Source organism: Anopheles stephensi, chromosome 2 (genome assembly GCF_013141755.1).
Source record: "Anopheles stephensi strain Indian chromosome 2, UCI_ANSTEP_V1.0, whole genome shotgun sequence".
Classification (NCBI taxonomy): domain Eukaryota; kingdom Metazoa; phylum Arthropoda; class Insecta; order Diptera; family Culicidae; genus Anopheles; species Anopheles stephensi.
Genome location: NC_050202.1, coordinates 31,268,279 through 31,371,760, shown reverse-complemented (window position 1 = coordinate 31,371,760; position 103,482 = coordinate 31,268,279). Strand labels below are relative to the sequence as shown.

The window sequence follows — 103,482 nt, the reverse complement described above, 5'->3', positions numbered from 1 at the left end:
GATCGCATTAGAAGGTAAACTCTATGGATTATTATTTACCTGGTTAACACCAAAAGAGTAATATTCGTTAACGATACAGAACTTATGTAGCTACTGAATAGAATTACATCGCTATAAACATAAATATATTTTATCGAAACAGTTAAAAGAACGCTCAACTTGATTGGAAACAGTATTAAACAGGGAACTTTGTTTACGCCTAGAAGTATGCTATCAAACTGGCAATGAGAGTGTTTGTCTGATTGCATACATTTAGGCGTATTTCTGACCGCAAATAAACCTTTACCTAACAAATCCACGAAATTTATCATATTTTCCGCTATTTTTAGTTAAGGATCTCTTGGTGGATGCTTTATACAAAACTGTCTCTTTTGGCTTTAAAAATATTAGTAAAAGAGAGGAGTAAAATAGCCATTCCTTAACAGTTGGGGTATTTTGGGGAACGCTAGTAAATCATTCTAACCCTCGTGACTCAAAACAGCTAAAACCGTTTGCAAAAATCGCAAATGAATAGATTATTGTCGTCCATTGTTGATGAAACAAAGTGACTGATTAAGTATTGTAACGATTTTTGTTTTTCGCAAATCGTAGCTCGACTAGCACGAGTTCTTACTATTAACACGCTATCAACTCAATCCACGAATGATATGCTTTTCTAGACGCAGTGCGATCTGTTCGTGAACCGTTGTTGAAATCGTTTAAATGAGACGATTAAACAGCACTGCCTTAAAGTAATACGTCACACACGCACACTCGCCATTTTGCACTACGGAAACCGATTTATCATGCCCCCTGCCACCCTTGTTCAGCCGTCTCACTCATCACTCACACTGGGTTTACTTTAAACGATTGATAGATTGTGTAAGATACGAGTTCGTGTTTGAAGCATTTTAAATGCACTTGTTTCGATTAGCATTACGTTACCACTAGGGGCTGAAAATGATTGGGATTCGAGCAGATTCGAGCGTCGTTTTGCCGGGTTTTTACAAATTCCGATCACATAAGAACGTGGGAAAGAATCATGTTTGCCGGGGTTACTTGCCGTCCGGCGATGCACAGCACAGTTGCAGATAAATTACACATCCACACTTACACACGTACACCAGCACAGCTGTTATCGATCACCCGAGGCTGGCCGTTACGTTTCAATGTTGAAAAGCTTCCTGAACCCCGACACCATCGTTTTGTTCGCGACGTGCTGATGAAACGTCGTGGCGATGGTCGTGGTCGCCTGTACGGTGGCAACCTCGGTCGGGGCCAGGAGCAAACCTCACGTCCGCACGTACTTGTACACTACCAGAAACACGAGAAAGCTCACCATCACCAGCACGCACGCGGTCACCACCTTGGCGAAGGTGTTCAGTCCCGATTCGTTCGGGTTCAGCGGCCGGGAGGAACTCTGCTCGGTCGAGTTGCGGCGCTTGGTGGCGAGTCCACGGGCCAGCGCTGGGAATGCAAGCGATTGCGTGAAGGTAAGCTTGTGCAGTGACTCGCTCAGTGAGTACGGACCGACGGAACCGCGTGCTGCAGCTCGCAACAGAGCGTACTCCAGATCGAGCGCATCGAACAGGGACAATCGGGCCGTCATGGTGGAGGCACGGCGTTGGTCTAGCTCTGGGTTGTCTTTGTCCCGTTCCGGTCGTAGCCAAGGGTCGGAGGATCTAAGAAGGCAACAAGAGACACATTAGAAGGATGGAAGACTGTTATCGTTCGGAACGTTTACCGCTGCGGATGATGTCCAAGCGTCGCAACGGCCACCGATGTAAGGGAGGAGGTCGTGCTGGAGCTGGCGGTGCAGAGATGATTGCTGGTGGTGGCCCCATTAAACTCCGTACTGTCCTCGAGCGACGTGTGCAGCGGGTGGGGCGGTGTGGAAGAGGTCCTATGATTGTCGAACAGCGGTAGGCTGGCCAGGCTCACCTGGTCCGGGGAGGTGGGTGCTCGAAGCGCGAAAATTCTCGCATGGTCCGGATGCAGCAACGAGGTCGAGGGACGTCTCGTCGCCCGATCTACCGAGGGCGTCGGTGAGCCGGCCGTAGGTGATGCACTTGGTGAGATGGCATTGGAGACGACGAGCGGATGGCAGGGCATGGCGATCGGCGACGGAGACGCCTGTACCGAATCGATGCCGGAGTCACCCGCCTGCAGCTGATCCACGAACAACGAGTTCCGCCGTCCATTGGAGCTTTGTTGCTGGGAAAGGTACGACGGTAAAGGGTGGCGGTTACACATTGCTGCGGTGGTTGAGGAGTGCTGTTACCTACCTGATCGTCGGCTAGGATGGGAAAGACAAAGCTCTGTCCGTCCGCTTCGCCGCGGGGTGAGTCCTGGCTGGGCCAAACCTGAAGCAGCGGTAGCGAGCAGGTCGGATGCTTCGGCGGACTATCGCTGCTGCTGCTGGCGGTTGTACCCGGCCCGGACGGTTGCTGGAATGCCTTTCGTCCGAGTTTTGTAGGACTTTCGCAGCCGCCGGACTCCTCGGAGGACGTCGGCGGTTTGGTTGTGGTGCGCCAGAATCGTTTTAAACGCAGCTCGCGTCGCTTTTCCTGTTGCTATTTACGGAAAGTATAGAGAAGAACAGAAGGGATTAGTAATTTATTTGAAAATATAAATAAAAGTGAGCAATACGGCCAGGCCGTTCTTTATGAATAAAAAAAAAATAAATAAATAAAAGTGCAATGATAATTTTTCAGAAAAAAAAGAAGGCAAAGAGGATAATTTAAGTCAGATATAGTCATTAATCTCAACCAGTAGCTGTTGTAGGGCCGACCAAATAAAACCGAAATGAATTTGAAGGCATTTGTAGAAACATCAATTCAACGATGCATATAAAAGTATTTACAAACGTAGTGAAACAAAAATAGGAGTAACCCTTTATTGTTACCCTGAGTCATGTTTAATACAGTTCTGATTTATCTAGATTACAATATAGGTTTCAGGGGTGAATTATCAGAACGGTGTAGGCCATGTCAAGTCAAAGCCGCTTAGAAATTCCAAACCAAAATCGATTAGTATTTGCTTCACTTTATTTGGCGATCCGGTGGCCGAGACGATAACGGCGTCGGTCTTCACACGACAGGACCGGAGTTCAAATCCCATCCAGACCGCCTCCCCCGTACGAAGGGCTGACTACTTTACTACGAGTAAAATTAAGTCACAGAAAGCCAGAAATGGCTGGCCGAGACCTCACGAAGTTGTAGTGCCAAGGAAGAATAAGAAGATTTACAGATTTGTTCCTGGAGATTAGAAAACTCCTGCAGTATTCCATGACTAACGTTGTCTCCAATCTCCAAATTATAAGTCTATTCTAAATGAGCATCGTAACGAGTTGTTTGGACCCGCCAGCTAATACGGTTACTACCGTTTCGGGGAAGTCGAGTTCTACGCAACGCAGTTATGGACTGGACGCGGCTTTTTCCAGAGTCACCTTGCGGACCTGAAGCTTATCAGGGAATCACAATCCCCAGAAAGTCCGGTGACTTCGACGAATATCGCATAACTGATGCTGTCTTGTCGATGCAGCTGGCGAAGCATTGCAGGAGCGATCAGAACTATCATGTTTCGTCTGCAACAGTGACAAATTCGCGTTGAAAGGGATGGTCAGCAGTAAACTGTAGTGAAGTATGGTACTCCTCTAGGGTACTTCTACAGGCAATACATCTCCAACGTAGTTGGACGCCCTAACCAGGTGGGCATTGCGTGGCACCTAGACGTGTCTCATCGACAAATACGTCCATATCATCATTCTGAAAGCATTACCCTAGTTGGTAATCTTAGAGTGGCGGTGAAGGGCCGAGGTGGTTTATGTCGATAAGCGTCTGGTAGTACACAGGAGGTAGTTCCGTCATTTGCAAAGCAAAACTGGGTCTCTATGAATGGATTCCACCGCGGTAAAAAAAAGTCTAGTATAACTGGAGAGGAATGTCAAAGTTGGAGCTGTAGAGTGAAAGATTAAAAAGACACCATTTGGGTCCTTACATGTTCATTCGTAGTTCTTCTAATCTACTAAGTCCAAGTCTAGTCTTCTTTTTCCTCTTATGTTAGCTAAACAAACCCAAGAGATATTAGCTAGCTATTTCAGGCTTTCTAGGCTTATTACGTCTGTAGCTTGTTAGTTTGTCCTGCGTCTTCTGTACGGGAGACGCTTAAGATGGGATTTGAAACTAGAACTGAGGTGTTGGTAAACTGGAGCCGCTACTAAATAGATCACTGATGATTTCAAACTTCCCTCCAATTTAACATGCTTTAAAAGCACGGAAAGCATTTCAAACCCACCCAAACACATACCGACCAATATTGTAAAGCTTAAACTGTCTGCGTACCGCTCCTGCAGTACCGTACGTACTCGTAATGCATCTTTACATCCAGCTGCAACCACACGGCGGGCTCATCACAAATGGTTCCGCCGGGGGTTAAACTTCAACGGCGGTTCTGAAATGGGCCCTGAAAGCCAAGGTAAACCGAGCACGAAATTCATGGCAAACAGGGTGATTTTTCACTGGAAAACCCCCACGCCGATGGTTAGATGAATGTTTACGACCGCGGAGACGAGGCTTGCCGGGATTTTCATTTTCTTGCCCCCATTCACACCGTACCATAATCCAACCTTTCTTAAGGGTTTTCCATCGTTCAATGTTCGGGGTGCCGAAACAGCCGTTCTGACGTCAGCGTTTAAGCTTGCTTCGCCTCGGCGCTCATCAATGTGCGAAAGGTAATCGTCCTCGTAAAAAGAGGGATCGCGAAGAGAGCGAGGTAGCGGGATAAAAAGGGACACGCACTGCCCCAAAACAAACAAAAAATGTGGGCATCCTAACGGTAAAGGGACAGCCAGTCAGTGTGCCAAAGGCTCATCATAATAAATCTTCATCCACCGCTGCTGCTTGACCTTTTTTCGGAGCAGATTATTTAAAAGCACAAGGCAAAAGGTTTGTTTATTCCGACGTTTTCTTTTTTTAATGTATCGCTTCCCCTGGAAAAAGTGAAATGAATTTCAATAATTTTTCCCCACAACGTGACAACTGCCGTGAGGTAAATAGGAGCCGACGATCGGTACCGGTGGCTCTTATACCGGCGATAGATTTAACGGAAATATGTTTTTAATTTTCATCCCATTTTCCACACCGTACTGATCGGATTGTACTCGGCACGGAATCGAAGGCCGTTAGTTCCGGGCGGCGGTGGTGTTAGGTGCGAAGAGCAATAAGATCCACCAGCTCTTTAGGCTATGGGCTCAGAGAAGCATGCATGCATGCAAAGCCACCCACCGGTCCGGGGTGCGATGCACATCGACCGGCGCAAGAACGATTTGCATAAAGTATTAAATTTAATTAATATTGAATGCAACGTCTTCCATTCCGGCTCGTGCTCGTGGACGGGGATGGTGGATTGGTGCAATTGCAGCTGTACGGTGCAATGCAGTAGAATTAAGCTGCAATCGTCTGGTGGATCGACACACGGACGTGTTGCCTTAACCGATTGAGCTTCACTGCCATAGGCAGGGGGTTACGGTCTGTTGGTATTGGGAATTAGCCATCAAAAGGAAACTGAATGAGCGCTTCGAGTGTGGCTTAAGCAATCTGTGCGAGTCATGAAATATTGTTCAATGGAAAATTAAATTCATAAATTAAATTAATTGATTACGGAAGATAATTCAGTTGAATTTAATAGTTTTTGTTTTAAGGTTCTTCATTATGTATGTCTTAATCCATTAATGATTTAATCGGATGATGGGCGGGTCGACCTGAGCCTACCGGGTTGGAGACATCCGTCCAACGAGCTAGGGTCAACCCGCAAGTGCAGCAAAGCATCCGCAAGTTCGACCCGACCTAATTCATAACCCATCTTAGGAAAAAAATAATTTTTTTTATATCCGAGGAAGAGATCTTTGTAGAGACTCATGGGGCCATCAATAGGGTACTACCGGATTAGTACTGACTAAAATCTTCTCGGTTTTCCAACGAGGGTATGACATTGGAAATGAGTGAAATGAACGATTTTTACCAAGACAACTCGTGCCGGTGTTGCGTTGTGACCTTTAGCGAGGGTTGTAGGTTGTATGATCTTCACGATCATACCGTTGGTCACCTAAGAACTGATGAGACTCTTCCAGCTTTCAACGGCGATCAGTGCCTGTCGCGGCAGCAGATTCTCCCACAGAGATCCTAGCTACTGCTACAGTATAAAGCCAGAACCACCATTAATGACGTGGTTCTCCCGGGTGGCATGTTACTGAGTCGCTGGACCTGTCTCAACCGTAACTCTTTCGATGATAGTACGTAGTTTGGCTGGAACACATCCGAGGGATGATGATCACCACAGTCACCTCTTTTCTTACTTGGTTATTTATCTCACGACGATGAAGCGAGGGTACTCAAACATCACCTGCTCAGGCGTCTCTCTCAGCTCTGGACTCTGGAATTCGGTTCATCCGCTCAAGATGATCCGTGAAGCCGTGTCCTGACATCAACTGCGTAGTGAAGAACTTAATTTAACTAAAGCAACGGGACGTTCCAGGATGTCCATGCGCCATACACAGACTCTTACTGAATTCTTACGGTCACTGTTGAAGTGAAACCAGCTTTTCGACCACCCTAGCCGTTTTGAGCTGTAGCAGCCAGAGACTTGGTATTGGATGTAGTGGCATCATTTCACACTACAGGAATTATCAGACGCCACCCGGAAGGTACTTCAGACTCGCTGAGCCAGTTTCCTAAATAAACTCTGCAGGGTTTGTCGATGAACTTTACGGCCAAAGAGGCATCATTTTAGTGAGCGAGAAAAAAGTATTACAAATAGTTTTTATATCTAACAATTACACTGGCAAACCATAATATTTTTTCGGCACTGTTTGGAAGCCATAATGGCAGGCTAAGGTCTCTCGATAAAGTAAAAAAAAACAATACATCTTAAAATAACTTTTTTGAATAATCTAAGTAGTCGTTTTACGTTTAAAAGTGTAAGGAGGAGATACGCAAAACCATGAACGTAAAAATGTTTGAATTTTAATTTGATGGACCGTTTGGGGCGGTCCGGTGACCGAGGCGATAACGGGGCCGATCTTCACACGGTAAAAATGGAGTTCAAATCCCACCACGACCGCCTCCCCGTACGCAGGGCTGACTACTTTGCTATGGGTGATTTTACCCATAGGCCAAAGAAAGCTAGAAATGGCAAGGCGAGACCTCTCGAGGTTGTAGCGCCAAGGAGGACGAAGGAGGACTGTTTTCTCTAACTTTATTAAAAAATATTTGCATTCTAATATGGATTAGAATCTTTTGCCTAACTAATAGAAACGAATCGAATTAAATAAAAAGACCAGTTGTCCTTTATGTGTCACGCATATGAAACAGTTCGACAGCGTCTCTAAAAAAAAAAACCCATGTGTTACAGTTAAGTAAAGTATATTGCACCTGATTCTTTTTACCACTAAAGCACCATTAAATATATTTAAAATACTTTCGATACCCACACAGATAAATGTATGAAAAAAATTATGATAAAACACTGATTAATTAGCAATACTTTTAGCTCATTTCTGTTAAATAAACGAAAAAAATATTATAAATTTTAGAGAAATATGAAATATAATAATATTATGCTGAAGAAAGTAAACAGTGTTTAAAATGTTTAAAATGTTCCGTGTGCCTTATTTAAAATGTTTAAAATGTGCCTGTTGCCTATGTTTTAAATTTTCACACTTGATTCTAATTTTTGCAATTTTGATTGCTCGCTCAACGTAAAATCTTAAACCCATCAAAAAAAGGCCCCGTAGCTCTCGGGCTGAAACTTTGGTACAAAATTTCGAACCATGTGACGATGATGCATTATGATACTTGAACGTGCGCCGTGCAACTTTTATTTCTCACGGGATCCTTCCAACTCTCTGGGTCCGTCGTCGTGTATAAACCGAAAAAAAACAGAAAAAGAGAATGCTGCAAGGAAAATATTTTATTGCCGGGCGCAACAGAAAAAAAAGGAGGCCCCGTGATGGAACAAGGTGGGCGAAATAGCTTGGGAGGGCAAAAACAAAACAAAAAATCGCACACAAATTTACCCTACCTGCCGGCCGTATTCCCTGGACCCTGGATGTGCTGTCAGTCTGCTAAGTGGTGACGTCAAAGTGCCTAAGCTTTCACCTGAAACCCGGCGTGTCCGCACGGGTACGGAAAAATTGTATCTTTCATCTATTGCACGAATTTTCCTGTGAGGTTTTTTTTTTGTTCTTCTGTGCTTCTTCTGTTGCCACTGTACCGCTGATGGATGGTCATGTACAGTGTGTGTGTTTTTTTTGTATGCCCTCCCCCGTTTATCTAGCCATGTTATCAGACCATCTACAAAAGAGGAAGCTTAGTTCGCTTTCGGTTTGTTTGAGCAAAAACCTGGCGAATCAACGGGAATGACAACGCAAACCCAAGCGGTCCAAGCTCCGTCGCATCGCTCTACGTGTGTGTGTGTTGGCCTAGGGTGAAATTTCCATCCAGAATTTTTAATGCATCGCCGTGGAAATCCGCTGAGAGGAAGTACACACACACACACACACAAACGCGCGCGCGGATTGCAGCAAGAGGACACCAAAGCGTCCCGGGAAATCCGCTCCAGGGCATTGAAGCCGGCGACCTGGCGACCCCATGCGCTTTGATTATGAATTATGAATTGCCTCGCTAACGAACCAAAGGTGTATCCTGACGCAAGCATAAAATGGTAACCGTGCCCGGTCGAGGTCAAGACGGTGTATCTGACTGGCGGGGAGCTGTTGCATTCCTGTCCATCCTGGTGGGTTTTTTTTCCCCATTTTTAATGTACCCACACCCATCCCACGATTCATGTCGGTGCGCTGTTGCGGAAGAATTGCAACGATAATAGCGACGATGCGTTTCGGTGCTTGAGCGGTTTTTTTGCGTGGACGTGGGTTCCTCTTATAAATAACTCTATTATCCATTTTCCCGGTGCTGGACGGAAGCTCGTGCGCTGCAGTGTGTGTGTTTTTCCCATCAATACACATTGAGAGGGTGGCCGATATGTGGACCTGGCTTTGGTGTGCATTCAACAGTTTTTCCTCGATGCTTCTTCACGTGGGATGATGAATGTGGAGGTGCAATGTTGCTCGTGCGTGAACGCTCGTGCAGGTTATTATAAGAGCAATTGAAGGACAGGTGTTTCAAAGAATTAAAGTATAATAACATACTCCGGTAGGTATTTCTATTGCGACCAGTTCTATCTGACGTTCGACTTTCAGATATTGGTTTATTTACATTTATTTCATTAGTCTGAAAAACATTCTTCACAGTTGCGAAAAGATGAGCTTTCCAGGATATCAGTTTATCATGTAATCTTTGGACCAGCCCTAGTGCACCTAGATTGGATCGGCGTTATAGCTTGCAATATTCAAGATTTTGCGTGAAGGTCAAGGATGTCTTCTTCTTGTTTGACTTCTTGCTTGCTATGACCACTAAGGTCATATGTGTTATTAAATGTACTAGTACATGTACAGTGATATGTCCTACAAGCAAGTGTATTTTACATTAAAATGTTAAGGTTCACAATTATTATTAAAATAGCTCAATAGTTTTTGTGATTGAAATTGCTGAGTCTATTGTAGGTAGTTCATTGAAAAATATTCAAAGCGCAATACTGGATATAACAATGGCTTATAATTTTGTCCTGATATTTACCAAAGTACTTAACGACAGGCGCACTTAACCAAAGGCGCACGGAGTGATGCCGTTGAAACTACGTTTTGAAATGCTGTCGCTTCGCCTTCTAGTCCGTTCTGCAGTATCAAATCCCTTGATCGAAGAACATTTTAAAGCGCTTCTAGAGACAGGTTCAGGACACTGACGAAGCCCTCATAGCCGCGTTCGAGAGGAAAATGCTCAGAAGGATTTTTGGCCCCGTATGTGTGGAAGGACAATGGAGGAGCCGCTACAATGACGAGCTTTACGAGCTGTACGATGGTCTCATCATCGTACAGCGAATTTGACAAGCCAGGCTCCGGTGGGGTGGCCACGTCATGAGAATGACACCGAACGACCCAGCCCGTAAAGTCCTCTTAGGCCGTCCACACGGACAGAGGAGGCGTGGTAGGCCCAAATTGAGATGGAGTGATGGCGTTGATGCGTCCGCCAGAACGGCCGGGATAACGGATTGGCAGACGACGGCGCTGAACCGTGAGCGGTATCGAGGATTGTTGTAGCAGGCCAAGACCGCAAAGCGGTTGTAGCGCCTGATAAGTAAGTAAGTAAGAGACAGGTGCTAAGAGCAAAATCTTAAAGATCTACGAAGATTTTGTTGCCCTACAAGTGCATCCTAGCGCTCCACATGCATTAAACCGTGCTGTCCTTCTTGAGACCTACAGTTTCCTTTTAAAAACAGATTCCTCGTTGCACGAGGAAATTAAGACCATACCGAATGATCTTCGCCCGATGGTAGTACCGGGCATTTTCAGGGATAAGTATGGCCATTTAGACCAAAGTAGCCAGTATTACACTGATGGATCATCCTCTAAGGAGGGCACCGGATTTAGCGTTTTTAGTGAGTCCGCCGAAGCATTTTTCAAATTGCGGGAGCCGTGTAGTGTCTACACCGCAGAACTAGCCGCAATCTTGTACGCACTATTAATGATAGCAGCGAGACCTTCGGATCAGTACTTCATTTTTACAGATAGCCTTAGCGCTATTGAAGCACTACGATCCCCGAAGGCTGTTAAGAGTCAGGATTTCCTTACCATGAAAATCATAGAATTGCTTGGCTCCATGTTCGACAAGGCGTTCAGGATTTCGCTAATTTGGGTAGCTTCTCCTTGTGGAATTCCCGGCAACGAGAAGGCAGACTCACTGGCCAAAACAGGCGTCCAACAAGGCGCATTTCGCGACCGTCCGATCTCGGCCCGAGAGTTTCTTCGTCTACCACAGCAACTTTTCCTGTCTCGCTGGCAGAGCATGTGGGAGGCGGACGATCTCGGGCGATTCCTTTTCTCGATCTCTCCGCAAGTGTCCCTGCGGCCTTGGTTCGGTGGGCTCTCTGTTGATCGGGCATTCATACGTATGATGTCTCGACTTATGTCGAATCATTTCGCGTTGAATGCTCATCTGCAGCGTATAACTCTGGCTCAGACGAAGGTATGTGGCTGCGGTGACGGATTTCAGAGGTGTGGATCACCTTCTGTGGTTCTGCGTGGAGTTTGAAACCGCAAGACCCTCCTTGTTGGGCGCAGTCGAGAGCATCGGCAGGCGAACGGGTACATAAATTAGAGAAGTGTTGGTGACTAGAGACCTCGCTTACATGAGGCTCATCTTCCGATTCGCCATAGAAAACGGTCTTATCTTTTTACTCCGCATCCCCATTACACTTCCAATCCATATCCTCCATTCCTTTTGTTATATTTTGTGTTGTCTTTGTATTAAGTGCTTTTTTGTAGTGCCACGGGTAATCCGTTGACGAAGCAACAGCATCCGGGGTCAAAGTCGACACTGTCTTAAGAAGGGAGGCAGAATTTTCTGTAACAGTGTTATTCATCTCTGTCTAGCCTTGATGGGGCAAGTGTGACCTTGCTGGCGTTGGGTTCTGGGGTGATTGGCGAGAGCAACCTCGTGACAATCGTCGATACCGCTTACGGTCTAGCGAAGTTGTCCGCCTATACATTATTATGGCCATCATCATTATTCGTCAACGCCATCATTCCATCTCAATTAGGGGCTACCACGCCTCCTCATTCCATGTTTACGACCTTAGAGTACTTTACGGGCTAAGTCGTCCGGTGTTATTCTCATGACAAATCCAGCTCGATGGTGAGATCATCGTACAGCTCATAGAGCTTATCATTTTAAAGACTCAACCATTATTTTTCTACAAATATGGGGCCAACATCTTTCGGACCATCTTCCCCTCCGAAGCGGCAAAGTTTCAACAGTTTTGGACAGAAAGAGAAAATCCAATAAAATGTTTTGGTAATGTTAATGATAATGCTGTTTGGCCGCGCATTACCTGAGTAATGTATGAATACTTGAAGAACTCTCTGTGACTAATGTTCTGGTTACACGAAACCTCCCAAAAGAAGGATACATAGAAGGCAAATGCCTTCATTACCGACCGAGGGCTATTTAAGAACTCCCCAGAGAGGAATTAAGTTCGGCAATAGCTGCAGAAAACAAGCTTTCAGTTGAAGAACGTTCAATAATTTCTGCATCCTTAAAAAGAAACGAGATTATGCTGATCTTTATTTTCGAATAAAATTCATTTCAAAGCTTCAGAAATTTAGACAGACAGAAATTTAGACGTATCTTAATCGCTGCAAAAAATATCACCCTTAATATTATCCGTCACGGTTAAACCAGCTCTCCTTTGTTTGCTTCATTACCACACAAAGAATCATAGCCATATTCATTTCATTTTTTATTTTCTTTCCCAATTACCCACCACTCCCGGACAGTGGAAACTTTTTGTCCTAACGAGCCATTAGAGCTTCAGTTTCAGTTCAACCATCGCCAGAGAAACGAAAAACCACCATCCCGTTTGTAATATCCACGCGAATAACGCGACTTACCACCTCCTACCAGTTCGCCGATTGTCCGTGTTCGGGCGACTTTCATTTTGCTTGCTGCTCCGTCCACTAAATCGACACCGTTTCATATTACGAACCACCTGACACCGTCCTCGCCCCCAGCTACTCCCTTCTGCGCTCCTATTTTCCTGCTATTGGCAACTTCTGATCGGAGAAGTGTTTCCGTTTCCGTTTCGGGCGGCGAATAGGAATTTCCTCCGGCTCACCGGTCTACAAATTGTGTGGCCGGGCGCGGCAAAGTGAAAGTGAAAATATGTGTCGCTTGGGAAATTAATTCCGGTAAACGGTAGCCACGCAGGTATTGGGAATATTGGCAGCGTGGTCGATGATTATCACGATTATTTGCACTTCATTCGAGGCTCATGGAGCAAATGGAGCGGTCTGGAGTAGGGGATGGACGGTGTGCCGGTCCGTGCCGGGACGGGGGTGTTTTGTAATTTCTTTGTCCTTGAAGCACGGTACTTATGATAACCGCACGAATGGGCGGATGAACGTGAGAGCTTTTGTTTTGCTGTCGACAAAAGATTTTCCCTCGATCGGGTGATTGGAAAACCTGGAATAGGGGCATAGAAATGGGCATGCAGTTTATGGTAGAAGAAGGAGTTTTTTAACCGTGATAGAGCAGTAGGAATCCATTACGCATCCTGCACGTACCACTCATAACCACATAATACCGCAGAGCACCATAAAGTTGTATGCACTTCCAGGGGTAATGTCAATAGCGCATCCTTATTTACATATCCATTCATGCGTGATCCGTAGTTCCGCAGGTTCGCTCGCTTCCGTCATGCTCGTGTCAGTTATAGTTAGTTAATGAACTGCATTCGATTCCGTTTCATTACTGGGCGGGTCGGTAGACACTTTAGTCTACTCTCCCGGATCCCCCGGTGGACTAATTGCCGTTGAAATATTATCCACCCGGTTGTGGTTTTCTGCAAATATGCATCACTTCGATGCAATGCGGCTGATAGTTTCGCGTAAATGCATTGGGCTCTCCTTCCCATCCGATGCGCTCACGCTCCTAGGCCCCGGTTTGACAAGAATGGAAAAGTCACACAATGCAACTCGACACATCAACAGTCGGCATCAGCTCCGGGAGCTTGCTGGGAGTCGACAATGATACTTTAAACCTGTAGCTAATGGCTAATGAACAGATTCGTTTAATGCAATTGTGTGTGTGTGTGTGTGCGCGCAGTTTGCTAAACCGAGTGAAACATTGTAACACACGACCGACCGTTCGCGCCCTAACTGTTGAGCGGTGGCAAATAAATTGAGGTGTTTAACATTTGAAAACGGTAATCGGGTAAATTAAATCTATGCTCGTGCACTGTGCATGCCGTCGGGAGGCCAGGGAAAAGTGGAAATGCGTGATGAGCATACTTTGAAGTTTGTCTGCTGGTGAGCGGGCTCGTTTATAATTGGAAAATGGGTTCATAACGGTAATGAGAATGAGGTATTTATTTTAGGAATCGTTGTGTGTGAATATAGGCTGCGCACCAACTGCGATCGTTTGTCGGGATGGAAATATTTAATTGCGTAATGATGCATTCTGCCTTTGTGACTTGTTATGAGAGGACAGAAATTTTAATCTGGTAAAAACAATTAAAAAAAAATTTATCCCTTTTGGCAGTAAGGGACAAATTGCTAGGGTTGAAAAAATATATAATGATCTAAATATTGAATTGTGGTTGACGTATGTCGTTCACTATTCTGTTAGATATTCTTCTCTGGATGTCTGTTGAGCAGAGGATGGAATAATACATCAAATCAGGACTTTTATACTTGGATTACTGAACGGATTTTTAGTCGGCTTGAGTATCTGGCAGGTCCGGTGGCCGTGGTGATAACAGCGCCGATCGTCACACGGAAGGACCGGGGTTCAAATCCCATCCAGACCGCCTCCCCTTACGTAGGGCTGACTTCTTTGCTACGGGTAAAATCAAATCACAGAAAGCCAGAAATGGAAGGCCGAGAAAGAGACTGCACAGCAGTCTGCAGCGTAGATGAACCCAGAGTTTCGAACTTTACTATCTCATAGTAAAGAAGCTGTTTGTTTTGGAAAAACAAAGGAAGTCAAAAACACAACAGATTGTTCTTCTTCTTTCCTTGGCACCACGACCTCGAAAAGTCTCGGCCTGCCATTTCTGGTTTTAAAGATTTCCCAGATTCTGGTACAACAGATTGTGTAGATTTTTGTATAACATATTGCCCAGAGAAATAAAGAATGCGTGTAACTTGCGGGAATTCAAACAAATTGTTGTTGGTTTACTGTATGTGCTCAATCTGGGAAGCCACATCAAGATTTATGAATCAAAACGATTCCGGAATCAAAACGAGTCCGGAATCAAAACAATTCGGGAACTGGTCGGAATCGTTCTTTCGGATCGGATCGCACTCATTTATGTATATGCTGGATCGGATCGGAATCGTGGTTCCGGACCGGAGCGCCCATCCCTAGTCGCTATGGATGTGTTGTTTGCTCGCTAAGCTTGCTAAACATGTGTATGTAATAATTATGTCTGCTTTGTTTTGTTTGTTTGCGATGGATCGATGTGGATAGAATTTACGTTTAATTACTGACCAGTGTCTACACGTTGCGATGTTTGGTGCATTGGTTGGTTTGGTATCGTATTGCATTGCGCAAGTCTGTTCAATCTCGGCTGACACAGCCTTAGGGAGGTTTGCATGTTATCCAAAATGTTTTCGTAAGGATTGATTCTTAGAACGATAAATTTCGCTCTGTCCAGAAAGATAATTTGCCCTTGAGTTGCTCAAATCTCATCCCTCCAAAGAACCCGGAATGGGCTTCAAGTTGTCGTGATGGTATGCAAAAACTGAATGACATTTTTACCTTCTTTGCGGTTAAATGTTTACATTGTGCAACACGAACAAAAATGCCTTAGCAATGAAGCCAAGCATCCAATATGCCACAAATTATGTTTGTTGCAGCACATGAGCCTTACTCGAGTGATCGATCTTTTCCGCACCGTAAATGGCAAACATTAAAAATTGAATTTTGATTCGCTGTCTACCAAGAACGGAGAACGGAACGGATGTTTGCAAGCTCCGATTCGCTGTGAGTGATTTCTGCCATCAATCTTTCCTTCACCCAGCAGTTCGAAATCCTGTTGCCTGCATCCAACAGCTTCCCATGCACGATATCTCTAATCAAGTCGAAAGCAGATTCAACCCCACATCCACACACTCACAAGCACATGCATCCACACCAGTTATGTTGCCTCGTGTGTACATACCACCGATCATCGGCTTATGAATTAATTACGAATTATTTCGTCCCGCTACTCCACCGTTACGATTGAACGCTAATGATGATTGAGTTTTGAAAATTCAATCACTTCTGCATCAGCATCGTCGAGTTCGCAGCGCAGTACCTATGGCTGAATGCAGCGCTACCACAGCAGTAGTTCTATTAGTAGAAGAATTGCTCACCAAAAATAGCTCCAGAAATTCCCGAACCGAGCGCTCCGCCTGAAACGGTTCCACGTACGAGCGCGTTAGTGTTTTGTTTATTTGGCTCTACCCGTTTGCACAAATGATTACGGGTACGGGCCGGGTAAAAATGGGGTCCTTTATTTCCGGTTGCCATTTTGCGTTGTTTATTATTGTTGGTAGGGAAAAATGAGTCCGTCCTTTGTTGCAGTTAGTGCGCTTAACAACATCCGTCCAGACACACACACACACACAGTTCCGCGAACATTTTCCAGCGTCCTTTTTGCATGTCCGCGGTTCGGTACCGCAGAGTGTAGGCTTTTCCCATTGGGTGAACAATAGAGTTTGGTGTTTTAGGAATAAAGTGAAATTAATAAATTTTTGTTAAATTTTTTATGGGTTTTGGAATTCTACATACAATTTTAATAAGTTTTTCAGCATTTCAAAGATGGCTTTAATGTTGGCGTAAATGGATGGTGATTAAAGGAATCTAAAGTAAATAACGAAGGCTGACTACTTTACTACGGGTAAAACTAAGTCACAGAAAGCCAGAAATGCCAGGCCGAGACCTCTCGAGGTTGTAGTGCCAAGGAAGAAGAAGAAAGGAAATAACGAATCCATGAGTTTGATAGGGCCTGGCAGAATTTATTAAATTGTAACAATATTCTCATTTGGTGGTGTACCTTATACATTTTAAGTCTCACACCAAGTTCTTCTATAATTACTTATATAGACTCATAAGCAGATGACAGCACAATTTACTTGAGCAAAAAAGTAGATCAAGTCTTAGTTGTACGCATTTCACAGAATTTACATCTTTATTTTTTTATTCCTTTCATGATGTCAAAACTTATTTTTGTAAATTAGATTTTAGGGTTTTTGATTATATTGGTCATGTATATTTGAATTGAATATGATGTGGAGTTTGTAATTTTTTTTTGTTTAGTATTTTTTCTATTACTATTCTTATTATTTTTCATTCATAAATCTTGATGTATTTATTTCGATATTATAATCAGGGAGAAAATGCCCTGTTCTTATTGCAAGGCGTCGGCATTAAAAATGCATTTAATACGGCTACGAGCCGTCTTACTCAACAATAATAAAATAAAATAAATAAATCAAATAAATAATATTCATTTCTAAAATATATTTTTCCTTATGGTTACCCTCTGGTAAATGCAGGACTGCAAATCCCATTTGGACTGTTCTCCCATAGTGAACCTCACACAGTCCCTGTATATATGTGATATCAATAAGCCAAAAATGGCAGGCATGACCCTAGAGGTCATTAGGCCTAGAAAGAAGAGAAATAAAATGTATCCTTATTGTACTTTAAATATGGCTGGTTCTCTCTCTCACTGTTTGGCCTGACCTCTTATAGGACGTCTTATAATGACATCTCAATGGATAAGTAATAGGGTGTTGATCCGTATAAAGCTTTTGTTGAATCACGCATGGAAATAATTGAAATAAATAGTGGAATGTTGCAATCATATAATGGAATGTTTCCAACAGTTGAGGATAGATTTAGAATGTGACTTTAGAACATTGCAATCAATCAAAAACATATCTCATAAAGTTAATCGAATAAATTGCTTCAAAAAGGGTGGTCTTACACAGAAACTTATCTATTAACTGTCCAAAATATTGTATAAGTAATTCTTTTCCGCGTATTATAAAAAAAAACATGAAGCACAGCTGCTTACGGAATAATCGATACTAATAAGTTGCGCATCTAGCATGAAGAGCGAACGAAACTTTCCCATTTACCTAGCATCTATCCCGTGATGGAAGGTAACTGGAAGGACGGGTTCAAGTTGTTAGCGCTTCCGGGGTACGGCGAAAAAAGTCTGGCAGCCGTGATTATTTTGTAATTTAATTTCCATCAACAGCGGCTTAATGCCTGCATGTTAGTGGGGATAGTATCCGTAGCGTATGTGTGCGTGTGTGTGTATATGTTAACCACTCGGGCAGGATATCGTCTTCATCAGACTTGATTTACCCTTGACCTGCTGACGGCAAGGGCAAAAACCATACACGCACACCATATTTTCCTTTTACGGATCGGCGTGATTTATCAGCTGCACGGTGAAGAAGACAGTTATGTGACAGTTACCAAGCGTGGGGGGGTAGCGCAAGCGCGAGGGAACTAAGAAACATAACTTTAAATTTAGCGGATCGTACGCGATCCAGCTGACGACACTCGGTTACCGTTCCAGGAAGCCACCGGAATACCGAGAAAACACGGGGAAAAGAGTAGCTTTGGAATGGCATCTGAATTATTTATCTAGTTTTCGCAAGTGTTCCGTGCTGCCAACCGCTGCCAACGTTTTCCACCTTCCGGCGGTGGAAGTTGCTCCGAAGCTAGGTAGCTGCTGGATGGAGGTGGTATTCTTTCCTGCAATCCCCGTCTCTCTCACTCGCTCTCCTTGCTCTCCCCACTTACCCCATTGTGGAGCTTAAAATGTTGGCCAAACAGGAACACTCATTGTTTGTGCAAACTGTGAACAATTTGTGTGTGAGCGTAGCATGCGTTCATATTTCATATCGGGCTGGGGAACACGGGACGGACGCATGCCAGGGGGGGAGCAAAAAAAGTGCTCCTACATGCCGTAAGGGTAGCAGAAGTTAAGAGCAAAGATTGCACAAAGTCCACACTTTTCCTATGGTCACCCGGCAACCCGGGGACGTGCACATGATGATGGTGTGCTGATCATGATGGTTTTGAGACGGAAATCACTGCATTCATGGGAGTTTTTTTTTTGTCGGAACAAACGTGGTGGTTTTGCAAAAGCATTTGTTTTTGTTAATTTAGTTTGAAACGATTTCTCTTCAGACGCACAACTTTCCCAGACAGACAGAGCTTCTGTTGTGGGCAGGGAGGGGGTGATTTTTATTTTGGGTTGGATGGAAAACATAGCCGATGTGTCGTGGAGTAGAAATGTCATGGCAGTAGGTAAGCGAGAGGAAGGTAAACAGTGGTTGGGATGAATTTTGTGCAACTAGTTTGCAACAAATATTGGACGATGGGGTTAGAGTTGGAAGGGTGGAAATGAATTTGGGCATTAGTTCAATTTTTCAAACTGAATAAACCTTTAGCTAGATGGTGAGAAATATTGAAAAAGTTTTCCAAGTTGGAGAAAGCGCGTGTGAAGAAATTTAAAACATTCTGTCTGTTTAGATAAAACTCTTTTATTTAAGTAAGGTAGCCTCAACTCTTTAACATTATTTTTAGAATATTACATCAAGCGTCTATCTGCTGAAAGTTATGCTCGACGTGGTCATCCAGAATACAAATATCTCTTCTTACTTTGCATAGTCTTCATCGATTTTTTAAGTCGATCCCATTACAAAACTCCCATGAAACACGGTATCGAAAGGTGAACGAAGTTTTTGGAATTGTTCAAAACTTCACCTATCTGCGGTCAACGGTCAAGAACGACACCAACATTCCAGATTGCTATCTGCCAATTGGTCATACTACAACCTAAGGAAACATCACCACTCAATATACTTGTCGTGACGGACAATGCTGGGACTGTATAGAACATTTATTCGCCCAATACTCACATACGCCTCTGAGACATGGACTCTGTCCAAAACAGACAAAATCCTCAAATCCGCGTTCGAGAGGAAGATGCTCAGAAGGACTCGCCAGTCACTAAGGCCTCTAGCCATGTCATGAGAATAACACCGGAGATTCATCCTGTCAAATCTTCTAGGCTGTGGAAATGGACAGAGGAGCTATTGTAAAGCCAAAATTCAGACGGAATGATGGCGTTCTCAAGTTTTGCAGATTTTGCTCCATATCCTGACAAAAATCATAAAAAATAGAGTGAAGAAACAAGGGGGCCGACCAACCGACTACCTGGTATCAATAAGACTTCAATAAGAGGTTGTGCCTTCGCCTGCCTTTGAAGGCCTTAATTGACTTTATTTTTACAAACAGCTGGAGATCAATTCCCCTGCCTATGGAGAAGCGGTCTGAGCGGGATTTGTCCCCGATCCTACCGTTAGATGTCGGCATCGCTAGCGCCTCGGCTTGCAGACCACGCAATCAATAAGTCTAGTAAGCCATTATTTCCGTTGGCTTCGTTGGACATCTCCGTGAGTGTCGTTAAACCAAGAAGAAGATTCTTCATCTTCACATGAATACATAAATTTAAAAATAAAATTATTAATCAGAATACACCTTTAAAAGTTAAAAGCTTTTCGAAATTGGTAGCTTTAATAAGATAACCAGCATAGTTAAAGGGGCTCACCATTCTTTTCTGTATTAATAAAAGAATGACCGGGTTCGTTGGAATAAGAGTACCGAAAAAAGCTCCAATAAAGATCTGTTGATATAAAATTAATCATTTACAAATATAACGATACATTTTTCTAGGAAAAAGATGATAAATTAGACATTTCGAATAGCAGCGCTTCGTAGAATTTTGGGGATGAGCGATCAAAATTGGATTGACATGTCTGGTAGCAGGTTGCCTGGAATAAGTACACGGCATTTCATGAATCCAGCAGATCTAGTGTGAATATTTCCATGAAATTGTTTTTTATTACTCGATAAAGTTCAATTAAAATCATCCAATTAAATATTTTAATTTCACGATATTATACTATTTGAACCTTATTTATATGGCATTGCCGTTCGACAAACCTGTAAATAAGAACAAATGCTCAATTTAAAACAAATATTTTAAGAAGTAGCCAAACAGGCAAGCCTTCACCCGGGAATAATAAAGAATAATTATAGAAAGTTTAGTCAAGCAGTTATATATCTCATCTTCTAAAGCTGCTTCACCAGCTTTGAAAATCAACCATGGATTCCACTGGTGGACCACAGTTCAGTTCAAATAAGATGTTCAACAGCTAAGTCTTTTATAGTTTGGAACTTAAATAAAGCAATTCGAACCCCAAAGGAAAATCAATTACAGTACATTGAACAAATTGAAAAGAACCTCCACAATTTCATCTCATATAGTCGAACGATAGAAAATAATTGAAGCTTCAATTGGTTTGTTGCTATTTTCTTATTGAAACCGTTCCGCTTCCACAAATCAAACCATCTTGGTACCATTCACACCAACGAAGGGAAAACTAAAACCAACCGCAAGAATAAAACAAAACAAAACAAAACAAACTTTGTGAAAACTCACCTGCATCCTGTTGCTGTCGGTGTTCGATTTCGATCAATGTTTTCATCCCCAAACGTTTCTATGAATTTTGCCACGTCAGCAACAACGAGAAGCTGGAACCAGCTGGCACCGGAAGCCGTTCGTGCTGGAAAGAAAGAGCGAGATGAAGTTGGAGTTAAAATAGCACCAGTGTTACGAATGAGTCAGCTGCCATATGATGAAAAACTATTTCCCCATCTCCCGCAGGGATATGTTTTGGATTATTGATGGTTAATGTAGATGTTGCCCTCTGCTCCCTCTGTGGCAGGGTAGCAATTGAAATGGGGACGAGATTCCGTTGCAGTTTGCGATCGTATGCAGTTTTGGCTGCAAATCGACGCTGTCCCAAAGGGCAAGACCGGCATGTTCTGTTCCCAAGCGTAAGTATGCAAAATACAATACCCCGAGCGTGGAATGGCCAACGTGCTCCACGGTGAGGGAAGTGCTGATGCAGCATTTTCGGATGCTTCTCCGAAACCGTGCAGGGTTAAGGTCTGCAGTGACATCTGGTTTGGCTTGCAGTGTTGCTGGCCCAGCTTTAGAGCTTTGGTGTCCGATCACCGTAGCCCGGAGACAAGGTTGAGTGATTTATGAAAATATTTAGTGCAAATCAAGCGAGCAAACATCAAGTGGCCCAAAATCCGGTACACAAGTAGAGGATGCTTTAGATGTTATACTCCAAGGAGCGGATGCAACTGCACGAGAAACCCGGGAAGGGGAGGACATAGATGCAAAAAAAAGGCTTCTCAATCTTCTGAAAGTAGGATATTGACAAGGAAATGGGTTGGGGTGTGTTATTTCTGGAATAGCGTGTAGCTACTATTATTTTGGTGCATCCAACCGAAGCTCCCAGCCACGATGACGGTGCACCGCACACATGGCCAACTGCCAACCGCATCGGGATGGGGATTCGCTTCTACCCATGCCAGCCTGTACCGTGTCAGTATTGCAAACTTCGATCCGATAAAGTTATTAGACTTCCTATACGGCTTTCCGGCGTACGAGCTTGATTGTTGTTTTTCTTCCCGCAATCGCTGATGTTCTGTGTGTGTGCTGTACGCTTACTGTGTTGGTGTGCAGGCGCCACCGTCTGTGCGACTCTTGGACACGGCAGGAATACGAAATGATGGCTCGCAAACGTCGGGAGAATGAATATTTGTTACCCACCGGCGCAAGGGTGTGCCAAGGCGAGCAAATGCGGATAAATTGATCGGAAGTGTAACGGAAAGTACGCCATAAATAAATACGATCGCAACAACAAGCAGCTGGTTGTTGCGAGCGGCATCCCTCACCTGGTGCGCCGTGTTTTATATGCAACCGGATGCAAGATGCTGTAGACACAGGGAACGACTCGAGACGCCGAGAACCGAGATGCAGCAGCGGCAAAAACTAGTGGGTAGTTGCAGTTCGATAAATTGCACTTTTCAATTGCAAAAACCGGGATGCAGAAGTATGAGTTCGATGAGTGCGTCGAAAACCCGTTGGAAGTGCGGTTGGCGCTTTTCGGATTTTTCTTTTCTGGGATACGATTTTATTTCCGCTGATGCAGCATATACTTCAACAAACTGATATAGAACACTGCATGCCAATTGAAAAGCTAAATTTTGTTGAATTTAGTTAGAAGTGAATTGAGAACTGAGATGAGTCCAACCCAAAAAATTTGAAGACCCAGAAAGTACATAAGTAATTACAGAGAAAATGCATCCTTCCTGACTATCAGTTTCGGAACTAAACTTGATGTGGTTTCAGGAAGGTTAGACTCTGTCAAACGTTTTGACAATGAACGCAACAGTATACCCCTGACAAGACCCTTCAATAACAAGGTCCTTCTTCTTCGATTATGAGGTCTTTTGGTATCAGAAGCTTGGGTGATTATAATGTATCTTGTTAAAAGGTCTACCTGTCTATACTTAAAATCTAAAGAAGAATAATATCTCTAACTAAGGAACTAAACGCAACTGAACGAACTGGAACGAACTGGCCTGAGCTGAGTGTTGTGCTAGCTAATATCGGTCTTTTCATCAGTATCAACACGTCTTCAGTAACTTCACATTCTCACATCCTCGCGGCTTGACGTCTTCAGTATATCTGGACGAGGACCACTATAGGCTCGTCTGAGCGATGTTGTACTGAGAAGATGATCATCCCGGGTACATATTGGCTGCTGGATGTGGCGATAGCTGGTTGGGTTGCAGCGCTTTCTAGATTAGATCCCTTTAACTACTAAGCCTCTTGGTAGATGAGGCCTCATCGCTTAAATCGCCTGGTAGAAGCTGAGATCTCTTGAACCTCACTGTTTCTTGGTGGATAAGGTCCATAGCATTAAAAAAACTTATTTTTGGTGACGAACAGTGTTGAATCAAGAAGCCCCTTTTAAAGAGGAGGGGGCAGCTGCTCGTTAACATGTGAGCATCGAGGCCTCCCAGCAGCTCCACGCTTCACTAAAGAGCTTGAACGGAGTACGTAGAGCTTGAAGAATTCATAGGGAGTGCAGAGTGTCATGGTGACCGTGAGCCTCTTCTTCTCTGTATCACTCATGGTAAAAAAGTCGTTCGGCTTTGGAGAAAATATGCGTGGAGTTCGAAAAGAGTGCGACCAATACCATTTTTAATAGAAGAGTGCTCTTAGAAACTTTAATTTTTTGAGACAAGACCTCTCGGTAGGTAACGAACTTACTTCGACACACACTAGTGACAATCCTAAGATGAGGACGAAGATAAGACTCCATCAACGGTACAAAGCTATCGTCGGTCGTCACACGACAGGACCGTGGACCAAATCCCATCTGGACCAATTCTCCGTAGTAAGGACTGACTATCCAGCTATGTATTATCATCAAAACTCGTAAGTCACTAGAAGGCTGGCATGACCTTGGAGATACAGTCTGGACGTTTTATAGAAATGACAATAATTTGTTTTTAATTTTCAAGCTTAACACTGGACAAACCAATTTATACAATAAAGGATTCCAAGTATTGATTGGTTTCAATAATCGAAAGTAGTCACATAAATACATTTGATCGGTTAATAAATTATGAGGTATGAAAAACTAAGAATTTCGAAGAACTTATTCAAAAGAGCTTTATTTAAAATTCTCCACTTAAATATTCAAACGATATGGCACATCAGATCTCCAAGCGAGGATGTCAAAAGTAACATCGAAAAACTGTTGAAAACAGAATTGAACTCTAATTATGATCCAACGGCACGGAATGCCGATCGGTGAATGAATGCAACAGACCAGACTAGCTCGAAAACGTATAATGTTTTAAGCTACTCAATAAAACCCCCGAATACCGGAAAAGGACAGCAAGTGACACAAAACCCTGTGCGTGTGTGTGCCGCTATAACGAAATGAATAATTTGCGAGCAACATATTCGAGTCGCTCGGGACGACATAAAAACTTCATTTTAATAACACCATTATACCACTATCGGGCCGGCATTCCCGGAAAGTTGGCCCACTGCCACCGGTGCATTTTGCCGTGCAGCACTGACTACACCACGCTGAGTCAGCGTGTTTTGGCTGTCGGGAAATAGTATAAAGTACGTTAAACACGACTTGTGTGTGTGTGTGCCCGCGCGGCAATACCACGTCGCTCATCGTTGTGGGGCAATTTAATGTTAGTTTTGCAGTCGGCTGGCCACTGGACCAGTGAAACATATATATATTTATTTTTTGTGTGTGCCTTGTTCCCTCCGCTTTCGATGCAAACGTGTGTGTACGTGTGGGTTTCGTGTCCGAAATAGCAAACGAAGGGAAGAAAATCGATGAAAGCTTCAATGTCGGCTCATGGGTTGGATTGGAGACTGGAGACGATTAGGGAAAGAAGTAGTATGGCTGGGGCCGGTGGAAATAAAAACCTTACATTTTCATTTCTCTGTGCTCTTTTACTACCCTTTCCCGTGAGTAACCCGTTTGCGCTGCAATCAGTGTCAACCTGTAGAACGTGTACCGAGCGAAGCACGAAAGCGCGTATCGTAAAGCGATTCTTTATGGCTGCGTCATTGTAATCACGGTGGATGAATGGCCGGATTGAATGGGTTTGGGAGGATGTGTGTGTGTGTGTGTGTGGAAGGAAAATTCCAACGTATTGAACCTTACACGCTCTGCAGGTGTAGTCCAAATCAAACAATAAACTTCAAACAAGAGATGGGCATAATTGACGAAAAAGCGGAACTGGTTCCGAACGATTGCAAAAATAAATCGAAACCGGTCCCAAAAGGTAGGTTCGAACGAACCGTTCGGAACCACCGGAAACATTCGGAATCTTCTGAATTCCGTTCCGAATCGTAAGAAAGCGTCGGATTCTTCGAAACTATTCGTAATCGGCGGAATGGTTGGAACCGTCTGGAACTACATTCTGTCAACGCGATAAAAAGGAAATAACGCACGAGTAGAAGCTAATGCCACTTACCAAAGGTGGACAAACAGTCGTAAAATTATGACCGACTACAATTCTGTATTACGGTTCCGGACGGTTTAGCCAATTCTGACAGTTCCGACGGTACCGACGGTTCCAAATGATTTCAGCGGTTTAAAACGGTGCCGATGGTTCTGACAGTTCTGAACGATTCTGGACGGTCTCTATGAAGGTTCCGCCGATTTCGACAGTTTCGGACGGTTTCAACGGTTTTGAACGGTTTATAGCAACGGTTCTGACAGTTCCAGAAGTTCCAGACGGCTTCGTAGAATCCGACGATTCTGATGTTTCCGGACGGTGCTGTACGGTTCCGGACGATTCCGAACGGTTCTACGTGGAACCGACGATTCCATTTCTTTGGGAACCATAACCGGAGTCGAACCGTTCCGTATCCAGAGTAGATCCGTGGGCTAGAATATTCCACAGTACCCATCACTACTTCAAACCAACCATAACCCACAAGCGTGCAGCGAATGGTTAAAGGCAAATGTTTACTTTTGTGTGAGCGAATGTTAAAGCGATCTTCGTAATTGTAGCATATATTTCTGTTCAAATTGTGAGTACAAATTCAACTCAAATTCTTGACCATCGTCCTCTTCCGGATTTTGGAGCAGCGGAAGCGAAGACCTCATTCGCTAAGAGCTAGTTCTTTTCTCGCCTTTTTAAAAAGCTTTACTATTCAACAGGCCACCTTCTGCTCAGTGAATAATGCTCGTGACAGTTGTAATACATTTGTCAGTATGCACCCGTACCACCAACAGATCATCACGATGGTCACGAAATAAAAAGGTATGAAACAATATGGGAGCCAACGGAGCGTGCACAATGACTGCTGTCAGCTCAGTCTGCCTAATGCCGGCGCTGGTGATATAGAGCTGGCCCGTTATTTATACATTTTTATGTCTTCATTTCGCGTCGACAATTGTATAGCACGGTGTGTCGGGTTTTTATTCCACCGTTCACCGTGTAGCGGCGTCGTGTTGTCTATTCTTCTCGCTAAAACAACAGTGAAACAGAAATGAACAGGCTTTCTTACGAGCAAGGAAGCGGGTTGAACAACGAAAGCGAACCAAAAAAAATGTGCAACTCTAAACCATGTCTTTCAGAAGGAGAAAACTCCGCACGGCACCATAATGCCAGCCGGAAGGTAGCAAAGAAGCGAGTGGCACATAGGAAGAAGGTAGTAGGAAGTATCTGCGAAATGACTAACGATGACGATGAAGATGACGATGTCGACGTGTGACTTATGTTTATGAGTGTTTTAGCTCTGCAGAGAGGCAATCCTGCCCGGAGTGTGTGTGTGTGTGAGTGTGTGCGAGACGGGTAAAGACAATGAAGAAGTCATTTTTTAATCCTACATCGAAGGAGTCCGTCCTTGAGCTATAGCACGCTTTTCGTAGGAACACAAAGAACATGTGACGATATTGAAACCTCAAGCCGTAAGGATAAAGCAGCAAGAAAGTTGTTTTGTTTCAAGCGAAACGAGCAAGACTAAGCAGGCTTCGGTAGGATATTTTTTGAACAAAATTAAACGAACTTCATCAACTGTCGGTGGGAAAAGTAGGCGTCATATGTCAGGAGCTTTGGTTTTTGTTATCAATATTCTTTTTCCCTTTTTTTTCGCTCTCTTTCCCTCTCTCTCGCGCTCTGAAAAGACTTAAGCGAACGGCAAGCGAACAGGTGGATAAAGCATTTTTAGCCGCGGGCGTCCGTGCTGGAGTTTCGTCGTTGCTCCGTTTTAACACGAACAAGCGATACATGTGTGTGTGTGTGTGTGTGTGTGGTGGAGTCCATCGAGGTGGATCTGGCTTTCTGGCTTCCGTGACACTTTATTTCTTCCGTTTCGCTTTACATTCGCCTTCCCTTCGGTTCAATCGATCCTTCCCCCGCGTGTGTGTGTGTGTGCGTATGACGAGGCGAAGCGTAGTCGGGGATTCAATTATGGTACGTTTTCTTTGTTTTATAACAAACCAACATGGGTACGGGTTCGGGACGCGGCCTGTATCGGTATAAAACCGTATTCAATATTGCGCTTATGCATCCGAACATTGAGAACGTACATTGCCGCTGGCGTACCGTAAATTGGCGTGTTTCGCTACCATTAAAAAGCTTGAAATAGCAGTTTAATGCTGCTCCGATTGATACGGTGAAGGGAGCGGTGGTAGGCGTGGGGATGCGAGGGTGAAGTCGAAAGTGTTACAAAATTTTACCGCTGATTAAATCAACCGAACCGGGCGGAATGTTTGATGGATTGGGTTGAGGATGCAGCGAATGGAGACGCCTGGTGGTTGGTGTGATTGTGCACTTTCTGTTGTCTCTACTCGAACAGGTGTTGATGATTTGCGCTAAAGGATGTATCGCCGTGTGGGTATTCAGTGGAACAATTGTAATTGATGGGTAATTGTTTCACTTTATGTCCGCTTAAAAAGCATATGGAAGATATATTTTAAATGGTAATTTTATTGTCAATTATTTAATTCGAATTATTTGTAATGACCTTTTTCAGTAATAGTAAATTTCACACACCTACTGTAATGTAGTTTCAAGAAAAAAAAAGATTTTTTGTTGAATTTCTTAAACGTTTTTTGTTGAATATCCAAGAAATATCGCAATTTAATCTCATCGTAGCTGTAGCTCTCAATCCAGCTCTAATAATTTACCTTAACAGCTTTCACTCGGAAATTGCTGTGCTTCTACTCCTCGCTTCGTTGTCAATCTTTTCGGTTGTCTATTTACGTCGGTTTTATCTGTGCCAATTTCTGACAAATATCTTTTACCTAGAGTCTTGGATAAACTTCTGCCAATGTAATTGATGTATCGTTACCCACCGTTAATATAAGCTTTGTTTCCTTGGCTCTTTTGAAGCTGAAGTCTTTTTCCCATTCTCCACCTTAAAACATAGCGAGGCCACTTTTGCTCCAGTTCCAACCTAACCCTGTATTATTTCGCTAAAATCGAATTAACTTGTCTCTGTTTTTAAAAAAAATGATTTCTTTCAAAAGTCATCCATTACCATGGCATGTAAGCTTTATGCGTTAGTGGAAAACTTTTTGAATGGGTGACCTTTACACAGATACTATCTCTGTGTATATCGTGGATCAGCCAAGACCAGCATGGATTTTTTGTTGGGCAAATCTATCACTACGACATTATAACCTCTGTTTTGTATGTGATAACGCAGATTTATGCTGAGATTTTCCAGAATCGATGAACTTTCTTGCGGTTGCTGTCGATCAAGTTTTACATTTTATTGATCAAGCAAAAAAAAGGGGGTTTCTATTGGTGCAGCAGATCGGATATCGTCCTCCCTATCCAAACGCTACTCTGGAACGAAGATCTATAATAAAAAATACGTCATTTTCCAAACCTCATTCCTCACACACGTTAAGAATCCAGTCGTACTTGGTGATAGCCTATAGAGTTTGGCAGATGATCTTTACATTTGGCTCTATATAATCTGGTCTAATTAATTTATCAACTCCCTTTTCTTTCTCTATCTCCCCCTCCCTCCTTTTTTGATGTTGTCCGCTTAACGCTGTCTTGCTAAGTTGACTATGTCACCGATGGTTGCCCAATAAAATCTGTTAGTTGTGTCTCAGTTGTTCATATTATAGAGGTGTGAGTTCGCTCAGTTTATGGCCTTTTAATTGCCTGAGGATTGACATTGATAAGGAAGAAGGAAGTGCAAATGTAATATATTCATGTTTTCTGTTTTCCATCAAATGTTTTGTTTTCAAATCTATTTAATGTCTGTGTGACGGGTGATAGAAGTCTTTGTGTATTCTTTTCTGTTTTATTCTGTATATCGCTTGCAACAGTATTAATATGCTGAATAGTTTGAAACTTTAATAATAAAAATGTTGCATTGCTTTTTAATTTAAATTTACATAAAAAGCCCTTCTTTTATTATTTTTTACTGCACGTGGTTCAGCGATGTTTGATTGAATCCCTGTACATCCTTTGAAAGTGATTACCGTTATCAACGTGCTTTGCAGTTCAATGAAAAGCAATCGATTTTTCTCGCTATCCGCGACGTTAACGCTCTGTCAAACGCTTAACGCATTTAATCGATGACGATAATGCGTTCCACACGTTTCCATATCACTGACCATGTACACTGATAGGCCGTAAACGGACGGATGTTGGGTTAAGGTCGTTATTATCTCTGCCCATCGGAAGGGTATGGAAGCTATGCAGTATAAGAATGGTGCATTGCACGAACGAAGTGTTCCGTAAAGCCATACACACGGCTATTAACTCGACGTGGGGGAGCCATAATAAACCCAACAAAACAACAACAAAAAAAAAACGAAGAAAACCCAATCTTTATGCCTTGCCGCAGTCACGACACGATCAGCGGTCGGAGTGGTCGAGGTCAAATTGGTGATAATGAATTGGTAGGGATTTCGGCGGGTTTTACGTTTTTTACACGGAGGTTTTAAACGTTGTTTCATGTTGCTGTACCTCAGACCACGAAGGTCACTCTCGGCGAAGGGAACGACGCACCATATTTTACGTCCATTGTGTCTAGTATCGTTTTGCGAGGGATCGAGAATTATGCTCCCAGTTAACCGAAAGTAGGTTAATTGTTGTTGCCGGTGTTAATATGAAAGATCCATTGTAAGCGCTTGGAGAAGCCATTTGCATGTCGTTTTAAGTGAGTTATCAGCAGTTTGCAGCAGCAGGCAAACCCCGCCACGTTCGGTCGGTGCCGGTTCAGCGGAAACGTAGCATCAAAATGTTTAAAATTTATTTGCTCATTCATTAGCGGTACTGCAGTATCGGGGCAATTTGCATAATCGTGGCGAAACTAACCACCGGCAGTTGCACGAGCACGGGTGCAAAGAAAATTGAGCTATAAATTTGGTTTAAGGAAATGCAAAAATCTTCCCGCTATCAGAAGAGTGGTTCAGGTGAAACAATTCTATCAGAATGAAAGTGAAACAGAGAAACTAATAAACAAATCCATTTAGTAGAATAAATTCCTGTACCTCGTAAAACACTTTTTTATTCGCGAGGGACAACTGGCTGCTGTTCAATCAATAAACGGAAACGGTTTGCGTAATCAAGCTTGACGGTTTACAGGACCGTACTAGTATCTAATAGAACAGAAAGTATGCAAATCATAATATAAAAATGTGAAAAGGCTGGTTAATTTTTGTTTTTTTTATTAATTTTTAAATTATTTTCTGTACATTTATAATTCGCTAGCACATACGATGCTGACAATATGGCGTCAAGCCGTCATGATTAAACCATGAATAAATAAAAAAAATATTATAAAATTTTGAACAAATTAAAGGTACAAAAATTTTAAGTCAAAAAGTTTTAACCTCAATCCTAATAGGAATCAGAATTTCCGAATCCGATTCCCTTAAGTTATGACTCTATTTTTAAAAGTTGTTGGAATTTGAATATGCTTTTGATTAAGCAATACGGCCAGGCCGTTCTTCATGAATAAAAAAAAATGCTTTTGATATTAATTTGAGTTAGGTATTGGTATGAATTTATGGTATGAGCGAACAGAAATAAAACACTAGGAGACATGAAGTGAGTATACAACACGAGACCGGAAGGAGTTTAAGGAGGTATTAAAATCGAAATGGACAAATAATCGATTAAACCATATGGAACAAGAGAGGAGTGGTTCATTTAAAGAAAAACAAAGAATGATGCGTTTCTAAAGATAAAGGATCGCCAGGACGGAGGAAGCGGGAAGGAGCATATAAACAGACAAGAGAAAGCAGATCCGGAGCATCTGTAGACCCTCGAAGCATGGCGCCAACGAAACAAGCCTGAGCAACGTGGCATCTCAGATTTAAGGAATCTCGATTCAAGGAGTCGATTCCGGGTTTCGTAGGGAGATAATGATACATGACCATTGATCCGTCTGAGAGCAACTCTAGTAAAATATTTCTCTAGTAAATATCAGAAGTACATGGGCTCTAAATAAAGCAGGCATTCTTTAAATGTGATCAAACCATGCTACAATAAAGTGTGCGCAAACAAATTGGATCCTTGAACTCTATCGATAAACGAACGATGAAACCAAGTGTACGGTTGGCTTTTAACAACCGATTGTCGACATGCTCCTTAAAGTTCAATCTGTTATCTGTTACCTGTTAAGGTCACGATTAGAGGAAACACGTATATGATGGTACGAGTATTAGACAAAGAATAGTGAAAAGTAACAGGAATACAAGAGTGAGTAAAGGAGATAATAAAACATTTAACGAGACATAGACAGAGAAAATTTGACAAACACCAATCAGATAATAGATTAAAAGAACTCTGAAGAAGGAGAAAATCAGTAGAGGAAGAGATATTTTGATGTCGTCAGCGTACAGAAGACAGCCATACCAGCCATAGGAGGTAAAATAGAACATACATCATAAACAAACAGAGCAAACAAGAGGAGACTAAGTACACTACCTTGAGGAACACCAGAGGGGCAAGGGAAACAACGCTAAACATGTGGACCAATTTTAACACAGCAAATGCGACCCTTAAGGTTATCAGACAACCAGCAAAATATGGATTTTCTCAGTCGATTAGGGATGGGCAGATCTGACCATTTGACGAATCAGATCAGGCCGGAGCGTTCCGCCGCCGGAGTCGAGTCCGGTTCACGATTCCGCGCTCCTGGTTTTAATTTTTACGGCTTTTTTCCGGTCTATTACAAAACTGAACTTGGAAGGGCGTGGAGAGGGGGTGTGTATGGGGCAGTTGATGCAAAATTTAATAATAGCACGTCCAACTATGTGCGAGCGTAGTTTGTCCTCACAAGTGATCAAAACGGACCAAAACCAAAACGAGTCCGGAATCAAAACGACTCCGGAATCGAAAACTATTCCGGAACTGGTCGGAATCATTCTTTAGGATTGGATTGGACTCATTTATATGCTGGATCGGATCAGAATCGTGATTCCGAACCGAAGCGCCCATCCCTACAGTCGATCCATAACCGAATGTTAATGAAATGTCAAATGGAATCCCAATCGGATTCGGATCGGATTCGGATTATAATCGAATCCGAATCGAACTCGAATTCGTCATTTGGGTCCAATCCGATTCGAATCTGTTAGTGTAGCAGGCACTAGAACGTCGTTATGCGAAACAAAAAAATGTAGGCATGTCACAAATCTTTTCATAAAGAAGACAATCAAGAGAAACATCGAACCTTGTGAAAGCAGGATTAAATGTTGTTTGTAGAACGTCTTTGATTATGTTCGATTGCATTGATCGAATGCATAAATCAATTTGATTTGGTACGAAAATCATAGCAGGAAGCTGCCAATTTATCAGACGAAGGCATCCAGGTATTTGTTTATCACTTTCGCTTTATCCTGTTCGCTTCAAGGCACAAAGGCTGCATACCTCGACAGTATCTTCTACTGCGGCAAAGAGCCTTGAAAGGTCGAAGGTCCGTAAGATGCGTGTTTGCCAATGAAGTAGAAAAACAGAAACGTGAAACAGAAAAGATAAACTCATCCGATTGCATTTTGTAATTTAGCTACAGCTGGGGCAAGAGATTAAATGAGACGGGTCGGCTTTGGCGTAGGACGGCGGGGTATCGGTAAAAGGTGAGCTCGAAAAGTGCTTCCAAGATTGGCATTTCGTTCGATGAGGTTGAAGTTGTGTGAGCTTTTCCTAGGTGTGTGTGTGTGTGTAGGTAGGTTGTATCTTTAGTTCTCGTTTCACGGTTCGTCAGGGCCAAGAAGAAGACGGTATCACCGTTCGGGCAGAAACTGATTGCTAGGCGTGAAGAAAGAATGAAAGCGCCTTAAGCGACCTTCTGGTGTGGGTGTGGGAATGAACCGTTTTATGGGCACAACTCGCACAACAGCCGCAAAAGTTTTACTTTCTTGAGTTGGCGAGCTTGCCAACAACGAAGCAAAAAAACAAAAGATGGAAGGAAAGCTTGCCCACTGCTCGTAAAGTGCAGTGATACGTAGACCGGTGAACGCTATCGAACACGACGATGATGATGGTGAAGTGCAAAAACACCACCAGCTGAAGAGGCAAGCGAGCGGCTTTTGCTTTAATTTTAACCACACAGCACTGTGTGGCTGTTAAAATTTACACCAAACGTTCGTTGTTTTGTGTGTAATTATTTCAATGAATTCATTCGACTCCCTTACAAATGATGACTATGGGCGAGTGGTTGGCAGTTTCACTGGGCGAAACATATCTGGCAAAAGGAACAAGACTTCACAAAGAACAACATGATGACATTTCTTTGTTCTTTCGTCTGTACCCGCAGTAGGTATTGGAAAATGATGGGTGAAAGAAAACAAATGGCAGTTGTTGTACTTCATAAACATAAAATGAACCGTTCCGAAGAGCGGACCGTAAAAAGGACCTTTGCAGTATGCTTTAATGTCTGAGCGCGGATCTCGAACGCAGCACGGTGCTGTTTTTATAACATTCTTTTCGTTACTGGTGGTTCAATATTTTGTTTATATTATCGTACTTTAAAAGGGATTTCTCTCTGCATTACAATTACTATTTTACTACAAATATCAAGTCCACCACGTGACGACTTAAATTGCTTAAGAGTAATTTTGAATTCAGACGGAGAGTAATAGATGCTACAACGTTGGATTACAATCGAATAAATAATAAAATAAAAAGCAATCCCTTAATAAATGCAAGCTAACATGGAGCTAAAGTGGTCCGGAAGTTCATGAAACGCTCGTGTCATTGCAGTTATGGGTTCATGCAATCCGCACGTTATGGGTCTAAACTGTGACTCTTAAAATATTCTTTGTCATGCAGTTGATCTGTGTATCTTCTTCATCTTTTTTGGCCTAACGACCTCTTAGGTCATGCCTGGTGTTTCTGGCTTACTATACTCTTATCGATAGAGCATAGTTGAATAGTCAGTCCTCACTATGGGAGAACAGCCCAGATGGGATTTGAACCTAGGTCCTACCGTTGGAAGACCGGTGCCGCTGTTGCACCTACCACCGGGCCGCTCCGATCTGTGTACTATTCATATTCAATCGGTCAAGTATTAGATCTATGTTGTCGCAAAATAGTCCAGCGATAAATCATACTTTCTTCTTATCCTTTTTTGGCAATACAATCTCGGAAGCTTGCGGCTTGCCATTTCTGGTCTCCTATGACTCGAGATCATCCGTAGCAGAATAGTCAGAGTTGCGTGCTAGTGTTGGGATAAGATGTAATCATAAGAAAGATTTGAATCACATAAAATACATAATGACGGATTTGATGGGGATTCAATAGGGATTCAATTGCATTTCAATTAAGAATCGATTGAGATTCAATTGGAAGTACGATAAGGATTCAATTGACTCTTGATCGGGATTTGTTAGGGATTGGAAAAGAGAAACTGGGATGGAAAAAAATTGTTGTTTGCATTTTATCTTATTGGTGGAGTTTTGGTAATAACGGGAGGGGTTAATTATTACTATCACTACTGCGTCGGCCTGAACTACTGAAAACGGTCTAGGTCTAGGATTTGATATTCAGTCCTGCCATGTGAAGACCGGCGCTTTAATTGCTTCAGCCTTCTTTTGTTAGCTAGTGTTTCGAAGCCTAGTAGCTTGCAATGTTTTTGATACGACGGGATAGGGGCGTCCGGTGGCCGAGGCGACATCGGCACCGATCTTCAAACGGCAGGACCGGGATTCAAATCCTATCAGAGACCGCTTCACCGGAGGCAAGGCTGACTACCTTGCTATGGATGGGTAAAACCAAGTCACAGAAAGCCAAAAATTGCAGGCCGGACTGTTTCAAGGTTGTAGTGCCAAGGAAGAAGAAAAGGGCTAGTTTCCCTTCTTTCTTCTTTCAGTCTTCGGTGCGCCGCGTTCGTACAAATTTTTTCTTGTCACTACAACCTGGAGTGGTCTCGAATGGCCACCGTAGCTGTTTAGTCAGTCTAGCGTACGGTGAGACGGTCTGGATGGTCTTTGATTCCCGGTCCTGCCATGTGAAGACTGGCTCCACTATCGGATCGAATCGAAAGACCGAACCGCCGGACAAAATAGCTGGGTACAATCCCAACCAGAGCGTGTCACATCTGTCGCAGATGGTCAAGAGAATGGAAACATCTTCTTAAAAACATTAACGTAAAGCATTACTTGCACCATCTGATCGTTGATCCATCGCTGCATGTAGAAGAGGCTTTTCTTGGAGTGCATTTAAACAAACGGCAAGATTTTATGGCTCCAGTTGGAGGTCATAAAGTAATAAAAAGTAAACAGCTCTTCCCCAAGGCCTCAATGGCCAAAAAATGGATAAGCAGTGGCAAGAAGGCAGGTTGAAATCTTCCTCTTATTTAGCTCTACAACATCGATAGGCGATTTGGCCAGTCGTTTCTGACTTTTCGTGACTTGCTTTTACCCATCAGTCTAGTTGAGATAGGCATCCCCAAAACGGACGGTGTAGTCAGAGCGGAGCTAGATTTACTACACAATCCTTTACTTGTAATCTCCTTCCAGTAGCTGATCGTTTAAGAAAATGTCCCCAAAAAATTACACCTACATAGCAGATATACAGGTGTGTATGTGCTTGAAGACAATCGTAAAGTAAACAGTGTCGTGTTGTTTAAAAGAAGCCATCACCAAACAACACACCCTCCGAGAAAGACTTATGAATATTAATCTAATAACTTTGGATGCAAACTTTCACAGTTTTTACGGCACTTGGTTTATTTGTTTTGTTGTGCACGCCAGCAGAGCTTCAACGGTTACCGGTTAGCCAAAGACAGCACCGTTGGAGGGAGCTGGTTACCGGTGACGAGATACATGTTAGTGATTTTTGGATGCCCCCGGTTGAGCGAGTGTCAGTACATTAGGTTTACATTTTAATGACAGCAGCTGGCGTGCGAGTGTTGGATGAAAGTTTTTCAAAAACCGTTTTGCTTACCACTTACCGGTATTTGATGTTTGTGCCACCTGTTCCGAGCTGTCAGCTTCTTCTGTGAGCCAAAGACTTTGAAGGACATGAAAGCTTGCATCAAAGAAACGTGGAACGTTGGCTTCTCGTGGCGGTGTGCCAACTCGTCGTGGCATGTATTGTAATTTTACTTTGTTGATTTAATTTCCGCGGTACATAATTAACGTTGTTTGTTTGCTTGCGTCGTTGGGTGGTGCTGAACGTGTAGCATAATTTCTTTAGAAATTCTACCGTAAGGCAAAACGTGTTTGTTATGCGCCAAGCAAAACACAAACAAATTAATTATTGAACTACAAATCAAGGAAGTTGCAAAGGAAATGGGATCGAAATTAATGATGTAAACCGGAACGCTTTCCAGCTAGCCGAACAGTATCATTTGTTAAGAAGTGTTGCAGCAGGGTATCATAATTGCATTGCACAATCCATTATCGCATCGAGTTGCGCTACGGTAGGAGAAGCTTCACAAGATTTGCATTTCGCAGCGTACAATTTGCATTTGCCGCGTTGAATGTTTCATTGCGAAACAGGTGCTCGTTTTTTGTTGCTGCTGCTGAGCAATCCATTTGGCCAGACTGTCGCCAGCGTGTTTTTTTGTTGCTCCGTTCATTAGTATAAATGCACTTTAAATTGAAATTGTATCGCCATTTTTTTAAATCTTCTTCATCCAACACCATCTTCCAAGTTCCTACACAGTGGAAGTACGGGTTTGAAATTGAAAAAGAATCGGTAAGAACTGCTTGCGATTAATGTGGAACGGTTTCGAATCGGTACGGATGTGAGCATTTTCTTCTTCCCTCGGCAACTGCATTTATCACTACGGTTTTGTGAAACGGAACATTGTATAAGAATGAAGAAAGAGAGTAATGTGTTTTAGTTTTTTTTCAGCCAATGTGGCTGCTACTTTTGTTACAATTCTGCAAGTGGCGTGTAGGGAAAGTTTTACTCTTGAAAGAAAGAAGGAAATATCTTTACCCATTTTTCTTGCTTGTCATCCAGCCAATAGCGAACTGTAAATTGTGCAAATGATAGAAGCCCATCGTGTTCGCAATGCAAACAAATCGAACAAAAAATTTAGTCTCAAAAAGTTCATCCATGGAAGGAAATTTAGCTATTTGCCTGAGATTTTCTAGTTAAATTTTAATAAAAATCAGATCCAATGTACAGTGACGGCCAATGAAATAAGACCAAGTTATTTTTAAAAATCGTAAACATGAGGTTATGATGCCGATATTCATTGAATCGATTTATTTATTTTTTTGTTGAATTTGGTTTATGATACTTTACAGTAAAATAAGTATAAGTGTTTTTTTATGTTCAAAATTTAGTAGGGTCACTGTACCAGTTTTCGGCAGTGTACGCAAATACAGTTTAAATATAGACAAAAACACAAAAAAGCTTTTCTTTCGAATACTTTTTAAAACAAACATCAATGTCTTTACTTCAAATACGAAGATTTGACGCTATTTTGATATATACGACGTACCTCGTACCTTAATATCCTCAAATTTATGCATATTTAAGATAAAAATGCATCCCACTGACGTTGTACCGGTAGTTCTGCTGGTTTCGTGAATAAGTTTCAAGCAATAAAATGGTTTTAATGGATAGGTTTTTTCTCTTTAAAGACTGCCAAAAACAAGTAAATGTTGATTATTGACAGATCATTTCGATGTAATTTGAGAATATTTTTTGAGAAACGTCAAGATCGGACATATTTCGACATCTGAAATGAACAACAGAAAAATTAATTCTTTAACTACTTTGTATCAAGAATTTAGGCAACGTGACATTAACAAATCTTGGGGCGGGAGTCTTCACATGGCAGGAAGAATCCCATCCCGACCGACTTCTTTGCTACGGGTAATATCAAGTCACAGAAAGCCAGAAATGACAGGCCGATACCTTTAGAGGGATTAAAAACCGGTATGAAACAGGTTTCTTTATATAATGATAATTACAATGCTGAAAACAGAAACACAGTTTGCAGAAAAAAGGGCGAAAAAATTATGATCGAGCAACAATTTTAACCAATATTTTTTAAGAACTGATTAAGAACACTAAACCATGTTTGCCATATAATTAATTGATAGCTTTACAGCCAAATAATATTACTTTAAACCAAAAATTTGAACATTTTTTGTTAAGCAACTATACGGCAGCAGCTACTAGTCCAGAACTGTTTTAAAAAAGTTGAAAAAAATATCCCATTTTTAAGTTTTTTTTTATTCTATCTCAATGATTTGATCGTTTGTGAGCAAACACAAAACGAATATGAATTGTTAAGATTCTGGAGATGCTTATGCACAATTTCGGTCTATTTTTTTCTTCATGTATTGCTTTCTTGGTTTAATTATATCCAGCAAAAGCTGTTACTGTACAGAACATTTATAGTCCCAACCTCTGATACATGGACTCTGTGCAAAACTGACGAAGCCCTCTTAGCCTTCGAGTGGAAGATACTCAGAAGGATGTTTGGCCCCTTATGTTTGGAACGACAATGGAGGAGCAGCTACAATGACGAGCTCTACGAGCTGTACGATTATCTCACCATCGTGCAGCGAATTAGACTCGCCAGGCTCCGATGGGCTGGTCACGTCATGAGAATGACACCGGACGACCCAGCCCGTAAAGTCCTTTTAGGCCGTCCACACGGACAGAGGAGGCGTGGTAGGCCCAAATTGAGATGGAGTGATGGCGTTGATGCGTCCGCCAGAACGGCCGGGATAACGGATTGGCAGACGACGGCGCTGAACCGTGAGCGGTATTGAGGATTGTTGCAGCAGACCAAGACAGCAAAGCGGTTGTAGCATCTGATAAGTAAGTAAGTAAGTATACCCAGCAAAAGTATGGAAAGTAATAGTTTAAAAATCGAACGAAAAGTGGTCTTATTCTATTGTCCGGCACTGTACATAAGGTTTGAACAGAATTTTTATCAAAGCTGATTTTGCTGTAGCTTTTGAGCTTCACTAGAATTTATGCATTATTCGTACAAATCTCTTTTGTTGTAATCGATTTTAAAGAAACTTTGTGAGCAGATATGTGGATTGATGGAAAATTTCATTTGGATAAGATGGCACGAGAAACCGGCAAGGAACCTAATGGAAACTCCTTTCTCTTTGCATATTGCAAAGAAAAATCAGGTGATTATATTGCTTCGGAAACACGTTTTTCAACACTCATTCACTCTAGCTCACTTGCCCTAGTGCTAGAACGACTGGGTACAGCAAATTGTCCATAATGTTCGCTCATTTACATCTCCCAGTGCCAAGTGTCGTTGACATTTTGGCACAATGCCCATACGTCCGAACGTGGTTGGGAAAAACGGATTGTTCGTGGGAAATGCGCAGCACAAAAACGGGAGTCACCCCGAAGATGGCCAGCTTCCACTTCATTAAACCGATGAATTATTGAGCATTTGTTTTATCGCCTCTTTCAAGCGAGTAGCAGAAGAATTGTGGTGCGCGTTTCGCGTTCGCTCAACTATCAGCAGAGACGGTCGGCCTCGCTGTAACGACATCGCTCTCGCTAAACATCTGATGCTACGGCTCAGCACACCCATCCATCGCTCCCGGGCAGAAATGCCACTAGCAGATACTTTTGCAGCTGCAAAAGTTTAACTTGATTGTATACAGCTTTCGCACGAAACTATTCACGGTACACCATTCGGCCAGGGAGGAGCGTTCCACGCGCATTCCACGAACGATAGTCGAAGAATCTGGTTGGAAATTTGCCTTCGAGACATGACTCTTGAACGCTTCGATACTTCTACGACGTTTCAGTTGATTGGTCGTAGTATATACACACAGTAGTTGTACGGTGTGGGCTGAGCACGATGTTCGTGACCGTGACATGACACGCGACGTTTGCTGCTCCGGTGCTCACAAATTGATGAGGTATTAAAGGCATCCCGGGAATTGGTTTCGTGCCGCGGTTGCTGTTGTCACTGGTTGGACGCCCGTTGGTTTACCGCAGTTGAGAGGGCAGATATTGTAAATAATGATTCGCTGGCCTGTTCCGGACGCCAGGCGCAACGACTGTCCCGAGCAGGCACGTTACTGCAGTGTTTTAATCGTGAAAAATGGCCTCCTATAGTGCAGGTACTTGGGGCAGGCAGAATGAATGATTGCTCCGTGTTAAGGTGGATTCGGGGAACTTCGCATCTTCGCCGCTTTGCTACGATTCAGTTGATAAATGTGAGGGATTAGGTTCGGGATTGTGTTAGTGTGATGAAATATTTGATTTAATTGTGTTTAGTTGAGGGGATTCTCGTGAAGAAGGTAGTAAAACTGGGATTAGGCTCAAGAGGTCAAATTCTTTAACGATGAGTGTACCGGTGATGATGAAGATGTTGATGGTGAAGATTTTAATGATCGTTTTTTAGAATGTGTTGTAAAGACAATAAAGTAAAGGAAGCTTTTTGTATACTCTAAAGAGCTTTATTCTTTCTGGGGAAATTCTTAGTTAAACACAAAAAAAACCTGATGCAACATGAACGCCGTTCGCAGAGATTCAAAACCGCAGAACTTGAACGTCACTCACGTCTCTCCTAATGGCGTTAATTTTACCAGCCATTTTGAATGAAGGTCGTTCCTTTTTATAAAAAAGGCTAGTATTCTCTGATATGTAAAAGCTTTTATCTGCGTGAATCTGGGCGAATCTCTATGAAATGGAACAGATTTTGCATTAAAAAGAAATTTCTTCTAATTAGTGACGAGATTTGTTGAGCAAGGGATTTGTCATGTATATGTTTTATTTTATTTGGATTCAGTATGTTAAAATAAAAAATGTGTATAAACGGTTAGAAAAAAAACATAATAGCTTGGGCATACAGGACAGAAGAAGCTTAGACATACTTAATGCAGCTTACGCTGAACAGATTTCTGTCACATCTTTGGAAGACTGCCAGAAACATTTTAAATAAGGATAGACCCACGATGGAGAGCAAGGAAGCGAATCCTTTATGACTAGCTAGTTAGTCGGACAGAGAGAACGGGACACTCCGCACAGATCAGTGCAGTTTGACGTCTTCACCAGAGACTATCATTTTTTTTCCACTTGACGAGTCCACCATTGAATATTTCGCACTCGTTGAAAATTTGGGTAAGGGCGAACGAACCTTACAGATAGGTTACCGTCATTCAAAACTTCACTTATCTGCAACCTGAGGAAATGTCTTCACTAAAAATATCTACCACGACGGACGAAGCTGGAACAGTTAAGGATTTTTGGTACCCTTTTGTGTGGCAGGACAATGAAGAAGCCAATACCATTACGAACTCTATGAGCTCCGGTGGGCTGGTCATGTCATGAGAATGGAACCAGACAACCCAGCCCGCAAAGTCCTTCTAAGTCGTCCACATGGACAGAGAAGGCGTGGTAGGCTCATATTGAGAAGGAATGAAGAAGCTGAGGCGTCGCCCAGAACGGCCAGGATAATTGATTGGCAGATGAAGACGCTGGACCGTGAGCGGTATCGAAGATTGTTCGAACGAGCCAAGATCATGGAGCAGTTGTAGCGCCTGATGAGTAGGCAAGTAATTACGAGCGAACCTTATGCGTTACAATAGCCACATATAGAACAATCTACATCATCACTTGAGCGTAGAGATCGATAAGAGTCTGTGTTGTAACCGAATATTCATTTACTTATTTAGTTACTATTAAGGTTTCATGCGGGGACTACTAAACTAGAATGATTTAAAATTGTATTAATTTAAATTTAATTAATTTTTATTTAATTTTGTTTACCATGAGCACGGTCTTAACCATCCGTATTGATGTGTCGCAGAAATCGATTGGAAAGATCTCGCTTGATTGACATGATCAGCTGTGGGACATTCATCTCAGCATACCATGCACCGGTCAGGCTGCATTTCTACAGTCTGCATCATGCAGCAAACTCCGTCTCAGCCGGCCCGGTTGATGATATGTTCATTTGATAATGATGATTGAGCAATGCATTTAACGCAATTATCGCACCGACCGAGTGCAATATGGACAACATACATCCGGTACGGTTGACCGACCCTACCGAACCCAACCACGATAGCTGCTCACGTTTGCCGGTTCGTTTTTCCATCAATCATTGTCATCAGCGTACCTTACTGATACGCTTGACCGTGGGATGGATTGGTTTGCGAGAATTTATCACATCCTTCCGGTATGTGCGCCATGGGAAGAATGGGCCGAAAGTTTCTTTTTTCCAACGTACGTACGGCACGGATACATATGGCGCCGACGTGTTCCGAGTACAAAATGACCAGCACAATCGAGACTGAAAACCGAGGTGAAAGGCGCGACAGCGGACAGTACAAAGCTGGTTTGGTACTGAAATGTCACGCTTCAAAGTTCGCAAAGCTTAACTGTCCACCGAAAAATCGTTCGCCCGCCCGTCCGTGTGTTGGTCAAAACGATTTGTGTGCATGTGAGTATGTCTGCGCTTTCATCTCACTTCTGCCATGTAATCGAGACAGTTCATCTGACCGGAAACGGTTCTGTTTGCACCGTACATACCCCCCCCCCCCTGCCTCCCTTTTGCTGGTAGCCGTCAGACAGTTCCTCCCCGCACTGTGGGCAAATATTCACTACCCGACGTAATTTTTTCGCTTGGCTGAGCAGAAGGTTAGTTAGCAGGGAATTTTGGTGCCCTCTCCGTTCATTCCGTTGACCGCGTGCGCTAGCTGTACGGGTTTTGTCAATCCACGTCCAGTGTGAAGATTGGGCGAAGAAGATGATATGGCCGGCCAGCCGACCGGGGAAGCAGTCATTGCACGAGTGAAGAAAACCCAACCGTGGGGAACGAAAAGTGAAAGTTAACCGAATTCCAGACAAAAGGCGTACTGTGTGTCACTTCCGTAATGGGCGTAAAGTTGGGTCAACGGTGGAACGGTTTGTTCTTGCGTCAGGGCAATCCGCTATCTCTCTCCCACAGCAATCTTGCCTTTGTCATCTTGCATCAACAGAGGGGCTTTCTGGCTAAACGGTATTGAATTCCTTGCCGTGCCCGTGTCCCGTGCAAGCAGAGTGATCGTATAATTTTAGCTGTTGCGGTGAAATCAGTTCGTGGTTGAGTGATTTTCTATTTGTTGTGGTTTCATACGGTGAAGAAATTTTTCTGAGAAAAAAGCTATTGAAACGCTTTTCTTCGCAGTGCGTTGAAAGAAGAAAGTCACATTATCGAAACCGCAACTAATCAAGCTTCACGCAAAGCACACTAGTGAGATAGGTTTTCGTTTTATCGCTCTAATGGTCCGCTTCACAAAAGCTTCACACGGTCAATGGCTATCTGCAAGTATAATTGTGCGAACAAGCGTGTACATCGATGGAGGCGCCTGGTAGTTGTTGTCGGAGAAAATGTGACCACAATTTAGCGTGATGTCACGCGGCGGTCCCTCCCCACCAGCATATGCACGCATGTTTAAACTCATGATAATAATTACATCAAAAATTCAATCCATATGTGTACAGCGTATGGTTTTTTTATTTGTTTGCTGCTGCCCCATTTTTAATGATATGCTACTCCTTCACGACGGGGATAAAACTGTGTGGAAAGTCACGCGCAATATATATGAAACGAAAAAAAGGGTATACGCGATGAGTAATCTGTGCGTTTGTCACCCCTGTGTTGGTGCAGAAATGTCATGCATTTTAACATACAACTATAGAATGCCTCGGCCAACCGCCCAACGTTGTGGACGCGGTTACCATTAGCTCCAGGGAATTAGCGAAGATTTTATGCGTCACCGGTTGAGATTGGCGACGGTGTAATGATGTAACGTCACACACTATGCGGTGCTGGTTCGGGATTTGGTCATTATTTATTTTCTTTCCGCAGTCCGGCACTGAGCGAGTCGGATGTACGTAACGTGTAGTGTGGTTTACGACGTGACTTAAATCATTCACGGACTAATTAAGGGGTGGACGGTTGTTATTCGGGTGAGGAGAAAGAGGGAGGGGGGATATGTCCCTAGCGTGACCCTTATGGGTTTACCCGCAACCATAAAGTGAGCAGTAACGAGAAAAATCCTGGTCACACCATGTTAGCAAAACCGATTAGGATGGGTACAAGTGTGTACTGTGTTGGTATATTTACACTTTTTGGATTTCAATAGCATTGCCCGTGGTAACAACAACTAAAAAGTGCAATTTTTTTTATTAAATTTTATTTTTTTTATTTTTTTATTTTTTTATTAAATAGTTCTAGCAGAATAGAATGAGCAGGTTGCTTGAAAAATCTTAAATTATGTTGGGATTTTATCAATGAAAACAAATTTGAATTGCTTAGGACCATTTCCGTATCATTGCATTGCATTGGAATATTGCAGCACCAGATGGTACAGCTTCCGAGTCCTTTCATTCTGTACATTATTTGTTGTTTAAGTTTCCAATTTGTAGGCTCGCAGTACAGTAGTACAGCGGTCAGCGTTAAAATTTTTAACCAGCTCGAACACGTCGTCACTAAGGGGAACCAGCTGATAGGCTTGCTTAAGCAACTTACTCGCGACTTCACGGACCCGGTCTCCATCAAAACGCTCTACTGTTCCTTGGTTCGATCGGTGCTGGAGTATGCCGCCATTGTATGGTGGCCATCTGCTGCTCGGCCCCTAGCCCGTTTGGAATCCATCCAGCGCAAATTCACCCGGTTCGCGTTGCGCTTCTGGAGGGTCCAAGTGGACTACGACGCTTGCTGTGTGCTTTTGGGTATCGAGTCGCTGAACCAGCGTAACTGCAAAGCCCAGAGACTATTTGTTGCAGGACTTTTGGACTACCGAATCGACTCCCCAACACTACCCTCTGGGCTCAACTTATACGTCCCAATCAGGCCGCTTCGCCCAAGGACGCTGCTTAACGTAGAGGATCGCTTTTAAATTGTATTCGATCCGTCCGTCCTTGTAACAGTTAAGTGTCTTAGCAATTAGGCTTCAAGGGGGTCCTGCGTGGCTCGTTGAAGTATAATGGCAATAAACAATAAACAATAAAAAAATTTGATTAAATCATAGTCCGATGGGTTGGGATTAGCCTTGATTTTCTGAATGACTCTCAAACGCTGTTGACGATTAACGGCTCCATTCCGACGCTTATTTTGCTCCTTACGGATAGTCACCTGTTCTATTTCGCTCTATTTTTATTTCATACCCTACTAAATCCGAAAAATTTCGAATTGGTCAATTTTCGGTGTAATAGCCTTTTGGTGGTTCTAAATATTTACCGGTTGGTTGTAGAACGCAGGAAAAAGAGATTTTAGATTAAACATTGGACCAATATTTATAACATATTCAAGGACTTAACGAAAGGCTCTTCGGCATTCATCCAGTTCGACCAAGCTTTAGACCGAGCTTGAATACACCCGTTTTTAAGACCGTCTTGACTCAAGTGTAACTTATGCTCAAAAATGTCACCGTAATGATTCAAAAAGGCTTTATATAGATGGTTTTAAAATTTTTAACTATAAGTAGAAGAATAGTTACATAAATGTCGCCAAAAAACATGGCTGTTAGGAGCTTTGTAGGCTTCCCAACGCACTGTCAGTTGGAGAGCTAAAATGGTTAAAAGAAGATTAGAATAAATATCACACTCGTAAAAGGGAAGAATGCGTCATCTCCGGGATAAAAATCGGCAATCAGTCAGAAGTTAAACTTAGATCTCTAAAAACCTCTGCGGTTTTCGACGACGATGGTGCTACTCTTATTTTACGCAGTGTACTTCACTGTTAAATTCAATTTCAAAACCGAATCTTCCTTACGCTGCAATACGATTCGGAAAAGAAAATTATCCACTTGAACAAATAAAAACAAAACCTTCAACATGAATAATAACTTTTCGATTCTCGCTTACATCTGTTTGCGACAAAGCTCGAATAACAAAAGCGAATAGGAAACGGAAACAAACTGCAACGCGCATAACTTTTACTATCGTTTTTTCCGCTTTGAACAACAAAATGCAAAACAGGCAACAATACAGCATGGCTATTTTTCAAAACAAGCAAAAAGAGAGAGAGAGAGAGAGAAAATCATAATGCAACTACTTTATCACTGAACGTTGCAGCAAACATTCATTAATCTCATGTACATGGCGGTGGCTTTTGAAGTTTTATCAATAATATCCTTTACAAGCAATGGATGAAAAGTTGCAACAGGAAAAAAAATCCCACGGGAAAATTAGTTTCTCTCGTGCATGAAAACGGATAAAGTAGCAAAGCGTGGTAGCGGTAGAAAAAGAAGTAGCAACACGGAAAAAAGAGAATATCGCTCGAGCAAAAGTTTCTAATTATGTTGTTGACAGGAGCGAAACGGGACAGAGGCTATAACTTTCCTCAAACAGAGTTCGAGTTCTTCCCAGCAACGCCCCCCAACCCTCCCCTTCGATATCCATTGGTGGTGTTTTTCTGTTGCACCTAACCTCACTTTTCCACACTTTTGTTCGCCATTGTCCCATTCGGAAAGCCGGAATCGAGAGCTATGGCCTGGGCGATGGGTTGACCATGTTCATGAATAATAAATTGAGGCATACGCTATATTTACCGTACACCATCATGGTTCAGTGCTGCCCGATTCGTTAAAGCCATTCGTGCATCTCTGCCGCCACCGGGAACCGGCCCGACCGAGCTGGCGACAAACGACCCACGTTATAGCTTTTCTATTTACTTACCTCGAACCTATAGCACTCAGTGTGATCATGAGATGGGGGAGGGAGTTTCAGTGACTTGGGAATCGAGGAACCGAGTGCTGTCTCGTCTCGGTTTGCTGGACCTTCGGCAAGTGGCAAGTTATTAGGTGTGACAATGGCGTAACGATAGTTTCCTGGCTGACCTGGGCCAGGGCAAGGGGAAAACATAACGGAGCGCATTTGATGCGTCACCTTCGTGGAAATGCTCGGGGAAAATGCTGTTACGCGTGGAATATGCTCACCAGCAACACACACACGCACTTGGATATTCATGGAGGTGAACAACAGCCGTTGTTCTGGTGTTGTTTCGCCACTCACGCACTTCCGGTAGGGTGAGTGACAGAGGACGGCGCTCGGAACCGACCGAAGGACAGCAATTTGATTACTGAACCGACTCGTCAGACGGACCATGTTACGGTGGTTGTTGCAGGTGATTCATCACGTGTGGCTGGCAGGTGGTGGTCTTTGCAAGCGGGAGCGGGGTCGTTGGCTGAATTGATATATAAAAATAATATTGCCTTTATCACACGCACAACACGCGAGCAGCGATAGCTAACCTGGCTGCTGGTGCACAGGTGAACAGCTTTAACTAGACAGAAGACATGGCTTCCATTAACCTCGCGCGAGTGAGCGGCACGGTGGGAGAAAAAGTGACATGTGGCTGGATAAATTTAGCAGTTTGGAAGATTTGATATTCAATAATGATGCTACCTAATGAAATTGATGGCTTTAGCCAGATGAAAAGGATTACCTAGCACTGAAAAGGTCTATATCTGAGGGAAGGTATAATAAACGCAGTGGTTCCAGATGATTTACCAAGAATAACAACATATTCGCTAACGACAGTACATCATGAGATAATACAAGTTTTTGTATAAGTACTTGTTTTGTAAATTTCACAACCATAGCACGTTTGTTTACAACGAGAAAACTGCAGCTGTATTGAAGAATTTACATGACAAGGAAAAAACGAAATCTGACAAATAAATTGGACAACCAAACTTGAAGTTAAGAAATTTGTTTTATAAAACTTTGGCCTCTAAATTGTTAGTTAACACTCCAAATAAACTTTTTGTGCTTGTCTTTCGTGCTTAGTTCGCTTTTCCAACAATGTCGGAAATTAATATATATTTTCTTTCTTAATCATTTTGAATTATCTTTAAATAATAGCTCTAGATCAATTATCATAAGAATTATACCGTATAGCGTACACCCAACAGGACGAAGGTTTAACACATACATAGAAATTAATGAAGATGAACACGAATGTAACTACAGGATGAATTTGTAATGAAAAGGACAGTACAAAACGAACACTCGATTCATAAATTAAATAAATCTATTGTTACCTCAGCTTGAATTACATGCTGCCCTTAGTTAAAATGCTTGAATTGTTGAGAAAACATTTAATTCGATATTTTTAATTAACTTAAGTAATATAAAGAAGCAATCGTTAATAATTGTGCCAACGTGCCTTAATGCCATGCAAAAATAAGCTTGAAAGGTCTCGGACTGAAAGAAGGCGGTCTGGATGAAATTTGAACCCCGATCCTGTCGTGTGAAGACGGAAGCCGCTCTCGCCTCGACCACTGGACCGTCTCGAGGCCGATCGATTTAGGAGTCGATTCAAAGTAAGTTTATTAGACAAGTACGTTTGTATAACTGTACCGTGACTTCGTCCAACAACTCATGTAAATTATCTTGACCGCTGTTCACGCTTAGGTTTATAACCTCTTTATCACCGAAAATAATTAACCCAAGAAACAGTCATAGCAAAGATTTTATCTCACAAAATAGACGTACCGTATTTATTAGAGAAAATAGACCTGAACGGACGCTTAGAGAATTACGAATACCTTAAATGAATATGAGGCCTATGTTAGTATAGCTCCACTAAAAGCGATGTGCAAACGATTCAATGATTTTGTGATTTGGTGGTTGGGTGATCGGTGATAGAGACGACAACGGCGCTGGTCTTCATGCGGCAGGACCGGGATTCAAATTTCTTCCGGACCGTGCCACCGCAGTGAGGACTGATCCAACTACGTGGTATCATTTAGTCTTCTTCTTCTTCTTCCTTGGCACTACAACCTCGAGAGATCTCGGCCTGCCATTTCTGCCTTTATGTAAATGAATTTTACTCGTAGCAAAGTAGTCATCCTTACGTACGGGGAGGCGGTCTCGATGGGATTTGAACCCCGGTCCTGTCCTGTGAAGAGACATTCAAGTAGATGTCCTTTGAACGCAAGGTAAGTAATTATAAAAATTATATTAAATTCTATAGATGTCCGTAATGTCAATTAAATTCGTAATGTCAATACAAAAAATCGAATAGAATAATTTATGACCACCACACATCATGCGTCAAGTTCACTGTCAAATCCATCCTTGAAACACTACTTCCTATGTATGGCTTCTACGTGAGTCCTGGGAACCGTTTAATGGACACCGATACAAAAAACAAAACAAAATGGATGCTCTTCCCACTCACCCAGCACGCTCTCGTGCAAGTTGATTTCCAGTGGTTCCGTTTTAACTGCAGTAAAATCACAACAGCAATGGAGGTTTTATATTTAAATTTTAAACCACCATCATTCCATTCAAGGACTTTGGGAAAATTGTTTTTATCGTGTGCTTCGGTTGATCGTTTCAGCGAGTGAAGGCGGGGAAGAAATTTCCTTTTTCTTCCTTCACCTTCTCGCGCCAGAAGTCGTGCGCTACCGGAAGGATGTTGCAAATGAGCACATGCAGCACATCGTTCGAGTTTATGGCTTCAAATAATACACCGAAATAACTGCTAACGGCCAAACTTGACCCAATTACACTAATAAGCTTCGTTTTCTTCTTTTTTTCATTACCAAAAGGCAACCAGTACATGAACCGTTTCTTGAGATCCGAGCTTCGATAGGACGCTCCCGTGTCGTCGTGCAACGGTAGTTGCCCCGGATGGTAGTTTTTCCTCCTGTCCGGAAATGTGCCCCGGCAAAACCGCTTGAGCCTCGTGCAGATAAGCGTAATACACTCGCAGCAACACCAACAGCTTCCCCGTTCTAACCACTCCGCTTGTTGATGAACTCAGCCACGGGGCACGAACTGCGGGCACGTTCAAATATTTACCACAGTTTCACCGGAGACGATGGGTTTCACGAATTTTCGTCCAACTATTCGGTGCTGCGTTAACCAGTGCTGCGCGCATTCGCCTTACCGGGGCACACACACACACACACTTCACGCAAATGGTTTTATGTGAGGTGTTTGCTTTTCATTAAAATAAAAACGATTTCATTCGCCATCCGAATGGTTTTGGGTTGGACAGTGCTAGAACGGTTAACCCGTTTTGCGTGGCAAGGCGTGTTTTTGTTTTCCACTGACAGGTAACAAAACAAGAACCGTACAGTTCGAGCCCGTCGAAAGGATTCCGGTATTGGCCGTAGGATAGACGGAGGCTAGATCGATTGATGAAATTTTCATCGATTTCCAGTGCATGGGAGTGTTTTTATGTCCCGTAAAGTTTGCGCTTTTTCTCACAGTATGACATGAAATGTCAGTGCAGTGTTATCCCTGACACCTCGTTCCTTGCTGGATTAGGATTGTCCGCCCGAACTGAGGTCGAAACAGTACGCAACCATCAGTGGTTTTTCGATTGCAGATAGTCACCGACCGGGCCATCGGGTCGCTGATAGCCTGTCCTGACTTTTTGTGTGGGAAAAAGATCCATTTGACGTTGGTCACCAGCTCACAAAAACGTATTACAAATGGACGCACCGTTGATAATGCTATCGCTAACGCACAACCACATATGTGCTAGCAGCATCTGTTAGAAATCGAATTTATGCTGTCCAATTACAAAAGTTCTGTGCCATGGGAAAGGAGCGCAGATTGAGTGACATGTCCATCGGGTGACAACAAACATGCACTTCCACCAGAATCATCGGTCGAGCAATTTGTGCACCATAGTCGTTGCATTTCGATGTGTGAATGGGGACTAAAAAACAACACAAAGTGTCATTTGCTAGTTTGTAGCTTTTTTGGTTTGAACTCTGATGGGAAATTTATTACCCAAAAGGATTTTGAGATTGGGTGTTCGTTATGCACGTTTCATGAACGCTATTGAAAACAAAATGCAGACCGTTAAAAATGGAAAAAAGGAATATCTTTTAGGTAACAGTTACTAGCTTTTCAGTTTTCAACTGTAAAGTCCTTTCAGCAATTATTGAATTGGCATTTTAAGTAAAGGTGGGCTTAACAAAGGGCTTCATCGCTCGACCCGGAAAGCAAGCGGCTAACCTCATAGTACAAGGAGCCTTGTCTTCCGAAATTGTTGCCGTCCCCCAGGCCTGGTCTTCCAAGAGTTGTAGTCGTTCATGACGTTTCATCTTTCAAGATGTCTGACTTATTAAAAAAATACTTTATTTGAAGTATGATTCTTATCCAGGGCAACTTTACCAAAATATCTTGTAGTCGAAGGAGCCACCTCATTCAAACTCCTTCTAACAACAGTGCTAATATTTAAGGAGGTTTTATTCACCAAAGTGCCCCGTTGACTCAAAGACCACATAGTCGAAAGGACTTTCTTTTTCTTCTTCTTCCTTGGTACTACAACCTCGAAAGTTCTCGGGGTAGCATTTCTGGGTTTCTATGACTTGATTTTATCTGTAGCAAAGTAGTCAGCTCACGCTGCTTACGGGAAGGCGGTCCAGATGAGATTTGAGCCTCGGTCCTGCCATGTGAAGACTGGTTTCGCCTACCGGGTCACCCTTTAAAGGACTTTTCTTACCAAAAAAGAAATTCATTCAAACGGTTTAGTTTCATATACCAAAAAAGGTCTCTACTCATTGTCCTAGTCTTATAGACTAAGAGACTTTGAATCCATACAATATTAACCGTTCAAGTTTTGATCAACATCTTACCATCAAGAGCGAAGAGGTCTTATCTACCAAGGTATATTATAGCCAAAAGGAACTCCAAGCTTCTGCTATCAACAGTGCTCATACTCTAAGATGCTTTATTTCCCAAAGAATACCTCAGCTTCTCGTGGCTCAACCTTTATCTAGCAAGAGACCTCCAAGAGAACTTTGTAATCAAAGAAGCCGCTTCGTCCAAAGAACCACATCTGCGCAGAGACCTCATCGTAGAACAAACTTTATTCACTGATAAAAAATCTACAGTTTAACGGGTTTAGTTTCATTTCCTAAACAAAATCTAGTCTATTTGATAACGACTTATCTGCTAAGAGACTTTGTAACCAGACAGACCTCGCCTTCTAAGTTTCATCTGTTGACATCTAGTCGTTTAGAGCAAAGAGGCACAATTTACCGATACCAGCCGAAAATAAATTATCTACCATAATGCCTTATCATCTACGAGTGCTCATTTATTAAGGAAACGCTTTGCTCGGCTTTTTTCAACAAGAGACGTTGTAGCTACAAGGGCTTAATCCATCATTTGGAGAAGTAGCAGCCAACACAGGTGCATCGCACACACGAACCTGCATGAAGTACTACGCACATCAGCGAATCGGCAGGTTGAGGAGTTTAGTGGATATGCATCGGCTTCCACTTCCTATTCTGGGATCTAGGTACCTTTTGGAGATTCTCTCCCAGTTAATAAAAAAGGGTTTAATGCACACAAAAAAAAAAAACTGGTGGAACGAGCTGCGTGTCTTGTCACAGGGCCCTGTAGTCTATGCTCAGAACCATCAGCAACGCAAGTTTCAAAGTCTTCTTACGCTCAAAGCCATAACTGATAAGGCAAATTTTTGATGATAAAAATAACCACAGTAATAATAATAATTATTCTTCAAATGACACATAATACTGAAATCAATTTTATGTATAATAAAAGCTACAAACGTTCACTTGAGGCAATATGAAGAACCAAAATGACTTAATCGCAATGAAAATAATTTTCGACATAGCGAAAGCCAATTACTGAACAATAATTGAACGATTCTTTTCGACTGAGCGTCATTATTTTAATTGAAGCTGCATGGAACCACCGAAAAATGGAGAAATTGCGTGGAAAGCTCGCAAAATAAGCCGTTTTGATGGAAACGAATGTGCGGCAGATAAAATTATCCTTTATGCTGTTGAAAAGAGAAAATAATTTTGATTGAAAGCTATTTTCGATCTATCTTTCGGTTGAGGTGGGTTGGTTTTTTTACCTTTGGCACGTGAATGGATGCCAATTATTGATCATTGAAAATTATGTACTGTTTTTTTTTAAACAAAAACAGACAGATGCCAAAATCACACATTCTCGGTATTTCATGCTTTCATGTTAAAGTTTTCCTGAAAATCTAACCAAAAGAAGTTTATAGTGATTTTTTTTTATAAAGTACAAATAAAAGTCCACTTAAAGCAGCGGGTCATGAATGGAAAGCACGAAAAATTCGTTCGGATTTTTCCACCTATTCCGCGACAACAAAAAACATCCCTTCGTATGGTGCCATAATAAGGGCGAAACAACGATTTGAGCTTTATCGCTTTCCACGAAAACACCCACTAATGACCCAGTGTATCGTGTAGGTAGGATCTATTCGAGCGATTTTGTTGTCAAACTTTCCATTTAATTTTGATTAATTCTCGCACGGCAGTGCGGTTGTTTGTTGCTCTGCCGGGACGATTGCAATGCATGGCGAAGCGATGGAATAAAATGACACGAAAAGTGGATTTTGTGTTGATAAACAAATCTCATTATTTGCCGCACGGTCTGTACGGATCGTGATCAAGCAATGTGAAGCGAGTCCGCTACGGTTTTAAATAAAATGCCGATAAGTAAATTCTGGGTAAATCGTTAATGAGAAAATAATGGATCCATGTTTTGCATGAATTATTTTTATATTCAATAAAATAAAACCAATTGTTCTAAATAATTTATGTAAAACACAGCTTTTCCATTGCAAAAGTCTTTTCAAAAGCGAATTGCTCTTAACAATTTACAGCTGTTTCTTTTCCTTTCCAAAATCAGCCTTTTCCACCAACAAAACACAAAACGAAGCTCCCCAAAACATATGTAGGATGGATGTTTTTTCAACATTCGTTTGCATAAATTCATGCGGCACCACGAGACCGTTTGCCGAGACAAATTCTTACGCAAACAAAACTGTAAGGCAACCGAAAGCAGTCCCAACAACAACCGCAAAAGAAGAAAAAAAAACCTCACACTTTACGTATTTCATTTTTACGCTCATTCTTCATCTCCGTATTTAACCCTCACCGAAGCGGAAACAGTGAAGAGACGGCTGGAGGAAAGATTAGATTCAATTTAAGAAGCTAACATAATAAGAATCCAACCGTCCCTCGGATCGGATCTCGCTTACGGAAAGGAGAGGACGAGTCGAAGGCGAACCGAAGACGAGTTAAAATTGTGTCAAACTGGGATAAGACGTGTTGATAGGGTTGATTGTTGTTTGAGTAAGTGTCCGTTGACAGCTTCGGGCGACAGCGCTGCAGGAAGCCCGTTGATAACGGAGGCAAACAGGGAACCCGGAAGGTTCAGTGGTAATGGGATGAAAACGGGAGATAAATGAAGTAAGGTGGTAGCTTTTTTAAAGAAAAAAAAAACAGATCAACTCATGAGGTGGAATGAAATTGTTAACCTTGAAATGTTGTCTTTTGTTGTGAAGAAGTAGTGAAACAATGTAGGATGATTGTATTGTCGTTTTAAGGTTTAAGAGGAAAGCGATGAGACAAGTGTTCGAGGATGGATTCTCCGTGTGGTTTAGGTTGAAGCTGTATTAACTCTTGACGTTTGTTTGAAACTCTGGTGATATGACAAACAATTCCTGGGTGGAATTTTCGCTTGGAATGGAGTATATTCAAGTATGTCGAAATGAAAATCTTGAGGCTTTACCAACCTTCACTTAATGTCGTATGCATATCGAGTGTATTTGCAAGATTTTTTCTATGCCTAGGAGCGAACCGTATGAGTTTGATTTAAAAATGTATTAACAGTATTTCAGCTACAAAGCCAGAACATAATGGCAGTCGGACCAGATATAAGCTCAGCATCTACAGAGTAACGTGAAGGAACGGATGAATGTAAGACATAAAAATAAATAGAGCATTCATTTTTTGGGCATCATAAAACCGATACTCAGCCGCTATAAACCAAAACACCACGATTTAGTGGTATGGAAATAAACGGGGTAAGACGAATCGTGTACCATGTGTACACACGATGCCCAGGCCTCCTTTTCTTAGCGCTATGAATTTAAACCATGTGCTATGAGGTTGGTTAACGATTTTGATGATCATGGTTGTGTATGTTCCCAATTGCGAAAACAAGCAGTAACAGCTTTTGTGCTTAAATTTGAATTTGATTTAAAAAAATCTGTGATGGGCAAAATGTAGCACCAAATTGCATACATTCAGGCGCATTCGATACTTTTGAAACATTGTATCGAATCGAAGCGAAATTCAAGAACACATAAGCAACGTTCTATCCGTAATGATGCGTTGTCTGGCAGCATTTCCTGTTTATTTCATTCTGCTCCTACCATATCCCGAATGTCGTAATGTTTTATCGCCCGAAAGCTTTCCCGCTGAGTACAGCTCCGGTTACATCGTTCAATATGTTACTGTGCCTTGTGTTCTGTCTCTGTCTCTCCAGCACTGGTTCCGTTTCTACTCTCTTTTCCCCCCTTGCAGATACTATGCTCTTGTGTGAGGCAATTCTAAAACAAAGACGATGCTCCCTTACCCTATCTACACCGCTTTTGGGTGGTGGTTGTGATAAATTGGTTCAAAAATGGACTGTGGCGATGATGAAAGTTATTGCATGTAGGCGAAGGATTCGTGACTTTTCGGCGCTTTTTTACTCAAAGAAATTGAAACGCCGGTACAAAGATGGAACGAGATAAGTACTTGAAAAGGGAAACCCGAAATATATGCGAACCTATGGTGTGTGTTTAAGTAATAGCAGGGAAAAAAATACTCAAGGTTACTTTTGATTTAAGAGCCAGCGCGGAGTATGTGCAAAAAGTGTATGAAAGTGCTAGTTCTTGCATTCGCAATTTATCAAACTTCTGAAAGCAAACGACGACTATAAGGATGGATGTACAGGGTACTGCCTTCCCTAATGCATAGTAGTACCAGGGCGAAAAAAGCTTGTTTGCCGAGCAAACACGAACCAGAATTCCTTTCGAGTTGGAGTGAATTTCAAAACCTAACCTTCGGAGAAATGGTATTTGGCAGGGAAACAAAACCAAAAGCACAAGAAAACAAAAACTCTTACCGGGGTTGGTTCTACACCATCTTGTTGATTCATTGTGGTTTATACAGATAATAATCCCGATGATGTACCATTTTCGTTCGGCGCGAGGCAGGGTTCGGAACATTCTCAGCCCAGGGATAAAGCACCGGCCAGCCAGCTCAGAAACAAGCATGACGGGCGGGTCGGGCCCATCCAGTCGGAATCTGTAATCCATGCTTCGGTGCTAATAGATAAACACTGACAGCACCCGCAGCCGGGTGGCGTTCTTTGCATTCCATTGCTAGCTAGGGAGCCAAAAGATTGGCACTTTCCCCCACCGCCGATGTGAAAGGATGGCTTGAGCAATCGCAAGCAAAAGTTATCATAAATTCTATCTTGCGGATCGTTCGGAATTTTAATCAGCAAAGCAAAAGCATCCAGCCCCGATTTCCCGCCCAGCGTCCACTTCAGGCTTCCGTGACAGCGGATCAGCGATTTACCGATTCCGAGCACGATCGCAAACCGATGGTCTATTTGTACACAAATTAAGTCCGAAATGGTCTACGCGTCTCGATGGCAAATCCATTCGGTTGCTGTGTGTGTGGGGAAAGTTTACCTCCCGGGACAACTGTTACCATTTCCCGGCTGTCAGCAGACTGTTCGAGAGCTGGGTGAAGGAGATGACTAGTAGAACTAGCTTACTCGACGAGTCCTGTCCGCTGAGCGCTCGCTGGGACGTATCGATGGGCCAGAAATGGTGGAAGGTGGAGGACCGCGCGTTTCACTCGAGCTAACTTGGAAATGGCACGAACACTTTACACAATTTGCGTATCGTAAAGGTTCTGAGAGGTTTGTTTGGGCGAGCGGTTTGCGTGTGAGCGATTTTGTCAACGTAGCCGCTTTTGTGTGGTGTGGCCACCGTTTTTTTATGTCCTCGCTCGCCTTGGAAGTGGGAAAATACTCCTCCACTTACCGCTAGACAACAAACCAGCTATGAAAGTCAATTTTCTGTCATCATCAACCGATCGTCTGGCTATGACCTTTTCTCGAAAGGTTTTTTGAGGTTTCTCGTCGCACACCATCCGGTTAATCTTATGGAACAGTCATAAATGTGAAAATTGCTTCCTCAACACAATAGTTAAAATGCTATCGCCGGGATGTAGTTAAATCCTTACGGTAAACAATTTACCATATTGATTTTAGTATCGCAACAATGAAGGAGGACATGAAAATCCAGATTTGTTTATTAACGACATGTTTGAGGAACGTGTCGTTCGAAATTTTGCTTTGTTGCATCGGATCCGAAGCTTTAAACAGTAAAGTTAAACTTCTGAAGCAAATGTCCAAATGATTCTGCTGAAATGCTCGTGCTTCCATAATGGGACGATTTCCAGTAGACGAACGGATTTGTATTTCAACAGTCAATATTTTAACGGTAAACACTCTTCTTCTTGAAAGCAATCCGGCCGGATCCGTACATGATTCTACCCCAAGATGGACAAACTAATGGTCAGTGTGACGTGTAGCATCTTATCGATACGGACATTGTTCCCCCGAGAACCGGGTACCGGTTGAGATCCCTGCCATTATCTCTATCGTCCAATACAGCCTGAGCCTTCACCATCTGCTAAGCTGAGAATGAGAAATAGTGTTTGAAGAGGATCTTTACGGCCCATACACACGACCATCCATCGATGGAGCTGTCAAACGGGGGCACTGGACAGCTCCGTCACCGTCCATCACGAAAGTTGACGCTTTTTCTTACCCCCGAAAGTAAACTCAAACACAAACAGGATCCCGGTTTTTCGGCAGCTGCGTACGTGACGCGGAGACAAACAGTGGTGAGTGATGGCGTGTATCAGGCACCTCATCACAGGTGTGCCCACGTTTGGGGTGTATCTAGCACGCAACTTTGCTAGATAGGCATCGCCTCACAACTCACAGGCGCTTTATCGTAAATGAAAACATTTTAAAGCATCATGCTCTTCCACCGTCGACCAACCGGTTTGAAGCACAGGCAAGCACACTGTGCCAGCACGTGAGAACAGGGACAGAAGGTCTGGTGATGATGAAATCATTTCAAACGGTCCCAGCCCATTCATTCATTCAATCACGCTGATTACATTTATCCGCGCGTTTGTATGCGTTTGTACCGGTTGGGTAAAGGCGGCCGGGCAGGTCCTCGCGGTGAAGAAAAGCCCAGTGTTTTGCCCGGATAGTGCAGTGTAATTTACATCTTATCGTCCTCGTCGGAACGGTCGTCCTTTTGGAGTCGAGAGTCCTGTAGATGTTCGGTCGGGCGGAAGCGACCGGAAAGCCCGGAAGTAATATGTCAACGTTGCTCCATATGCAGGTAGCGCTGGTGAAAGGATTGCAACAGTGAAAGGATGAATTACCATGCCGGCGGTATGCATCATCACAGTCATCACCTGCACACACGTACAGGAACGCTAAGCGTATGGCCATGATTGCAACAGCAACTCACTTTACACTTGGTTGAGTTGCTCAAGCTCGTTTAATGGGCTCTCTCTTTCTCCCGTACGGTTATTATCCAGGTTTGGGTAAACGTCTCCTGCACCAACCGGGCTAAGAGACGCTTCCCATAAACGCTTCCACCATGCACAAGGACTTTCGATTGTATTTGAGATCCAGATTCAACGACTTTGAAGGATAATGTCTACAAAGAGTTCTTCGAAACGGGGTGGTGCTTCATTCAAGTTGGTTGGCTCAAATCTTAGTCACCACAATGTGACAAGCGGAACATCGGTACGATTGTTGAAAATAGACCGGATAAGATTCTACAGATTCATTTTGGCCACCGTTGCCTGGGTTTCCGGTGAATGAAGATGCACTAGCAGATTTCGTACGAACTCCCGTGTGTTTTTTTGTTCGTTTGTTTGTTTCTGGCTTATGATTTGAAATTTATCACTGAAGAAGGTACCTGGAAGTGTCTCACCATTGAATATGGACGTTGAGACCTTGCACATTGTTGACAGTGTGCGAATATATTCTGGAAATAGCTCTGGCCATCCTGGAACGCAAACATAGAGGCAGGTTTTTTTCTTTTATAGAAAATAGACTTAAAAAGCGGTTTTATCTGAGCTGACTTTTGCCCGGTAAACGTCTCCATGCTTCTCGGTAGGCGAGATTCAACGAGCGGCAACGAGGGGTGTGTGTGTTTGTGGTCTTTATCTAGAGCGCTTTCTACTTGAATGAGGGAACAAAAAATATCAGACACAACAGTGCTCTCGGTTACCTTTTGTTGCTAGCAAGGCCAGCAACGGTTGGTAATCGCAAAGATCATTTTGAAATGTAAAGAAAGCATGTAGCTTCAAGATCTTTTAACATTAAGGTAACGCTAGCATGGGAGGAAGATTTGAAAAGGGTTATGCTAAATGAACGTTGAAGTTGATCCGCAAGCGACGGTGGCGGTGGCGAAGGCAAACTGCTCGAGACAGTCGCTGGCTGGGGAGTTAGTTGGACTGTTTATTGGAACTAAAAGTAAGTGAAGTCTAAACCGGCTTCTGTGGATCTTCCATTATAGCAATATTATGCTACAGTCGAGCGGCTGTACACTTTCGAGCGACTTTTCCGCTCGAAAATTGCTCTAGAAAAGTTATGAATAATTCATAGCCAACATCGCCTGGTATTGGGGCGTTCAGTAGAATTGGTAACGTTCTGCACCTCTCGCGTGGTGCACCTGCGAAAGGCTAATGCGTTCAGACGCACGAAAGTAAAGGTAAAAGTGCTTTGGCAGCTTTCGTTATTATTTTACTATAGAAATTAAAGTAACCAAAACAGATAGAATGATATTTGCTGCATGAACAGCCAGCAAACTGTTTGCTCCATGAAAGACTAACAACAGAGAATGCAAAGTCTACACGGAAAGCTTTCCTTTTTTTCTGCGCGAAAGAGTATGGATGGTTTCTCTGTTTTGTGCGTAGGACTCAATTATTCACAGTGATTCATGGACACGATCAGCGCAATGCTTCCGAACGTGTGACAGTACATAATTTAAATCAAACACAACACAAGCTTCGAATGAGCAAGATCCAAAATTAAACAAGCTAAAAAGCAGTACCGCATGCAAACAGTGGGATATTAAACATTGTTTTGTGTTTTTTGGGGGGTAAAAGTGCCTTCGGCGCGGGAAGGTCGTCCGTTTGTCACCAGGCTGCCAGTTCAATGACACTAGTGCGGAGGCATTATTTGGTGCAACCGAAAGCTGCGCATGATTACTACGGCACTTTTAGAGTAAAAAGGGATTTTTATTTTTCTTCAGACAATTTGTATTCGTTTCTGTTAGCTTTATACTGTAAACATCTAGACTTGGAAGTTGACCTGTGATTTAAACTAAGATAATCAGCAATTTGGTATATTTGGTATTTGGTATATTTGAATTCAACGGGCCGTGAGTGGCCCCCTTGAAGCATGCTAGATAATAATTACAATTAACACGTATAAGGCCGCACAGTACGAATACAATTTAAAAACGTGGTACGAGACATACAAGGTTCATAACGGTTACACACGGCGTTGAATTCACGACACATTAAGTGGGTCAGAGGAGCCAAATCGAGTGCGGCGCTCCTCCACGTCAAGTAGCGATCGTGCACGGAGAGATCTCGGCGGGACGTAGAGACCTAGTCGGGAAAGGAGCGCGGGCGAGTCAATCCGATTGTCCAGTAATGCCGCGACGAATAGCCTTTGTGCGTTGCAATTGCGTTGTTTAAGCGGCTCTAGACCAAGCAGCGCACAGCGTCCAGTGTAGTCCACCTGCTCCCCCCAATAACGCAGAGCCAAACGGGTAAACTTCCTCTGGATCGATTCCAACCGGGCCAAGGAACTCGCTGCAGTAGGCCACCAACCGATTGACGCATATTCGACCACGGAGCGTATCAGCGAACAATAAATCCAATACAGCCAAGTCTTTATATTTGAATTCAAAAAACAATAATCCGGTTTGTGGTAAAATGAAATGTCGTTTGATATATGAAAATAATTAAATTTATGTGTTATACGGCAGATTGAATCTCATCGGGACCGATTCCCGATGTAGTGACGACTGACTATCTAGCTACGTGGTATCAATAAGTTTAGTAAGCAATTCTATAGCCCGGCTGGCCCACGTAGGTCATTAAGCCAACTCTTCTTCTTCTTCTTTGGCACAACAACCTCGAGAGGTCTCGGCCTACCATTTCTGACTTTCTGTGACTTAATTTTACCCTTAAGTAAAGTAGTCAGCCCTTCGTACGGTGAGGCAGTTAGGGTGGGATTTGAACCCCGATCCTGCCGTGTGAAGACCAGCGCCGCTATCGCCTCGACCACTGGACCGCCCCCAACAAGCTCCCATGTTATATTCAAGAAGCATCCTTCGTTAATACTGACACACCGGCCTTGGCAACTCTTCTTGCCAACTCTTCTTCTGTCTCTTCTTGGCAATTCAGAGACATGGGACATATGGCCAAAGATTTTTGTGATTACAAATCCATGAACTAGTGCAGAAAGGCCCAGGAAGCGGGATTTTGGTGCTGAATCGTGGTATACCTCAACAAAAGTAGAAGCAGAGGAATCACTTCGTCTACAAACGTTTAGATAAACACGTCGTATTTAAAATAATTATTACGGCATTGGCTTATTTACAACCCTTCTTCATACGTTCTTCATAAAAATACTCTAAGAGTTCTCCAACTCTGCGGTTTTTAGACACAAACAAGAATATTTTATCGTTGTACAGCAATAAAAGTAATAGCTTTAAGAGGCTTGGTCTCTTCTTAAGTATAAAAAGGATACAATCGCAGGGATGGTAGCTTTAGACTGTCCCACGGACGCAGGATTAACTATCCAGATACGGATAAAACTTGATCAAGGAAGTCAGTTAATACAAATCATGACCTTTTCTGATTTGAGAGCCAAAACAGAAGGTGAACACATTAGGATTGACTATCAATATGTTTAAAGTTTTAGCTGCAGCATACACAAATATTAAATATGAGCGCCTGAATGTATGCAAAACCAAAACACTTTGCTGAACATCATCAACTCTATCAGGTTTGGACACAAGAGAGAATAATTGATCGCAGAAGAAGAGAAAATTGTGTCTTTAAGGAGCTTTTTCTCTTCCGTATAAAAATGCAATTAATTATGTTCGCACATAAATAAATGAGCAGTAAGCCACAAGAAACAACTCGCCGAACAACCGTGCAATTAATCTTCGCTCAGCACTGCAGTTTGCAGTAAAACTTCCATTTTTATTTTTTTTAAACTTTTTAATTTAAGTGCAAGCAACATGCATCGTCGTTCCATTTAATTTGCCATTGTCTCATGAAACAACCATTAGCGAAACCACTGCACACTATCCCGATAAAGTATATTACTCAGAAGAACCAACAACAAGAAAAAAAACGAACCAAGTCACACTACTTTATGACAATTAAGTACAGTAATGGTAAATCATCCGGTTCGTTTCGCCTCCATACCGGTTCCTCGCGTAACAATAGTTTCACCCCCCTCCCCCTTTCGGATCGCGTGGCATAATGGTTTTAATTCGACAATTTGTGAGCAAAACTCTCACCGCCGAGTGAAGCTTGGTTCCACCATCGAAGCGAAGTCGAAGAAGAAATTTCAAAGCGTGCAGCTACTGCCAAGATACCCCACTTTATGGGACGACACTTGAAACAACACTTTAAGCTATAAAAATCCACTTTCTTTTTCGCCGATCGAGAGTGGCATCCAGTTAGATTCGCGTTCGAAAATGTGGAACACGCCACCGTGGGCTAGCTGCAATTCTCGAACCTTTGGTGAGCAGAACTGTACATAGCAAGCAGAAGGCGAAATCGCTACCAGCTGGTTTGTCCGATGGCTTTCGACAGCGGTGGTTTCGGTGGCTGGTGGTCAGTGCAGATCCTTGCAGGCTTGGGGTTGGGGAAGTAACATTCCTGCCGTGGTACCGCAGAAACCCCAAACCCCAAGCCATTTTTTTATCGGATGGGCTACCACTGGAAGCGTTTTATTTCTATGTCTGTTGGGACCGGGAGCGCCTTGTTCCGCGACCAGCTGAAGTGGATAAAATTCAATTCAATTAAGTTTTAAATTAAATGTCCGAGTTGGCGAGGGATCCGTCCTGCCCGGGATCGGGTCTGGTCTGTGGTCGGTCCAGGCCATGTTTCGTTCCTGCGTGCTAAAATGCGACCTCGGCCGATGGTGTGTCCTCGAGTGGGAAGGGTCAAAATTATGCTTTGTCCAAATATATCCTTCTCGCTTTATCGTACTGATACAAGCTGGCGCGGTAAGACGTGCAGAAATTGTGGAAGCAGGTCAAGGGGAAATGGAAAGAGTACAAGCCGTCCAAACGGATCAAAGTAATTCCTATGGTATGCATCCGGAAGTGGTGGGACGCGTTCGCCGAGAAGAAGCGCACTGGACGAAGCAACATTATCGTTATTTTCATCATCATTATCGTTGTTATCTTTCGGGAGATACGGGAAATTCCCAGACTCGATTGGAGACAAGAAGGCGCCCACAGCTACCCACTTTTTTTCTTGGCCGAACGGGATGACGATGAAGCTTAGGATGCTGGATGAAGTTCCGGAGGACGTTTGGAACTCGCTTCAAATGAAACACCCGACAGCAAACAATATCGAATGTAGCATGCGGGAAACGACTCTGAAGCTTCTTTTCTTGAGGGTCCCAAATTGAGCATTGTGGCTTGTTTGGTGAATGAATTGATGAATGGTTTCATGGAGCGAAGGTCAAGCTCTTGTGTCGGTGCATTAAACAGTGATTTAATGCTATTTTGTATCAGCATTGAATAGCTGGAAGAAATTATTAACGATAAAGATAACTCCTACCGATGCAGAGACTTACAGAGTTTGAGTCAAAGCATAAATGGCGAGATTTTTGAGAAGAAACTTCAAAGGTTCATTTTAATCTCCTTTAAACTCTTAAAATATATTTAATCGAAAAGAATAAGATTTAATAGTGGTACCGTTTCCGTTTTCCGAGCGGCTTTAAAGCTCAACAACATTTTTGTTTGTGCCACAAGCTATCCTTAAGTTAACTTTCTTCAAAAGGTTTCAGTTCCAGCCGCTTGACAAAAGAAATGGGAAGCTTCAGAAAAATGAGCTTCGTTTTGTTTCATTTCGCTCACCTACTTTTGAAGGGCTTAGAGAGTAGCTCGTTTCACCCTCCCGGCAGCTTTTCCATTAAAACCCATCAGCGAGTTTAAGTCTTTGCCGTGCCTTTTATCAGCTTCCCCTTCGTGCTGCTGCAACCATTCCTTTTCCACAATGCACGATCTTAATGGACTTGGAGATCGAGAAAAGACGATGCGCTTCATCTCGCTTCGTTTCGTTTGTTGTGCAAAAACTGCACAAGACATTCCAGTTAAGATAACGTAACGTGCATTCGCGGGCGGATTTAAAGGATGATTTTTAGCAGCTGCATTATGCAGCATTTCTTCAGGCAAACACGTCAACCAGCACCACAAGCAGCAGAACGCAGACAGGCGTTCTCGGTAGTTAAATCGTCGCTTGGAATTTTTGATGCGAAAATGGTTTGCCGCGGTGCATACGGTGGAGAACGAACCGTGGCAGTTCATTTCCATTGCTTGCTTGCCTTTGTTGTTTTATAATAAGGAGTGTTTCGCTATGGTTTTGTGCGCGGTTTGCGGCTTGTAATAGATAACGAAATTCAAATACTTATATTCAGCTCGCTGAAAGAAGAAAAAGGAAACAGAAAACAACAAAGGAAAAAGGGTTAAGAGATGCGCACGCTCAGTTGGTGAAAATATTTTTTTAGTGGAATAGTTGAAAAAATATGAATTAGTTTACTGGTAACGTAGCAATACGGTAGTTCTGGAAAATAGTGGACCCAGATCCATTTTTTTCTTTAATCCGACGCTACAACCGCTAGGCAGTCTTGGCCTGCCTCGATACCGCTCACGGTTTAGCACCGTCGACTGCCATTCCGTTATCCCGGCTATTCTGGCGGACGCATCAACGCCATCACTCCATCTCAATTTGGGCCTACCACGCGTCCTCTATCCGTGTGGACGACCTAAAAGGACTTTACGGGCTGGGTCGTTCGGTGTCATTCTCATGACGTGACCAGCCCACCGGAGCCTGGCGAGTCTAATGCGCTACACGATGGTGAGATCATCGTACAGCTCGTAGAGCTCCTAATTGTAGCGGCTCCGCCATTGTCCTTCCACACATCCAAGGGGCCAAAAATCCTTCTGAGCATCTTCCTCTCGAACGCAGCTAAGAGGCCTTCGTCAGTTTTGGACAGAGTCCATGTCTCAGAGGCGTATGTGAGTACTGGGACTATAAATGTTCTGTACAGTCCCAGCTTCGTCCGTCGCGACAGGTATTTAGAGTGGAGAAGTTTCCTCAGGCTGTAATATGACCGGTTGGCAGCCAGCACCCTTGCGCGTAGCTCAACATCAATGTTGTTGTCGGTGCTGACTTTCGACCCCAGATAGGTGAAGTTTTGAACGACGTTACCTATCTGTATATCACCCTTGCGTAAATCAGTGTTTGTTAGCAGGGCCTCTGGTGAAGTTCAATTTTTTTAAGTTCCAATTTTTGTGACCACTAATAGTTTGCTAAACAAGAGCTAGTAACATGCTGAAAAATGTGACCCATTGTTCGCGATCGAAAATAGCATTTTGAGCATTGAGTAAGCTTGTGTTGTGTAGTTATTATTGTTGAACTTCTTCGAACCTCACCACCGGCTCGTTTTTGTATGCAACTTTTCCCTTATTTAATATTTACGCAATAATTTGGGTGAAGAGATGGGACCTATCATCATCATTTCACTCGTACATAAAATTGACTATCCATCTACGGGTAAAACAAAGTCAAAGAAGGGAGTTATGGCACCTATTAAAGTTTTAGAATCATACACGTGGCTATCAATACATACAGTGGAGGGTATTCAATACCGGACACTTGATTTTTAGACGCCATTACCAATTTCCTAGATAAAATAACAACATGAAAACTGTTCACAAGGCTTCGTCTACTTCTCTGCCACATGTTCATGCGAGTAAAGAATCAAAAATGTTCATTTCTACTTCAATAATGGAGAGAAAATGAAAAACGTCTGCATATCACACTGCGCATTCAAAGTCACTCACTTCGATTTTCTAGGAATGTTCGAAGATATGGACATAGACATATGGAAATTTGGCAAGGTTCAAGCTAGAATGTATCATTGCTTTCAAAAGCTATAGTTTATTTGATTAGCTAGTACGTTTTAATAATGGCGAAGCAAACAACTGTTGAAGTTAGACACTTTGACATTTCCATTCCATTCCAAAATCAGGGCAAAAGTGTTAGAGAAACTAGTGAAATCACCAACAAGAGCAAATTTACAATCCACGATATCATCAAAAGATACAAAAATGAGGGCAGAATTTGTTAGTTTTCAAGTGGTTAGATAATTCAAGGAAACTGGTACGAGCATTTCAAAATAGGAAAAACGTTCGAAAATTATGTGTTCGATTGTGAATAGCTACCACTGTAAGTTAAAAGTTATAGCTTGCAATATTTCTAGTTGACTACGTAGGGTAGGGATCAGGTTGTAGAGACGATAGCGACGCTGGTCTTCACAAAGCATGATCATCCCACCTATTGAGGACTGACTATCCAACTACATGGTTTAAATATGTCCAGAAAACTTGAAATTGTAGGCATAACTTACTAGTTAATCCAAGAACAAGAAGTCATATTGACTGCTAAATAATGTGTTTATTCTTTTAATAATGAACGCTTATTTAAGACTTCAACGTATGTCGTTTGTTTAATTGAAACAATAAGCTTTAACAACTTATTGCGTACATTTATAGCCGCAGTAGTTACATACAATTGTGAAGTATGGGCTCTATCCAAAACTGAGAAATTCCTCCTAATTTCATATGAGAGGAAGATTCTTCAGAAGGATTTTTGACTTCGAATGTATGGAAAGACATTGAAGGACAATGATGAGCTCTACGAGCAGCTCCGGTAGACTGATCATGTTATGGGAATGACACCGGATGACCGGTGTGTAAGACTTAAACTGACATAAAGAGATGGGAATGATCTAAGTGCGACAGCCAAAGTCGCACCTGATAAGAAAATAACTAAAGCAACCCTTGTTTGAATCCATGTTCGATCATGAAGTCTGCAAATCTTGCCATCCTTTCATAGTATGTTGGTGACTAAAGTTAAATGTAAAAAAAAATTGAATAAAATCCTTTTGAACATACATCTGACTGGATTTCACCTGCAGCCGCTAAAACATTTTCAAATAAATCAGCATGTTAAACGGCCGGTTAATAGGTTAAATCTCCTTCAATCGCACTTGTTACATCGCTCGGAAAATATGCCTGTCTGTACCTTTATTAAACACGCGTCCAAAATCTTTTTGACAAACAACGACAACGATCAGCAGATGAAACAAGCGCTTAAAATCTCTCATCTTCAACCACTCTGATAGAATACATGATGGGAATACTAATCGTCGCTCATCTATCCCAAACCTCCATGGCCCTTCCCTTCCCAAGTGCGAACTGTGTTGCTCCTGGGTGGTGCATAAAAAGGCCGGGCTCGGGTTGGCTTTTAGCCCAAAGCACGACGCCACACTGTGAAAAGCAATGGCTGTCGATAAATTTCGGGACGTGCGGTTTTACACCGACAACCCCCATTTCTATTCCATCGAACGAGCGTTTCTTGTCCCTCCCGTTCAGTTGTTTCGGTCGTCCCAAAAACCTCATTTCACGTCCCAGCTTTTTTCTGAATTTCTTTTTTTTTTGGTTTTGGGCTGGACAAAGTCTAAGAATTACATACCACTGACTGTATGGGTTCACTTAGGCTTTGGTGCACTGTGCAATTTGTACGCCCAAAGTTAAACGATAAACCCGGAACGCTTTCCCCATGCTGCCGTGACCCCGTACGAGCGTCCAGACTACCGCCGAACATGATGCTTTTAGCGACGGCCAACACTTCATGCTGCTGCCTGGCTGGCTTGACCGGCAAGTCTTTCACTGACTAAAAGCTGACGACTGAAAATGGAACGAGCGGTAATTTATCTTGTCGGCAGTACCCCAAACGAAAATGGCCCACCGTACCTAGTTATTTCGGTCGAAAAACAACTCTCCACACCGGCAGCTCCCAATAAAAAGAGGTAAAATAAAATACATTCTTGCAAGGAAAGATGCTAAAGAAAAACGATAAGATCACGGAGGCAGACCCGGACCGTGGTTCTGGGGTGGGCGTTTTTGTGCACTAAATTTAGCATTCCCACTGTTTGCATCCTGTTGTTTTGGCGACTGTTTTCTTCGGGCCCGCAATGGAAACCCTTTTTTTTGTCCCCCAAAACTCTCTGACTCTCCCGTTCATCATTCGGATTGTGCAAGACAACGACACGAATCAAGCGCTATCATCTCGGTTTCCGTTTTTTTTGCACTTGGTTGTTGTGTATGATTGTTGTTTAAAGATTAAAAGACAGTGAGCTATCAGCTTGCCTTTAGAAAACACAACTCGCTGTTAAGCTAGCTTTTTTCCCAATGGAAAACAAAAGAAAAACGTACACAGACAATGGACACTGCCAAAAGTCGCAGAGCCAGCAGACTAGCAAAACAACAATACGTCTGCTCCTGGAGGTAGAACTCAGCGAACCTCATTTCCCAACCGGGAGGTTTCGGTTTTCCACTAACCTGACCATCATCATCTGAGGGGTAAAGTTTCGTTTGTTTGCTTACGTAAAGCCCGCTATCGCGCGGTTCTAATCGGCTAAAATGGTTGTACCTGCTGATTAAAGAAACTAAATACGGGCGAGAGTTTTCCGACGTAAATGATTCGAATTTTAGAACGATGTTTTGTTACGTTTTTCCTGCACAAGCCACGGAGAGCAAAAGTTAATTAGATTTTTCGACCAAATTCTTACGCACTAGCTAGAAGCAAACAGGACGGATGAAAATATTTTCTTGTTGCAAGGGAAACCTAAGGTTTATACCTCTAACCCAAGGTCTAACCTGAGTTCTATCAGTAGTCAGTTTGTGCTGAATTCTACCTTATAAGGTACTAACAAGTGTAACTGCTATTGCATCGGAGAGATCATGTTGTACCTTTTCCTGTTAAAGATCATTCCTCACTCTCGCAAGTATTTCTAATTGACTAATTTGGTGCAACTTTCCATCTGGCATGTTGGGATTTACGATTTTAGTTATTCTCTCTAAAGTCTCGGTGCATGGCGAATGAAATGTATGTAAAAGCTGATTATGGCTCTCCAACAGACAAACTCTTAAACACAGTTTATGGCTTTGCGTTGGAGAAGTCAAATCTTTACCAAGCTTTTGTATTCATTAAGTCGTCACAATCATAGCTGTAAAATTGATGAATTTAACGACATAACTTTTTATTATTCATCTTTCTTTTCAAGCTAGATGGTTTTTGTTTAAATTAATAGAGGCTATGGGTCTCTGAGACCTCAATTTTTTCTTGGTGCTGGATAAAAAGTCGAGCCAAATGTGTATTACAACTTTGAAGTGAAATACAATTTCACCCCTCTCTCAATATTCGTAAGGGGCAGCCCGGTGATAGATGTGACAGCAGCACCTGTCTTCACACGGTAGGACTGGGGCTCAAGTCTCATCTGGACCGTTCCTCAACAGTGAGGACTGACTATCCAACTATGCAGTATCAATAAGTTTAGTGCGCCAGAAATAGGCAGGCATGACCTTAAGAGGTCGCTAGGTTCATTTCTAGTTTCGTATTTCTAGTTTTGATTACGAAGTTGATGAACATTATAGTATAGATGACGATGATGTTGAAGATGGTAAATCTAACCCTTACCGACTTCAAAGATCCCTAAATTTAAGCCGATGCGGTCGCATTGCATCTACATTTCAACAGGTCAAATAGGGCGAACATAAGTTACCTATGCAATTATTGTCCGATAACACCGAACAGGGAATTATATCAACGGCATCCAGAATAAGATAGCGTGTCGGTCCATTTATCCCGTATATAAAAACGGTAAACAGTGTTCCGGTGGGAAGCGAGTCCACAAGAGGTGCAGTCCAGGACAAGTTAAGTGCAAAAGTCTCGTCCAGGAATATTAGGTTCAACACCACGAAGGACTCAGAGTCCCAGAGCCTAAGAGTCAGAATCGAAGTTTCAAACTCTCTGCACTGTCTTACGGATAGCCAATTTGACAGCCAAAATACAGATTTTTCGAATTACAGAACTTTTATCAAACGCTCGACTATAGTAATTAGAACTATTGTTTCCCTTGAACCTAAACGCTTGTTGATAGAAAACATTTCATGTTATGGAGTTTAACTATCTCGCAGAAAATTTAGAGGAAACATTTTCTCATCATCGTTAAGACAGTTTTCCTAAGCTGAATGAATGTGTCACGACACACATCTTCAAATGAAGCTCTGAAGGCTTCGTGGAGGATGTGAAATCTTGATGAAGTGCGATGATGCCACACTGCCAGCAGATGATTTGATTAGGGATTTTGTTTCCATCGCAATAAAGACGATGACAACCCAGTAGCGATTGCACCACAGAGAGCGTTTTACCCTAATTGCCTTAGATTAAATGCTAGGGTAACGACACGGTGGGAGAGGGATTTTAGGCGAAGAAATCGATACAGTGAAATGGATTATTTTCAATCAAACTTTAAAATGTCCTATAAATTTAATAACCGATAAGGTTGATGAAAATTGGATGATTTGATTGAATATAATAAAATTTTGTTCATTACAGAAAAGTTGAAGGTCGTTGCAATTTCGATTACGATAGCTTCATAGCACGATTTGCACGACATAATATCTCAAGGATAACCGCATTATGTCTAAACTATAACTTAATGCCCATTTGCATCGGAACCATCGGCAAAAACCAACCGTTCTACAAAAAAGTTCACCACAAAAACCAATTCCATCGGCGTGATAATCTTTATAGATTGCAGTTTTTTTTTTGCTGCTTTGGTCGCCGATGGGAGGAATCCATTCGCCCAATGCAAACGGAAATTCAAGTGTCAAGATGAGAAACCTACCTCAACGGGGAAAGAATTATGCGATGGAAACCCCGAACGGAACAGCCGATAACAACGCAATCAAATGAACCAATCGCATAAAGCAATTGCATCACATGGAAAGACCAGAGAGGTAAAAGGAATGATCAAACAACGGTAACTAAAAATTCCCCATCAAAAAGGGGAAGGAAAAACAAACTGGCAAGAACACCGAGTAGCAAGTAAATCGAGTGAAAGTATCGTCGTCGGTGGGTTTTTTTTTTTTTTGTAGAACAAGAAGGAATTCGATTCGAGCCGAGTGTTGGCAACGAGGCACGGTCAAACGAAGGAAAACAACGATCGTATATCACCATAAATGGAATGGAATGAAAATTGCATGGTTAGAAGCTATAAAACGACATGCCTGCCTACCTCCAACTTTCCCGCTCCACTCGGAAGCCTTCGCCAGCCACCAAGTTTGGGGATCAATTTGGGTATTTCGTTTTCATTTATTGGGAACCGAGTGGCGAGCGTGAGCTGGTCGCACCGGGCTGGTCGTTCGTTTTTATCACTAGTTTTGCCGAACAGTTCCAGTAGCCACTGCCAGTGGTTTGTCACCCGGGCAGTGTTCGTGTTCGGTCAGTGAAAGGATACAGGACCATAACAAGGGTACAAATGGAGGCAGGCAACAACAACAAAAAAATGGAGGAAGCCAGACTTCATGCTGTCATGCACCATACACTCTGGTTCTCTGTTTGTCATCGATCCAATTCGGACGCCCCTAGAACACGTTCGTTGTGGTGGTCATTGGCCATTTCCCATCGCGCGTTTCCGACTTACGTTCGATTACTGTTCGCATCTTGCCAATCGGGGCTTTTATTTTTCGTGCAAGACCAATCAACACAATTCGGCATTCTAATATCCGATCCGATGCTAGTACAATGCCGGACATACCAATTTTCAGAAGCCACGGCAGCCACCGTTTAGACGATGACAGGATCTGGAATTGAAGCAGGCTGTTCGGTCCACAAGTCCATGTTTAGCCTTTGTCGAACCGGTAAAGCCGCCGGAGAAGTCAGATCCACATAGTTTCGATCGTATTTACGCTACAGGTTTCCTGCCTAGTTAGGCCTATTTGAGGCGTGCGTTCGAATTCGGCACGCCGAATACGCACCGGCTGAAGGGATTTTCGTGTACATACGATTGTGACCACCCGAAAGCTAGCAATCCGATTTCCGACTGCCCAGAACATCGAATTCCGGCTATCGGCCCGCTCGATCTTAATACAACGCATGACGTTTGGCCTGAGCGCTTCTATATGTGGAGCAAAGCGATTGGTGAAATCGAGTGGAAATTCTCACCTGCAGACAAATCCCAAAAAAAAGCAATCCAAACAGCAGCAAGATGCAGTGAAATCGGCTCGCTGCTGCTGCACCTTTTACATCGGTCCGTGTTGGTGGGATTGGATTTTCCACTCCCAGTTTTTGTTTTGTTTCGCAGCTTTTTCTCCCGTTAAGCTGTGTTGACCACAGCATAACAAGAACAAGTGACCATTGGCTCATTGCCTTTACCGACTTCCGTGGGTGTGATAGAAACGGTCGCACAGCAAAAAAGGGACACCCTGGACCCATGATCACCACCTCGTATGTCAGAGTCGGTTGGCGTGAAAAATGGCAAAAGGATAAAGAGCAAATTAGCTGCACGAACAGGCACAGCAGACTTTGGCCCATGCAGCGAATGGGAAGCTTTTCTGGAAAAATGTAAGCGCGAGAGACACGCGATGTTGCATGCGAACGTAAAGAAAATTCGATTTCCCATCCGACCGCGCACCGCGTGTATTGTCCTCGGAGTGGTCAAGCGGTCGAGACTTCGGAATAGCTAATACAGCACGAGCTTGTATGCAATGGGAGCTAAACAACACAGCCTTCCCACCACGGGTTTGGTGGTAAACAGTTTTTGTTTTTCGAAACCCCTCCCGTACGCTAGCTTTGGGTTGGCGGGCACGGGTTGATAGTTGATTAATGTCACCGGGATGTTGAATGAATAATTTGTAAATCTTTAACCAGGAAATTTCTAGCTCCGGGACTTTGGGGAGCTTCCGTTCGGTGGCGCAACCTCTTACTCTGTGGCCTTGTTTACTTGTCTGTTTACGTTGCGTGTGTGTGGTGACTGGGATTTACGAGCCCTGCGACTACTGTAACACTGTAGAGACGGGTTGGGCTAGTCCTTGGCATAAATTAGATAAGAACTCCCCCGAGGGGCGAAAACAGCTCATTGGAGCGCAAGTAAAATGAGGATAAATAGGGAAGTAACAACAAACGGAGCACATGTCTGAGCGGTGTGTTACGTGATGTAAATTAACAGTTTAAGTCCTACCTATTCTAAGGTGCAAAACTTTGCGCCGTGACAGCACAACACGTACCGCTTGAAGCACACCTGCACAAAGTAATCATATGAATAAACCACAAGGGTTCTTTTTTAATGAAAGAATATAAGCACCATAATTAGGGGAAAGACAGACAATTTTAAATTTATGTTTAAAACATTCAAAGAACGTAACGTTAAATATATGGTGAATTTATACCCGTTTGGTTGTATACACGACTGCTTCGATTCCAAATGCTTTCCGTACTATGCCCTCTTTCGCAGGACTGAATATGCAGTATTGAGAAAATCATTAGCGAAACTATGATGAGTTGTTTATAACCTCTGGAGTTTATGAAGCCAAACGTAAAAAGGGCTAGACATATCTTTCTTGTACAACCAATATACAAAATGTATAAAATACTTTTCGCAGGGCTGAGGGCTGACAATCCCGATACGGGTAAAACCAAGTCACTAAAAAGCTAGAAATGCAAGGTCGAGACCTCTCGAGGTTGCAATGCCAAGCAAGCAGTATCAAGCAAGTATAATATTTAGCGATATACAAACTACAGATGAGTTGTACATAACAATATCAAAACTCAAGTTGTTTTAGTTAATAGTACGAGCCGGGCTATATTGCTACGACTTTTTAAACAATAGAGTCTAATTAACAATGGTGTGAAGACATGTCCCTCTCCAAACCGTGAAAGGGTATTTTTTCCTGGTTAAGTACGAATAATTCAGCACTTCCTCAATTGAAATTCGTGCTCCTGTTGTTTGTGACGTGTTCGTGCGGGATATCACAATTCTTCAGTTATTGAAGTTTGTTTTTCTTGAGTTATTCCATGCATTTTGAGAGCTAAAGATCTTCCATTACTCTAACTTGCCTGTATTGGTCGACCGATGCAACAAGTATTTGTAACGATGTAGTAGGTTCTGGTTTATCCTGGATACTTCGTTGATGCCATACCAAGTCTCTCTAGCATCGCACTCATTCATTTAATCAGTCGTTTATAATGATACATACAAGCGATATGCAGCACCTATAATCGACAAGCAATACAAGTAGAAGGAGAGAAAAAATAGACCTCAGGTAGGTATCATCCTCGCTCCCAAGAAGATCCCGACCGGGAACGTTTGGCGTTCTGCCGATGTCCCGAACTGGATCCAATAAGAAGGATCGAGCAGCGTCATGGAAGGATCGAGTTCATCAACATGCTTTGAAGTCTACGCCCTGTACGTCCTATGCGCTGGAGATGCGAAATAGTTACACCTAAGCCCATCGCGATCCATTGCGCATCTGCGTGAGCATATCATTCCGACAATAGGCCCCCGGCTCGAGGTGTACGGCTCCCAAGTAGGGGATGCTTGGTGGCCGCTCCCAACGGGGGTCTCGGTGCCTTTCAACATCATTGAAATCAATGGATGATCCTCTAAGATTTCATAGAATCCTGCCTTTAAGGGCACTCGGGAGGTGATCGAATATATAAACCTCTCGAGCTTATCTGTGTCCTGCATACTCTGTGTCCACCGATCCATGCAGAGAGACTGTGGGGACGCATGTGCTCATGAGGTAGGATGTTAAGCCTGTCGAAAAAAAGCCCATCCGACGGACTCTCTTTGGCCATTTGATCTGCTTATTGATGGGGGCAGTCCAGTGGCCGAAGCAACAGCAGCGCCAGTCTTCATGCGGAATGACCGGTTTTTTTTTTTTTTTTTTTTTTATTCATAAAGAACGGCCTGGCCGTATTGCTGAATGACCGGGTTTCAAATCCCATCAAAACCGTCTGCCCGTACGCAGGGCTGACTAATTTGCTACGGGTAGAGTCAAGTCCAGCCGAAAACATCAAGAAAGCCAGAAATGACAGGCCCAAGGAAGAAGAAGATCTGGCTTTTCATTATCTAGAATACTACAATGACGGGTAATGATTGATTTCATACAAGCCGATGCGATTCTCAGGCAAGGATACTGGAGACAGATCAGATACCTTTTGACTGCCCATTAGAAGCATATGCCAAGACGGCCAGTACCGTCGTCATATCCTTAGAACTTTTTTGTATTCATCAGCAACGGGCGTATTGCTATATCTTTAGAACTTATTGGATCTTTAAAACTGATTGCACTCATAACTGTTGATTATTTTGGGATAAAAATATGTTTGACTCTTTGTTGGAAATTTCTAAAATAACAACTAAAAATTACAAGTGTTATTTCTGCCATCTACTCTACGTTACTAACTTAAGATAAAGGAAAGCAACCTTATTACAGAAACGACACCTTAAATTAAGTGCTTCTTAATAAAAACACTTCATTACATTACTCAGCAGCGTTAAGCGTAATCGAGATAGGCCGCCACAGTAAGTGTAATTTCATTTGGTACGCCATCTCACCGAACACTTGCCTACCTTCGGGCGCTTAATTCGCGCTCTCTTGACACGACGCCACTGGCAAAACATTCCCGTCGTTTCCGTTCCGCGTACAAACATCACCATTTCAGTAGGGCGCATACGATGGGGCGCGAAAGTAACGCACACGCCGACCGTACAACACGTGGCGCAAAAGTTAACAAACTATTCACAGGGCTTGTATGGTACACAAGCCTTGTGGATGGTTCTGGGCGGATAACACCTTGCACACACAGGACCTGCGGCACTGCGGATTGCTTTTAATTTCACACCCTCTGACTCGTACTCGTATACTACACCAAGCCATTGGACCCGGTCGGCATGTCTAGGATTCTTCGGTGCAGAAGGTCACACACACACACACACTATGCGTCATTACTGTCGTGGTGAGTGGCATGAGTAGAGCAGGGATAGGTTATGGTTGTACTCGTATGTGTCAAGTGCACCGCTTATCGCATGCACTGCACATGTCGGACGAAAAAGACGAAAAAAAAACACAACCAGTGTCACCATTTGCATTCGAGCTTAAAAAGCAATGAGCTGCGGAAATAGGTCGTGAGGTAGCAATGGATACGGTCATGCTTTTTATGGCTGTTTGAACGGCGAAGGAAAAGGTGAAAGAGGTTGGAAGGTCCCTCTTTCGCTCTCTCTTCAAATAGGCTTCCAGTCCCGTTTGGTGGGTAATCCTGCAGCAGTTAGTTGACACGGTCCAAGAGCATGTCTGACGGTGCCATCGTTTTTGGAACGTGCTGTAGGAAAATTATAAACTATCCTGAGCTTAAGCTCGAAAGAAGAAGCAACAACAAAAAAGGCCAACTAGCTGCAGTAGTGGCAACTGTTAAACTTGGCCCTGGAAGCGACAGTTGAAGCGTGTCGGTTTTTCCGTGCCGAACGATGAAAGTACCCCCTCGAAACGCCAACCATCAGCTTCGGCTTCAGCGAGTGATGCTATTTGATTTCAAAGGATGAAACCATCCGACCGGGCCAACACGCGTGGCGTGTCTGAGCTCGTTCTGAAGGTCCTCTAACCTTCACCGGCGTTGAAAATTTCGGGTTCGGGTCTGTTTTCCACAGCTTGGTCGCGCATTTCGTGGAAGATCATCAGTCGACGGGAAAATCAAAGAACCATGCTGTGCACACGCGTGTGCAACGAGTAAACGGTGTCGCCGGAACGTTTTGTTTCACGCTTACGTATGACGTCATATGGGGCGAGATGGCGAGACCGTGCATGCCGCTGAGAATGGGAACACATATTCAACATCAGATGCTTAAAACACAACAAACTCGCTACGCGCGCCACGGAAGTTGCGAAATTTGGCGGAACCTTTAAAAGCGAGCGCGTGTGCATGGTTCGCGAATTCTTAAGAGGATTGATTCACAATGCCGGCGCCCATTTCTGAGGGCCGCATCCTTGAAAAGAAGCAACAGTGTCCCACGCGTACGGTGTCTGCCACTCGAATTACTTCAAGGACTCACTCGTTGGAAATGAGAAACGCTATTCAACGAGCACGCTAGTGGCCGCCCTTCCCTCGTCACTAGAAGAACGAAACAATGTAGCACTAACGACAAATCGTTACAATAAACTTACAAGCACGGGAAGGATTTGTTCGGCTTTCATCTCCTATTTCGTTTTTGTTTTGTTTCTGGACGCAACTCTTTCATGTTTTGCGAAATTATTTGTAGCTTCCTGTTTGCAGCTGAGCGTTGGGATAGTTTTGTTTGATACCGGAGTGAACCTACGCCGTGGGTGCAAACAAGAGAAAATGGAACCGATGCCGGAACTAGAATGTGGAGCATCGAATGAAGCACACTGACGATATGGAAAAGTTAAACAAAAGCTTGTTGCCGCTAGCAAGGAAGGATAGCGCAAGGTATTATAAGCGAGAAGGCACTGATGTATCGTACACACATGGAACGCTCGGGGATATTTCGGTTTGAAGTGGAAAGCTCGACTCTGGCACGGTTGGAAAGCGACGGCAGAGAATGCTATGTGTGCTTAGAGAAAATAGTTTAAAACTACTATCTTTTGACTGGGCCCAGTTAGACAGATGTGACACATTGAAACTATTACGGAGATTAAGTAAAACACTGCACAGTGGGAGCATGGTGAACATAACTGTGTTGAATGTTGTAATAAGAAATAACTGCTTTGTTTTAATTATGTTTGGCAATTCATCATTTTGTTTACTTACTCTGTATTTATCGTTTAAATTAATCATCAAAACATCTAAAATACTGAAGCAAATTATATCAGTACTGGCTCTCTTAAGTCACAGAAGCGTACCAAAGGATCGATCGAGCGGCACTAAAACTTGGGTTTGAGATTAACGAGGTAAAAATCAAAATGATAGTGGTATCACCAGGTGACCGAACCTTTTGGAGTCGTCTTAAGCTTAACTTTCTGGGGTCAGAAGTCAGTACCGACAAAAACATTGATGTGAAATTCTGATTGATATGGAGAACACGGAAGAGTTCTGACTGCTTAGAAGTCATACTACAGCTTGAGGAAACTTCTGTACTCTAAATATCTGTTACTTCGGACGATGCCGGTGCAGAACTCTGTCCAAGAAGGTTGGTTTAAGAGATAAATGTGGAAGGACAATGGAGGTGCCATTACAGTGGCGAGCTCTACGAGCTGTACAGTCGTCTCACCATCGTGCGGAATACTATATTCCTCGGGCTTCGGTGGGCTGGATATGGTACTGGACTGGCACTGGACGATCAAGCCTGTAAAGTTTTATTAGGCAGTCCACATAGGCAGAATAGGCGTGGTAGGCCCAAAATGGGATGGAGCGATGACGTTGATGCATCCTCCAGAAAGATCGGGATAATGGATTGGCAGACGACGGTGCAAAACCTATTTCAAATCAATTACCTGTTCGAGTACTGCACCATCGTTTATCATCAGTTTGGTTAATATTCCATCAGTGAACAGTATTCCTTGGTCTTCTTGAACCGACGGATAGCCTTTCGTGTCTAGTCGATGCTATGTTTCAGTAACATGATGTCATCTATTAGTGGAGCCCATAGCTCTTTGTAGAACTGATCATTTAACAATTCATCAAAATACTGAGCCCATCGCGAGAGGGCCCTGCTTGAGTTACCTGCAGCTGGTAACTGACCAGATCCCCATCCTTATTTTGACAGCAAGTCGGTTCAGACTTTAGGTCAAAAGTAATATCCACATCATTGAATCTACATTTCTTTGCATCCAGAATTCTATGCAGGTATGCCAACAGGAAATAATCGCTTGGGGCCAGATGTGGAAAGTACGATGAATGGGACAGCAACTCAAACCCCAATGCGTGAAGTTTTGCCATCGTTTTCTATTATTGATGACACGGTACATACAGCTTACTTGGCATCCATGTTGCGTAAAACTCTTAAATATCGTAAGTGTTTCTGTTATCTCAATCAATGTTAACTTACAGTTATCCAAAACTTATTTTCAGAACTTTCGAACGGCGTCATGCATCGGTTATGTCACTACAGCCACATAACCCACGAAACCAATACTTCATGTTTGTTGGTGAAAGTGCAGAGCACGCGTAACACCTATTCATCCATTGTACTGTGGTTTTGACAAAGTTTTTCACATCAAAAAGATTTTTTTGTTTATTCTATAGATTCAACTCATAATCTAATCAACTGACAGCTGTCAAATTAATACAGTTATGTTTTTCAAGTCGTTCTAGTTTCGTTGGTAAAACTGATAAACTATTTATTTAAATTTTTGTGCCACAATTTATGGAGCAAGACTAAAACGTATCTATTCACCTGTTGTGATAAATCTACCAACGTAACAGGGGTTTTCGATTGATAAGGCAATAGCATCCATTTTCATGGAAGCCTTCTTAGATGGAATGGCAAACAACGGTACTTGATCTGGAAGCGGCTTCAGGTGAGAGGGAAATCAAATACCTTTTATGGAGATGCCCTGAGATGATATTGCCATAGTAGCTGTTAATATTCCACGCACTTATCCGAGCGCTGAAAGGACGTGTACAATATCAACGGCTACTATGAGAATATCGTCTGAGAACATCACAATGATCACATGATGAAAAGATTTGTTTGCCATTCCATCTAAGAAGGCTGCCATAAAAATTAGATGCTATTGCCTTATCAACTGACAAACCCTGTGCTATGTTAAAATCCCATAAATTTCGGATTGGGCAATTTTTATTGTAACAGCCTTTCGGCGGTTCTCACTGTACAACGGTCTGTTGTAGAGCGCAGCAAAAAGAGAGTTTATTCTAAGAATTGAACCAGTATTTATAACATTTTCAAGGAGCTGAAAGATCCGTACTCAACGAAAGGCTCTTTGGTGTACGTCCAGTCCGATCAAGCTTTGGACCGAGCTTATACTAATTATAATAATAAAGGAAAAAAAGTAGTTTCTTAGCTATTTAAATAATCGATCAGATTTTACAAACCAATAAGTGTAATTTTTAGCTTATCTTGTTGAGTTCATGTCACATAAAAAAAAGACTGAAATTAGAAATAAATTCTGTCCTCACAAAACCACATCTTTAACCACTATTGCACGTTCAAACAATGAGGATTTCCCTTCTGCGGTTGAGAGAACAATTTAAACACTGTAAAGAAAAACACACGAAGGCATATCTAATGGAGTGTAATGGAGTTTCCCAATATGACTAGTTGTAGTCTCCTAACCCTATTGTTTGCAATCGTACCGGTTGGTCTTTGCTCAATGGCGTGGCTCGCAAAATTTAATGGGCCGCTTTAAAGACCATTAAACGGTCACAACATGTCGTGCCACTGGAACATACAACGAACAAGAGCGTTCCTCTTTCCCGAACGAATATGTAGTTCTAGTTAATCGTTCCGCCAGCAATTTAATGTACACAAAATGGCAAACGAACCTGATGCTCAACCACCCACAAGACTGCAACATTAGTATCTTCTCGCAGTTTTTGTTGTTTCATTCCGAATCCGAAACATCTTTCGCGTGATAGCAAGGCCGTCGGCAATAGAGGTAATGGTTGGGCCACAACTTAGTACAACTGCGTCTTTCGGTCCGTCTTTCTTACATGCGATTAGGTGGCCAACCGACAAAACGGGTAAAAAAAGATAAGAAGCGGTAGAAAGAAGAAAACAATTTATCGCTTCATTAGGCGTCGAGTGATGGACGACACGCGGGGTTGCGTGGCACGCTTAATGACCGCCAGGGAACGAATATCTGAATATCAATAGAGATCGAAGGAGCAGAATGTTTCCGCATCTGTTTTGGGGCTTTAACGAGCCAACGGCTGTATGGTGTCTGCTGAAGAAAACAGAAATCCTTCTACATTCGCTCAAGTCATTCCGCGGGAATCGTTTTGCAGAGCTGCTTTATCTCATTAAAGTTTACTTTGATTCTTATTTATTCGAGATCATTAAAAGAACGTTACCACAAATGGTACGGAGTTTAGCATTCGCAGTTCAAACTCCGAAAGATTACAAAAACCTAAAAACTAAAGAACTAAAGAAAGTAAAGAACAAACTTCTGCCAGGAACAAAGTTCATTCCTCACTCGAGAACCCTAAATGACCTCTGGAAGGGAAGCAGGGGATCCGAGATTGTATCTTCCAATCCAACCCATCATCATCGCTGACAAATAAAATACCAGCCCAGACCGTTCAATATGTCCGAAGAGACGTTAGGACAAATTGCTCCTTCCGTTTTCCAATCGAGCAGTTCAATTTATTCCACTGCAGCTCAAAAGTGGCCGCATTGGTTTCACTTTTCTTCCTTGAAATCCTGTCACTCGCTCGCTGGAAAGGATGCCCCGGGACGACGATGTGCTTTCGCTTCCGCTCGATTTGTGTAGCGATTTGCCTGTCGTATTTGTGAACCATCCCAGCGAATCCTTTCGATTGCCTCTCAAAGACCGGGGCAATCGTTCACATTCACCGTTCATCCGAAGGGATGTGCAGCAAAACATTGACGGTTGGGGATAGGGGATTTTATTTCTTCTCTTTCATTCCGGTTATGGATGGGAAATAGTTTTAAAGCTCAGATGGTTCGATCAATCCTTAACGTTGGATTTAAATGTTTTGATGTCACTTTAACAGGAAAAAGCTATTCACTTTCAGCATTTTCCTTTCGGTGAGCTAAAGGTATAACCCAAACAAGTATAACTGACAATTGAATCATTTCGCAGGAAGTTAGCAACATTCACACGGCAGTTTGTCTCGCAGCAAGTTGCTTAACAAGGTGACAAGTTGCTGCTTGAGCCGGTTGAATTCTGATGGATCTGTTCCGATGTCTCAGCCGACTCATTCTCACCGGCTTGTTGCCAAGTTTCGGGAAAACGAGACAGTGCTCGCTTGTTAACTGACTTAATTGGCCTACCTCAAACTAATGACACTTGATCCTTCCGAGACTAAGACTTCGTCCGCACGGTTCAGCTGTTTTTTGTAGTCACAAAATGGAAAGAGTTTGGGACGAGTTGGGTGGGCGCAACTGTACCGTACCGTGGCGGACCATCCCAATCGACCAACTCCCAACTGGGTCCACCACCGATCGAAGGTGATGTGAGCAAGTTTCGGTAGTGGATGGTTGCACATCTGTACTAATTAGCTTACTGCCGCCCGGTCGGAGGTATTCCGATGACGAGACTGGTTATAATACAAACATTCATTATAACGCTCCAATGGATTGCGTTATCTTGATGTAGGATTGATTAGGGGCTCGAAGCCAGCCATCGAAACAAGTGTCGATGTTGAATGTTACCGGCCGGTGCTGGTGTGGGATTGATGATTAAAGCGCATTAAAGGATACGTGTTACCGAGCACCAAGATTCTCACATATTTGGTGTTGGCTTGTTTGTGTGAAAGTGCTGGGATTTAGTTGAAATATTTGTTTGTTCCTGTTAACAATACGTCAATGATCACACGCCTTCTGATAACCGACCTAACAAGCTTGGAGCTTTCTGGTTAAAGCGTTTTACAGGCATTCATGGTCATGGGGCATTGTGGCAGAAGCGATAGCGGTGCCGGTTTTCACATAGCAAGACCCGGGTTCAAATCATATCCGCACTTTCCTCCTCCTAGAGAAGGTTGGCTGATTGATCCAAGTACGTGGTATAGGTCCTTTACTCTACTTCCGTCTTGCTGGTCGTGGAGTTATTAGCTCGTCAACTTTTACTCTTCCACCGAACCCTGTTCGATGTCAACTTTAAGGCTAAGAAACGCTCGACGCATCGCCGCATTCATGAGCAAGTATCCTTTATTGATTCCCCCATCTCCTACTCCATTGACGCTCCCGCTCTATTATCAGTAAAAAAGGTTCTATGCACCTCACCGTCATCGACGCTCCCGTCTCCCTCTATTGATTACTAATCGCCGTACTGCTAAAAGTCGCAAAGATTCACTATTTTTAACTAAGCGTCTTTTCAACTCAGATTTCCACCTGTTTAACTTTTTCCTTCTCAATTGCATATATCCGTTGCCATCTCTAAAAAAAACATTTGCTAGTTTTAAGGAAAATATTGTTAACGCTTTGAGGTTGACTGATATCTAGAAGTTAATAAGTAAATGTATACAAGACTGTGATATAACAAGACAACCAATACTTCAGATATAGACTTATGTATGACCCCAATATGATGAAGTATTTATACTGACCTCAAGGGAATTATCTGTTAATAGACATCGGCTGCGTGGTCCGCTTCACGGGCAAAGTGTCACGACCCAGCTCAAAGGGTCTTGTTCAGCCGCGTTAAGATTCTTGAGCTGAGTATCTTTTGAAGGTACCATCCCCGTTAACAATAATAAAATTTGTAAGCTGTTGATAGTCTCTACGATAATCGTCAACTGTTAGTAGAGTTGCAAGTGACTCTGGCTCTAGACTAGACTTACTTAATAGAAGCTTACCTAATAAATGACCATCTGCTTCATCTTCTATGGAAGAACAACGAGATGTCCGAGAAGTTTTGGCCTGCTGTTTTTGCAAAAACAAAAACAAATGATTCAAGGATCTTTTAGCAACATCAAAATTCAGTTTTGTACACAAAAAGCATACTCACACGCCTTCATTTTTGGCTGACAAATATAACAGTATCTTCTATACACGCAAGAAACATACCCGCGTAGCATCCCGTTCATGAAATTTTCAGAGTGCAATATGAAAGAAAATTTCGCTTTTCCCGCTGGAAGGTCGCGTCGCTCATCGCGGACTATCTACGATTCGCCGACCAAAAAAAAAATGTAGGCTTCGAAACACTTCCCGGAATGGAATGGAATAGACAATCACCATCATCAGAGCACGTTGTTTTCTCCTCGCGCACTCATATTCTGCAGGTACGAGGGAAAAAACACACACCGGCACAAGAAAAGAAGTTTTCATTTTCGACAGAAAAAAAAATCGTGTCAGAAAGGAAAATTCCAATCCGTATGCATATAGAAAGTGGTATGAATGTTCTACTGTAGCATTCATAATTCACCGGTGTTCCGGAGTTTTTTTTTCTCCTGGAGCCAAAGAAATGAAGCAGTATCGCGTTGCAATGCATTTGACGCAATGCCAGCCAATGTTGGCGAAGTTTTGCTGGATTAGCCCAGTTAGCTTCACGTCCGTTCGCTCGGGAACAAAGGCTTCCCAGTTTGAAAATACGAAAGGCTAAACTCTCGGAAGGGCGAAAAAAGGGCTACATGAAGAATGCTTGCAGCATTCCAGGCGCAAAACCGGCAAAAGGATGCAGTTCCCCCCCTTTTCCTATGAATTCTAAATCCCGCTCAGTCAGTGCGCGTGCTAAAAACCGGCCCGTATGCGAAGGGAAAATTCGCTCATCCTGTTTCGAGGTAATGATGAGATGACGAAGATAAAAAAAAACGGACGAGGTCCTTGGAAGCCGGAACCACAGTCTGTCACGAGCCTGCTTGTCGGCCCTTTCACTCGCTGGGGATCGCACGTGAGAATCCTCTTTTTTGTGTGTTTGTGTGACAGTAAAATATTGCAAGTTTGCGTTTGTGGTATGTCAACTATTTGTCGCCTTTGTTAGTTTTTGGGGTACAAAAGAGGAGAAAAGAAAAACGTCGCTGGCATCCGGAAATGGAAATAACTCACGGTTGAGTAAAAGCATCACGTAACTCATGCAAACAAACCGCACCGAAACCGATCCGGCAAAAACAATCTTACGGTGTCGAAAAACACAGCGGAATGTGTGTACGATCGATGTTTAAGCTCCAAGGAGTAACAGTCATTCAGTGAAGAATTTTCAGGATAATAGACAAAAAAAAAACACGCTTCAAGCTTTTAAACGAATTCCGGAGCTCAAATGTGTCAAACGGCTCAATGTCCTGAAGGCAAAGGACGAGAGAGTTAATTAATCGATACGGTTTGCTTTAGCCTACGGTTCGTCGAAATATGACCACAGAGTGTGATAAAATTGTGGAGGGTTCATCGCGCAATATCCTTTCTTGGTTTGTCCTTTTGGCCTGTTCTTGCCGCCTAGCTACGTTTTGTTGACATTTTGATAATAACCCTCTAGTAAATCGTTTAAAGCCCACGCGGGTGTGTTTCATTAAAAATTTGGGACTGGACCGGACCAGCATATCCTACCCATCTCCAGTGAACAATGGGAAAAAATCATGGCGACGTGGACAAAATTTAAATTTTCAATGAAAATATTTCTTTTAATAAATGTTTATGGGATCTGTGGTCCTGCGTGGAGTTTGAAACCGCAAGTCCTTTCTTGTTGGGCGCAGTCAAGAGCATCGGCAGACGACCGGGTACAGAAATAAGAGAAATTTTGGCGACTAGGGACCTCGCTAACATGAGGCTCATCTTCCGATTTGCCAGAGACAACGGTCTTATCATTTGATTCCGCATCCCTATTATCCTTTCAATCCTAAGACATTCCCCTACGTTCCTTTTTTGTTATTCGTTGTGTTATCTTTGTCTTAAGTGATTTTTTTTTGTAGTGCCACGGGTGATCCGTTGACGAAGCAAGAGCATCCGGGATCAATGCCGACACTGTGGTAAAAAGGGAGTCAGTCTTTTTTGAGTAACAGCGTTCCTCTTCTCTGTCTAGCCTAGATGGGGCGAGCCCGGTCTGGCTGGCGTTGGGTTCGGAGGAGGTCGGCAAGTGCAGCCTCGTGATTTTCAGAGACCCTGCTGTTACGGGATGAATCTCGCCGATAGTTTCTGGATTCGGTGCTGGCCTGCTTGGGCTATCACTGCTGGGAAGATTGAGGAGCGCTTTACGCAAGCAAATATTTGTACTGTCCAGATTGCTGTTCTCTTTTTGTTTTTGTTTTGTTTTTTTTTGTCAGGATGTTGTATGTTTCATACACACCACCATCACACCCACAGACAGCAATAGAACCTGACCAATATATCGGACATCCAATAGCACTTCAAAACTACCACCACAATAGACCTGGACTATCCCGCCGCAATAGTCACACATCCACAGTCGAGTATGCCCGGGATAAGACAAATGACAGGGAGGAAATTCCTTGTCAACTATTGTATTTTGTTATATTTGTGAAACTGTAATTCGTCAACACACGCGGTGTTGACTATACGGTGACTAGCCGTCACACTTTAAATAAATAAATAAATAAATAAATAAATGTTTATGGGAAAAATTTTGTACTTGAAGGATACTTATAAAATCCTAATAAACGCTTAGCTTAAGGCAAGAAAGGTTGAAAATTTAATTTTTTATTTCATGATTTTTTGAAGACTTTTTTTCAATTTAAAATTCCAATAAAATTTGATGGTCTGAAACCAAATTCATGTGTTTGAATAAACATGAATCAAATGCATCAGTTTTGAAAATGATGCATGAAATTAAAATAAATACCATGTTTTGTATACAAAATTTAATAATCCCTGTTTAAAGTTCACTTTAGAAATTAATATCATTCGCCCAACTTTTGCTTATTCTTCTTTTGCCCTTTCTGTTATAGATCGACACACTACTGTGGCAGATGAGTTGTGTTTATTTAAATTAATTAACGTACCATTTGCCTGCGCCACTACCTCGGCCCCGGTTTGCTAAGTTACTTAACAGGGGACACCCATTTTTAAAAGCCTTGAAGCACGTTCCGGATTTATGCTGACTGCAGCTGAGATAAACCGCATGAGGGCGTCGAGCTACCCCGACCCGGGTACAGGCAGCCTTTATCCGTCCCACAGAGTGTGTGTGTGTGTGTCGGTGTGTGGGAAACCACAGGCAACTAGCAAGCAAAAAAAAAATACAGAAAGAACAGTCCATTTTTGGTCACCGGACCGGAATGAAGGCAAGGATGCCCTTGCTCGTATGTTAAAGCGTGTCTCCGGTAAGAGGATTTTCTTTTTGAAGCTCGCGCACTGATACCGCTTCGCAGCGAAGGTGTGTCCCGAGAGCTAAATCTTTCTGCCCTCAGCAGCAGTTAAATCGGTAAAAATGGCGATGACATGGCAACTGAACAGGCAACCACGCAAAAAGCAAGCGGTACGGTTTCGGTTCGATTGAAGAGCTTCCCCGGCCAGGACGAAGGAATCCTTGCGCAGCTGGAATGTAATGTGGAGCTTTTTTTTTCTTCTGCACACACACACACTGAAGAAAAGGAACACTTTGTAATAAATCACTAAACAGCGAAATAATTCTTCTTGGAGGTTCATATTTTTTTATCGGCCATCCAGCACTTCCCCATCGTTTGCAGACACGCAAGGCGGTTTTTTTTTACTATGGAAAAGGCCACCATCTCCAAATGCAATTGATTTTTCGTTGGCATCCTATTTTCCTGTCTACTGTCCCGGAACGGATCTGCGGATAAACGTCGTCGGTATCCCTTCGACTAAAGCGGGCAACCAATTCAAGGGGAAACCTTCTGGCTAGTACGCGGCTGCTGGAAGCTGGTGCTTTAATAGCGTGAGGCACCATTTTATTGTAAACTTTCAACTGCTGCCAGAGTGGGAAAAGAGCAACCGAACAAACAGAGTAAGGCAGAAGTGGGAAAAATTGATTCCATTACACGATAAACGGTGGGTTGCGTGTACAAAGATTTTCACCAACACGAAACTACAAACAGACCATTCTCTTGCTTGTGATGGTTACAAGCAAAAAAACAAAAAGGTACAATTCCCACGTGAGAACAATATGGTCACGATGATTACTATTGTGGCCAGGAGAAGGGTATGCTGGTGAAAAATGCCACACACTTAAGGGACTGCTCCGTGCTGACAGTGCAAGAAGCGACGCCATGTACTCGACTACACCACACACACAACCATACCGACAGACTGAATCGGGTGCTACAATCATCAAGTCGTTTGAGGTCTCATGTTTGTTGCTCGCTGATTGAGATCGTGATTTTGCCGGATAAGAAACCGTCTCGAACAGCATCCCTTCGCCTCATCAAGGTAGGTAGAGATACCTGACGACTTTCGACAAGAAGAAACGAAAAATGCAAAGACACCCGCGTTCGGTTCTTGCGAACTGATAACTGTTGGGAAAAGCTTGTGTGGGCGGGCATCAAATCACACATTTTCATATCTCTCGTGCCCATCCTGTGGCGGTGAAGAAATGCCGTTTTGCCGGGTTTGCCATGTTTGGGAAAGAATTTGCAATTTGTCTCCCGTTTTGTTCCCGACGGACTAGCCCCATGAGTACGGCGCACGTTAAATTGATAGCAACCTTTTAGCAATATACCACCGTATACGGGAGGAACGTTGTAGACGGGTGGGTAGAATCCAGACACTAGTGGCGCAGCAAATGGCAAAGGTGAAGATGTGTGTTGTCAGGTGACAGCGCGACGTTTGATGAAGGTAGCGTTTTTGGCTGTTTGAGTAAGTGGTTTGGGTGCGCTCGAATCGAAGATAGAGATATGTTGACATCATTTCAATTTACAATTTCAGGGGCACATCAAATTAATATTTTCGGAGTCCTACATGGGTCGGATTGTGAATATCCTAGTAATTGATTTTGCTTTTAAATGCTGCTCTTTTTACTAAGAGAATATTTGTATACAGATTGCTTGTATACCTTGCTCTTAAACACTTAAATACGATTTTTTTTTCTTGTAGTAACGTCCAGGTCGTATATTTTACGAATTTCACGAAATTCTGCAAAAAATTACTTTTATCTGATGCAATGACAGTCCAGCAACAGCTAAAGCAAGGAAGCCAGAATATAGTAATCCGAGATCTCTCGTGGTTGAAGTCACATAAATGATCTTAAAGTTGCATATGAGGGCATAGCTAGAGCAAGAATCTCGGTCAATCTTAATGGCCTTTGCCAAGGAGATAGGCTTACCTGTCTTCTCTTCATCCCAGCTCTAAAGAGGGCTCGAGAGATCACCGATTGAATTTTTGGAGGACCTATTCTATGAGTCAATCCAAATCCGGGCATACGTTGAGGACATAGACATCATCGGCTTGCATATCTAATATGTAGCAGAGACTTTCTAAAGGATGACTGTGATTGGAAATCAAGAGTCATCACCGACACCAACAAGTTGCGACTAGGTCGTTAGACTAGATCGTTAAGAAATTGCTTTATACAGCACTCCTTTTACGATTGACAAGGAGGCTACTTTGTAAAATATTTACGTCTCTGAAATATGGACTCGGCAACAAAAAATGACGAAGTTCTTTAAGGAGCGTTCGTGAGGAAAATGCTTGGGAAGATCTTCTGCTCCGAGTATTTATTTATTGTTCATAATCATTAACATATAGTCATCTGCTCAAAGTCCTGGTCTCTTACACACGAAATCATAATTGGATTATTTAAAGGAAATAAATAAATAAACAGCTACAAGGAACGATTCAAGAATCGTCAAAGTAGCCGTCATAAACTATGGAAATCAGCTTCTAACCAGAGAGCTTTAAGTGTGTCAACCATCTGCATGATTGGATCACTATTACAAAATATTCTATTTCTGAAGTGAGATCTTAATAGTTATCTATCTCTTATCGATCGACTAGGTGCTAAGGTGTTAATAGAACTTAGACTAGGCAGGGCGTCAATTATCCCAGTTCTAATGTTGCGAAGCAAAAAGCACTGTTCCGTTATTCTTCTTTGTTGTAGTGTCTCTAGTCCAAAGAGCAAACATCTAGATCGAATAAAATACTAGCGAAAGAATAGAGTTTTCGTAAAATTATTTGAATGGTATCTAAACTGGCTGTTCTTTAAAGTTGTTGTGTAGACCAAACTACACAAAAGAATTCTATTATCGAACGATTTATACAAAACGACAGAGTTTGCAATGAAACAAGATCTTCGATGTACCGTAATATTAATTCAGGTTCGTACTGGTAATCTGGATCCGATAGGATCCGGTATGTTATGGTCTCGTCATAAGTCTGACACCGTACTTCCCAGTTCATATTTAAAAAAATCGGATTATGCTTAGTTTAGCGGACTTCTCCAGTAGCTTAACTCCCTAATCGTTAGTAGCGCCAGGTGAGAAAATAATTATGTTAACGATCAAGGTGTTGTAAATAGAGCATAAATTTTATTATTTAATATTCGTATGTAGATTTTTTTAAAGATCAAATATTGAATATACTATAAAGTAGATTCCTTAGGCTGAATGCATTATGCAAAACACCTGAAGTTATGCAATTATTTGCTAAGACTCCATTCTTTTGTTCACAATCTTGAAAGTGGAATGAACCTGAGAATGTAAAACTACAGAGTTGGGAGTATCATGTGTATCCCATTTTGACAAATTTACAAAAAAAAAAATATTTTAAAATGATCCGAAACCCTGAAAAAACAGTGCATAGATTGTGCTTGCTACTTACCATTTAAGCGGTAGCTCCAAGATGTTGGTTGTCACTTGCTAGAATATTAACTTATCAAACAATTTCTTAACGCACTAGAATCACTCGATTTTGTTATCGAAGCCCAATCAAAAAACAACACACACACACACACACACACTGCCACATTGACACCGTAGCTATTCCACAATATTTGTTCCGTCTGCTTGAAACCAAAACTTCACGCTGCTCGTAAAATTACGCTCCAACAGTATCAATTTCACTGGACCACTCGCATCCTAAAACGCTTCCCAGAACGGCACAAGAATGTACACAAACACAAGCACACACACACACCTTATTCGATGGAGCTTAAACTGGCACACACACACTTTCCAAGGATCCAATCTTTCACGTAATTCCTACGGATCACTGCACACCGTTTCCGCGTTTCTTTTGGGCTTTATTTTTCCTTTCTCTTTGTTAATTTAATTTCAAACTTTAAACACCACAACACTCTGCTCTGCTGCTCGTTGTATCGCAAACGATCCTTTCCCTGCGAGGTGATTCCGTACCAGGACCTCTTCGTCGCAACGTTACATCCACTCCACTTCCGTAACACTCTGCTCCAGAGCCGATCGTACGTGAGACGATTTTCCCATCAAATTAACCGACCGAAACAGTAGCAGCAGCAACAGCAGCAGTAGCAGATGGAGGACGCACCACTGGCAAAGTTGAAACCCAAAATTTCCCCAATTCTCAACCTCAGACCATTGGCTCGGGTATCGGTACGCCTGGGGAGGGAAACCGCGCACTCGTCATTTGAGCGACGCCTCGGGTGCTCTTTTTAACGAAGATCGATTGGTTTTTGGCTACTAATCATCACCCACCGGTTCGGTTGGGGACGCTCGGTAAGGGATTATCAGGGCGAGCTTCGATTGGCCATTTCGGGGGAAACAAATACAACCGACACGGAAATGATTTAACCGACTGCTGCACACACTTTGTTGGGGGATACGCGACCCACTGAACAAACTTCACTCCCCGGTTTTTTTGTTAATTGGTTTTGATTCTTGGCCACTTCTTAACGCACTTTACCACACTTTTTCAATCACACTTCACTTCAATTTCACGATTATTTCCCCCTAGCGATTTTGATGAATTTTCTTGGAACAGTTTGGAGAGTATTTAAAATGCACAAGGAGCACGATTTCAGTTTTCACTCTTCATTTCAGGTAATAAATTCCGATTGACATTTGACCAGCAACGGTTTCCCTAAAAACGGGGCCCAGCCAACTTTTCGGTACAGAGAAACCTTTCGAAAGGACAAATCGCACCTGTTCCTTTTACCATCGATCCACTCACTTACCCTGCACCATTCCTGTGCCACTCCCGGTAACCGCAGAAGGTGAGCCGCAGGTGTGAGTAATTACTTTTCGATGTTCGGTAAATAATTTCACACTTTTTCGGACCAGCTTTCCACTTATCTCCACTTACTTTCTAGCTGCAGATGGCAACCAAACCAAAACTGTTTGAAATAGCTTTCAACGAACTATTTACGACTGTTTAAGATGGGGGGGAGAAGGTCACACTCGGCTGCTGCACACCGACGTCGCTCAGGGTACTGGGAAAGGAGATTTGTTTTTTTTTTTTTGTTGGTGAATTTGAATCACAGATTTTTTTTTCGGCTACTATTAAACATATGACACCTATCATCCGTACTATGTTTTGTATTTAAATAAGGACTCCACTCCAGACAGAGCGCAAGTTGACACTACGGCACTCTTCACCGACCGAGAGCAACAACGACACGAGCACACGAACACACGCACCGGACCTCACGAAACGGAACCCCAACAGCTGGTCAAGGACTGTGGAGAGGTTCGGGTTCCAAGCGTGCCTAGGTTTGGTCGAACGACGGCGATAAAACTTCCCGGAGCGGCCAACGGCTGCACACTATCCCATGGCAAACGTCAGCAACAAACTGTCGTTCGCTCGCTCGCTCGACCCCCAAAAGTCCCGGCTTGAGCTCGCGCGAGCTCGACCGGGAATCCTTGCTGCTGCTTCGTCGGCAACCTACCGAACCGGCGTGCTCCCCATCAGCTCCAGACCATCCTGCACCCTGCCCGAGCCCGTTCGCTGATGCTTGGGTTTTTGCGGTGTTGGCTGCGGTTCCAGCACCGTCCTTTAGGTTCCGAAGCGCAACAGACAGAGTACGGATCCTTTACGGGAATGTGTGGTTGTGTGTGTGTGTGTGTGTGTGTGTGTGTGCGTGAGGCAGTGCGAACGGAGCCGAACACGAGCGGTAGCTACCCGAACGGAAAGCTTTCCCAGCTGTGGAGCTTTCGTTTGCCACGCGCGAATATCGTCATCGTTCGGGTGCGCTCGGGATTGTTTCGGATCGGTGCAGTTGGTGAGCTGGCGATGTTTTGAATGTCAGGTGCCACTGTGCCTGGCCAGTCTGTCATGCAGAGGTGTTGCAGGACCGGCGGAACGAACGACTGTTGCTTTCTGTTGTTTACGGCAGAGCGAATCTTCCTAGAGCAGTCTGACGGATGGATGGATGGACGGAGTCACCGGGTTCGTTGTAGCATTTTAAAAGCGGAAGTGCCATGAAAAGATTTAAATACTTAATAGTGCCGCAGCAGACGATGGAGTCCCACACGAGCCACACGAGGGAGCATCCACAAATGCACAGTAGTAAATGGATGCTTCACCAAGTGGTTGGGTGTGCAGTGTTCTACTTCGGCTGCTCAAATGGATAGAAGCGACTCACACACACACACGCACCAGACCACGCGACTCGAACCGCATTCTTGCGCTTTGTGGCAGCAGCAGATGTAATTTCGAACAATCTCAAACACTGCACTGGTGCGGCGCATCACCGCAGGCAGAAATACCTGAGCTTAAGTGCTGCTGTTGCTTCTTTTATTTCCACCCCGAACACCCCGGGGCGGGTTCGCTTTCCTCGGAAAACGCCAGGCCCGAGCAGATGTGTCGGTGCTTCGGTGTGCAAGAAGCTGTTGTTATCTTTCTGCTTGCTTGCTTGCTTGCCTGCCCGCTTGGAAGGTGAGCCTCGACCGGCCCAGAATTCCGTACGCTCGTGCACGTTGTTGGGGCTGGTGTTTTATTTTCTTCGCTCACTTCCCCACTAGAATATGCTTTAAGGATACTACTGGGCACCGTGTTTGCATTGCTTCTATTTGCTTTTTTTTCTCTCCCGTTTTTCCTGCTTCCTTCTTACATACGCTTTGAATTGCTTTGATGTTTCCCACGCCGCTTGGCGATGGACGATAACACAACACAGAAGCTCATTTTCACTTTCTTTCGCTTATTTCATGCGCACTCATCAACTACTTTTATCACCACAGGCGTTTGTCGTCGGTTGCCGTTTGGCTTTGCTTGCTTTCTTTTGCCGTTGTGCAGTAAATTAGCTCATCGTTCACTCAGAAGAAAGCTCGCATCCCATCATCGCTTCATCCTCGCTGCTCGCAGCCAGGCGCTCGCGCTGCTCGTGTGAGCTTGATCCTCGCTCGTGTCTGCTCACCGATGTGTCTGGTTTTAATTTATGATAATAACCAGCGATAATAAGCACGCATTTCGGACGCACGCAGAACATACACGCGTGTGGACACGGTTGGTGCTGCATCACCAACATTATTGGCACAGGACGGTCGGGTACAACACACTACGGTCGGTGGCTGTCACCGGGTTTGCGTGCCCTTGTCGCCGATATCACGAACCCCAGCACTGCCAACGAATTTCATTACGAAAATTGGTTTATACTGTACGCATACACCCGTCACGGTACAATTCACGAGTTAGAATTTTGGTTGTTGTCCGGTAATTGTGTTTTGTTTTTTCTGTTTGATATCCTTACAGGGACGGTCAGGTCGCGGGTGGTACGTGTGAATTTATTTATGCCTTATGTTCAAATTGTAAGTATTCTTTCTAGCATTTATGATTACAAACGGAAGATATTTGGATTACTTTTGCTACACTGTAATACAACTTTTATTTTATAGTAGTATTAAGAATGAGTTAATTATTTTGAATACTCCTGGGGAATATCTAATGATGTGTGTTTGGAAGATCATCGATTGAATGTTGTTATGATAAATGAATGTGAATTTGATACAAATAAAATTAGTTGGACGAAATCTTATATCCCTACAGATATCTTCAGAGATCGGAGGGGACTAGCGCTCAGATTCCAGTGTCCTCAGTGAGACAATCGCAGTCGTTAACTATCTACTATTTATTTATAATAGACAATCTTAGTGCTGTAAAAGCTCTGAAATCTCCAAAGATTTAATATAAAAACAGTTTAACTATAATACTCGGGACAGCATACCTGTTCCATCTTCTGGGTACCATCTTCTACAAGTCATAAACATCATTGGTTTGAGGCTATCGTTTGTAGCACTTTTGAAGTTGTCCAAAACTGCCCCTATCTGGGGTCAAAAGTCAGCACCGACAACAACATTGATGTTGATTTACGAGCAACCTTGCAACTTCTTCACTCAAAACACCTGTCGCGACAGAGGAAGCTGCTACTGTATGGAACAATTATAGTCCCAGTACTCATATCTCTGTTCCCAGGACTCTGTACAACACTGACGAATCTCTCTAGGCGTGTTCGACAGAAAAATACTCAGAAAGAATGTCTCTCACCATTGTGCAGAGAATTAGACTTGCAAGGCTTCATTGGGATGGTCTTGTCACGAGAATGACACTGCCACAAATATTACATCTAATAAAACAATTGTTGGATTGATTAAATGTTGCCGAAATATGACGAATGAATTAAGGCAAGTCGGGTGTATTACGATAAAATGACACTAGACATTAGAATAAACAGATGCACGTTGGAAGCCAGGAGTGTAAGACGTTCTCCAACTTACATCCGAAACAGTTGTTTGAATTACTTTTGGCGCTCAAACTCCAAACGTACTCGGAGAGTTACCCTGAACCATAGTTACAACAATGCAACCAGGTTGAGTTAAGCTCAAATAACGTTAACTACAACACAAAGCTATACCTGCAACAGTATTTAGCCCCAACTCCACCGAAATTCATCTAATCCCAACCGAGCGGTACGGGGATGAGGCAAAGTAAAAGAAGGAAATGTCTTGTGAACTTTACACATGGCCAATACAAGAGTGGCTGACGATAGGAGATTGTATCATCTCATGTAATGCAAATAAAAACTTTTTTATACACCAATAATAATGCTTTTTTCGATAAAAACTCCAATAAAACTGTTTAAATGGAGCTATGAGCCAATGACTGGTAATAGCTTAGAAGGATGGATTACTCACAGCTTTCCAGGCTCGTCCGTCCTATGCATATGGATATCTCTCGAGTTAGGTACGCAAAAGCAAAGCAATCAACGAGTCAGTATCTAAGGCCCTATTTCTGGAGATTAAAGAGTCTTTTTTTAAAAGCTGGTAAATAAAGCTGGTAGGGCGGTCCGAGACGATAACGGCGCCGGTATTTACACGCCAGGCCGGGGTTCAAATCCCATCCAGACCGTCTCCCCTAACGTAGGGCTACGGGTACTTTGCTACGGGTAAAATCAAGTCACAGAAAGCCAGAAATGGCAGGCCGAGACCTTTCGAGGTTGTGGTGCCAACGAAGAAGAAGAAGAAGAAAAACGTAAATACTAACGACTAATACTTAATAGGGGCGGTGGTCTGGTGACCAAGGAGAAGGACCGGGATTCAAATCCCATCCACAAGCAGGCTGACTATCCAGCTACAGGTAAAATTAAGTCACCGTAAGCTAGAAATGACTGCTCGAGAATTCTCGAGGTTGTAGTGACAAATAAGTAGAAGAAATACTAAACGATTATAGAGCATAAACCAATAGTGAAGGATCCACAAATTAACCTCTTGATTTGCATCTTTGACGACCCATTTGACACACTGCCATGGAACGGACAAAGGTTGAAATTTGAAATTTTCTGGGAAGTATACAGTTATAGCGATGGTTTTTATGTAATTATACTGAGTCAATTTTTCATATCTCATATTAACTCTATACTCAAGGCAATGATCAAGGGGTTCAATTCAACCTCAATATAATAATTCAGGCTTTAATGATAAACATGGTAAAACATAAAAAATAATTGAAAATTTCTAACCAAACCAATACGTTGCTAATTTTAACTTTCGTACTGGTACTTTAATCCCCAACTCTCACATAATAATTGAACATCTTAAAAAGACCGTGCCGTTTCACATAAGAGAGGCACATACATTCGCTTCGAGTGTCATAGTAAAAAGAAGCTTTAAGAGCGAACCCCCTTCTTAACGTGTGAACACGAGTAGTAGTGATCAATGTTCGCTTTATCACGCATATCCTTTCCGCTTGAACAGTTTTGCAAGCAACGTCGAACCACGTGCTAGGGATGAGCTCGAAGGTCGGCAGCGGTCGATGGGATGGAAACGCCCGTGGATCACGATTTTAATCTACCAAATTGAAGCACGCACGGCTTAACCCTGGAACGGTACCAACGCTACTATCCATTATCGGTGCTAAATCATCCCTGTTCGCCGGTGGAGCAGTCGGCTCCAATACCAGACTCTGAACATTTCGAGGAAGCAAAGGCCTGACAACTATGTCTATCGTATCTGTCTTGCAAATATGAAGACACCAAACCAACTCGATGCATGATACACACTTCGTTGTTGTGCTTTTTTTTTACCGTCACTTGACGCTTCCCAACCAATTCGTCATTGATTCTTTCACACGGACGATGGGAACAGTTTCCCTTTTTTGTGAACCAAAAACTTTATACACACACACACTCGAGAGCTAGAACCGAAACAAAAACCCCAAACCCAAAAAACATTTCGTGTCAAACCCTCACCAAACGATCGGACCACGGATATGGATGGATAAAGTTTGTCAGCTTACCACTGTGGCGAGTTTTGTCTCACCCCGGACACACACACCGCATGAACTTTTCGGCCCTATAACTAAACGACATCCAGAAAGGTCAACTGGACGACGATAACTTGCCTCTCCTGGGTCGATCGCACGAACCGAGCACAGACCGAGAATGAGTTTCAAATGAGTTTTCCCTGCCACGACAACCACAATAGATAAGGTGCGAAAAGTGTTGCTTAGTCGTGTGCCGGTAGGCTTTCCCCGGGAATTGTGCTTCGCTCGGATCGGAAAGTTCTTTGAACGTCCATTGGAGAGAAACGGGCAAGTGTTTTTCCTTTTAATTTTGAAAATAGTTTAGCACCGAACCAACCAATTACTGTGATAGCTTCTGCAAGCAACAGTAAGCAGTCTTTTGGATTAGCTTTCACCAGAGGGAAAAGTTTTCCTTCCAAGAAAGACGCTCTCTGCAAGCATCTCATGCACCATCTAAATTCATGGCGAAAGAAAACAAGTGGCAGCAAAAAGAGATTCCGAACCGCTTTCCAAAGGATTCAGCATTAGCAAGTTCACATCGTCAATCAAAACGGTCGCCATGTTGTTTTTTTTCCCCCATTTTGAACAATCTTCCCAATAGTGTTCATCATCAAAGGAAAAGAATCGAAATTAATGCAGCCGGACACTGTTTTCGCGATTCGTATTCTAGGTCGATTGTTTACATTTACACCCAGCACCGACACGATCAGCTGTCTGTAGGAAAAGTTTTCAATTCCGATTTTCATGTACATATTTTCTCCGTCCAGTCTCCAGCCCCGGCATCACATTTTCCAGATCCTTTCTTTTTTTCTCCCCATTCGCAAAATCAAAACGAATGCTTCCGATGGGAACCGAAAGTTGTTGGGCACAGTCCAACGTGGCGTGGCGACTAGGTTCGAAATGAAAATTTTCCGTCTCGCGATGCCGCTATCCGGCGGACGGGCGGATGTCCGAAGCGAAAGCGTGCTGTAATGCTGTTGGCTCTCGGTACACACCGGATGTGAGTTGGTGGTAACTTTCGCACCATACGATTGCCACCAACGGCCAACGGCCGGATGTTTCGGTACAGTTTTCTGGCGCTGGTCTGGTACTATTTCCTGCATCTGCAATGCGTATATATTTCACGTTTTCACACTTGTTTGCTTGGTGCTTGGCGGACGTGCGGCAGTCTAGCGGTGTGCTAAAGCGGTGTGTGTGTGGCAATAAAACGATGGTGTCCTGAGGTGTCTTGTAAATCGAGGTCGGTCTTGAAATTTGATAAATGATATTGTTTGTGTCGGAAATAACGATCTGCATTGATGGGTTTTTGCAGCAGGAAACATGATTATTTAAATGCTGGTTCTGCTGAATGAATGTTAGCTAGAAATGGAAAATATGACCTCCAAAAGAGTCTCAGCAAAAACAGATCGCGTATTGAAGTGTTCGTTTCGTAGCCCATTGTGTTCTTAATTCTGTAGGCTCCAAATAGCTCTGAAAGCTATCACAACGTTATGTTTCGTAAGAATGTAAGAACCCTTATACAGAGGCGGATTTATTCGTTACGGAGCTCCAAGCGGTACAATGGATTTGGGGCCCTTAAACTTCGAAATATTGTTTTAACAACGACAACGGTTTAGTCATAAGTCGCAATCGCAGTCGCAATAAGCAGTCAGAGGAGATATCGACCTCAAGAAGGCCTTCGTGTTGTTGGCCTGCTGAAACAATCTTCGTTACCGCTTACGAAGCGGTTATCTACTAATCCATGTCTAAAGATATTATCTACTAATCTATTATCCTGGCCGTTCTGTAGGACGTACCAACGCCATCAATTTACTTACTTTACTTACTTGCTTATCAGGCACTACAACCGCTTTGCGGTCTTGGCCTGCTGCAACAATCCTCGATACCACTCACGGTTTAGCGCCGTCGTCTGCCAATCCGTTATCCCGGCCGTTCTGGCGGACGCATCAACGCCATCACTCCATCTCAATTTGGGCTTACCACACCTCCTCTGCCCGTGTGGACGGCCTAAAAGGACTTTACGGGCTGGGTCGTCCGGTGCCTCCGATGACCGGTTGACCATCAATTTACGCCTATTTCTATCCATGGGAACGATCTACAAAGAATTTGCAGGTTGGGTCGTTCGCTACCATTCCCATGACGTGACCAGCCCACCGGAGCCTGGCGAATCTTATTCTCTACACCATGGCGTGATCACCGTACAGCTCGTAGAGCTCGTTATTTTACTGGTTCCTCCATCCCCTCTTGACTTTTGATAGGCTCGGATCCAAATAGGTCTGGATGATTTTCGCTTAACTGTACACCCCCGCGGCCTTAATCTGTGTTGGTAAAGAGGGCCGTAAAATTATTTTTAATATGTTGCAAATAATACAATACGCAGCATATAATGATTCTCTAGTAATCGATCATAGATTAAAGTCTTTTATGCGACAACACATTTCGCATGAATTTGGTAATGATTGTTATAGCTATCATATTGAAACTCCCAACATCAACCATTCCATCAACTCAGGAAAAATGTGAAAAGGATCGGTATTTTCATGGAGTCAGAAAGTCCAGATAGGGCGGTCCGGAGGCCGAGGTAACAGCGATGCCAACAGCGCTCTTCACACGGCAGGACCAGGGTTCAAATCTCATCAGAGACCGCCTCCCCGTACGCAGAGATGACTACTTTGCAACGGATAAAATCAACCAGAAATGGCAGGCCGAGACCTTTGCAGATTGTAGTGCCTAGGCAGAAGAATAAGAAAGTCCATAAAGATATTTAATTGCTTTAACTCAATCAATGAGAGAAGACAAGAGACATTTGTTGCTAAATAACATTTTTGAGTATTTATATTGGTCCAAAATAAGATTAAATTTAAATTTTGAAAAATCCACAAAAGAACATTTATTTACATAATTTTACTAAAAATGATGTGATGCATTTAATTTAAAGGACAAAGTTAAACACTATGCATTGAGGTATAATACGTGAACCATTTCTAATTGATATGCAGAGAATGTTTTGGACTGTTTCTTGTTCTGTAAAATTAAATTCCACCATGGGATAGAAGTCCAAATTAAATACCGGATGCAAAACGAATATCAGAAGTGACTCCTGATTTGGCAGTTGCAATGCTTTAAGGCTGATTCTAAGCCAGCTGGATCTGTTAAGAGCTGCCTAGAATCGCTAATAACCAGCAGAAACCATCGGTACCCAAAGTTTGAAGCTGTGGATGCAACTCCAACCCCAAAACCCCATTACTAATGCTGACCTTATACAGGCGGAATAGATTTAAATTACCTCGTTATCGGGATGTTATACTTTGCTGCGAAGGGATGCTCTGTTTTTCCTTTTTCTTTTTGGCTTAACGACCTTCACTAGGCTATGTCGGCCATTTAATTGCTTGATATACTTATTGATACGTCGCAGGCAGATTGTTATTTGTCCGGAGGGGATTTTATACTTGGTCATGCAGTGTGGAATAGTGTTGAGAGATTCAGCATTCGAAAGATTATATGATCCAACCCATAGAAAGATTCGAATCGGACTGTATCCTAAATGACAGATTCGAATCCGATTCGGAATGCATAGGGATCCGTATCCGATTCGGATTTAATAAGGATAAGAGGATTGACATTTGTGATTCGATTGAGATTCGATAGGGATTCAATAATAATTCTATTGAGAATCCATTAAGATTCCATTGGGATTCGTTTGGAATCTGATTGGGATTCAATTGAGATTTTATTGAGTTTCAATTGGAATTCGATTAGGATGTTATTAGCATTCCAGTGGAATTCCGTAGAAATACGATTGAGATTCGATTGGGATTCGATTTTGACTCAAATAAGATTCGACAACGATACGATTATGATTCGATTGCGTTTTGATTGAGACTTGATAAGGATTGGATAATAGTGACTAAGTTCATGGAGTCGTGGAAGTATTCGTTGAGTCTTACTAAGTTTGAGCTGGTCAATTGAGCGAAGTAGAGCTCGAAAATTGGAGGAACAACGAAAAAATAAGCACGATTAATAATATTGATACATCACTCAAACCTCCTTCATAGCGCTTCTACATCTACCTTCCTTGTGAATATCCGGAACGTCTACTATTGTAGGTCAACAAAGGCTTAAGCAACCCTGTCTGCTAGTATCCCACAGACATGTGAAGATCTCTCCTTGTATTTAGGTATTACAATTTCAAGAGTTCCGAATCTCTCTTTTTTCTCTACTTTAACCTGATTTTACCTGTAGCTGTGTAGTCAAATCTAGCTTAAGGAAGGACAAACCGAATTAGAGTTGATACCTTTTCAAGTCGTGAAACTTTCAGTGCTCCAGGTATACAGAAGCTTAGAACAAGTTCAAACATCCAGCAATCATTAGTATTGCTAGAGGAGGCGATTTGAATTCTCTTCCTTTTTTTTCACTCCAGACACACCGGTGACCTTCTTTCGTTCGCCTTTTTACTAAATGCCAAGCTCCGCAACGAGTTTGATGCTAGGTAAGATTACACGAGTATTATTGATTGCATGATTTCAGTGTGTTTGCCTTAACCTAGACACACAAAACTGCTCCCCGCTCAAGTACCTAGCTCAAATCGAGTTAGCTATCTGTGCCGTGCCGCTTCTAAGGAGTTTATCAACCTCCCAAATCCTGCTAAGCCTTCGCTGACAGCTGGAATGATTGTGGGTCTGTGGGCTTGGGGCGCCGAGGGAAGAAGAACCACCCCCACCAGGCTCACATCACGTCAAATTGACCCACGCTTTCGGGTGGCGAGTGGGGAATTCAATTTTTACTACGCAACTAACACCAACGCGGCGGGATTGCTTCTTCCCTCAGACCGTGGCAAATCGTGGCATCACGGGCCGGGTTTAATCATCTTCTTCGTTGTTGACGTAGCCGCGGTATCAACCGGTAGCCAATAATCGTAATAATGTTATAAAGTTCATTTATTCGCCCTGTCGGTACATAAATCTATTTTATAGTCCTTACGTGTTTAATATTTCGCAGTGCTCTTTCACTTCAGCCGCGCGATTGAAGTGCGCGGTTGAACGGGGAAGAACGCTGCTGCCTCTGCTCCGGTTTATTCTACTTTAACAGAAAGGAAAGTCGCACTGATGCTATCATAATGATAGCACCGGGTTGAGGTAGTACGCCATTTTTTGTAAGCGAAGTTGCTACTCCACGAGAAGAAGGCCGAGCCGAGGAGTGGTGGAGGGCTTTATGTAAATTGAAGCACGCATACGTCCGATGACAAAGAACCGTGCTGGGGAACGTTCCACACTAACGACGTGGTCTGGACGGTAACCAGACGCTAGAAATGAAGCGTTTGTATATCCTATGGGGCTAGACATTCGCGCTGAACGTGTGCGTGCGGTAGGTTGCCTAAGCTGGACGAATTGTAAATTCCTGCGAAGAAATCGTTCATACCATTTCGTACATTTCCCGGTGGAAAGGCTGGTCTGACAAGCAGTGCTCCCCCCGCAGGATATAACCCAACTTCCGACGTTGCGGCCAGCGTGCACGACTGTGCCTTCGTAAAGAGTAGACGAAATCTGATTCAATTATCGGGTGCCGTAAATAATGGTGAATTGGAATTTATTGAAACACGATCCGCTGGACTCACGGACCGGAAGCTTCGTGCGGTTAGGCTTGCTTTGGGCCATCGATTCATACACCACGCTGTTAGTGGTAT

General features: G+C 42.9%; 1 protein-coding gene across 1 annotated transcript; it reads right to left on the bottom strand.

Annotated features, from left to right (window-relative positions):
* Positions 1-959: 959 nt before the first annotated feature.
* On the bottom strand, positions 960-92,987 carry LOC118507986. Its single transcript, XM_036047353.1, has 5 exons — positions 90,915-92,987; positions 21,169-21,292; positions 2,265-2,552; positions 1,724-2,193; positions 960-1,661 (listed from the first exon to the last, which is right to left on the bottom strand). Exons 2-5 carry the CDS (start codon positions 21,172-21,174, stop codon positions 1,271-1,273), a joined length of 1,155 nt encoding a protein of 384 aa, XP_035903246.1. The 5' UTR covers positions 21,175-21,292; positions 90,915-92,987; the 3' UTR covers positions 960-1,270.
* Positions 92,988-103,482: the final 10,495 nt, after the last annotated feature.

Excerpts from the sequence above, each read along its gene's own strand:
- LOC118507986 (XM_036047353.1), bottom strand. Across the intron at positions 2,194-2,264 it reads CCATCCTAGCCGACGATCAG|CAACAAAGCTCCAATGGACG; the intron begins GTAGGTAACAGC and ends TACCTTTCCCAG. Across the intron at positions 1,662-1,723 it reads CTTGGACATCATCCGCAGCG|ATCCTCCGACCCTTGGCTAC; the intron begins GTAAACGTTCCG and ends TTGCCTTCTTAG.